This window comes from Mirounga angustirostris, unplaced genomic scaffold (assembly GCF_029215605.1).
Source record: "Mirounga angustirostris isolate CCGP_5_RB_7025 unplaced genomic scaffold, mMirAng1.0.hap1 SCAF_2, whole genome shotgun sequence".
Taxonomy (NCBI): domain Eukaryota; kingdom Metazoa; phylum Chordata; class Mammalia; order Carnivora; family Phocidae; genus Mirounga; species Mirounga angustirostris.
In genome coordinates, this window is record NW_026991710.1 from 177018305 (window position 1) to 177162483 (window position 144179).

A 144179-nucleotide genomic window follows, 5' to 3' on the forward strand; every position below is an offset into this window, starting at 1 on the left:
TTTAGATGTTAGGTTGAGACTTTTCTTGCTTTTTGAGATAGGCTTGTAGTGTTATAAACTTCCCTCTAAGAACCACTTTTGCTGTATCCCAAAGGTTTTGAGCTGTTGTGTTTTCATTTTTGTTTCCATGTACTTTTTGATTTCTTCTTTGATTTCTTTTCTTTTCTTTTCTTTTAAGATTTTACTTATTTATTTGAGAGAGAACGCCAGAGAGAGCAAAAGCAGGGGGGAGGGGTCAAGGGAGAGGGAAATGCAGACTCCCTGTTGAGCAGGGAGCCTGACGCAGGACGTGATCCCTGGGACCCTGGGAGGCATGGGATGCGATCCCGGGAATTCTGGGATCATGACCTGAGCTGAAGGCAGATGCTTAACCAACTGAGCCACCCAGGTGCCCCCTTCTTTGATTTCTTGGCTGATTCTTTCTTTGTTTAGTGGCATGTTATTTAACCTCCATGAATTTGTGGTCTTTCCAGACTTTTTCTTGTGGTTAATTTCTAGTTTCTTGGTGTTATGGTCAGGAAAGATGCATAGTATGACTTTGATCCTTTTGAATTTGAGGCTTGTTTTGTGACCTATCGTGTGATGTATTCTAGAGAATGTTCATGTACACTTGAAAAGTGTGTGTATTCTGAACAGAGCTCATATTTAAATGCTTCATGATATTCTATTGTCCAGAACTAAATAGCATATTTAACTATCCCTTTTTCTGGTGAGCATTTAAGTGTTTTCTGTTTCTTGGTATTGCAAGTAATGCTGCTATAAACATCCTATAATCCTTGTCCTTGCAGATGCTCTACTATTTCTCCAAGAAATATACCTCAAAACAATTTCTGGATCTCAGAATATGAACATTTTTAATTTAAAATTCAAAGGTTTCCTCTTCCTTCCAACACACAAATTTACACTGTCACCAGCAGAGTTCAAGAGTGCCATTTTCCCCCATACCTTATCCAATATTGGATGCTAATCTTTTAAATTGTTTTCCAGCCTAATAGGTTATAAAAATGAGGTCTCATTATTATCTTAATTTGTATTTTCCTGAAAATTATTGAGGTTGAACAGTTTATCATTTGTATTTCTTGTCCTATATCCTGTGAATTGGCCATTCATACCCTTTGAATATTTCTTTTGGATTATTTTTTTCTTACTGATTTATAGGAGGTATTTATGTGTTCTGCATAGGGGCTTTTATCTTACAAGTTACCAATATTTTATTCAAATCTTGTCTTTTAGCTTTAGGATGTCTTGATTATAGAGAAGTGTGTAATAAGTATATAGTCAAAATTATCTAGGTTTTGTGTCTTACTTACCTTCAAGGTTAAAATATACTTTTATATATTTTCCTGCAATCTCATGTTTCTTTTTTATGTTTAGCACTTTATTCTTCATGAATTAACTATGGGTACAGTAACAATCTTACTTTACTATGTTTTCCTAAATGAATTCACTGGCAGCAACACTATTTATTGAATAGCCTAACCTTTTCTCATTGAGGTGAAATGACTATATAATGAATGGTATGTGGTGGTCTGGTGCATTGATCTACTTGTCTATTCTAGGCCAATACCACGTTTTCCTTATTATTCATTATAGTTTTATGCTATTTTAATATTGGCTTAATATGCTCCCTCTTCTTTTTTTTTTTTTTTTTTTAAAGATTTTTATTTATTTATTCATGAGAGACAGAGAGAGAGGCAGAGGGAGATTCAGGCTCCCAAGGAGTAGAGAGCCCGATGTGGGACTCGATCCCAGGACCCTGAGATCATGACCTGAGCCAAAGGCAGACGCTTAACCATCTGAGCCACCCAGGCGCCCATCCCTCTTCTTTTTTAAAGGACTGATAAATGAACCTAATTTGTATTTTTATACTTTTTTTCCGTGGGGTGTTGAAAACCATTTCAATCAGTTTGAACAATCGCTTTTCTCTAGGATTGCTGTAGATGCAAGGGGATGGATGGGCACAGGGCACCATCTCAGGGACCTCTGTGATAACTGTGGTATATTCCCTGCAATGCACTCTGCTTCCTCCCTAGAAAGCCCAGAGTTTTACTTTTTTTCTTTTTCAAATTTTGCTGAGCCATTTCTTCCATTAGGGCTATCGTCTAATGGAGAAGGTCACAGCACAACAGAAATAACTAAAAATACAGTGGCTATATATTGAACTGTTAATTTACATGTTATCACAAAAGAAGGAAGTCCATGTTCTTTATTGGGAGTTCATATGGGCTTTTCCAAGACTGTGGATCCTTCACATTTAGTAAATCTTATATCTTATCTGCTTTATATTTTTCTTCCAAATGTTACACAGTCCAGTTTACTCAGTGAATGCCTATATTTTCTATTAGCCTGACATTGACCAGATTCCTTGTAAACTATAATCCTGGTCTTACTGTGTCAGACTTTGGCCTTTTTCCTGAATTGGCTTTCATTATAAAGAGTTCTTTACTTAAAATACCTTTTGATGAGTCATCAAGATTAAATAGCACCACTCTGAAAATTCCTCTTGCCACCCAAACACATGCTCCTTTAACTAAATCATCCTATCTGAATTTGGTAAACAAGTTGTTCTCTTAGGCTACTAGAGATGAAATCTTCATGACTTGCCACTTAGGTTTGCCCTAAAATCAAAGGCATTAACACCAGACATTCTACAAAGAAGATAAATTAATTACGAGTTTCTTGTTCTCGTCATCTTAAACCCCTAGCATTGATTTTATCAATACATAAACTAATATCCCCTAATAAGTTTGAAGCAGAGATAAATGTATGCATTTCTTTGCATTTATGGGGTAATCAAACATATGCGCTTATTGATGCAGGGAAGTTTATGAAATTTCAGATAGTATCTGAGTTATTTCTGTCTAGGAAGTTGGCAGAACCAACCAAGGCTAACAGTGGGCTTTTGTGCCCAAGTGTACCTGTCTTCCTTAGTAATTACTGTAGTTCCTAGAGAATTCTAGGTTTTTGCTCATGGCTGCTCTGTCTAGAGTTCATTCCTCTTCACCCAGTTAAACAAATTTCATCTTTAAGACAGCCTAGAGTCCCTAATTCCAGGAACCTTGTGCTACGCCATCGCCACCCAACCCAACACTCTTACCAATGAAGTGACCATCTTTAGAATTTACATAATGCCCCAGGTGTTTCTCCATTCATTGTTTCCACTATAATGAGCTCTCCCCGAGGGCAGGGATTTGCTGTTACTTTTGTTGCTAAGCACTTGGTGGGACATTCTAGATGTCCTTTGTGTGAATGAATACAGAAATCACAACTGTCCTGAAAGAACATTTAAAGGTGATTCTATAGCCAAAGCTCTCCTAGCCCTCAGTGATTTCTCAGATTGTGGGATCAAGGACTGGCTTGAATTTAAGATGGGACAGAAGTCAGAGTGGACCACAGCAATGACAGTGTCAAGCACAGTCATTAAGAGGCATAAAGAACAATAACATGGTGGGGCACCTGGGTGGCTCAGTCAGTTCAGTGTCTGACTTCAGCTCAGGTCATGATTCCAGGGTAAGGCTCCCTGCTCAGCGGGCAGTCTGCTGCTGCTTCTCCCTCTGCCCCTCCCCCTGCTCATGTTCTCTTTCTTGCTCGCTCTTTCTCTCTCAAAGAAATAAAATCTTAAAAAAAACACAATAACATGGTCACAGATCATTGGAAAATACTCTGGTTAATTTTCTGAGCCTAAAAGCAGGGTCTTGTCAACGGAATCAATGTAGTACCAATCAAAGGAGAGAACCTGCCAGTTCAGCTAGCTCACAGAGATGCAGATGTCTTTAGGACTAGAGTACTGTTAAAAAGTTCAATTTGAGAGGTGCCTAGGTATCTCAGTTAAGCTCTGCCTTTGGCTAAGGTCATGACCCCAGGATCCTGTGATCAAGCCCCACATTGGGCTCCCTGATCGATGGGGAGCCTGCTTCTCCCTCTCCCTCTGCCTGCCACTCCCCTTGCTTGTGCGCTCTCTCTCTCTCTCTCAAATCTTTAAAAAGTTCAACTTGACAACTCACTGCAGTATTTCATTCAACAGCAAGAAAGTATCAACCAAATGGGGTACAAACTAGTAAGATTGGGTTGAAGATGAAAATGTGCCACATCTTGTCTTTAATGGTATCTTTTTTTAAATTAACATATAATGTATTTGTTTCAGGGGTACAGGTCTGTGATTCATCAGTCTTATATAATACCCAGTGTTCATTATAACACATACCCTCCCCAATGTCCATCACCCTGTTATCCCACCCCCTCCCCCCCTCCCCTCCAGCAACCCTCAGTTTGTTTCCTAAGATTAAAAGTCTCTTATGGTTTGTTTCCCTCTCTGGTTTCATCTTGTTTCGTTTTTTTCCTCTCTTCCTCTATGATCCTCTGCCTTGTTTCTTAAATTCCACATATCAGTGAGATCATATGATAATTGTCTTTCTCTGATTAACTTATTTCGCTTAGCATAATACCCTCTAGTTCCACCCATGTCATTGTAAATGGCAAGATTTCTTTTTTTATTATGTTCAATTAACCAACATATAGTACATCATTAGTTTTTGATGTAATGTTCAACGAATCATCAGTTGCATATAACGCCCAGTGCTCATCACCCCATGTGCCCTCCTTAATACCCATCACCCAGTTACCCCATCCCCCACCCCCCTCCCTTCTGCAACCTTCAGTTTGTTTCCCGGAGTCCAGAGTCTCTCATGGTTTGTCTCCCTTTCTGATTTTTTCCCATTCAGTTTTCCCTCCCTGCCCCTGTGGTCTTCCACACTATTCCTTATGTTCCACATATGAATGAAACCATATGATAATTGTCTATCTCTGCTTGACTTATTTCACTTAGCATAATCCCTTCCAGTTCCATCCATGTCGATGCAAATGGTGGATATTTATCCTTTCTGATGGCTGAGCAATATTCCATTGTATATATATATACCACATCTTCTTTATCCATTCATCTGTTGAAGGACATCTCAGCATCTTCCACAGTTTGGCTATTGTGGACATTGCTGCTATGAACATTGGGGTGCATGTGACCCTCCTTTTCACCATATCTGTATCTTTGGGTAAACACCTAGTTGTGCAATTGCTGGGGCATAGGGTAGCTCTATTTTTAACATCTTGAGGAACATCCATACCATTTTTCAGAGTGGCTGTACCAGCTTGCATACCCACCAAGAGTGTAAGAGGGTTCTCCTTTCTCCACATCCTCTCCAACATTTGCTGTTTCCTGTCTTGTTAATTTTTGCCATTCTACCTGGTATAAAGTGGTATCTCATTGTGGTTTTGATTTGTAATTCTCCTTTTTGCTGGGGTCTTTGTCTGGTTTTGGGATCAGGGTAATGCTGGCCTTATAGAACAAATTTGGAAGTTTTCCTTCCATTTCTATTTTTTGGAACAGTTTAGAATAGGTATGATTTCTTTTTTAAATGTTTGGTAGAATCTCCTGGGAAGCCATCTGGACCTGGACTCTTGTTTTTGGAGAAGTTTTTGATTACTGTTTCAATTTCCTTGCTGGTTACTGGTCTGTTCAGATTGTCTATCTCTTCCTGTTTCAGTCTTGGTAGTTTATAAGTATCCCGGAATGCATCCATTTCTTCCAGATTGCCTAGTTTGTTGGCATATAGCTGCTGGTAATAAGTTCTAATAATTGTCTCTATTCCCTTGGTACTGGTCATGTTTTCTCCCCTTTCATTCATGATTTTATTAATTTAGATCCTTTCTCTTTTCTTTTGGATAAGTCTGGCCAGAGGTTTATCAATCTTATTCTTTCAAAGAACCAGCTTCTAGTTTCGTTGATCTGTTCTACTGTTCTAGTTTCTATTTCATTGATTTCTGCTCTAATCTTTATTACTTCTCTTCTCCTGTTTGGTTTAGGCTTTATTTGCTCTTCTTTTTCCAAGTCCTTTAGGTGTAAGTTTAGCTTGTACATTTGGGATTTTTCTAATTTTTTGAGAGAGGCTTAGATGACTATGTACTTCCCTCTAAGGACCGCAATGTCCCATAGGTTTTGAACCAATGTGTTTTCATTTTCGCTGGTTTGCATGAATTGTTTAAGTTCCTCTTTAATTTCCTGGTTGACCCATTCATTCTTTAGCAGGATGCTTTTTAACTTCCAAGTGTTTTTGTTCCTTCCAAATTTTTCCTTGTGGTTGAGTTGCAGTTTCTAAGCATTGTGGTCTGAAAATATGCAGGAATGATCTCAATCTTTTGGTATCAGTTGAGACCTGATTTGTGACCCAGTATGTGATCTATTTTGGAGAAAGTTCCATTTGCACTCAAGAAGAATGAGTATTCTGTTGTTTTAGGATGGAATGTTCTATATATATCTACAAAGTCCATCTAGTCCAATGTGTCCTTCAAAGCTCTTGTTTCTTTGTTGATCTTCTGCTTAGATGATCTGTATATTGCTGTGAGTGGAGTGTTAAAGTCTCCTACTATTAATGTATTATTATCAATATGATTCTTTATTTTGGTTATTAGTTGGTTTATGTAGTTGACTGTTCCCATGTTAGGGGCATAGATATTTACACTTGTTAGATTTTCTTGTTGGATAGACCCTTTAAGTATGATATATATAGTGTCCCTCTACATCTCTTACTACAGTCTTTGGTTTAAAATCTAATTTGTCTGATATGAGAATTGCTACCCAGCTTTCTTTTGAGGTCCGTTGGCATGGTAAATTGTTCTCTATCCCCTCACTTTCAATCTGGAGGTGTCTTTAGGTTCAAAACGAATCTCTTGTAGACAGCATATGGATGGGTCCTGCTTTTTTATCCAATCTGAAACCCTGTGTTTTTTGATGGGAGCATTCAGCCCGTTCACATTGAGAGTAACTATTGAAAGATACAAATTTAGCGCCATTGTATTGCATGTAAAGTCCCTGTGTCTATAGATTGTCTCTGTTAATTTCTGGTCTATATTACTCTTAGGGTCTTTCTTCTTTTGTAGAATCCCCCTTAATATTTCTTGGAGGGCTGGCTTGATGGTCACATATTCTTTCAGTTTCTGCTGGTCCTGGAAGCTCTTTATCTCTCCATCCATTCTGAATGACAGCCTTGCTGGATAAAGTATTCTTGGCTTTATGTTCTTCTCATTTAGTACCCTGAATACGTCTTGCCGGCCCTTTCTGGCTTGCCTGGTCTCTGTGGATAGGTCTTATGTTATTCTGATGTTCTTCCCTCCATACATAGGAAATCTCTTCCCTCTAGCTGCTCTCAGTATAGCTTTCTTGGCTTTAAGATTTGCAAGCTTCACTATTATATGTTGGGCTGTTGGTCTATTTTTATTGATTTTGGGAGGGGTCCTCTCTGCTTCTTGGACATGAATGCTTATTTCCTTCCCCAGATTAGGGAAGTTCTCAGCTATGATTTGCTCAAATATAGCTTCTAGTCCTCTCTCTCTCTCCCCACCCCCTCAGGGATCCCACTAATTCTGACATTGTACTGTTTCACGGCATCACTGATCTCTCTAAATCTATTTCAATGGGCTACTAGCTGCCTATTCCTATCTTCCTCAGCTTCCTTCCTTTCTATCAGCTTATCTCCTAGATCACTGATTCATTCACTCTGGCTGTTAGAGTATCCAGTTTAGACTGCATCTTATTCATAGCATTTTTAAGTTCAGCCTGATTAGATCTCATTTCTGCCAATAGAGATTCTGTATTGTCACTAATGCTTTTTTCAAGCCTAGTTATTGATTTCATGATTGCTATCCTGAAGTCTATCTCTGACATCTTGCTTATATCCATATCCATTAGTTCTCTGGCAGAGGATAGTGTCTCTGAGTCTTTGTTGGGAGTTCCTCCTCTTAGTCATTCTGTCAAGGGATGGCTGAGTGAATGAACAGAGTCTAAAATATCAACCACGACCCAAGCAAAATGTACCTTAGAAAAAATCCAAAGTGGCCAAAAGCTAGCACAGATACACAACCAAAGCCAAGATGATCCAAAACAATAAAAAAAGAAAAAAGGGGAGGGGCAGGGAGAGAGATGATAATCTCTCAGGATGAACAAAGCAGGGTGATCTGCCTGTCCCTGAATGATTTTTAGTCTGTGTGTTAGAAGACACTACCCCTCAAAATTGCAAAGAAATCAGAAATATATATATCAAGATAAAATTGAATAGAGTGAAAAATGGGCTAGTATGGGGCATAAATCTTTAAAACATAGATGTAAAAAAAATAAAACTTACAAAGTGACTTAAAAACATAGGTTAGGAAATAAGAATCTATTTGAAATGGGAACAGGGTGAAAAAAAGAAAAAAAATAAAATAATAAATGTAAAATTTTAGCCTGAAGTATAAGTGAGTTGTGAAGGAACACCTGGAGCTCCCTGTATTTTCCCCTGGCGCTGGAGTTTTTACAGTCCTGTGGGAAATAAGCTTATCATTCACCTGTTCTTCCAGTCTGTCTTCTAGGGGAGGGGCCTGCTGCTCAGCTTCTCAGGGGTGTTTGCCTGGATGGAGTTGCCCCACCCCTTGTCAGGGGGATGGGCTTAATGTGAGCTGGTTGGCCATGTGGCTTTTGTTCCCTGGTGTCTTTCCACTTCTCTTTAGAGGGTCAGAGCATATATGACCCAGCAGGAATCTCCAGCCCTAGAGCCACAAGATTGCGGTCCCCCCAACCCTTCAACAAATCCTATAGGTCAAACTGTCTCCACCTCTGTGCCTACCAAACTCTACAGACTCATGCAATTCATGCCCGCTGCACCTCTCCTGGGGGAATCATGGGGACCTGTGAGCGTCTCTGTGCTTTGTGACTTTGCAATTACTAGCAGCTGTGGGCTCGTGCGTGTACCCTCTTCTGCAGCTCCCAGGCCACGCTGGGTGCTGTCCCAGTGTCCCTTCAGGGGTCATACTGCCCTGTTGCCCAGTCATGGGCGTGGGTTCTTTGTGAGCCAAACTGCCAAACCCTGTGGCTCCTGACAGCTGCACCTCTCCCAGGGGAGTTATTAGGACCCACAAGCATTTGTGCACTTTGTGACTTTGCAATCACTAGCAGCCAGGGCTCACACATGCACCCTCTTCCACAGCTCCCTGGTCATGCTGCATGCTGCCCCAGTGTCCTTTTGTGGGCCACACCACCCTGAGAGCTGTTGCCCTGTTGTGGGTACAAGCCATTTTATAACTCCCCTAGGATGTTAAACAGCCCACACCTTCTAGTCCTTCTCAGGGTGGTCAGGCAGAGGGCAGTCTCCACCAGCTCGGCTTGTGGTTTATGGTGACCAAAGCTGAGAGTCTCTTCTGGGCTTGCTGACCATAACCAGTCTCCCTGCCCCATTGCTTGGGCACTCCATCAGTTCAGCCTCCCCTATTCTTTCTGAGACTCCTGGAATCCTGAGACCACAATAACCCACCTAGAAATCTGCCCTGTTCATCCCCTGTGCCCTTTTCAGAAGGGGGTGCCTCTCACTAGAGCAGATTTCCAAGGGTCCCGATTTTTTGCTCCAGTGTTATATCACTTTCCGGTAGCCGGCTCATGGAGGCTCCTTCCCCCCCCCCCCCCGTTTATCTTCCAATATTTCCCCCAAAGATTCAAGGTTCCGCACCTCCTACCTTGCAAAAAGTAGTCGTTTTTTCTGCTTGTGGAGATCCAGATAAATCTTCTTACATCTCAGGTTGAATTCATGTGTGTTCAGAATGGTTTGATAGATATCCAGCTAAATTTGAGGGACTAGATGAAACGTGGCTCCCTACTCTGTTGCCATTTTGCCCCCAGCCAAGATTTTTTTTTTGATGGCTGTGTAATATTCTATTGTGTGTGTAGTGTGTGTGTGTGTGTGTGTGTGTATACATATATACGTATCTTCTTTATCCATCTGTCAGTAGACATCTGGGCTCTTTCCATAGTTCAGGTATTGTAGACATTGTTGCTATAAACATTGGGGTGCAGGTGCCCCTTCGGATCACTACATTTGTCTCTTTGGGGTAAATACCCAGTAGTGAAATTGTTGGGGCATAGGGTAGCTCTATTTTCAACTTTTTGAGGAACCTCCATACTGTTTTCCAGAGTGGCTGCACCAGCTTGCATTCCCACCAACAGTGTAGGAGGGTTCCCCTTTCTCCACATCCTTGCCAACATTTGGCATTCCCTGACTTGTTAATTTTAGCCATTCTGACTGGTGTGAGGTGGTATCTCATTGAGGTTTTGATTTAGATTTCCCTGATGCTGAACAATGTTGAGCACTTTTTCATGTGTCTGTTGGCCATTTGGATGTTGTCTTTGCAGAAATGTCTGTTCACGTCTTCTGCCCATTTCTTGATTGGATTATTTGTTCTTTGGGTGTTGAGTTTGATAAGTTCTTTATAGATCTTGGATACCAGCCCTTTTATCTGTAATGTCATTTGCTAATATCTTCTCCCATTCTGTTGGTTGTCTTTGGTTTTGTTGACCGTTTCCTTTGGTGTGCAAAAGCTTTTTATTTTGATGAAGTCCCAAAAGTTCGTTTTTGTTTTTGTTTGTTTTTGTTTCCTTTGCCTTTGGAGACGTGTCTAGCAAGAAGCTGCTGTGGCCAAGGTCACAGAGGTTGCTGCCTGTGTTCTCCTTTAGGATTTTGATGGACTCCTGTCTCACATTGAGGTCTTTCAGCCATTTTGAGTCTATTTTTGTGTGTGGTGTAAGGAAATGGTCCAGTTTCATTCTTCTGCATGCGGCTGTCCAATTTCCCCAACACCATTTGTTGAAGAGACTGTCTTTGTTCCATTGGACATTCTTTCCTGCTTTGTCGAAGATTAGTTGACCATAGAGTTGAGGGTCCATTTCTGGGCTCTCTATTCTGTTCCATTGATCTATGTGTCTGTTTTTGTGCCAGTACCATGCTGTCTTGGTGATCACAGCTTTGTAATAGAGCTGGAAGTCCGGAATTGTGATGCCGCCAGCTTTGCTTTTCTTTTTCAACATTCCTTTGGCTATTTGGGGTCTTTTCTGGTATACCAACAATGAGAAGAAAGAGAAATTAAGGAGTCGATCCCATTTACAATTGCACCCAAAACCATAAGATACCTAGGAATAACTCTAACCGAAGAGGCAAAGGATCTGTACTCAGAAAATGATAGAATACTTGTGAAAGAAATTGAGGAAGACACAAAGAAATGGAAAAACATTCCATGCTCATGGATTGGAAGAACAAATATTGTGAAAATGTCTATACTACCCAGAGCAATCTACACATTCAATGCAATCCCTATCAAAATACCATCAACTGTTTTCACAGAACTGGAACAAATAATCCTGAATGGTATCCTTTTAATAGACAGCTTGAGATTTGGTATTTATTCATCTATCAGTATCAATTGTTACAAGCTCTAAAAGCTTGACATTTCAACCTGCAGTTGATCTTCCTGAACGCTAGGTGGCACTTGTGTGTCTCTACAGGGAAACCATCTAGACAGAAATTTTTAAGTAAGAAACATTTGACAAATCACCAGATTAACCCAAGGAGAAATGGAATATATGTGTTTCCTTGACACATTTTTGTGAGCAGATCAGAAAATTTTATCTTGATAAATTCTATTTTCTCCTCAATTAGGAAAAGATAACATTCTGATATCTGTCTAAATATTCCCGTATCTAAATTTAAACTCATATATAAGATTATGGACATGGACTTAATAATCAAAATGTGCATTGTGTATACATGTTCATGTCATTCCAAACCTCTGAGTGCCCACATGCGGTAAAAAGTCAAGACATATCTTAGACTTCGCCTCCTTCTCAGTGTAACTGAGAGACATCTGTTTCCTTACAAATTTTGGGTTACATTGCAAATCTAGCTGCCATTAATTGAACACAAGATGGCACAAAACCCAGCCCCAACCAGTTCCTGGGTTTTCCCAATAGTTGAAATTGATGCCACCACACTTAGAGCCTTTTTTTTTTACCTTTTTTGACCTGTTCTTGTGTCCTCATTAAGACCTATACACAAATGCATTACTGATAAGGGGAAAAAAAATAGCTCACATGTCTATTAACAGTAGAAGAAATAAATTGTGGTAGGTTCATAAAATGAAATGCTATACAGCAAGGAAAATGAACAACTATAATATCGATTGAAATAAGCTGGACACAGAATATAGGATTCCATTTTTATAAATTCAAAGACAGGCAATGAATCAGTGGTTTTAGAAGTTAAGGTAGTCGTTAAATTTGGGGAGGAGGTGAGATTATTAATTCAGAGTGGGTACAAGAGGAACTTCTAGGTAGTAGTTATGTTCTTGTTCTTCAACTAGATTTCTTCATTTTGTGATAGTTCATTAAGCTATATATTTATAGTCTGTTCACTTTTCTATATGTCTGTAATACTTTGAATTAAAAAGTTACAATACAGGGCGCCTGGGTGGCTCAGTCATTAAGCGTCTGCCTTCGGCTCAGGTCATGGTCCCGGGGTCCTGGGATCGAGCCCCGCATCGGGCTCCCTGCTCAGCGGGAAGCCTGCTTCTCCCTCTCCCACTCCCCCTGCTTGTGTTCCCTCTCTCGCTGTGTCTCTCTCTGTCAAATATATATATATATATATATTTTAAAGATCTTATTTATTTATCTTTTTAAAAAGTTAAAATATAAATCTTTTTCTTAACATCTCTGAACAGGCCAGAAATTTAAAATCAACAGGCATGAGATTTTAGGATCTATCTAAATGCTATATACATAGCAAAAGCTATGTAGATCAGTTGACTGATTTCATCTACTAATTAAAACTATTTTGATATGCTGGCTGTGGATATTTTTGTTATAAATTTCTGAGCGCAGAAATAACATGGGGTCGGTCTAATGTGAATAGCTTTTTGTGGTCTGTCACGTAGGGAAAAAAAAATCAGGGTGAGCTGAATAGATGAATATCTGAGAAAGGATGCTTTCTAGGAGGAAGTTCTAGTTTTTTCTAATGCCTTGGTAATTTGACACCACCCACCACTTCAACCAGGTCTAAGCCCACTTCTCCCCTCCCCCACTCTCTTTTTGGCCACACCGTAAGCCATACAAAACCCCTTGTATTTCTGCTGACCCCTTTATGTGGACCACTACCCCCCCATTGTTCCACGTGTCCAATGCTGGGCATTTATCGCTTACCTGCTATGCTCATTCCATCTACTTCACAGCTGCCACTTATTCCCCAGATAGCACGGCCAATCCTGGCACATTAATCGGGCACTTAACACATCTATGGACCTGTTTCCTAGGAAACTATAAGCTTCTAAAAGGCAGATTCAAGTATCCCAAATACCTGTCCCAATGTTGAGCACAAGGTAGATGCTAATGCGTATTTTTAGAACCCAAGATCTGTGAGCAAGAGTATGTCCCTTAAAGGGATCTAGATGTTCCCTATTTGGCATTCCTAACCTTCATACATTGTCAACAGTATGAAACACAGGTGACTTTAGAATCTGCAAGACTAAGAATGAAAATAACTTAGACTGCATTGTCCCAATAAATACACAGATACCTATGACTTCATAAAATTTTTATTTCCCTGTAGATCCCATTGATGTTTTAATATTGAAAAACTTTTTAAAAAACATTTTAATTCCAGTATAATTAACATACAGTGTTATATTAGTTTTAGGTATACACTATAGTGATTCAACAATTCTCATCTCACTACTCATCATGATAATGTACTCTTAATCCCCTTCAGCTGTTTCATCCACCCATCTCCCCTCTGGTAACCATTAGGTTGTTCTCTATAGTTAAGAATCTATGTTTGGGGGGGCCCTTGGGTGGCACAGTCAGTTGAGCATTGAACTCTTAGTTTGGGCTCAGGTCATGATCTCGTGGGTAATGGGGTGGAGCCCCATGTCTGACTCCATGCTCAGACTCCATTCTCTCCCTCTGCCCCTCCTCCCACTCACACATGCACACACTCTCCCTCTCTAAAATAAATAAATCTTTAAAAAAATATTTTCTATTTGTATCTTCTTTGTTCATTTGTTTTCCACAGATGAGCAAATGATGGTATTTGTCGTTTTACTGACTTATTTCATTTAGCATTATACCCTCTAGATCCATCCATGTCGTTGCAAATGGCAAGATTTCATTCCTTTTTATGGCTGAGTAATATTCCATTGTGTGTGTGTGCGTGTGTGTGCGTGCACGCGCACACACATGCACACACACACCACTTTGTTCATCTATCAGTGAACCCTTGGGTTGCTTCCGTAATTTGGGTATTGTAAATAATCCTGCAGTAAGCATAGAGGTGCATATAGCTTTTCAAATTAGTGTTTTTAGGGCACCTGGGTGGCTCAGTTGGTTAAGCAGCTGCCTTAGACTCAGGTCATGATCTCAGGGTCCTAGGATTGAGTCCTGCATCAGGTTCCTTGCTCAATGGGGAGCCTTCTTCTCCCTCTGCCTCTGCCCGTCCCCCTGCTGTACTCTCTCTCTCAAATAAATAAAATCATAAGAAGAATTAGTGTTTTTATGTCCTTTGGGTAAATACCCAGTAGTGGAATTACTGGAAAATATAGTAGTCCTATTTTTAATTTTTTGAGGAATCTCCATACTGTTTTCCACAGTGGCTGCACCAGTTTGCATTCCCACCCACAGTGCACAGTGTTCCTTTTTCGCCACATCCTCGCCAACACTTGTTTCTTGTGTTTATTTTAGTCATTCTGATGGGTGTGAGTTGATATCTCATTGTGGTTTGGATTTGCGTTTCTCTTGCGTTTTTTTTTACTTCTATTTTTTTATTGTTATGTTAATCCCCATATATTACATCATTAGCTTTAGATGAAGTGTTCCATGATTCATTGTTTGCGTATAACACCCAGTGCTCCATGCAGAATGTGCCCTCCTCAATACCCACCACCAGGCTAACCCATCCTCCCACCCCCCTCCCCTCTAGAACCCTCAGTTTGTTTTTCAGAGTCCATCGTCTCTCATGGTTCATCTACCCCTCCGATTTCCCCCCTTCATTCTTCCCATCCTGCTATCTTCTTCTTCTTTTTTTTCCCTTAACATATATTGCATTATTTGTTTCAGAGGTACAGATCTGAGATTCAACAGTCTTGCACAATTCACAGCGCTTACCAGAGCACATACCCTCCCCAGTGTCTATCACCCAGTCACCCCATCCCTCCCACCCCACCCCCCACTCCAGCAACCCTCAGTTTGTTTCCTGAGATTAAGAATTCCATTTTTAGCATCTTCCCATGTGGCTGTTGGCCATCTGTGGAGAAATATCTGTTCATGTTTTCTGCCATTTTTAAATTAGATTATTTGGGGGTTTTGGTGTTGAGTTGTATAAGTTCTTTATATATTTTGGATACTAACCCTTTATCAGATATGTCATTTGCATATATCTTCTCCCATTCAGGAAGTCGTCTTTTAGTTTTGTTGATTTCCTTTGCTGTGCAAAAGGTTTTGTTTTGATGTAGTTCCACTAGTTTATTTTTGCTTTTCTTTCCTTTAGGGCATATATCTAGAAACATGTTGCTATGGCCAATGTCAGAGAAACCACTGCCTGTGCTCTATTCTAGGATTTTTATGGCTCCAGGTCTCACATTTAGGTCTTTAATCCATTTGGAGTTTCTTTTTGTGTATGGTGTTAGACAGTGGTCCAGTTTCATGCTTTTACAAATAGCTGTCCAGTTTTTGCAATACCTTTTGTTAAAGACACTGTCTTTTTCCCATTGGATATTCTTTCTTGCTTTATCAAAGATTAATTGGCCATATAAGCATGGATTTATTTCTAGTCTCTCAGTTCTGTTCTTTTGATCTTTGTGTCTATTTTTGTGCCAGTACCAACTGTTTTGATTACTACAGCTTTGTAATATAACTTGGAATCTGGGATTGTGATACATACCTTTTTGTTCTTCTTCAAGATTGTTTTGGCTATTTGGGGTCCTTTGTGGTTCCATACAAATAGAAAATTAGGATTAAATTTTTTAGCTTTGTGAAAAATGTTGGTATTTTGATAGAGATTGCATTAAATTTATAGATTGCTTTAAGCAGTATGGACGTTTTAATAGTATTTGTTCTTCCAATCCATGAGCATGGAATATCTTCCCATTTATTGGCGTCACCTTCAGTTTCTTTCATCCACATTTTATAGTTTTCACAGTACAGGTGAAACCTAACCTTGGTTAGGTTTATTCCTGTTTATTCATAGATATTTTATTCTTTTTGGTGCAATTATAATAGGACTGTTTTCTTAATATCTCTTTGTGCTGCTTCATCAGTGTATAGAAATGCAAGAGATTTTCACACGTTGATTTTGTATCCTACAACCTTAGTGAATTCATTTATCAGTTTTAGTAGTTTTTTTGGTGGAGTCTTAAGAGTTTTCTGTATATAGTACCATGTCTTCTGCAAATAGTGAAAGTTTTACTTCCTCCTTACCAATTTGGATGTATTTTATTTCTTTTTGTTGTCTGATTGCTCCAGCTAGGACTTCCAGTACTATGTTGAATAAAAGTGATGAGAGTGGACATCCTTATCCTATTCCTGACTTAGGGGAGGGGAAGAGTTTTTAGTTTCCCCCGAGTATAATGTTAGCTATCGTTTTTTCATATATGGCCTTTATTATGTTATGGTTTGTTGCCTCTAGACCTACTTTTTTGAGGTTTGGTTTTTTTTTTTTTTTTATCATGAATCATGAATGGACATTGTACCTTGTCAAATGCTTTCTCTGCATCTATTAAAGTGATCTTTTTAAAAATAAATCCTATCAATAAGAGAAAGGATTGTGTTGATTGATTTGCAAATATTGAATCACCCTTGTATCCCAGGAATAAATCCCACTTGATTGTGGTGAATGATTTTGTTTGTTTGTTTGTTTTAATGTGCTGTTTGATTTGGTTTGCTAATACTTTTTTTTTTTTTTTTTTTTTTTTAGGATTTTGGCATCTATGTTCATCAGAGAAATTGGTCTGTAGTTCTCTTTCTTCATAGTGTCTTATCTGGCTTTGGTATCAGGGTAATGCTGGCCTTATAGAATGCATTGGGAAGCTTTCCTTCCTCTTCTATTTTTTGAAATAATTTCAGAAGCATAGGTATTAATGCTCTTTAAATGTTTGCTAAAATTCAACTGTGAAGCCATCTAGCCCTGGACTTCTGTTTGTGGGAGTTTTCTGATTACTGGTATCATTTCATCGCTGGTAATTGGTCTGTTAAAATTTTCTATTTTTTTCCCCCTGATGTTTTGGGAGCTTATGTTTCTCAGAATTTATCCATTTCTTCTAGGTTGTCCAATTTGTTGACATGTAATTTTTCATTGTATTCTCTTATTATCCTTTTTCTTTCTGTGATGTTGGTTGTTATTTCTCTTTCATTTCTCATTTTCTTTGAGTTGTCTCTCTCTCCCCACCCCCTCCCCCTTTGTCTCTGTCTCAATGAATCTGGCTAAAGTTTTATCAATTTTGTTATATTTTCAAAGAATCAGCTCCTGGTTTCATTCATCTGTTCTATTAGGGTTTTTTAGTTTCCATATCATTTATTTCTGCTCTAATGATTATTATTTCCTTCCTTCTACTGGTTTTGGGTTTTGTCTGTTGTTCTTTTTCTAGCTCCTTTAGGTGTAAGGTTGGGTTTATTGGAGATTTTTCTTGCTTCTTGAGCTAGGCCTGTATTGTTCTTAACTTCCCCCTTAGAACAGATTTTGCTGCATCCCAAAGAATTTGGACCATAGTGTTTTCATTTTCATTTGTCTGCATGTGTTTTTTTTAATTCTTCTTTGATTTCTTGGTTGACCCAGTCACAGTTTAGTAGCATGTTATTTAACCTCCCTGTATTTGTTTTCTTTCCAGATTTTTTTTCTTGTGGCTGATTTCTACTTTCATAGCATGGTCGGAAAAGATGCTTGGTATAACAGCAAACTTTCTGAATTAGTTGAGGGCTGTGAGGCCTAACATGTGGTCTATTCTGGAGAATGTTCCATGCACACTTGAAAAGAATGTGTATTCTGCTGTTTTAGGATGGAATGTTCTGAATATATCTGTTAGATCCATCTGGTGGAATGTTTCATTCTAAACCACCCCTTCCTTGTTGATTTTCTATTTAGATAATCTATCCATTGATGTAAGTGGTGTGTTAAAGTCCCCTACTGTTATTGTATTATTATGAATGTTTTTCCTTTATGTTTATTATTAGCTGCTTTGTGTAGGCTGCTCCCATGTTGGGTACATAAATATTTACAATTGTTTTATCTCCTGTGGGATTGTTCCCTTTATGATTATGTAGTGTTATTCTTTGTCTCTTGTTACAGTCTTTAAAGTCTCTTGTCTGATATAATTATTGCTACCCACTTTCTTTTCACTTCCATTTACATAATAACTGCTTTTCCATCCCTTTACTTTCAATCTGCAGGTGTCTTTAGTGCTGAATGAGTCCCTTGTAGGCAGCATATAGATGGGTCTTCCTTTTTTTTATCTATTCTGTCTCCCTATGTCTTTTGATTGGAGCAGTCAGTACATTTATATTCAAAGGTAATTTTGATAGGTATGTACTCATTGTCATTTTATTACTTGTTTTACAGTTGTTTTTTGTAGTTCTTCTCTGATCCTTTTTTCTCTTGCTCTCTTCTACCATGGTTTGGGGGCTTTCTTTAGTGATATACTTGGATTTCTTTCTCTTTATTTTTTACAAATCACTGGATTTTCATTTGTGGTTACCATTAGATTTCTATATAACATCTTGTGCATATAGCCATCTATATTAAGTTGATGGTCGCTTATGTTTAAACCTATTCTAAAAGCGCTAAATTTTTACTCCTCTTCCCCTCCACCACATCTTAGGTATGTAGTGTCATAGTTTACATTCTTTTATTTTTTGAATCACTTGATTGATTTTTACAGGTACACTTAATTTTACTGTTTTTGTGCTTCTTCCTTTTCTTATTGCAGCTGATGGTCTTTCATTCCACTTACATTACATGGAGGGCTGGTCTAGTGGTCATGAATTCCTTTAACTTTTGTTTGGGGAACTCTTTATCTCTCTTTCTATACTGAATGATAGCCTTGCTGGATAGAATATTCTTGGTTGCAAGTTTTTGTCTTTTCACCACCTTGTGGTGGCTGCTTGCACATTGCCACCCTTGTGGTGCTAGTTGGGATGCACACCTGGGGAAGGTGTGTTGGAGGGAGGGAGTCCACAGGAGAACTCGGGCATGAAGCACACTGATAGCAAGGTAGGTGGAGAGTGTTGGACTTGTGCTTGTTCCCACAGATATCCCTGTATCTAGGCTGGGGGGCAGGCAAGGGAAGTGGCACCTGGTAGCTCTTTTGTCCTAAGAGAAGTCTTCCAAAGATCCCTGGTCCTCCGGCATACACTCTGAGATTAGTAAATAAATCTTTCCATATACTCCAGGCATCTTTCAAATGGCTGCTTCTATGCTGTATCTCAGAGGGTCTGTTGGTTGTGCTGTCTCCTTAAAGGCAGAACTCATGAAGTTAGGCCCCTGTAGTTTTCAAAGCCAAATGTTATCAGGGATTTGTCTTCTCAGTGTGAGTCCCCTGCACCTGGGGTGGTTGCTGTTAGGTCTGCTCCTCTCCCTTCTGTGTGCCTGCAGCATTCCTCCCTCACATGGACCTTCCTGCAGTTGGGCTCCTGACCTCATCTCGATGTGGCCTCTTCTCCACATTTGCTTTGGAGAATCTGTTCTGCCAGTCTTTGGGTCATTATTTACACTGACTGGGTGTTATCTAGGTGTATTCATGTGGCGAGGTAAGCCTGGGATCCTCCTCCTCTGCCATTGTCGCCCAGTCTTAATTTTGGAAAATCTTACCAAGTTGGTGGCAACATGAAACCATTTATTCATGTATTTCCAGATCTCTAGTCATTCTGTACATGTTTATTGAGTAACTAGTATATGTCCAAGGTGCTAGAAGCATTCAGGTATTTTGAGTTGGGGTGGGAGGGTGGGTTTTCCTGGCGTGTCTCACATTTACCAGCTGGCCTGAGTGGAGTTGTAAATAGATGTTCTGGGATCCAAAAGCATGATTACTTTGAGTCTGACCTGCTGATTTGTCTCTTAAGTCCCTTCCTTTCCTCATGTTTGGCAATTTTATCTCTACCTACAAATTCTCCACCTCTACTTACTAGAATCAGTTATAATCTGAGAAAGGAAATTTTCACCCAGTTGCAACCATGCTTCCACGCAGCCTTTGCATCATAGTCCTTACCAGTCTGACGTGCAGGCTGCATTAATGCCCCGAGGCCTGCTGCGGCAACGCCACCGCCTGGGTTACTCCAGCTTCGTACGTAGCAAGTCTTGAAATCAGGAAGAGTGAGTTCTTCAACTTTTTTCTAATTGTTTTAGCATTTCCATTAATTTTAGGATTGGTTTGTTCAATTCTTCAAAACAAGGGCATCTATATGCATAAGGAATATTGGTCTATAGTTTTTTTGTGTGGTATCTTTGTGGCAACCAGCATTAAATCTGATTTTTAAGAAACCTATAAAATAGAGAAAAATTATAACACACTACTCTGGAACGAATTTCTTATCATTAAAGTAGCATTGGTGAAGATTAAAGAACATTTCAAGTCAAGACATTAAAAATCAGTGTTAACCATGGGGCCTAGGTGGCTCAGTTGGTTAAGCATCTGACTCTTGATTTTGGCTCCGGTCATGATCTCAGGGTCCTGAGATCAAGCCCCATGCTGGCATGGAGCCTGCTTGAGATTCCCCCCTCTTTGGCCCCCCCCACTTCTCCCCCCACCAAAAAATAGCATTAACCTGAATTATGATAGAAAGTAGAAGAAAATCATCTTAGCAATGAAGACTTAATTACATTATGTTCAAATAAGAACAGATTTTTTGGGGGGGAGTCCATCTCTTTGAATATTCAGGATTAATTTCTGGCAGTGGAAGCTCTGGACCCAAACCCAGAATATTTTGAATTTTAATTGATATTCCTAACTTAAACTCGAAAAAGGTTGTGTTAATTTACAAGCAAAAAATGTTATTTCTTTGGATACTTAACAATCCACATCTTTGCTAACACAACGGGTAAATGTGTTTTAATTTTCATTTTCTAATTCAGTGAAGTTTAATTTAGTTTCCAGCTTTGTAATTTTGGTTTCTAGCTTTATCCATTTTCAATTCATTACCTTTTTAATTTCTAATTTTAGCCATATGCTTGTTACTAGAACAGCCTGTTGTTCTTCTATCATTGTAACATCCCATGGAATCTCACTGGAGATTGGAAACAGAGTTTTTAGGTCTCAGACCTTCTCTTTTAACCGTCAAAAAGGTAGCGTCCTACCTGCCTCTTGAGTTCTCAAGTTACCAGATTCCCTGTCTGAGTGAACAGAACTTTTTTTCAGCAGTGTGATATGCATAGAGAACTCAAAGTTCCTATTTTGATCTAATTTTCTTTTAATATCTGAGTTCTAGCTCTTCTATTTATAATCCATTTCTGACCTTTGGACAAATCTGTCTAGTCCTATCTTTGTAAGTCCTGGTTTCAACTTATGCTATCAGGGAATTGTCTCACTTAGGCTCTTGGTAGATATGCTACCCTAGGCAGGTGCTGGTCCTTGACAGGGAACACACAGTTATAGCAAGAAATGTTTCACAAATGGTATCTGATATGGTCTAGTTAAGATTAATCTTAACTATAGCTTAATTAAGATTAATAAAATCTCGTTCCTTAGAAATAATTATCCACTGACCTAAAGTCAACAAAAGTTTTTTCCTGATATTAAAATATATAATTGTTTGGAGGGCAGGGGGAGCAACTAACTTGAAATAAATCAGAAAACATCTTCACATTAATCCTTCTTCTCATATACTTCATATTTGTACTTAATGCCTTTCTCCTCCTGGACATCAGAAAGAACACCTGTGTATTCTGGCAGAAGTTTATGTTTCTCCAAATCAATTTCTTGAAAAAAATACGTTACTTTCAAATTCCTGCATAATCCTTGTCACAAATAGTCTAAGATGGCCTGGTTTGTTCATGGCTTCCTTATGAATAGAACTGCCTCCCGCTATCCAAACCATGTCCACTTTGTTTGCTAATTCTGATTGCTCAATAAATTTTAATGCATCATCCAGACTTTTGGCAAGAAAATGAGCTCCTTGTGGAGGTTCCTTGAGGTCTCTGCTGAGAACTAAATTAATTCTGTCCTTCAAAGGTTGATTCTTCTTTGGAATAGAGAACCATATCTTCCTACCCATAATCACCAAATTCTGTTTACCTTCTACTGAGGAGGTTGTGGTCATTCTTTGGAAAAACATGAATTCACTCCTGAGCGGGGGCCAGGGCAAGTCCCCGTTCTTGCCGATGCCCGTGTTCTGGGACACAGCGGTGATGCAGTTTAGCCTACGAACCATGATAGGAATCATGACAGCAGCTGTAAACACCTCCCAACTAGCTCACCAAACCGGGATTACCCCTCCGAGCTTGGCGTGAAATTCAAGAACGATTTAAGTGAATATATTGACAGACTTTGAGGAGGATAATGAAAACAGCCTAGGGAACTGAAAACAAAGAGGTAAGAAGGATATAAGAGGAAGTAAGAGAGATAGAAGATAGGGAAAGAACAGCCAACAGAAGAAAATCAGCAAATTATTTTTTTTAATTATATTCAGGAGAACTTTTTAGAAATAAAAGGTCTGTATCTACACATGAAGAGTCCATCGTATACCTAAGAAAACTGAACTGTAATGTTCAAGTTTGAGTCCTAGCCTTACAAACTATTAGACTCAAATGAATTTTTGTTTTTAATTTTTACCTGGAGGCTCCAGGTAAAAATCTAGATCACTTGCCAGACTGATTTTTGTTCTCTTGTTATGCATGTATATACACACATCCTGCCGTGGAGTTGGGTTAATAGCAACTATTGCAACTATTTCACTTGCCACTTACTACCCTGTTTGGGGGTTGAGCATCTGAGTGCAAGAGGTAAATCACAGGTCTGTTCTAATTCCACGGATGTGGAAATATTCTTGGAACTAAAGGTATGTTTTTCTTTCACTCCCTGGGTTGCATAAGGAGTTCTTAAAACCTTTCACCTTGCCATTTTGTTTCTTTTTGTCCTTACTTAGACATGTTCTAGCATGTTCTACAGTTCAACAATGATTTACACTGTGTGCTGCTACATCATTATTTCTTTACCTTCATACTCAATTTGTTGTTGATAGTAAAATTCACTTCAGTAGCCCCCCCACACACACACCTTTTTTCCTCCCTTCCTCCCTCTCCCTCATCCTTCCTTCTTTGCCTTTTGGAAGTATCTGATCTGCTTTTGCTTCCTTGGAGTATCTTGACTAATTTTAGTGGCACTGGTTTATAATGAATCAAGTGGATTAAAGTTTGGTAATTATTCATTGAGTACTCAGCAATAAAGGCATTTCCAAGAATGCAGAAACTATTTTAAATATAGGGCACATAAGCATATGAGATTTTCCTGATGTAAATGTTATATACCATTGTTCTATTTGTTTCGTTTTAATTTGGATCTCTGCTAGTTGAAACTACATTAAGGGATAAGAATATCCTCCATGAAATCTGAGTAAACAATACAAAACATGGAAAAAGTACAATACATGATGGATCTTATAATCAGGACAGGCAGCAAGTAATGTAGGGCTAAGCAGAAAGCCCATTCATGCTGCTTGAAAGGTTAAGCGTTTGACAGGAGAGTGATTTTTTTTTTTTAGTTCAGCCTTGCAGGATAAGGAGAGTTTCACTATATAATGTAAAGGAATATGGCTTCTAAGGCAAGAAACCAATGCATAGGGGTATTAGTGGAGGGTTCTTGGAGACTGTGTCAGGAAAGATGTGACAAAAAAGAAATAAGAGGCTGGGAAGCACTGTAGGCTGAAGGCAGAGCTAAAGAGGTTAGACGTTATCTTTCCTCTGAAAGGGACCATCAGAGGTTTTCAAGCCAGGGAATGGGATGATTGGATCAGAATTTTAGAAACTTTTTTTCTTGAAGTGGTGAAGGCGGTAAATGATGAGAGACTATCAGAAAAAATCATGAGAAGAAGTAGTCTACCCAAGTAGTCTTCAAACATTTTTTCTCATGAAGTCCCTAAAAAATTTGAAAAACAATGTTCCTCTTCACATATTTTAAGTTGAGGAATATGGTTTTATCATAAATTTAAATAATGACAAAAAGTGCAATTTTCAGCTTATAGTAACAATATTTTACAATAAAACAGTATAAGACTATTTTTAAATGTATTCAATGGAATAAATATGATAGCAATTTGATTTTTGCCAATAACCATTTTTAAAAAATATACAATCTCTTCTTTAATCTTTTTGTCCTTTAATTCCACTATCATTCCAAGAAGGCTATATAACTTATTTTATACTTGGAAGTCTTTTATTAATCACTATATATATTTTGCAACAAAACACACACATGTATATATATGTGTGTGTGTATATATATGTATATATGCCAGACCTAAATCCCTTGAGGCCAGAAATTAAAAATTGACCTACTTGAAATAGTTTTAATAGCAGTAGGTATATAAGGAGAACACAAGTATATCAATGAATTATCCTGCCACCTTTCCAAATTACATAGTGCTGTTTCTGAATATAACCAAAATTCACACAAGATTTTTCATGTGTCAAAAGTTATAAATTCAACTTTATGTTCTAACTCTGAGGAAGGTAATAGTGTTTGATAATGCTACTTTACTTCCTGAAAATAAATTCCTAAGACATCCAGTGTTGTTTCTGAATTGCATAAGTGGAAAGTAAACCCAAATTCCAGATTCACATTTCTCTATTCTTCTGAATTTCACTCCTTCAATATTGCTGCAAACTAAAGAACTGTAGCTAACCCGTGAAAGCAATGACAATTCCCACTTTTCTTTTGTCTTCTAAAACAAGAGTTGAATCTTCCCTGTCTCTCTTGCTTTTGTTGTTCTTTAAGGATAAATCAAAAATTTATTCAGTGAATATAAAATTGAATGGCCAAAGACTGATGCTAGACAATATCAAGTCAGAAATTTTTTATAAATAAAGTTTTTAAAAATCCCAGGTTGTATAGCCTAGAACATTCTCCATTTAGGCACTTCTGTACTCCTGCCTTCTCTGAGTATACCTGTTTAATGATTCTGTAGAAGTCCATCTTCAGGGGGTCACTGTGATATACATAGTTACAATAATAATGGTTATTTCTCATTTGAGTAGTATTGTTCTATTGCATATTTTATATACATTGTCTCTAATCGCTATTTTGAAAAGGAGGAAACTGAGGTTTATATATATGAAAATACCTACCCAAGCCCAAACAGGTAGTTAGTAAGGGGGCCTGGATTTAAACTTGGTTCCCTCACTAACCTCATTGTTGCTTAAAGTGGTATCCTTTGAAATACAGAGAATGTACTATAGTCTATGAAGCTGATGATAGGCTTTAAAAGTATCAGCCTTAAAAAGTCATTTAACTTTATTTTCTATATTGTTCCCATTACATAAGGAAAAAGTCTTATTATAAGAATTCTGACTACCATTTTTTTAAATTTATTTTTAAAATTCCAATATAATTAATGCAGTGTCATATTAGTTTCAGGTGTAAAATATAATGATTCAATATTTCTATAGCTCAGTGCTTATCATGTAAGTGTACTCTTAATACCCTTCACTTATTTCATCCATCTCCTCCCCCCCCACCCCGCCCAACTATTTCCCTTCTAGTAACCACTAGTTTGTTCTCTATACGTAAAAGTCTGTTTTTTGTGTCTTTTTTTTCTTTGCTCATTTGTTTTTTTTCTTAAATTCCACATATGAAGGAAATCATATGGCATTTGTCTTTCTCTGACTTATTTCACTTAGCATTATACTCTCTAGCTCCACCCATGTTGTTGCAAACGGCACAATTTCATTCTTTTTCATGGTTGAACAATATTCCACTGTAAATATATGCCAATCTTCTTCATCCATTTATCAATCAACAGACAATAGGGTTGCTTCCATATTTTGGCTGTTGTAAATAATGCTACAACAAACTTAGGGGTGCACACTATCTTTTCAAATTAGTATTTTTGTATCCTTTGGGTAAATACCCAGTAGTGGAATTACTGGATCATATGGTAATCCTATTTTTACTTTTTGGGGAATCCCCATACTGTTTTCCATAGTGGCTACACCAGTTTGCATTCCCATCAACAGTGCATGAGGGTTCCTTTTTCTCTACATCCTCCCCAACACTGTTGTTTCTTGTTATTTTATTCTAGCCATTCTGATAGATATGAGGTCATATCTCATTGTTTTGATTTGCATTTCCCTGATGATGAGTGATGTTGAGCATTTTTTCATGTGTCTGTTGGCCATCTGGATGTCTTCTTTGGAGAAATGGCTAGTCATATCTTCTGTCGATTTTTAATTGGATTGTTTGGGTTTTTTTGGGGGGGGTCTTGAATTGTGTATGTTCTTTATATATTTTGGATACTAACCCCATATCGGATATATCATTTGCAAATACCTTCTCCCATTCAGGAAATTGTCTTTTAATTTTGTTGATTGTCTCCTTTGCTGTGCAAAAGCTTTTATTTTGATGTAGTTCCACTAGTTTGTTTTTGCTTTTCTTTCCCTTGCCTTAGGAGACCTACCTAGAAAAATGTTGTTATGACCAATGTCAGAGACATTACAACCTGTTCTCTCTTCTGGGATTGTTATGGCTTCAGGTCTCACATTTAGGTCTTTAATCCATTTTGAGTTTATTTTTGTGTATGGTATAAGACAGTGGTCCAGTTTCATTCTTTTGCATGTAGCTGTCCAATTTTCCCAACATTTGTTGAAGAGATGGTCTTTTCCCCATTGGATATTCTTGACTCCCCCCTTGTTGTAGATTAATTGACCATAAAGTGTGTGTTTATTTCTAGGCTCTCAGTTTCTTTCTATTGATCTATATTTCTATTTTTGTGCCAGCCCCATACTGTTTTGATTACTATAGCTTTGTAGTATAACTTGAAATCTGGGATTGTGATACCTCCAGTTTTGTTTTTCTGTTTCAAGACTACTTTGGCTATTGGGGGTCTTTTGTGGTTCATACAAATTTTAGGATTATTATTCTGTGAAAAATGCTTTTGGTATTTTGGTAGGGATTTGCATTAAATCTGTGATTGCTTTGGGTAGTATAGACATTTTAACAATATTTGTTTGTTTGTTTTTTTAAAGATTTTATTTATTTATTTGACAGAGAGAGACACAGTGAGAGAGGGAACACAAGCAGGGAAGTAGAAGAGGGAGAAGCAGGTTTCCTGCAGAGCAGGGAGCCTGATGCGGGGCTCGATCCCAGGACCCTGAGATCATGACCTGAGCCGAAGGCAGACGCTTAACGACTGAGCCACCCAGGCGCCCCAACAATATTTGTTCTTAAGATCAGTCCATGGGCATGAAATATCTCCATTTGTTATGTCATCTTTAGTTTCTTTCATCCATGTTTTATAGTTTTCACAGTACAGGTCTTTTACATCTTCAGTAAAATTTATTCTTAGATATTTTATTCTTTTTAATCTAATTAGGATTGTTTTCTTAATTACTCTTTCTGCTGATTCATTATTTGTTCATAGAAATACAATGGATTTCTATATATTGATTTTGTATCCTGCAACCTTACTGAATTCATTTATCAGTTTTAGTAGGTTTTTTGTTGGAGTCTTTAAGTTATTCTGTACAGTATCATGTCCTCTGCAAATAGTGAAAATTGTACTTCTTCTTTACCAATTTGGATGCCTTTTATTCCTTTTTCTTATCTGATTGCTGTGGCTAGGACTGCTAATATTATGTTGAATAAAAGTGGTGAGTGTGGACATCTTTGTCCTGTTCCTGATCTTAGGGGCAAGGCTCTCAGTTTTCACCACTGAGTACGATGTTAACTATAGATTTTTTATATATGGACTTTATTATTCTGAGGTATCATGAATGGACTTTATACTCTGTCAGATGCTTTTTCTGTGTCCATTGAAATGAACATATGCTTTTTATCCTTTCTCTTGTTGATGTGGTGTATCATGTTGATTGATCTGGGAATATTGAACCACCTTGCATCCCAGGGGTAAATCCCACTTGGTCATGGTGTAGTGAATGATTTTTTTTTAATGTATTGTTGGATTTGGTTTACTAATTCTTTTTGATGATTTTGGCATCCACATTCATCAAAGAGATTGGCTTATAGTTTTGGTTGTTTTTTGTTCTGGGTGTTTTTGTTTTGTTTTTTTGTAATGTCTTCATCTGCTTTTGGTATGAGGGCAAATCTGGCCTCATAGAATGAATTTGGAAGCTTTCTGTCTTCTTCTATTTTTTTGAATAGTTTGAGAAGAATAGGGATTGACTCTTCATTAACTGTCTGGCAGTATTTGCCTGTGAAGCAGTATGGTCCTGGACTTTTCTTTGTTGGAAGTTTTTTGATTACTGATTCAATTTCATTGCCAGTAATTGGTCTGTTCAAATTTTCTATTTCTTCCTGCTTCAGTTTAGGGGGGGTTATATGTTTCTAGGAATTTATCCATTTCTTCAAGATTGTCCATTTTGTTATATAATTTTTCATAATAGTCCCTTATTTCTCTTTCTGTGGTGTTGGTTGTTATGTCTTTCATTTCTGTTTTATTTGAGTCCTCTCTCTCTCTCTCTTTGATGAGTCTGTCTAAAGGTTTATCAATTTTGTTTCTTTTAAAGAACGAGTTCCTGGTTTCATTAATTTCTATTTTTTTAGTTTTTATTTCACTTATTTCTGATCTAATCTTTATTTCCTTCTACTGGTTTTGGGTTTTGTCATTCTTCTTCTAGCTCCTTTAGGTGTTTAGTTTGAGATTTTTTTTGCTTCTTGAGGTAGGCCCATATTGGTATCAACTTCCCTCTTAGAATAGCTTTTGCTGCATCCCAAAGATTTTGGACCATTGTGTTTTCATTTTCATTTGTCTCCATGTATTTTTTTAATTCTTTTTTGATTTCTTGGTTGACCCGGTCATTGTTTAGTAGCATGTTATTTAACCTACATGTATTTGAGTTCATTCAATTTTTTTCTTGTGTTTTATTTCTAGTTTCATAGCATTGTGGTTGGAAAAGATGTGTGGTAGGTCTTCAGTGTTTTTGAATTTGTTGATGCTTGTTTTGCAGCCTAATATGTGATCTATTCTGAAGAATGTTCTCTGTGCACTTGAAAAGAATGTGTATTCTGCTATTTTAGGATGGAATGTTCTGAATATGTCAGATTCATCTGGTCCAATGTGTCATTCAAAATCACTGTTTCCTTGTTGATTTTCTGTTTAGAGGATCTATTCATTGATGTAAGTGGGGTGTTAAAGCATTTTACTATTATTATATTACTATCAACTACTTTCTTTATTGTTAATAGGTGTTTTACATGTTTGGGTGTTCCCACATTGAGTGCATATTTACAATAGTTATATCTTCTTCTTGGATTGTTCCCTTCATGATTATATAGTGTTCTTCTTTGTCTCTTATTACATTACTTGTTTTAAGGTCTATTTTGTCCCATAGAAGTCTTGCTACCTCAGCTTTCTTTTCACTTCCATTTGCATAATAATTGCTTTCCCATCCCTTCACTTTCAATATGCATGTGTCTTTAGGTCTGAAATGAGTTTTTTTGTAGGCAGCATATAGATGAGTTTTGATTTTACATACATTCTATCACCCTGTGTCTTTTGACGGAATGTTTAGTTCATCATTTACATTCAAGGTAATTTTTTTTTTTTTTAGTAGAGAGAGAACAGGAGCAGGCGGGGGTTGGGGGTGGGTAGAAGGAGAGGGAGAGAGAATCTTAAGCAGGTTCCACACCCACCACAGAGCCCTACATGGGGCTTGTTCTCACAACCCTGAGATCATGACCTGAGCAGAAATCAAGAGTCAGACACTTAACCGATTGAGCCACGCCCCCCCCCGCAACATAATTATTGATAGGTATGTTCTTATTGCCATTTTGTTACTTCCTTTATGATTATTTTTGTTCTCTGTTCCTTTCTTCTTTCATGGTTTGTTGGTTTTCTTTAGTGAGATATTTGCATTCCATTTCTTTATTTTTTGTAATTCTGTTACCAGTTTTTTGATTTAATGGTTACCATTAGGTTTATATATAACATCTTGTGCATATAGCAGTCTATATTAAGTTAGTGGTTGTTTAAGTTTGAACACATTCTAAAAGCACTAAGCTTTTACTCCTCTCCTCCCTCACCCCCCATTTTAGATACATAGTGTCCTACTTTACATCTTTTATTGAAACCCTTGACTGATTTTTATAGATATACTTTTTGCTTTTGTGTTTCCTACTTTTCTTATTCCTGCTTATTGATTTTTCCTTTCCACTCGAAGAGTGCCCTTTAATACTTTTTAGTAAGGCTGGCTTAGTGGTGAAGCATTCCTTAAGTATTTTTTTTTTTGTCTGGGAAACTCTATTTCCTTTTCCAACCTTTCCTTTTCCAACCACATCCTATTCAGAATGATAGCCTTGCTGGATGTCCTATTCTTGGCTGTAGGTTTTTCTCTTTCAGCACCTTGAACATGCTACTCCCTTCTGGTTTGCACAGTTTCTACTGAAAAAGCCTCTGATAACTGTTACAAAGAAGGGAAACCCCTTAAAGTTTTCTTTTCTCTTGCCACTTTAAAAATTCTCTTTATCAATACTTTTTGCCATTTTAATTACTATGTGCCTTTGTGTGGACCTCCTTGGATTGATTTTGTTGGAGGGTGTCTCTGTCTCCCAGATCTGGAAATCTGTTTCTCCAGATTAGGGGAATTTTCAGCTATTTCTTCAAATTTTCAGCTCCCTTTTTTCTCTCTTCTCCTTCTGGAATCCCTATAATGTGCATATTATTACACTTGGTGGGGGTCACTGAGTTCCGTTCGTCTCTTCTCATTTTCTTTCTTGTGAAATTTTTTTCTTTGTCCTATTCAGCTTGATTCCTTTCATTACTCTCTCCTCCAGGTCGCTGATCTATTCTTCTGCTTCCCCTAGTCTATTACTATTCCCTCTAGTGTATTTTACTTTCAGTTATTGGGTTCTTCATCCCCGACTGGTTCTTTTTTATGTTTTCTCTCTCTTTGTTGAGCATCTCACTGAGATCCTCCACTCTTTTCTCAAGTCCAGGCAGTATCTTTATGACCACTATTTTAAATTATCAGACATTTTACTTAGCTCCATTTCGTTTAGGTCTCATGGTTTTGTCCTGTTCTTTGCTTTGGGACCTAATCTTCCGTCTCCCCATTTTGTCTAACTCTCTGTGTCTGTTTCTGTGTGTTAGTAAGTCAGCTACCTCTCCTGCTCTTTAAAGTAGTGGCCTTAGGAAGAAGAGGTCTTGTGCCCTGCAGGACGGTGTCCCATGTGCTAGAACCTGGGGCTCCCCAGATGCCTGTGTGTTGCACATGCCCTACTACTGTGCCCGAGCTGCGTTTGACTGCAGTCCAATGGCTTTCTTTGCCTATTGTGGGCAAGATTTGGTGCCTGGGCTATTAATGTGCCAGTTTGGGGTGGCCTTGGGCTTGTGCTGAGTCAGACCAGATGTTTGCCAAGGCTGTGGCAGCACTAGACTGTGGGGTGCTGCTGTTGGTGCGTGGGGCCTGCGGTCACACCAGATGTCTGCTCCCAACGTACTGCTGGGATGAACGTCAAATTGATGTGTGGTTATTTCCCCACCTCCAAGGGCCTGAGTCACTTCCGAGTGGTTTCGGCCCTGTAGGGCTGCTTTTACACTGCCAGGCTTGCGGCACCATTTTGGGGGGTCTGCTGCTGACGTGGGTTAAAGTAGGTGGGTCTGTAGGAGAACAGAGGGACTGGTTGCACTGTGAGCGAGCTAGGCAGAGAGTGTTGGAGCTGCACTGGTTCCTGCAGGTGTCTGGGTATCTAGGCTGGGGGGCGGGAGAAGGAAATGGCACCTGACAGTTCTTTTGTTCTCGGAGAAGTCTCTTAAAGATCCCTGCCCCTCCAGTGCATGTTCTGAGAGTAGTAAATAAATTTCCTTCCTGTATACCCCAGTCTTCTTTCAAACTGCTGCTTCTACGCTGTACCTCAGGTGCGTGTTTGTTGTGCTGTCCCTTTAAGGGTGGGGACTCAGTTTCCTATTGTAGTCCTGCCCTCTCCAGAGTGGAGTCTGCTCATTTTTAAAGTTCCAGGTGTTATGCCACTGATTATATGAACTTGGGATGTTAGGCCCCTCTGGTTTTCAAAGACAAATGTTAGGGGGGTTCCTCTTCCCAGTGGGGGCCCCCCATGCCTGGGGTGCTTGGTGTGAAGTCTGTACTTCTCCCTTTTCTGAGCTTGCAGTGGTCCCCCCTCCCTCCTGTGGGACAGCCTTGTAGGTCAGCTTGGTTCCCGACCTCATCTCCCACTTACTGTTTTTGATGTGTCATCTTTCTATTTAGCTTTAGAGAGTTTGTTCTGCCAGTCTTTGGGTCATTTTCTGGGTTATTTACACTGGTCGGGTGTTATCTAGGTGTATCTGTGGGACGAGGGGCATTGAGCATTCTCCTTCTCCACCATCTTTCCTGGAAGTCCTTTGGTTAGCACGGTTTAACATTTTTACCAATAAAATAGGTTTTCACCTTTACTTCGCTTCACATTTCCTAATACTGAACAGTGAAAGGATAACGCCAAATACCCTGAGAGTTTTTTTAAAGGTATATACCTCTACAATCATTCTTGACTACTTTACTGTTTCCAGTTTCCAGCCTTCAAGCTTTTGTGTACTTGAAACATAACAGACTTATCAGTGTAACCATGATGTTCTTAAAGGTTCGTGTGGTCAGAGTTTCAAATAGTAAATCCCAAGAGTATTGTAGATTGAACACATTAGTTCTAGATGGCTGCCCTCCCTACAAGAAAGACGTACAGTATTTCTAAAGAAAAATATATTACCTGTTGATTTATTGATTTCATTTTTACATAGTATTTTCTACTTTTTAATATACCATGGTAATTGTGGTATAATTATACTTTTGAATTGTACTTTTTCACACAGTCTATTTGTTACCAATAATAGGCATTGGTTGTTTCTAAGTTTTTGCTGCTCTAGAGACATTAAAAGAATATCATCATTCATGTGGATTCTATTTTCTTGAATCAATGTACTTCCTCTAAAATAAGATTGGGTCAAAGAATATGACCATTTTAATGATCCTCGATACATACACTGCAAGGTAACTTTCTAAAAAGATTGTCAGCAATTTATACTACTCCCAAAATTATCTGACTCAGCCTGATTTGGCCATCTCACAATCTGGGTGAGGTACTTAAAAGCAAGTTCTAATTCCATCGCTGTAAAATGCACTCCCTGTCACGTGTAAAGCCTGCTGTGTCTGAAAGTCAAGTGAATCATTTCCAGACCCTTCCTTACACATCGACCTTCTGAGATGTTTTATAACTTTATATGGTAGTAAGGTCGAGCCAGACGCCTAGGTTCAAAGTCAGTTTCACTGCACATTAGCTGTGTAAATCCTTTGACAATTACTTAACTACTTAGTCTTTCAGTTTTCTCATCTGTACAAGGAGAATGCCTACTTTACAGGATTTTTCTGTGGATTAAATAGGGTCTTACTACATTTTGGAAGTAAGCCTATATTCTTTTCAATATCCTAAATCATGACCCCAAAAAAATCCTGACGCATACATTTAATTTCGGTGAATAGCCGAAAGCTATTTGGAGGCAGGTCCGCAAGAGAACTCATTTATTAAACTGAGTTATAAACGTTTTAGGTATAAAAATTCTTAACATTTTTAAAGTGTTAGCATTTAAGCATTGGTTTATGAAGAAAATTCATATTGAATTCATATTAGGCCAGTCCTCTCCATTGCAGATCCATGCCAGACAACTGAGTTATTACTATTCTGTTTGTCCTCAGTCTACCTGTATTAAGTTTGCCTTGTTATTTCCCTTTAAATGGATCAATCTGGTCCCTGAGAAAGCAAAATGATTTTTGTCTTGAGGTCTGAGAAAATTACCTTTGACGTTTGGTATCCCTGTTCATTCTTTTGGGATTGCTGGTTCAGTCACAGGTCGCCTGCGTCCTGTCGACTGTGGGAGAACACGGGAACACACGGCCACATGAGGTGGTTCAGGAGTCTGCAGTCTCAGTGTGAGAGCCCTTCATCCTACTGGGGGTCTGTAGCTAATGTTTCAAGGGTCTTCTCTGGCTCAATGTCCCCATTCTGCGATTTGGCTGGAGAACTGCTGTTGCTACCTACTGCTCAGCCAAATGATCTACCTTTGTCAGGTATCAGCTCCCCAAGAAATCCTCTTGAGTCTTCTAAGACCCTCCCCTAGTTTGGGGTATAGTCTTCCACTTCTGCAATGCTGTGCTGTCCTCAGTCATCTAGATCATGTTCTGTTCCCCTATCTCAGAAATTCCTCAAAAGCATTTGTCGATTGATGGATTTTTGGTTTCATAATGTCATTAGATTTCATTTTCTTTACTGTCATTTTGTTGGATTTGGGGAAGAGAAGGCAAAAGTATCGCTCAGTCTAACCATCTTTATGCATTCTCTCAATGGGCATTTATTTCAGTTCAGTGGTCAGCCTATTAAATCTGTCTAAACTGCTAGACACCAGTCATGATACTCATGAGAGGGTTTATGCATGATTCAGCTACCTCCTGTAAGTGCCATTAGCAAAGTACAAGGAAAGTGCTATGGAGTTCAGAGTTCTATTTGCATGAAGGCATCCGGGTTCCTTGAAGAACAGGAAGATACGGACATGTAGAGACAGGCGTATTAAGAGCAGCAACTAGCTACTTTGACTTGAAATGTTGAAAAGTGACAGAACTTAGTCATTTAAAGTGATAATGGTAAGAATCTGTCAGATTTTTGTTTTCCTTTCTGGATAAATGGTTCGTAAGGTACAGTAGGAAAATAATTGTCCAAGGATCCAAGAAAATCTATAGACATAATAACGGAACATTCATCACAAAATTAGGGTCAAATGATAAAACTCATCAATTCCCGTTAGTATGTACCTGTATATAGAGATAATTTCATGCCCATTTGTGTGTGTATGCGTGCACATATCGCAGATGTAGATTCAGCCCACGTAAATCCTACTTCCTTCTCCTACATATTTTGAGAACTATAGGTAAACTTTTCATGTATATTACTACCCGGACACTACTCAACAGGCATTTATTATAAGAAAGTTTATTATAAGAAAGTTTAAAACTTCAGAACTATTGATAAGGTACTTTTGGGGAATGGCCCACTCTTTAGACAAATTCTCAGCGTAATTGTGGGGGCAAAGGATGGTTCACTAGGCAGTCGTTTCTGAATATATTTTTTTATAAGAATATTCACTGTTCAATGACTTATTTATATTTGGAAAATCCTACCTGGGAAATTGGGACCTGATGATGTTTAATCAAGGAGTCTCAAATGGGGGGGGGGGGGTAACATGAAGAACTTTGTTTTATCCTAAAGGGACATGGCTTTTCTAAATGTTGAAAAATAGTACTTTAAAGGCCTAAAGCCACCTTAAGACACTGCACTGTTTGGTCAAAAATGACCAAAAAAAGTATTTTGAAAGCTGTAAGCTTAGATCTCATGTCACGAAACAGTATGACACTGACCTAAAATTTAAGAAAAAAATTATTATGAATTTAGCTTTTATTCAAAATTAAATAAGCAAAAGCAAAAGTTTAAGAAACTTTTACAAAGTACTTACATAACAGAAAGTTAATAGGGACAGTCACAAGTTTGCAACAAATAATTACAAAAGTATCTAGGGCAGCATGAATATAAACCATGTCACAGCATGGTGATCTAATTGTGATATGAATAAGGCATAACTAACATTTGCACCAAGACCAGAATTAAAAAATAAAACATACTTTAAAAGCTTAGTTCTACATTAAGCTTCTTCTCTTCCCCCAGATCCTTAATGGGTTTATTCTATGTAATTCTTTTAAACAAACACATCATGTCAAACTATAAATTATATAGATGGGCAGTTAATGTGAAAAGCCCCCTAAAATGTACAAACTAACTGGTACTGAATTGAGTTCTCCATTTACCTTTATGTACAATTAAATGTAAACCATATTTTCACAGTTTTAAGTGTTTTATGAATAGATGCACAGTACCATGGCAGGTTTGCAATTGTTCCTGAAAACTGGCTCTAGGTTCTGCATCCAAAGCCTGTTGGCCTTTAGGATGCAAGTATTTACATAAATAAGAAACTGTGTCATAGTCCATGGTCAAGACAGTTCAGCAAGAGCAGTATTTCCAACCAAGAGAGATACTCAATACCATAGTTTACATACTTGTGCAAATAGAAGCATTAGGACAGATATATCTGAGGCGAATTCAACTTGCAAAAACTTGTGTTGCTACTGTTGTAAACTTGGGCCATAACCAACCCTCAGCAAGGTCTGCTCTCTATGGCTTTTTTTTTTTCTTTTAAAATTTTAAAGCCAGAGAAAATGCACACACACGCGCGCGCACACACACACCCCACATACACACAGTTCTCATTTTGTTTTAGAATATGGTACATAGTGCAACTTCATCACAATGTAGAGGTTTGACACACATTCAGTGCGTGTTTTTCTGTGCAAGTTCTTAGTGGTCTAAGTCCTAGTTGAAGGTATTCATTTGTAGAACCACATGATTCAGGAGGTTGAAGAGAAAAAAAAAAAAAAAAAGGTTTCATTATATTTCTCAAACCAGCACTGGATGTGCAAAAGGCAGCAGACAATCTGGTTGTCAACACAGCCAGATTAGGGTAACTTTAAAGGAAGATCCAAGCAGTTAGTTACTTAGATTGGTCTCTAGAAAAATAGGTCAGTATGTGCTGTATCTTTGTCAACCGTTCTTTCAAAGACTTCATTGACAAAACGGACAGCTGGTATCGGGGATCTACAGGAAGAACTGCAAGAAGCCACCAACACCATGCGGGTCCATTAGGGGTTGCCTAAAAATAACCAACAGTTGATAGTATTAATAAAATACATATCTATGTAACAAACAGTAACAAATCAACAAACTACTCTTCATTGAGCGCTTTACTATGTGTCCGATCCTATCTCAAATTCTTTTAATAGGCATGTAAGGAAGGCTATTAAGCCCCTATAAAATGGGGAAATGGAACACCAGAAATGTAAATTGTCTGAGACCTGACTCTATGGCCAGCCCTCTTTCCTCTGACCCGCGCTGCCTTACGGCAGGGTTCTCACTTCAGGGCTGCTGACATGTGGGAACGTTCTTCAGCAGGATGTCTGACCTCTATCCACTAAGATCCCACTGGTAGCACCTCGCGGCGGTGACAGTGAAAGTTGTCTCCAATTACATGAGGAGTGACGTAGCAAGGGAAAAAGTAGCTGAGCTGTCAAAGAATAAGACACTGCCCCAATGGGCCACAGGGACAAAACTGCCCTAACTGGGAACTACTTTCTTAAAATACATATTTAAAGCATTAAGCTAATCAATATTTAAAAATGCCTTCAAAGCACTGTGGAATCCTAGGCAAGATACAAGAAAAGGTCTCAGCCTCTAGTTTTGTTTGAAAAATCAACATTTCCAGCAAAGAAGTCCTTCTGATGTTGCAAGGGCTGTCTAGTGGCTATTGAAAGAACTTGGAATTTATACAAAAGAATTTCACACTTGATTGCTTTTTACTGGAACCCGAGGTTTCAGAATGACAAAAGGAGCTCCTGAGACCAAGGTGGATCCCTCTAGCATCAAACTAGAGTTGCTGTATTTGTGGACTATCTGTTCTCAGCATCACTACCCCCTCCCTCTTGCATTTCAGAGCGGTCAGAAAGGTTTCCCAGAATCCATTCCCTCACAGGGTTCTGGGTTAGACTTGGCTAAGGAGAGGCATACTTCGGTGAGATGTGGAAGTTGGAAGAGAAGAAACCATTGTTCTCGGCCGGTATTGGAAGATCTGCAGAAACCTTCTAGAGAATTCTTAAGAACCACCTGCTACAGACTGATACTGGTGGGTACCCCCCTAGTCGTCCTAAGAATTACAGCAACTTCTCTGAAAGGTCTTGAGAAGATGGTGCTTCATTGTATCAGGCTGAGATCTATGGTGGCAGGTTCCCCGTCTCCCATCAGTGATGTCCCTGATCTTCACTCCTCCAGCTCTGCCAACAGCTGTGTCAACTCTACATCCTACAGTAACCAACCCCCAACCCCAGCCTGGATTATACAGCGTGGGGGCTTTTGTTTTCCTAAGTCCTGACTCCCAACAATACTACCAGAGAGCAGTGCTAGAGGACTGAATAATAATTCAGTGAAAGTAAGGCTGAGTTTTTACATTTAAAACATACTTGTTCGATTTTATGATTATCAAAGGCTATTTCGATCACGTCTAATCAGATTCAGGTAGCCAAGATAAAACATATGTGTGGCAACTGCTAGGATGCGGGACACAGAAGGAGTACTCAATTCGGAGATGGTCTGATGTTAGAACTTCAAGTTCTGTTGAAGGATTCAATTGGGATTCAGACAGACTTAGGCCAGCCTTTGAAAACCAGAATGAGGCACAGTGTCCATCTTCATCTATTTATTTACAGCCATTCCATTATGAAATCTACTACCATCTGACCATCAACATTTTATCCCAATTAAAACACTTAGCTCTAAAAGTTAGTGTTTTGATGGATCGATCTATCCGATTTTCCAGAATGGGGATACTTCTTTTTGTGCGTCTTACAGTGCCTACTGCACAGAAAGTGCCTTCTATACATTAAACTTAAACCCTAAGTACTTCAGCAAGACCATCAAAACAATAGTTTCCTGAGGAGTGAAGTATTAAATGGGAAGAGACACAAATGAATTGAAGTAGCAAGGAAAAAAGTTGGAGATGAAAGAAGACTTCTAGAAAGTACAGAAAATAAGACCTCTCCCACCTGTCAAAGAGCAGCTGACTGGCTCCAAGGCCAACTAGGTCTCTTAATCACAATTTACTAGGTGGGTGCCATTTTACTAGAATGTTCCACCTTTCATTCCTTATCCCTCCTTCAAGCAAATCCCCCATGAAGGACTTTCTCCTTCTGTGCGCTCACAGCTACCTCAGCTGACAACTCTGTCCTTGCCCATTCCTACACAAATTGTAGTGGATACCACTGGTCTGGAGAATATGGTCATGATTTTAAAGACAGCAGGGACTAAGGAAATGCTGTGCAAAAGGGAAAAAAAACCTTAAAAATCCACTAATTTGAGTTTATTTAAAAAAAAAAAAGTGAGACTTTTGGAAACAATATCAAAGCCATCATACCTGAAGGTTTTCCTCCCTCCCGGGCATTGAGCCAAAGTGCTGAAGAATTTGGCTTCGAAATCTGTCTCTTAAATTCTGAAACCAGCTGCAGGCTTGTGAGTATACCAAATCATGAAGCTGTCTGAGATTCTTGATCTCCTCTTCATTCTCAACCTAGAAACACAACAGTCAGTAAGACTTGTGTCTAGTGTTCTGTCCATTATCCCTAAAAACAGTAAAAATTTAAAAATAGGCAATACCTATTTCAGTGCTGGATCAGAGTATTACACAATACACATTATGCGTTTCTGCCTCACCTAGTGCCCGTGGCCAGACGAAGGCAGCACCTGCTGAGCGCCAGGCCGCCTTGTCGAGGAAGCAAGGCAATACTGCAGAACCCTCCCAACAGCCCCCAGCTGGCAGTGGTACTCCTGAGAGTGAGGTCTACAAGAATTTGGAATTCCTTTTTGTCTTTATGGATTAATGGCTTTTGAAAATGGCAGAACAAGAAGGAATACAGTTGCTGCAATAAAAGGGAAGACTGGGGGGGCGGAGTTTAAGACAGAGATAACATGGCAGAAAGAAGCATAATGACACCTTGTACCGGGGAACTGGATTAAAACAAGAAACTAAAACCAGTATATCAAAAGAGAGAATAGATTATGCCACAATGAAGTGCTTGCTGTGAAGGCTAAGCCTGGGGCTGCCTCCATCATCCCTCCCTGCACCCTGCAGACTATTGCAAACACAAAATTAAATGCATCAGCCTTGAAGCCTAAGATCCAGAAGGAGTAGCCTCACAGAACACAGGAGAGAAAATAGAGCATTAACTCCTCCATCTTGCATTGATTTCTTTAGCACACATTTCTATCCCACTTGCTCTGTGCCAGGGAGCGCTGAATTTCACATACATTAACTCATCTGAACAAATACCAGGCCTGACTCAGGCTTTCATACTTTTATAATGACTCACTATAAAAACAACAAAGGGACTCTGAAAACATACTTTTTATTTGTGAAAGATTTGAAATGAAAAATACAACTAAAAAGCACCTGCTTTTTGCACAATGTGAATGTACTTAATGCCACTGAACTATAGACTTAAAAATGATTAAACTGGTAAATTATGTTAATAAAAAGGTAGAGGAACCATACAGTTGAATTCTGGTCTTGGAATGACTATGTAAGATTCAGTCCCCTGCTAACACACACTAGTCTTGACAGGAGCTAGAAATAACCTTGTGACTTGTTAAAAACTATTAAAAAAGAAAACTGCTACTTTGCACCCTTCCAAAATTCAAGCAAACAAACCAGGGGCTGCAGAAAACAAGAAATGACAAAAAGGCTAAATGCCTGAGATGTAAATGGAGCTGGCTAAAAGCAAGCAGAACTTTAAGACTTCAATAGAAGTCACAGAAAACAGAAATACTACACTAAGGAAAAAAAAGAGAATTGAGAAGCTTTTCCAGAAGAGACAAGAAATCATTATATAGATGAGGCATTAAGATGAAAAATTACACATTCTGCATGGAGCACTGGGTGTTGTGCACAAACAATGAATCATGGAACACTTCATCTAAAACTAATGATGTAATGTATGGGGATTAACATAAGAATAAAAAAATAAATAAATAAAAAACAAAAAAAATGAAAAATTATTAGACATTCCTAAGACTACAGAGAACTGTTTTCAAACATCAAATCCATAATGCTTTCAATATGCTATTCTGTTGTCCCATATTTATATATAGTCATAGGGTTAGCCATATACTCAAGGGATTTTGTCATCAAATCCAAATGTGAAGATGTAAACTTACAAAAAGCTAAAATGGGGCATTACTTTTACAAAGAATATCGCCTTTAGTGCATGATCCCATTAACCAAGCATTCTGGAGGCACAGAAAATATCAATCAGCTCAGAATTTCAACTCACACAATACTTTGTGCCATAGGCCAAAAGAAAAGTGTCCCCATAGCATCTTAATAGTAAGATAGGACAGGCGATATCAGACTGAGTTTACCAGAGAGGCAAAAGAGCATAATGATAAAGCACAGCACTTGGGAGCTAGAGCGCTCAAGTCAATTTTTATTACTCTACCTATAGGATCTTAGGCAAATTAACACTTTACCTTCCTCATCTGCTAGCTGAGTTTTGAAAATTCAATGAGCTTATGTTTGTAGAAGTGCCTAATGCGAGCATTCAATAAACGTTTAAAATGAAGGGCCCAGATAAGTCTATGAACAGTGAGAGCTTAAGATCAATGGTTTTAGAATGTCCTTCCAAATGAAACTGCCTTTAATTTGGTACCTAAACTAATTGCAGATGGTGAATTAGATACTGGAAACATCAGAGGGCCACATTAACCCTGTCCAAGAAGGTTATCACAACAAACCTCCCCAGGTAAGCTATCACCAACAAGTATAGTGATGGTACTTTCTCAGTGATGTCCTAGACTTTGAACACATCACCCAACTGTGTCTCTTTTATCATTAAGGTTATGTCACACACATCCAGAACAGTGTTTAAAGATTTTGTGTTTACATTTATGTCCCATTTCAATCTGCTGATTACATCACTTCTGGCTACTGAATTCAATTAAAAAGGGCAGGGATTCTTAGATGGGTTGAAAGTTCAATCAACTGCTGTTAAGTGCCCACCATGTCCACGTCCACCTGGGACCATGCTGGGGGTAGAGCCTGGAGAAATGAAGATCTACGTGCCGGACACCCAAGTTTGCCTGGAACTCTCAGTGAGTAAGAGCAAGATAAGCAAAAGGTAACTCGGAGCTGATCTGTTTAAGTATCAATGAGGATCTCTGATAGGAAGAACTGTTTTATGTGCCTGGAAAAATACCAGCCTATATGCCTGTACAATGCCTAGGGCAGAGTATACCGAGGTGTGCTAAAAAAGCATTTTTTCATACCTTCACATCTTCCAGATATTCAATGTCTGCAGTGCAATATCCATCTTTCATTCCTCTTTTTAAAACCCTAAACCGCTTTCCTCCAACTGTATCAACCACAGACCTTCCATCAGGTAAGAAATGTACATTCCTAATTTGTAACATACAACCATAATCTGCAAAACTAAAAGAGAAATTCTGATTAATATCAAAGTTCAAACAACAAGTGTGCAAGTTCTCAATATTCAAATATAAACAAAAATATTTATGTACAAAAAAAGCATACCTATTTTGTGTATCGCTGACACACATCCCAAACTGTTTAGTTCCAGTTTGTATACTTCTTCGTATCATCAGTCTATATCTTGGCTCAAATACGTGAAGAGGGCAAGGCACAGTGGGGTAGGCCATAGTGCAAACAAATATTGGAACATTCTTGGTCAAGCTGAAGAAGAAAAAAGTTTCATTATCACACATCAGAACATGAAAATGAGTGAAGCTTGCAACGTTATAAATTAATATAAAAAATGAGCTCTAAATGAGGTGATTTTTATTTTTGCCAAGAACAAAAATTAGCATCTCCTTCATTAAGCTCACACAGATGCAATATTAATACTAAAAATCTGTGATCCTTTTATAAAAGTAAATCTGAATTTAAGATACCAGGTTATTATATAGAACAAAATTATCTTTACAAATAAAAAATTAGTATTTTGTATTAAAAATCTGTTTAAAATATATGTAACCTAACAATCTTTTATCCATAAAATACTCTTAGAGAAGGAAAAATGAGCTCCCACAATAGACAAAAAGCAAATCCTTAAGATTCTTAGTGCATTTGAAAATATTTTAATGCACTATCAAAAACAGATAATTCAGTAACTAATGATCACTGCCAGATTGGCAGGAAATAAGAAGGATAAAGGCAACGCCCAGTTCTGGCAAGGTTGTGGGGAAAACTGGCAGTGTGGAGAGTGGTTTGAGAATCTGGCTGCATGCGTCGAAAACTTTAAAAACTTCTAGAAATAATTCTATAAGCACTTTAAGACTGTTTATTGTAACATTGTATACAGTAACCAAAACTCAGAAGAGGGGACTAGTAAAATAGACATAACCACAAAATGAAACACTGTGTTTTCATTAAAAGATCTGTACGTGTTGACTTGGAACAAAATAAGGAGATTATAGACTAATATGAATAAAATGATCCCATTTTTGTTTAAAATGTATTTATAGATTGTGACCTCCCTCCTCCCCTCCCCCTACAGGCTCATTTACAGTATTTTCTAGGTTTTTTTCAAAAAGACATAATGATGTATAAGTAATATTCCGTAATACAAGTGCTAGTTCCTCTTTTAAAAATGTGTATTCTACCATCACTGAGCACTCTATTTGGTTTTCTTTCAGCTCTTATGTTGACAAACAGTATACCTATTAATTAGGAAAACTTTTAAGTACCAGGGGATGAGCTACCTCTTTAAAAAAACAGCCTGTTAGTAAGCAGCAAGACTCCCTCCAATTTCCCTGCATCACACTCAGCACCCCCTCCCGTGACTACTTCATCTCTCATTGGAAGATTCCACTCTTCTGCAGAGTCTGGTTTTGTCACTATATTTAAGATTTCAAAAGTCTATCTGAGGCTTTCTTACATCCAGCTTTTTGCACTGTTGATCAAAAAGGTTCATAATCCTCATATCAGAATATTTTCTATCCTAAAATCATACAATAAAACCCATGGAAGACAAATCAGTATCCATTTCGGTAAAGAGAAGATTGGAAATCGTTCGTCTATGGAAGGCCACTGGCCCAGTGAAGAGAGTCGGCGGACACATACTAAGTTTGCAAGCACAATTTTTTCTTAGAAAGTAAGAAAAAATGTATTTTGAGACATAATGGAAACAAAAGGGTATGAAGGAAAAACAGCATGTGAAAATTGCAATTCTGTTCTTCAGAGTGAAAGAAAAAGAGTTAAGTACCTAGGAGAGAAATTTAAAGAGACTCATGTGACCGGAGCAAGAGGGAAAGACACGAAGGGAAAAGAACAGAAGAGGACAAGGAAGAAAGAATACAGAACACAAGCAGGTCCAATCTACCCAGCCCCGACTAGGCTTTGTGCGCTCCCTCTTCATAGGGGTACCAGCTGTACTACTCTATCCCCAAGTTCCCTCCTGACACTAACTTAATCTGCTACCCGTCAGTAATCTTCACTAACTGAGAAGTTAGCCCCTAAATCACTCTCTCCAATTTCAGTCTCAGGCCTCAAGGTCCCACCCCCTTCCCGGCCTCTAAGAATCAGGCCATTTCTCCTCAACCCTCTTCTTGCCCTGCCTTCAGGGGAACAAAGGTACCTGAGGGCTCCATTCCCAGTTCCAATGCCTGAAGTCACGGTAGGAAATCCCCCCCTCTGCCTAAAAACCTGCTTGGGGCAAAGAGTTGAGTCGACAACCTCCAGTGGAAGATCTGGAAGTTACCAAAGAAACTTTTAAAGACTTCTGTCTGTGGAGGAGACGGGGTTAGCTGACCAGGATTTGTTTAAAAAAGACGCCTTTGGCTAGACTGGGTTGAACTCCAGACAGGATCCAGCTTGCCGGGAGGAAGTCTCTCCTTACTGGGTCAAAGGGCGGGGATTACATTAACTTTATGAGAAGAAACTTACTGTGAGAGCTCAGCAGTTTCTTCATCATATATTTTTTTTCTCTCAGACAGCTCATCAGGCAGATACTTCACTATCAATTCTTCCAACAGCTGTGTGACACAGTACCTCCTATCTGCTAGATACTAAAAGACAATATTATTTTACATTCCAGTGCTTTTCCTATAGTATAAAACAGGCAAAACAGTTGAACTGAATAAAGCCTTAATTACATATTTACACAGTCGATTCTGAATGAACGGGTGAGGGGGAAGGAAGAGGACACTGGATGGCGCTAAACAGGTCCACCTGCCCAGGCTGTGTCCAAGACCATTCAGGCTACACGGCTGCAGCAGAAACTGCGCCCTGTGCACAAGACCCTGGTCTGGCTGTGGTCACAGATCCTTTCTTAGCAGTCAGGCCTGCCCTACCTGCTCCTCACACAGCTCCTGGCTACTTCAAACTGGCATTTTTACCTGAGAAACAAAAATCAGCTAAGGAATAGAGAAAATAAGGCCCTTGCCTTAAGAAAAGCAAAACTATTCCCTCTTTGGTTCCCGATTTCAGTGGCAGAGTTTCCAGATCATTTTTCTTTCAGATTTTCCTTCCACTGTCACCTGCTATCACTCAGCCCCCCACTCTATATAAAATGGTACATTTGTACGACTCAACACTCGGAAAAACTGTTAACAGCCATCCCTCTCCCTCCGAGAAGCCTGCCTATCCTGCAAGGTCTGGCTCCAACTTTACCTTTTCCACAAAGTCTGCCTTAACTATTTTTCTGTCTCCCACAAAGCCCACTTTTACCGCCTTTACCACATAAAAGGCAGTTATCACACCCTGCACTGTGTTATATTACATGGACAGGGAGACGTTCTATTTCTGCAGATAAGTTAAAAACTGCCTACGGCTGGGGGCCAGGTCAAAGTGTGTGTACAGAATTTTGGAACAATAAAATGACCAATATAAATTTCATAAAACTAGCGAGGAACAACTCTTGGGAGACAATCACAAGATAAAGAGAAGCCATACTTTTAATCTGCAGATGCAGCAAAAATAAGGGTTTGTCATTATCCTATGAAGAACAGAGGAGGAGGAGGAGGGAATGTGAGGGGTTGGGAAACGGGAAACAGGAGTGGTTGTCAAACTTTAGCATCAATCAGGGCTTGTTAAAATGCAGATTGCTGAGCCCTAGCCCAGAGCTTCTGATTTAGTGGCTCTGGAGTAGGGTCTGAGAATTTGTATTTCTAACAAGTTCCCAGGTGAAGGGGAACACATTTTGAAAACCATGGGGCTACATATTCTATATAACAATATATAGTATAATACTCATGTACTAAATTTGGGGAAATACCACCTCTCTTACATTACCGAGAGGAATCTAAATCTGTACAACATTTCTGGGGGACCTAGGCAACACAGCAATTGGTTTTGAGTCTTATGAATATATGACTTTTGATCAGTAATTCAACCTTCCAGAAGTTTTATCTTAAGGAAACAAAGATGCAAAGCATAGTATTAAAAAAAAAAAAAAAAACACCACTTAACATACTCAACATTAGGGAAATGCTAAACCAATGAACTATTCTGCTATAAAAATCCTATCTTTAAAATACATTCAAATGAAAAAAATGAGCAAAAGAAAATGACAAGTGGGAAAAGGGTAAAACTATATAGCATATCGATTTGTTCTTTAAAATATATATTAGATTTTACCTATTATACAGGGTATCTTTAGGACACAGGATAAAGTTATTTTCAAACAGGATGTTAATTGTATTTTTAAATAATATGCTTATTTTGTGTTCCTTCAAACTCCAGACATTTTTTTTAAGGCGAGCTATCTCTACATTTAAAGCCACGTATCTAATTAACTTGAGAAAAAACGTAATAAATACACTACAGAGTATCTAAAAACCTGAAAACAGAGGAAAAACAGCATAATTAGAGTACTTCACCTGAAAGTATATCAGCTGAAATGTAACTAACAAACTCTTTGTGAAAATTCTGTATATGGTTTTATGTCTTACATACCGGCTCGTTATGTAAGACCCGTATCAAATGTAATAATATACATGCTATTATGGTATCTATACAGAGCTGCATTTTCTACATAGGAAATAACTATCTACATTCAATTGCAAAATGTCTTATCAATTTTTCATTCATATTTGGAAGGCACTTTTTTCTTTAAGCAATCCTGTCACCCACAGAGACCGGATCACTCTCCCTGATCAGTGCTATCCTTGCAGTTGGAGCTTACCTCACCTTATGGGGGCTCTAGTCATCCAAGCAGGACTGGGAGAATGCTTTCTTCCCATTGGTTACAGAAGATATGCACCTGACATCTAGCTATTTCCCTAACACAGGTGACTAGCATTGACCATTGACTATACAAGGAGTGTGGGAAGCTGTGCCTCCCTCTCTTCTGTTCAGTATACCACTTTCTAGAGCTGGGCTGCCCAAAGAGTAGCCACCAGTCACATGTGACCACTTACATGAGAATTAATTAAAATACAGTTCCTCAGTCACACTAGCCACATTTCAAGTACTTCATTACCACATGTGGCTCGTGGCTACCATGTTGGACAGCACAGATATAGAGCATTTCCATCAATGCAAAAAATTCTACTGGACAGAGTTGGCCCATACCTTAAGGGGGTAGGCCTAAGGCTGAAATCTAGCCTATTATTAAGGGTGGGAGACAGGGCAGTTGGGTTTCCCCAAAACTGTCATCATTAAAATGGAACCAATTCTAGACCAGGTACTTGGCCATCCCCCACCTTGTTAAAAAAATAAATAAATAAATAAGTACATGGGCCTTGGCCTCCAGGACCGCCCTACTTTCCCCTATGCTCTCTAAATTCACATTTCTCCAGCACTAGCATTTGGGTAATGAAACGTTATCCTTCTTGGTCACGTAGCATACATAATGTAACTTATTCTGAACATGATAATCACTGTTTCTGTGGCCAAATAGAAATCAATGTTGCCAAGCTTAAGAACAATAAACAGATAAATATACAAATGTTTACCTCTTTTAAGCTTTCTTTGCAAAGAGGACAATATGGTGTATGATCTAAACAACGCTCAAGGCAATTCTTACAGAATGAGTGTCCACAAGGGGTTGTTACTGGCTCAAAAAACAACCTGAAATCAACCAAAATACCTATTAGTTTTCATGTTAAACTATCCATTGGAAAAAGTGAACAAATAATGGAACCATTATTTGGAAGGAGGGTCTAGTGGGCAGGAGAGGAAGAAGGGGCAGTGATAAATATAATTATACCCTCCTGAACCTTTTAAAAGTTTTCATCAACAGGGGTGCCCTGCCAAGGGCCTAAAGCTATACTGACTAATGGAACAGCCACTCACCACATGGGGCTACTGAGCACTGGAAATGTGGCTGGTCCAAACTGAGAAGTACAATAAATGTAAAATACCAGATTTCAGAGACTATGTGCAAAAGAAATAACGTAAAATATTCATAATTATTAGTTGTAAAGATTCTTATTTTATCATCACTTTAAAATGGCTTCTTAATATGCTTATAAAAGCCTTATTATGGAAAATTCATTAAAAAGAATAACCCAATAAACCTTACAGTTGAATCTTAAATATTAGGCTTAACACCATATGTAATAAACAATATAGAAAAAACTGATTTTACTTCTATTCTAATTCTTTCCTGAAACATGATACTTCTGAATTTCCTAGAAGTATTGTTAGATATATAGGTACTTGAGAAGTCATCTGGCCTCCTGCCCTCACCTCACAGATGAAGAAGCCAAGGCTCAGAGGTAGGGGACCTGCTTGGAACTCAGCTAATTCCTACCAGCCTGATGTGGCCCGCACCAGGTCTCCTGACTCTCCATGCACTGTTCCCTTGACTCCACAACAACTTAAGTGGAGAATGTTCTTTCAAAGCTATTAGTCTTCTAGAATTACAAGCATTCTGCATAATGGAAATCTTTATCCAATTCTACTTAAAAAGGATTTTATAGTTAAGATACAAAAACAAGACAGAATCATATACACACAACATGTTGTTAGAATTTTGACCCAAATCTGAAACCATGGATATATCTATATTTCAATAATATGTGTAACTTCTATAGTACTTCCCAATTTCCTAGACACTTTTTTATATTTAAGTCACGTGATTCTTACACCATCTGCAACATAGGCTATGCAAATACTGACCCCACTTTCTAAGTAGGAAAAATCCAAGTAGTGTTCAGAGATTAAGTTATTTGTCCAAGGTGTGCAAGGTATTTCTATCTTTTGATTTAGTCCAGTATTCTGTCACTGTACAACACCTATTAGAGTAGATTACCTTTATCTACTCTGTATTTTAATTAATATAAAATATTCATCATTTATAAAACTTTATGTACTTACCTCATGCAGAGAGAACACTCAAAATCTGAGACATCAATTAATTCTTCTGGGATGTGACCAGAAGTTAATGAAAATGTACAGACTTCATTGCGAGTTTCTATTAAAACAAAAAGACAGGACTATCTTTAGGAAAAAGTTTAAAGACCATTCTAAACAAGTAAATGTGTTCTCTATGACTGTAGTGACATTTTTACCTCCTTGTTTTTTAAGCTTATTTCTTCCGTCTTCATCTACAATCACATCCTGGTCTAAAAGAGACAACTTTCTTTTCAGCAGAGCACCTTTTTCTTGAACAGAGAGTAAAGGTTCTGAGGACACTCTTTTTAAACAGTCCTCTCTGACAGGCATTTCTGTTGAATGTATAGCCTGTGCTGACCAAGCACGGTTTAGGCTTCCTCTGATAAGCTCCGACGTGACCTCTGGTACTTCTTCGTTCTACAAAAATATAATAAACAAGGGTAACTGTATTTCTTCACAATTCTTTATTGCTCTCACCAAGAATCAACTGAAATTCCAATGTCTCATAAGGTTCATTTTACTGTTCAATTGAGAACACCAACTTTTAATTCTAAAACCCTGATAAATAAATGACTTTTGCCAGTAATTATGTAGCCCTAGAGGTCAACTTGATATGTTACAATGAGGTTTATGCAGTTATGCTAATATACTTGTTCCAACCCTGAGGCAACTAAAATAAATACCGTGTTCTACATTTTCCACAAGACAAAGTTTTCTGATATGCAGGGTGAACTAAAATTGTGATTAATGAACAAATATTTTACATAAAAGTTTAGTGTAAAATAAAAGGCTACAGACAAAATCTAATTAAGACAATGCTTAATAGGTATAAGACTGTTGAATCACAGACCTGTACCTCTGAAACAAATAATACATTATATGTTAAAAAAAAAAAAAAAAAAAAGAAGATAGCAGGAGGGGAAGAATGAAGGGGGGGAAATCAGAGGGAGAGACGAACCATGAGAGACTATGGACTCTGAAAAACAAACCGAGGGTTCTAGAGGGGAGGGGGGTGGGGGGATGGGTTAGCCTGGTGATGGGTGTTAAAGAGGGCACGTTCTGCATGGATCACTGGGTGTTATATGCAAACAATGAATCATGGAACACTACATCAAAAACTAATGATGTAATGTATGGTGATTAACATAACATAATAAAAAAAAAAATCACTAGCAAAAAAAAAAGTGCCTAAATAGATTCTAGTACTCCAAACGAAGAAAGTGAAAATCTTAATGTGTAAAGAAACAGATGCACTAAACCCATGAAAATCTTTTCTCACCCCTTACCTGCTCTGGACTAAGCTCACTGGCAGAGTGAGACTCTTCCGTTACTGAAGGAAAACCAAAATGTTTGTTTTTACTACATGGCAAAGAGCTCCAGGAAGAGTCCTTCAGGCCTTCTTTTAAGTTCTCAGGTGATAATAAATCACATAAAATCTGTAAGAGAAATATTATAAAAGTAATGGAAAATATAAATATTTGGTGATTGATAATTTAATATAAAGTTATCTAATATTTATGAAATTTTAGAAAATTCATAGCATTGTTTTTAATGAGCAGAGGAAGAAGACATTAAGTAATAAGCAGAACTGCCAAATCATCATCAAAGTCTTGTAATACCAAGGTGTGCCTTAAATGGGGGTCAGATCACCTCAAAGAACTAATTCAAAAGGCAGGCATCGGAGCAGCTAGATGACTAGCCCAAGAAGGTACCCAAGATAAAAAACTGACCTTTTAATGAAGGACTGTAAAAAGAAGAGCTCTTAAGAAAAGTAGAAAATATTTACCTCTGAACTTTAGTGAGTCCTATCCTGTCAAAATGGTTCACAGTTCCCCCCCCGCCACAAAGTATACTCTAAGGCTGGACTTAGAGTGTTTAAGTGAACTAAAGAACTTGTCTAACTACAAAACTCTTAAAATTCCACCTGTTTATACTGAATTTAGCTTCTCACTGAACAAGGAACCTGCATGGGCAGCTACCACTGCCCAGCTCTGGGATGGGAGCACCGTATGGCAGCTGTCCCATATAGCAGGGATTAACTTGGAAGGCAGCTACTGTATTACAATTTCTGGGTGCTTCTATCAGGAATACACCTACACATCTAAACTCTCAAAAAAAAAAAACCAATAACAACAACAACAACCAAAAAAAAACAGTAGGTTAAGTTAGGGGAAGAACCTGGCTAGAAGGAAATGAGACGGACTCAAATGGTTTTGATTGTCAAATAAGCTGTATTAAATGAACAGCAGAGCATTTCTTAAAGTCTAAATTCAGAAGTTTGGTTTTTCAGTTGTACTATCTCTCAAACTCACAAAAACGAGATTACTCGTGAATCATTACAATGTAAATAAAAAGATATATTCAATGTAAATAAAAGTGCGTATCTGGTAGGAGCTCAAGCAACACCCCCTTTAATGAACATTTTAAAATTTGTGTGTTTTTACATTTCTCCTGGTTTAAAAAAAAGAAGTACTGAACACTCAAGTACTCTAGAACCCAGCAGATCCAGTAGGTATTTACCAAAGAGATAGGAAAACATGTCCACAAAATGACTTGTACAAGAATGTTAGTTCACAGCAGCAACTGGTAATGACCCACATGAAAATCACTACTAACTAATACCATAAATTGTGGTATGTTTCTACAATGGAATGCTCAGTGAACAATAAAATAAAGACTTTCTGGATGTATCTCAAAACTATTATGTTCTGCAAAAAAAAAAAAGCCAGATACAAGAGTACATGTTGTGGGATTTCACTTGCATGAAGTTCTAGAATAGGCAAAACTACTCTATGGTAATAAAAATCTAAACAGTAGTTGCCTCTGGGAGGGATATAGGGGATTTGCTGAAAAGGGGATGACTGACCTTTCTAGCATGATGGAAATATTCTACATCTTGACTGGGGTGCTGTTACATGGATGTATAATTTCCAAAACACTGGACTGTAAAATCCACGCATTATATGTAAAATATACCACAATTTACAAACAGCATATTGGGAGAAAAATACTTTAAAGCATCAGCTGTTTTACATTCACCTAACCTTATTAAAGGTCAATTTTTAAATATTTACAGAAATATAAGGATATTTAGTAGCACAGAAAATGCAAAATTATAAGCCCTTAAAAAGTCTGCCATGTCTCCAGGGAGATACCACTAAGAAATATAAAACAGAATACACACAATAGTGAACAATTTTTTGTTAAATCAATGGGCTAGAATGTATATGCAAACAAATCTCATGGAGGATATACTGATGTTAGCTGTATTGATGAGGCACTGGGGATCTGAGAAAATTTTCAAAGTTCTCATATTTCAAAGTGCACAAGAATCTCCCTGGGTGCTTGTAAAACTAGGCCAAATTCCAGAGATTCTAATTCCAACAGTCTGTGGTGAAATCTAGGAATCTTTACACTTACCAAGCACCCAAGGTGAGTCTGACAAAAAGCCACAATATAAAAAACACTATAAAGGTGATAAATAAGTCATGTTTTTTGGATATTGAGGACAGCATCATGACGGCACTGCAATTATATCAGGGTAGATTTTCCAAAAAATTTTTTCAAAGACTCTAGTCTTTCCAGATGTTCTGCGAATATGTTTGACAAAAGCTGAATGCTACTCTCATGTTAGCATAGCAAAACCTCTGAGAACTTCTGAAGAAACCTGTTTAACTTGGTTTAATCCAATGTTCCCCAAAGTCATTTAGACAGAGAACTCCTCCCTTTTTTCTTTAACACCTACTAACACACTACAAAACAAACTCTGGAAAGTGATATATGGATTATTGAGAAAATTAAGGCAGAACAACTTGGGGCAATACTATGACCAACCATGAAAATAAGCAAAACTTAGACTGGAACTTAAAAGCAAAATGCAGGCCAATAAAAATTCCTGAGTTGGGGTCCCAAAGTGAGAACAAAAAGGGCCAGAAAACTTCCCTAACCTAGGGAAGAAAACAGAATTTCCAGGTCCAGGATGCACAGAGTTCCAAAGAAGATGAATCCAAAGAGATCCACACCAACACACATTATAATGGAAAGAGAAAAATTTCAAGACAGAATCCTAAAAGCAGCAAAAGAAAAAACTTACTATATGAAATGGAAACCCCATAGGCCATCAGATTTATCACCAGAAACTTTGCAGGCCAGAAGAAAGTGGCATGACCTATTCAAAGGGCTGAAGGGAAAAAATTTCCATCCAAGAATTCTCTACCCAGCAAGACTGTCATTCAGAACTGAAAAAAAGATTAAGAGTGTTCTAGACAAGCAAAGTCTAATGGAATACATCAGCACTACACTGGCCCTACAAGACATATTAAAGGGACTTCTCTGAACTGAGAAGTGGAACTAATTAATAAGAAAATATATCAAAGTAAACATCTCAGTGGAAAACATACAGTAAAGGTAAGTAGATCAAACACTTATAAAGCAAGTATGAAAGTTAAAAGACAAAAATTGTAAAATTAACTAAAACTACAATAATTGGTTAAGAGATGCATAAAATAAAGAGATGTCCAAGGTGACATTTAAAATATAAAAGGTGAGGGGGGTAGAAAAAAATGTAAAGTTTTGGAATGTGTTCAAATTTAAGTTGTTATCAACTCAAACAGACCATTACATACAAAGGAAGTTATATGTGAACCTTATGGTGACCACAAAGCAAAAACTGACAGTAAATATGCAAAATGAGAAAATAATCTAAGCATAACACTAAAGAAAGCCATAAAACCACAAGCTAATAGAGAAAGAGAAGAAAGGAAGAGAGAGGAATGATGAAAATAGACAAAAAATAATTAACAAAATGGCAATATATGCATACCTATCAAGATTTACTCTAAATGCAAATAGACCACACTCTCCAATCAAAAGACACAGGGTGGCTGAACAGATAAGAAAATAAGATCCATCTATATGCTGCCTACTAGAGACTCACTTCACAAGTAAGGACACACACACTCTGAAAGTTAATGGATGGAAAAAGATGTTCCAAGCAAATGGAAATGAAAAGAAAGCTGGTATTGCTATATGCATAACAGACAAAATAGACTTTAAAACAAGGACTTCAGTAATAGAGAAGGGCATTACATAATGAAAAACAAGATCCAACAAGAAAACATAATATTTATAAATATATATACACCCAACATAGGAGCACCAAGATATATAAAGCAAATAAAATGTACCTAAAGGGAAAAACTGACAGTAGTACAATAATAATGAAGGACTTTACCACTCCATTTACATCAATGGATAGATCATCCTGACAGAAAATTAACAAGGAACCATTGGACTTAAACGACACAGTAGACCAGATAAACTTAACAGATATATACAGAACACTGCATCCAAATTGCAACCAAACATTTCAGGTGCACATGGAACATTTTCCAGAATAGATCACGTTAGGCCACAAAACAAGCCTCACGTTAAAGAATACTGAAATCATATCAAGCATCTTCTCCAACCACAATGGTATGAAACTAATGATTACTTACAAGGAGAAGAAAAAAAAACCCCAAAAGTAGAGATTAAACAACATGCTACTGAACAACAAATGGGCCATCAAATAAATCAAATAAGAAATTAAAAAAAAAAATAGCTAGAGACAAATGAGAACAGAAGTACAATGTACTAAAATCTTTGGGATGCAGGAAAAGATGTTCTAAGGGGTCTACCTCAAGAAATAAAAAAAATCTCAAACAATCTAACTTTACACCTAAAGAAACTAGAAAAAAGAAAAAACAAAGCCCAACGTCCTAGAAGAAAGGAAATAATAAAGATCACAGCAGAAATAAATGAAATACAGACAAAAAGAGGGAAGATCAAAGAACTAAGAGCTGGGTCATTGAACACATTAATAAAACTGACAAATGTCAAGACTAAAAAGAAAAACAAGGGCTCTTGCATTAGAGAGAAATAGAAAATTTGGACAGACCAATTCCTAGCAATGAATTGAATCAGTAATTAAAAACCTCCCAACAAACGAAAGTCCAGGAGCAGATGGCTCCATAGAGGAATTCTAACCAAACATTTAACTAAGCGTTAATATCTATTCTCAACTATTCCAAAAAACCGAAAGGAAGGACAGATTCCAAATTCATTCTATGAAGTCAGCATTATCCTGACACCAAAACCAGATGAAGACAATACAAAAAAAGAAAATTATAGGCCAGTATCTCTGATGAACACAGATGCAAAAATCCTCAACAAAATACTAGCAAACAGGATCCAACAGCATGTTAAAAAAAATCATTCATCATGACCAAATGGGATTGATTTCTTGGATGCAAGGGTGGTTCAATACTTACAAATCAATCAATGTGATATATCACATCAATAGGAGAAAGGATAAAAACCATATGATCATTTCAATAGAGGCAGAAAAAGCATTTGACAAGGTAGAACATCTATTCATGATAAAACCTCTTAAAGTAGGTTTAGAGGGAACATACCTCAACATAATAAAGGCCATATATGAAAAACCCATAGGCAACATCATACTCAGTCGTGAAAAACTGAGAGCTTTCCACCTAAGATCAGGAACAAGACAAGAATGTCTACTCTCACTACTTTTATGCAACTTAGTCCTGGAAGTCCTAGCCAAAAGCATCCAAATTGGTAAGGAGGAATTAAAATTCATTATTTGCAGGACTTAATACTCTGTAGAGAAAACCATAGACTCCACCAAAAAACTACTAGAACTGATAAATGAATTCAATAAAGTTGCAAGATACAAAACCAATGTGTAGCAATCTGTTGTACTTCTATACACTAATAATGAAGCAGCAGAAGGAAATTAGGAAAACAATCCCATTTACAACTGCACCAAAAACAATAAGGTACCAGGAATAAACCTAACCAAAGAGGTGAAAGACCTGTATTGTGAAAACTATAAAACTATGAAACTAAAGATGACACAAAGAAATGGAAAGACATTCCATGCTCTTTGGCAGAACAAACGTTAAAATGTCTGTACTATCCAAAACAATCTACAGACTTAATGCAATCCCTATCAAGATACTAACACCATTTTTCACAGAACTGGAAACAATCCTAAAATCTGCGTGGAACCACAAAAGACCCCAAACAGCCAAAGCAATTTTGAAAAAGAAAAGCAAAGCTAGAGGCATTACAATCCCAGACTTCCAAATATATTACAATGTTGTAGTAATCAAAACAGTATAGTACTGGTACAAAAACAGACACATAGATTAATGGAGCGTAATAGAAAACCCAGAAAGAAACTCATGATTATATGGTTAATCACTCTTCAACAAAGCAGGAAAGAATATCCAATAGGAAAGTCTCTTCAACAAATGGTACTGGGAAAACTAGTCAGCTATGTGCAAAAGAATGAAACTGGACCACTTCCCTCCCACCCTTTCTTACACCATACATAAAATTAAATTCCAAAATGGATTAAAAACCTAAATGTGAGACCTAAAACTGTAAAAATCCTAAAAGACAGCACTGGCAATGATGTCTTTGACACTGGTCATAGCAACATTTTTCTAGGTAGGTCTCCTGAGGCAAGGGAAACAAAAGCAAAAATAAACTATTAGGACTACATCAAAATAAGAACCTTCTGCACAGTGAAAGAAACCACCAACAAAACAAAAGACATCCTGCTGAGTGGGAGAAGATATTTGCAAATAATACACCAACAAGAGGTTAATATCCAAAATATATAAAGAACTTATACAACTCACCACCCCCCAAAAATAATCCAAATAAAATGGGCACAGCACATATATAGACCTTTCTCCAAAGAAGACATAGAGATGGCCAACAGATTCATGAAAAGGTGCTCAACATCACTAATCATCAGGGAAATGCAAATCAAAACCACAATGAGATATCACCTCACACCTGTCAAATGGCTAAAATCAAAAACATAAGAAATAAAAGGTGTTGACCAGGATGTGAAGAAAAAGAAACACTTATGCACTATGGGAGGAATGCAAACTGGTGCAGCCACTGTGAAAAACGTTGTGGAGTTCCCTCAAAAAACTAAAAAGAGAAATACCATATGATCCAGTAATTCCACTACTGGGTATTTACCCAAAGAAAACAAAAAAACACTAATTCGAAAAGATATATGCACGTTATGTTTATTGCAGCAATATTCACAATAGCCAAACTATGGAAGCAACAGACGAATGGATAAAGAAGAGGTGTATATACACAATGGAATATTACTCGGCCATAAAAAAAGAATGAAATCTTGCCATTTGTAACAACATGGACGGATCTAGAGGATCTAATGCTAAATGAAATAAGTCAGTCACAGAAAGATAAATACCATACGATTTCACTCATATGTGGAATTTAAAGAACAAAACAAATGAACAAAGAAAAAAAGAAACAAAAACAGACTCTTAAATATAGAGAATGAATTACTGCCAGAGGGGAAGTGGGTGGGAGGATGGGTGAAATAGATGAAGGGATTAAGAATACATGTAAAATGGTAAGCACTGAGTAATGTATAGAACTGTTGAATCACTACTATAGTGTACATGTGAAACTAATACAACACTATATGTCAATTATACTAAAAAAAAAACAAAAAAACCCTGTCAAATAAAAAAAAAAGAGAGCTCTGATAAAATCAGAAATGAAATGTTATGACTGACACCACCAAAATATAAAGGATTATAAGACACTACTACAATTATATGCCAACAAACTGGACAACCTACAAGAAATAAATTCATAGGAACATACAGTCCTCTAAGACTGAATCATGAAGAAACAGAAAACCTGAATAGATCAATTACTAGTGAGAAGACTGAATCAGTAATCAAAAACCTCCCAACAAATGGAAGTCCAGGACCAGATGGCTTACTAGTGAATTCTATTAAACATTCAAAGATTTAATACCTCTCCTTCTCAACTCTTCCAAAAAATTGAAGAAGGAACACTCCCAAAATCATTTTGAGGCCAGCAAGCCGACAAGAAACCACAGAAAAAGAAAATTACAGGCCATTATCAGTGACTAACATTAATGCAAAAATCCTCAACAAATTATTAGAAAACCAAATTTAAAAATATAGCAAAAGTTCATACATGATGATCAAATGGGATTTATTCCAGGGATGCTCACAGAGTGGAGGAACTACTATTGTTAAAATGTCCATACTCCCCAAAGCAATCTACTGATTCAATGTAATCCCTATCAAAACCCCAATGGTATTTTTCCATAGAACTAGACCAAATAATTCTAAAATTGTAGAAAATCACAAAAAATCCCAAATACCCAAAGCAATCTTGAGAAAGGAGAACAATGCTGATTTCAAACTACAGAACAAAGCTATAGTAATCAAAACAGTATGATAATGGCATAAAAATGCACACATGCATCAATGAACCAGAATTAAACTTACACATACATAGACAATGAATTTACAACAAAGGAGCCAAGAACATACAATGGAGAAATAAGTCTCTTCAATAAATGGTGCTGGGAAAGCTGGATAGCCACATGCAAAAAAATGAAACTAGACCAGTATCTTTCACCATACACAGAAATGAACTCAAATGGATTAAAGACTTGAATATAAGACCTGAAACCATAAAATTCCTAGAAGAAAACATAGGTGGTAAGCTCCTAAATATGGGTTTTAGCAGTATTTTTGTGAATCTGACTCCAAAGGCAAGGAAAAGAGCAATAATAAACAAATGGGATTGCATCAAACTAAAAAGCTTCTGCACAGCAAAAGAAATCATCACCAAAAAAAAAAAAGGCAACCTATTGAACGGGAGATTTTTGCAAATCGTGTACCTGGTAAGGGATTAATATCCAAGATATATAAAGAACTCCTACAACTCAACAACAACAAAAAAAACCTAGTTAAAAAATGGGTAGAGGATCTGAATAGACATTTTTTCCAAAGAAGACATACTGATGGCCAACAGTAACATAACAGGATGCTCAACATCACTAATCAGGGAAATACAAATCTAAAACACAATGAGGTATCATCTCACAATGGTTAGAATGGCTATTATCAAAAAGACAAGAAATGACAAGGCTTGGAGAGGATGTGGAGAAAAGTGGACCCTGTACTGTTCTTGGTAAAGCCACTATGGAAAACGGTATGGAGATTCCTCAACAAATTAAGAATAGAGCTATATTGTGCAGCTATTCCACTTCTGGGTATTTATCTTCAGAATGCAAATACACTGATTTCTTGAAAAGACGTGTGCATTTCTATGTTCAGTGCAGCATTATTTACAATAGCTGAGAAATGGAAACAACCTAAATGTCCATCTATGGTTGAATGAATAAAGATATGGTATACATACACAATGGACCACCACTTAGCCCAGGAAAAAAAAAGTTATCTTGCTATTTGTGACAACATGAATGGACCAGGAAGGTATTATGCTAAGTGAAATAAATCAGATGGAAAAAGATAAACATGGTATGATTTCATTCATACGTGGAATCTAAAACAAAAACAAAAAAGAAATGAACAAACAAAACAAAAACTCACAGAACAGATTGGTGGTTAGCAAAGAGGAAGGGGGTTGGGTGAAACGGGGGAAGAGAGCACCTGTACGGTGACGGATGGCAAATAGCCTTTTAGTGGGGATCTCTTATAATGTTATAAGTGGAAACTTATATAATGTTATATACCAGTTTTGCTTTAATTAAAAAAAAAATTTCTGAGCAGGAATATCATGGTAACAATTAAGGATGATTAGTTTGGCTCCAAACAAACTAGTAGGAAACACCTAAATTTAAGCAAAAATAACACATTTAAATATCTGCAAATGAAATCTTTTGCTTTCAGTAAAAACTCTATACGCTAAGTATATGACCCCAAAAACCCACTTGTCAAATTGCTACTAAATTTGACTCACTGGACTCCTTATGCTCTTACCCCAAGTTTCTAATTAGCATTTTTAAAAAGACCTGTGTCTTAGACCTGCCTTCAACTATTATAATTGGTAAACCGATTACCTTTTCTACTTCTAGCTTTGCAGGCGCAAAATCCTCATCAAGGGCTAAGCACTGAAGAAACAGCTGTAAGGCATCACCTAAAAAACCAGCATCCTGGAGTACTTTTCCTTTCCTGAAGTAGACCTTCAATGAAAGCACAAATACACAACTTTTACTGATAGAATTATTTTTGAAAAATCAGTATCAAGAAAAAAAATGGTTTGCTTAGAAATGTGCATTTTGAAACTCTGAATGACTCTGAGAAGCCTAAGGCATTTCAAAGGTATATTTACACACTTCCCTGGAGAAGCACTTATGGAAAAATGACTCAAAACCTTATCTCTAATTATATCACTTCAGTATTAAATCCAGAGTCTTTCTTTTTAACAGTTTTAAAATTGTCCATACAGATCATTTTCCGTCTTATTCTTAATATGCATTTGCCTTGTACTAACCAGTCAAGTCAGCATGGGATTTTGTATCATTTTTCATATTAATTTATAATTTTTAGAGCATCCTTACTATATTGTCCTCAAAGGCATGGTTTCAAATGGGGAAAAAGTCATGCAAAATAGTAACTTTGAGCTTAAAGAACATATATGGGACATGAACTGATTTGCCTTGGCAACTTGATAAAAAATTAGTAAACTGATTACATATATTTGCCTCAAGTCTTTTTTAAAAGCGCATGGGCAAGGCAACCTCCCTTGTCCCCATTTACTGTATTAAATCACTGCCTCATCTAGTCCCCATTTTCCAGCTTCTGAAGGACCTCCTCTCTTTCCATCAGTATACCTCCTCCATCAATTTTCAGTTTGGATCCAGTGGGACTAGTTGTATCTCTTTGAGGAAATTTTGCATACTCAAGTCTCTTATTTTTTTTTTTCTCTCTGTGCCTTAAATTCAGATTGTTCTTTAGTTAGGAAACAAAGGCTTTTTATGATTTAAAAATTGTTAGATAGCCATCCACTCAAAATACTAACCCTAGATTTCTAGAACTCTATATATTTTAAAGAGTCAAGAAATCTATTTTGTTAAAACTTATAACCATAACTGAAATGCATGTCCCCTACAGGTGAAATTTTTAAATGTAGGTAAATGTAAAACAGTAACTTTACCTCAGGCCAATTTGGCAGTTGAAAGAGAACCGCATTTAAATCTTCTATGGCTGCTTTAAACTCCTGGAGACCAGCATATGATTCCGCTCGGTAAATTTTTAGAGTCACATCACTGGGCTCTGAAACAAATATTTTATAAAGGTTTATTTTTAAAATATTATTGTCCAACCCACAAAATACATACTAGATTAGGAGCTGACTTTGTGATTCCAGCTAATAACCACCAAAGTAGAGTATAGGGGCAACCCACTTACATGTTGAATTTTATCTAGAAGTTTTATCGTAAGACTATATGTGGATAATTTTAGCACAGGAAATGATGGTTTTTAAGTACTGGACATATTCGTAATATGAATAATCACCTCTAAGAAAACAAGTGTTTTCTTAAAATAGGGAGGGCATTCTATACAGATTTGAAAAGCAGGTCTTAGATGTTTAGAAGATTTGCTTCTTTATGGTAAATCTTGATTTTTTGCATACCTTAATTTCTAAATCCTCACTTACGAACAACCATACATGCAACTAGTGCACAATGAATTTCCACACTAACAAAGACTGACCAAGGCTCAAACTTAGGAGGGTATACAAAGGTCCTGGTTCTGGAGGAAATGGGTTGACAATTTAAGAGGTCAAAATTTTAATTCCTGCCATTAGCACAAATGGTATTGGATCATCCCCAAACAGATTTAATTTCGAATGTTTCTGAGAAAAAGTTTTGTTGATAATTTGACTACCATCCTCTACATCTGCACTTGAGAAACCAAATTAGTATCCAATGGCATTCAGAATTTGTTAGCTGGTATCACCTGTAATACTACCATCAATTGTTACAGGTACATAGATTCTAAATCTGAAGCCTAAGCCAAAAACTAATTTTCAGCACATCTACAGACAAATTAATCTGACTCTTCTTTTAAAGCTATTAATCTTTGAAGCCTTCAAAAATATATGCTTATGAAATAAAGCATTCATTGTGAAAAGGGTATAAAGACCCATAATGCCTCATTTAAAAAAAAAAACTATAATAAAACTCCTCAGGAGCTCCCCGGTTTACTACTTTTTAAATGATGGCTTTCCTACAGATAACTCTGAACAATGAGACTGGCCTTTTTCAGCTGATGCTTAAGAATTGGAACCATATTTTTCCTTCGAACTTATACCAATGAAAATGTTCAAAAGAAGAATGAAATATTTCAAGAAAATATTTCATGCTTCCTAAATAAAAAAGACATCTAGAATATTTTGTCTTTTGTTTCTTAAAGTAATATAATTGGAAACCATTATCTCTGAATAAAAACACATGGAAACTGGGCGCCTGGGTGGCTCAGTTGGTTGGGCGACTGCCTTCGGCTCAGGTCATGATCCTGGAGTCCCGGGATCGAGTCCCGCATTGGGCTCCCTGCTCGGCAGGGAGTCTGCTTCTCCCTCTGACCCTCCCCCCTCTCATGTGCTCTCTCTCATTCTCTCTCTCTCAAATAAATAAATAAAATCTTTAAAAAAAACAAAAAAACAAAAACAAAAAAACACATGGAAACTGAAAGTTCAATATGATTCATCAATCAAGAATGAAGAGTCCTGACACAAAACTTGACCTGTAGGTGTTCAAAAGATTTTATTTTATCTCTGTCTTTGAGGAGCTTACAATCCAATTAGAAAATTTTATTTTATTGTGAAATTGGATCGTGTAATCTTGATTTGACGAAAACAACTGGAGTTCAGAAAATTGAGAGCAGTGCGTGCCAAAATAGGCCAAGAATGAGTAGTCAATGCAAAAGCATCAAAAAACACTGACCAATTAAGGACTGCTCATCCAGAGCTGGGGTGCTTCCAACAGCATCCTTGAGCCCCCCTGCTTTGCATCTCAGAGAGAGGGAGTTCACTGTTGCAGCAAGCAGCCCTTTCCATTCTTGGTTCCCTTAGGGGCTTTTTTTCATTTCAAATTTTTTCTTTTACAGCAGGTTCCCATTGCATCACACTTGATGCCTTGCACGTTCAAAACTTTTGACTATCAAACCCTTTTATCAATGCTTTCACTACTCATTAGAGGTTCTTTGGGTTAACACTGAAGCCAGTATACGAGAACACCAATGTCACTGACAACACCCAGACAACGTATCACACTTCTCCACTCTGACCAAAGTGAAAACACAGTTTCCCCTCTCCTCTCAACACAAAAACACTCAGGCTCTTGAGATTCCCTAAAGGCGGGCCTAAGAAGTTAGTATATATTAGAAGAGAAAAGGTACACATAAAATTACAAGAGGGCTAGATTTTAAAAGTCTTGCTCCCCAATTCTTCATAGGTAACATTTTTATTAAGAACTTCAAATGTTAATGGAAATGACTTTATAAGGGGGAAAAGAAAACCTCTTCAAGCGAGTTGAAAATTCCTAAAGCTTCTTAAGAGATTAGGGTCACCCCACCCACTTATTTTAAACCCTTAATTCTAAAAAAGAGCCAAATGAACTATTTAAGACCGTTGAATCGTCAAAGCATACAGTGTCTGCCCTCCATGTAAACTTCTGCAAAAGGCAATTGTAAACCACCCCCCTACCCCCAAAAAAACAAAACCCAAAAAACAACTATCAGCCCAAGTGTGTGAGTAACTCAAGTTTGAATAGTCAACAAATGTTTCCAGTATGTTCTCTACGTGGCCTTGAGGACCCTGGAGTGAACAAGTCACGTCACTGAGCATGCTATCAGGCCATTACTGTGGGTACCCTAGTGCCTGGCACATTACAGACCCAATGTGTTGAAAAAGTGAAGAAATACAAAGATGTGGTTTGGGCTAATTGTACTAAAAGCATGATTTAACTCCCAGATCTTTATCTTCAGTTCTGAGCTTTTCAACCTGCCTTCAGATTCACCAGATTTATAACTGCCTGCTATAATTTCCTCAAACTCAGTACATTTCCATTACAAAAAAAAAAATCTTGGGGTGCCTGGGTGGCTCAGTAGGTTAACTGTCTGCCTTTGGCTCAGGTCATGATCCCAGGATCCTGGGATGGAGCCCCCCGCTTCTCCCTCTCCCTCTGCCCCTCCCCCTGCTTGTACTCTCCCTGACAAATGAATAAAATCTTAAAAAAAAAAAAGTCTTTTTATTGTATTCTCTACTAGTAACACCCCTGACTTCCCAAATTCAATCTCCAACTTCGTCAATTTTACTTCCTATATTTCTCAAATCTGTCCCTGCTCTTTTCCAATCTTAACTGCTAACAGCCTTAGTTAAAGGGTCCAGATCCAAATTTCTAAGATTTTTTCAATAGCTTGCTAACTGCTCTCCCTGCCTCCTGTCTTACCCTACCTATATCCTCACCATCCAGAAGATCAGATAGGTATTTTAGCACAACATACAAATTCCCATACACCTGGCTCCTGACCCTCTCTCCAGCCTCACTTCCTATCATTATCAACCTCCCACTTTAGGCTCCAGTAATACCTAACCTCACCCCGCCCCTCGTCTACCATTCTATTTCATGCCTCCTTCCTTTGCTCACAGAACTCCCTCTTTGTCAGAGCTCTACTTCAATACCCTACCTCCCCTTGGTCTGGGGAACTATTTCTCATCCAACAGGACTCAGCTCACCAATCTCTTCTCAAGATGCTTTCTTCTGAGACTACCCTCACTTGGCACATCATTAAGGATCAAGAGCAGGAACTCTGAGGTCACACTGCCTGGGTTCAACTTCTGGCCCCTCCACTTACTTACTGTGCCTGGGGCCAAAAGGCCAAACACCTCTGTACCTGTTTCCTCAGCTACAAAATTGAGGGTGTTTCCTAAAATTTATTTCTATTTAAGAAACACCACTTATTATGATTTGCAACCTTCAGAACAATCCTACGTGGGTCTAGCACTGTCCACAGCTTCCCAGATAAGGAGGCTGAGCACAGAGAGTTTAAGTAGCTTGCCCAATATCCAAAACCTAGGAAGTGATGGATTCAAGATTCTCCCTCGGGTGGTCTGGCTCCACAGTCCTTGCTGTTCACCTCTGCAAATAACAGTATTTACCTCACAGGATTACTCAAGAGTAATATATGCAAACAGCTCAGAACAGGGCTTGGTACATTGTAAATGTTGGCTATTATGATTGTGTTCATTCACTGGATGTGCAGTGCCTTCAGTCTAAAATCTGTTTTTGAGCTCCTTCCATTATTTCCTGTCTTTGTGTCTTCAAATCCTGGCTTTGCTACATGTTTGGTGAGCAAGGAGAAATTCATTAAAATCTGTCCCCTATGCTCAATTCATGCTCCCATTTTCTCTTCTCTTAGACCCAGTAATATTGCCAGTTGTCAGACAAATAAAAACTGAGATAAAATTCTGCTTCACATTTTGAGGAAACCAGGTCTTAAGCTGCCAAGGCATTTCATGGGCTGAGGAGAGTTCTCCAGAATCCCAATTACTCATCTTTGTTCCAATCCTAAGGTGGTTTCCTTAGTTCATCTTCAAGAAACTTTCAGATTATAAAAGTTATGTTTATGTCTAAAACTTGAAAAACCTACAATATTAAGAAACATCTTTTTCCCACCATAAAGAAATAACCAGTGTTGGCATATAACCTATACATTTTTCCTACGGGTGTAGGTTACATTTTTCATTTTATAGTTTTATGAACTCTACCCTATAGATAGTTTATAAACTTCTTTTTGGTCAATGTAATTAAATCCACATGGTTTTTAATGGTTGCAAAATATCCTTCCATATTCACAATCTACTTAAAAATACACCACTCAGCAGTTTTTACTTCCAATGTTTGCTAATATAAAAAGTACTACAGGGACCCCTGGGTGGCTCAGTTGGTTGATCGTCAGACTCTTAATTTCCGCTCAGGTCATGATTTCAGGGTCCTGGGATGAAGCCCAGGCTTGGGCTGCACACTCAGCGGGGACTGTGCTTGAAATTCTCTCCCTCTGCCCCTCCCCATTTGTGTGCTCTCTCTCTAAAATAAATAAATCTTGGGTGCCTGGGTGGCTCAGTTGGTTAAGCGACTGCCTTCGGCTCAGGTCATGATCCTGGAGTCCCGGGATCGAGTCCCGCATCGGGCTCCCTGCTCGGCGGGGAGCCTGCTTCTCCCTCTGACCCTCCCCCCTCTCATGTGCTCTCTCATTCTCTCTCTCAAATAAATAAATAAAATCTTTAAAAATAAATAAATAAATAAATAAATAAAATAAATAAATCTTTAAAAAAAAAAAAAGGGTACTACAATGAACATCTCCCTGTATGCCTTTACATATCTGTTTATTTCCTTAGTCACTGTCTATAAAGTTGAATGGCTGTGTAGAAAATTATACAAAGTTTCAATACATTTTGCTAGATCTTTTATAAAAACTTATTGTACACAGCAAAAGAAACAGTCAACAAAACCAAAAGACAACTGACAGAATGGGAGAAGATATTTGCAAATGACATATCAGATAAAGGGCTAGTATCCAAAATCTATGAAGAACTTCTTAAACTCAACACCCAAAGAACAAATGATCCAATCAAGAAATGGGCAGAAGACATGAACAGACATTTTTCTAAAGAAGACCTCCAAATGGCCAACAGACACATGAAAAAGTGCTCAACACTGCTCAGCATCAGGGAAATCCAAATCAAAACCTCAGTGAGATACCACCTCACACCAGTCAGAATGGCTAAAATTAACAAGTCAGGAAACGACAAATGTTGGCTGGGATGTGGAGAAAGGGGAACCCTCCTACACTGTTGGTGGGAACGCAAGCTGGTGCAGCCACTCTGGAATACAGTATGGAGGTTCCTCAAAAAGTTGAAAATAGAGCTACCATACGATCCAGCAATTTCACTACTGGGTATTTACCCCAAAGATACAAATGTAGGGGTCCGAAGGTATATGTGCACCCCGATGTTTATAGCAGCAATGTCCACAATAGCCAAACTGTGGAAAGAACCAAGATGTCCATCGACAGATGAATGGATAAAGATGATGTGGTGTATATACACAATGGAATATTATGCAGCCATCAAAAGGAATGAAATCTTGCCGTTTGCAACGACGTGGATGGGACTGGAGGGTATTATGCTGAGTGAAATAAGTCAAACAGAGAAAGACATGTATCATATGACCTCACTGATATGAGGAATTCTTAATCTCAGGAAACAAACTGAGGCTTGCTGGAGTGGTAGGGGGTGGGAGGGATGGGGTGGCTGGGTGATAGACATTGGGGAGGGTATGTGCTAAGGTGAGCACTGTGAATTGTGTAAGACTGTTGAATCACAGACCTGTACCTCTGAAACAAATCATACATTATATGTTAAAAAAAAAAAAGAAGAAGAAGAAGAAGATAGCAGGAAGGGAAAAATGAAGGGGGGGGAATCGAAGGGGGAGATGAACCATGAGAGACTATGGGCTCTGAGAAACAAACTGAGGGTTCTAGAGGGGAGGGAGGTGGGGTGATGGGTTAGCCTGGTGATGGGTATTAAGGAGGGCACATACTGCATGGAGCACTGGGTGTTATATGCAAACAATGAATCATGGAACACTACATCAAAAAAAAAAAAAAACTAATGATGTATGGTGATTAACATAATAAAATTAAAAAAAAACAAAAAAAACCTTATGGTACACTCCCACAAGCTGTGTATTTTTGTCCTAGAAAAATTTAAAAAGTCATTGTTTTAATGTACATTTCTTCAGGAAGTCTAACCTTTAAAACTATCTATTGGCTAGATTGTTTATGCATAAGAATAAACATTCCACATTCATAATCTTTTACTCGTTCTTCTGAGTGTCTTTTTCTTAGATTTATATGTTGACCTATTTCAACAATCTCAGTAGCTAACCAAAATGCCAAATTTCTTTGCTTCTATTACTTTTTCAAGCTCAGTATGGTAGGGCTTGGTTATCATAGTTAAACCAAAAGCCGCCCGGGTGGCTCAGTGGGTTAAGCGGCTGACTCCCTTGATTTTGGATCATGATCTCAGGGTCCTGAAATCAAGCCCCCACCCAGGCTCTGTGCTCAGCGAGGAGTCTGCTTGGGATTCTCTCTCACCCTCTCCCTTTGTTTCTGCCCCTTCCTCCCACCTCATGCTCTCTCTCTAAAATAAATCATTAAATTAAAAGCTGCCAATTGACAAGTTATTAGTGATGGATTAATAAAGTCCAGGAATAGTAGTTTGGCATACTTAAGATCATAACCATTGGATTTAGAACATCTGGGTTTATATCCCAGTTTGGACAGTTTACCTTACTCTCTAAATCTCAGTATCCTCACCTATACAATGCTGGTAACACCTACATCTTAAGACTATTGTGAAGACTACACAGACAATGCGTGTTGACAGTTAACACAATGCCTGGCACACAAATACTCAATAAATAATAGGTATCGTTAATATTACAAAATATTTCAAAATAAGCTGAATAGCAATGAGATTAGCTCTCGATACAAGGTTATTAGAAATAGTACTTTTTCGGGAACCCGGGTGGCTCAGTCGTTAAGCGTCTGCCTTCGACTCAGGTCATGATCCCAGGGTCCTGGGATCAAGTCCCACATCGGACTCCTTGCTCGCTGGGGAGCCTGCCGCTCCCCCTCCTTGTGCTCTAACAAATAAATAAATAAAATCTTTAAAAAAAAAAAAAAAGAAATAGTACTTTTTCTTTTACCCAAATAAACCTTTGCCAGGTGAGAAACATCTTTAGGGATTGGTAGTGCAGATTGGATAAAAGGAGGGGAAAGGAAAAAAAAAAAAAAGACTGATAGCATCCTACAAGGGGTGGGGTGGGAATGTGAACAGAAGCTTTTGTCTTACATTTTAGAGTCTGTCATTCACCTTCTACAGTTAAACATCGTAACAATTTTGAAAAATATCTTTACAATGCAAGGCACAGAATACTATATAAATTCATTTAAATTTTCACTTGAATGTATCTAAGCCTCTTAGAAATATTCCACTAAATAGAAAAACCAATTCTGAATACACCAAAGGTTAATATATAAATAACTAAAAATCTAGGATAACAGAGTTTTGGTAAATTTTGCGTTGTTTGATGCATAAAGAACAGATTAAAAAAACATGGAAATTATTTAAAACAGAGCACTTAATATTTACATAACCCGTTTTCCCATCTTCTATATCAATAAGAATATGCCATTGTAACTAATCTTTGTAGTGACCCTGATGCATTGCAAAAATCCTTAAAATGACTTCTGAATTAAAGAAAAGGTGAATTAGACATTTACTGCATACAGGCTCCATTTGTTAGAGGTCAATTAAGCAATAAGCCCCTTTTCTCTTCAATAAATGCCAATTTGCTGCAATTTTAAAAGAAATAAAAAAAAATACAAACTCTATAAGGACAGGGTCTTTATTTTGTCCACTTCTGTATTTCCAGCACCTAAAACATGCCATGTATGTAGTAAGAACTCAGTAAATACCTGCTGAATAAGAATATGTGAGATTTATGATTTATATGCTAATTTTTAAAATCAATTTGAGTCTCAGAAGCAATATCCACATACCTGGTGCTTCTGCTTTCAGTTCTAACTTGGTTATTTACTTGCCTTAAGGAAGGCACTTAAAATTCTTGGAGCTCTCTTCTTCAATCTGTGAGTTAGGAATGCTAAAGTTGCCCTACCTCACATGATCTTTTGTAAGGATCAGTTAAGATAATGGAAAGGAAAATATTTTGTGAACTATTAAACACCATATTAAGTGTCAATGTTAACTGTTTCAAGTGTTTTACAGATTAAGTTAGGCCGTATGAAATTTACTGATTAAACAAATTTAAATCTCTTCACATTAACCTAGTTAAGATATTAAACACCTTTACATTTTCTTCAAGTGTATTCAGATTTACCTATAATTTGACTCATCTTTTTATAACTAAAGCCTTTCAGGATCTGTATTTTATTGATGGATGCTAAAATGTTACTACTAATTCACATATATAGGCTAGAATCAGGATTTAACCCTCACTCTGGTAACATTATTAATGTGGGAGAGAGAAAAGGACAGGACTTGACATCATAAAATTTAAATTTTAGCTAAATCATCTTCTAGTTGTAGCACAACTTTTACATTTAAAAAATATTTTTTTAAAGATTTTATCTGAGAGAAAGAGCAAGAGACTGAGAGAGAGCACGAGCAGGGGGAGGAAGAAGGGCAAAGGGAGAAGCAGATTCCCAATTCCCCAATTCGGGGCTGGATCACAGGACCCTGAGCTCAAGGCCTGAGCAGAAGGCAGATGCTCAACCGACTGAGCCACCCAGGCACCCCTAAAATTTTTTTAATATTTGTTAGGCATTTATTCTGTCAGGCACCATTCAAAGCATTTTACATCTCAATTCTCCTAACAGCCCTAGGTAGTTGTTACTACTGTTATCTATCTATGAGTTACCATCTATCCACGAGATACTATTCTCGCTTTTCAAATAAGGAAACCAAAACAAAAAGGTTAGACAACAGGCCCAAGGTCAGAGAGTAAGTGGAGGGCTGTGCTGGGACTCAAGCCCAGGCCAAGAGCTGCCAAGGTTCACAGCTTTTACCACTAGGCCACACAGCCCCTCCACTGCCAACTGCCTCAATTTCCTTCCCAGGTAAGGGTACTCCACAGGATTCTTTGTGAGGATCAAAGGATATATAAACATTTTTTTAAATGCTTGATAATAGGCAAGAACTATATGATTAATACTAAAGACAAAAATTTACAAGTATTTTAAATAAACTGTTCTCCCCCTTATGACCTTTATTTTATTTTTTTTAAACCAGTTCAAACTGTAAAGTACAATGTTCTTTTGTCTTCTTTTGGGAGGGAGGGGTGTATATGGGGAGGAGGCAAGTCAGTGTAAAAATTCATTAAAAATAAAAGGAAAATAGCATAGCAAAGTGGGATCATTTCAACAGGCTCTTAAGTATAAAGATCTAACACAGAAAAGACTTTTACATAATAGCCCTGAACTAAAGGGACAGCAAGTTATGAAACATCTGAGTTAATACCAAAAGATCAATAGATTAAATGTTATCTAAATATATTTCAATTCGACAGAAACTTATGTAATCTCAGTGGGAAACTTCTGATTTTGGAAAAGGTTTTCAAGGTTTCCTTTCTTGTCAACAGGGATAAATTTGGATGGGTGTGGGCTAACTGCAGACTAGATTATCTTTTTCTAGTTAATAGTATTTAGTTTTTCATGATAAGAATTCTACAAAGAAATTGTAGTGAAGGTCTTTTTTCATTATCAACAATGAAAAGTATCATAAGTAACTCCAACTGTACAATCTTAAACACATTTCAAATGCCTATCTAGTTAACTAGCTGACTCTGAAAAAGTTAAAGCCTAGCTACAGATTTATAACTCTACTAAACGTTTTTATTTACCCCTATAAATTGTTAGAACACTTCATATCTGTACTTTACCAACTATAATTTGTTAACTCTAAGATTTTTTTTTCCCTCCTATGTTGCACTAAAAATTTATGGGATGAAAAAAGTTATCCTTGTTACTAACATTCAGACACATTTTTGAGAATGGAATTAATGATTTTTGAAAGACCTCAGAAGAGGGAAAAATAGGCTAATGAGGTGAAAGATGACTTGAGTTCTAGTCCCACAAAAGTAAGATATAAGTAGCTGAATAGGCAAAATTCCCATGTGCTGACTATGCAGATTGTCTTTAAAAAAGGCAAGTAGATACAGGTTTTTTTGTTAAAAATAATATCCTCAATCCAAGGCCCCAAATCTTCCTTAATTAAAAGATTACTGGTTATAGAACATTAAGCCAGACCTTAAATTAGTAAATGTGCTCACTGTTCTGTAGATTAAGACCTGAATTCTTATTAAGTGCCTAATTTAATTCTTACGGAGTGCAGCATTTAATACTGCATAGTGCTATCAATAAGTTTCAGCCTTTATTTAATACTAGCGACAAAGAAAACTTCCCTGGAAATTTGTCAAGCATTTTCAATGGATGAGCTACAAAGCCAGGACCAACCCCAGTGCAACATTTAGGAGAAATGGAGGATGTAATGTTGCCTCTACAACCAGCTACCTGTGTGACTGTAGGCAAGTCATGTCACTGCCCTAGCTTCTGCTTCATTTTTTAAATGAGGACCATGGCCTAGATGGTCTGCACTTCCTCAAACTTTATTTACCCAGAAAGGCGGAGCTGTCTGTATCAGAATTTCGTATTCCAACTAGTTCTCTTTTGTTCAGGGTCTACCATTCTACTCCCTTTTATAACTGCCTACACTTCCCATAAAGATACTTAAAGATATGAAAATATGCCAAGTTTATGTTTTGAACTCTAAAGGTATTAAATAATACACTATCACTAGTTCAAAATGACTAAGCACTTAGGATAAAAGACCCACAAAAAGAGTTTCAGTTACAGTTAATCAATTTACCTAATACCGATTTATATTTTAGATGTCTTTCTCTGGCATTATTCCCGCCGGCATTACTTATGCCAATAAAGACTCCAATCTTGAAATATGCTTTATTTAACACAGGATTTAACAATGACACTATTGGCATTTTGGGCCTGATAACTGTGTGGGAGGCTGTCCGGCGCACTCTCCGATGTTCAGCAGCATCCCTAGCCTCTACCCATGAGATGTACCAGCACTACTCCCACAAGGGGTGGCAACCAAAAAGGTCCCCAGGGATTACCAGATACTGCTCTAGATAATGTCCTCTGGGGGGTAAAATCCCCCCGGGGTGGGGGAACCACCGATTTAAAGAACTCTTCATTTTCCCTAGGTAAGTCTGGCTGTGTCCCCTAAAACCACCTTAAGAGTGCTAACCTAGGCTAGGAAGCCGAAGCTGCTTCCGAAGAAACAGACAAAAGATCTAAAGGCTTTTCCCCACAGCCTGATCAAGAGTGGAAAGGCAAACAAACGTGTCAAAGAACTCATCTGAGACTACCTCTTCATCTTGACCGTGAACGAGGGGTATTCGAAAAGTAAGCACACGTGTGTTTACGAAATAAGTACGGTCTGGGAACAGACAGGTAAACCATCAAGAGGAACCAGTGCTGCAGACATTTTCAGGTAAGCCTGGACACCCCCGGGTAGCTCCGACACCCGCCCCAAGCCCAGTGGCCGGCGGGGCCTCCCGGAGCTGGGTGCGGGCGCGGAGCTCCCGCCACGCCCACCGGACGTCACCCGTTACACAACCCCCCCCCCCCCAGCTTATGCAATTCTGCCCTCCCGCGGCTTCCAATTGCCCCAGTGACTTTTGTGGGGTACGACGGTAAACGTTGCACGCCTAGCCTCGGCTGGAGAGATCCTCTCCCCGCCCCGGCTGTCTTTTGCCCGCGGCGGACTCGGCCCGGCCCGGCCTGGCCGGCCAATTACAGGAAAGAGCGCGGCAGGAAGCGAGCGACCGCTCCGGCTTGCCCAACTTCCACCCCATCCCGCGCTCCGGCGGCCTGGCCCCGACCACCCGCTCCGCTCGGGACGCTCCCTCCTGCCCGCAGGGCCGCGGCTGAGGGAACCCCGAGCTTGGGCGCCCCTCCCCGCGCCGCGTCACAGTCGGCTCCGAAGGCGATCCCCATTGTGACCGAAGCACCCCGGGGCGCCGCCCCCTCCCACACCCTCCAGGACCCCGAAACCCTACAAGCGGGAGCGAGGCGGCCTCGGGGAGGCAGAAAAGGCCCCCTGGGGTGCAGACGAGCTCCGGGTAGCCGGCCCGTCGGGAAAAGGAGGGTGGGGTCGCCCGGGCCCACGCCGCATCCCCGCGCGGTCACCTGCTCGCAGCGCCTCGCAGGCGGCGGCCAGGGCCTCCCGGTAGCGCCCCTGGTGCAGCAGTTCCCCGAGCCGGCCGGCCGCGCGGGCTCGCTCCCGCTGGCCCGGGAACCACTTCTCGGCCAGGTGGTTGAGGACGACGCTGGTTCTGAAGCCCGAGGCGGCGATGGCGGCGGCCAGAGGCGGCGGCCGCGGAGTGGTGCCCTCAGCATCAGTGGCGGCGGCGGGCGGCAGCCGGTCCCGGCAGAGGCGGCAGCGGGCACGGAGCTCTCTCCGCAGGCAGCGACGGCAGTAGCTGTGGCCACAGGGCACGGTCACCGGCTCGCTCAGGAAGCCCCGGCAGCCCAGGCAGCTGAGCAGCCCGCCCTCACCGGGGTCCGCGCCCGCTGCCAGGGTCGCGCTCCAGCCCAGCCCGTGGCGGAGCCGGTAGTTGAGCACCAGGCAGTCCACCAGGGTGCCGAGGCACTCGGGCCTGACCGGGGCCCCGCGGCGCAGCGCCGCCGCGTACGCCTCCAGCGCTCCCTTCAGGTGGCCGCCCAGCGCCAGCAGCTCGCCGCGGTGGAGCAGCAGCTCCCAGCGCTCCGACTCCGCCGCCGCGCGCTCCAGCCGGTCGCCGCTGCCGCCGCCCACTTCCCAAAACCGGCCCCGGCTCCGCGGCGTGGGGGCCATCTCCCGGCTCCCTCCTGAGGAGCTCCTCGCCACGTCCGGAGAAGACATGGCCCGCGGAGGGCTGCTCCTCCGCCGCCGCCCGCCGCCACGGTCGCGGAGCCTCCGGGGCGCGCGGCTCCGCACGCGGCCCGCGAGCTGGGGGGCGTGGCGCGCGGACACAGCGGGGCGGCGCGCGCCCGGGAAGCCCCGGGGGCGGGGCCTGGCGGGCGCGGGGCGGGGCGGAGCTTCGCTGAAGCGCCCGGGACTCCCCCGCACGGCCTGCGCCCCGGGTCCCGGAGGAGCCTACCGCCTGGCCCCGCCCCTTCCGAAACCCCTTCTGGGGAGGAACCCGAGGTCAGATGATCCCCCAGCGGGGATCTAATTGGCTTCTCCCGAAATAGGGGCCTGGCGTGTAATTGAACAAAGCCTCTAGGAGCCCAGGCCTCCAGCCTCTTCGCCTTTCCTCTGGACGCCTACCCTCACCTGGCAAGGCGTCTCTCCTAATGCCTGCTTGGTGGGTGCTTTTGTGCCGGCGGCTAGCCTCCCGGGACTAAAGCCCAGATCGCCTGCACTCCCCCGACATACCCGGCGTCCTGAGTGGGCACCCGCCCTCCCTCCCTGGCGGGTGGGAGCTTCCCCGTGTAGATGTCAGGTGCACGTCTGCCTTTTCTTTACACCCAAGTTACAGACGGACATGTAGAGGCAGAGGACCTAAGAATGCGCGAAGTCAGTCGGGTGACTTAGTGACTCCTCAAGTCTAGGCTAGGTCAACTTTAGAAACAAAATAACCCCACCCACATTCCTGAGCAGACTCCCTCCAGAGGGCAAAACAGTTTTCCAGGGTGGCAAGTTACTGCTGCCTTTCCAGTTTAAAACTCACCCCCACATTCAGGAAGAAAGCCCACAGGTTCCCAAGGTGTCAGACGGTCCTCTTCACATCTCATTCAATGCTCCACAGCTGGCTAAGGCCTATATTTGACGTTTTTAAAGAGAAATCACCAAGATGAATAGTTTTCATAGTCAGTCACAGTAACCCTACAACCCAAGCAGGGTCTGCAGTATTGCCAACAGAAGAAAAAAAAATGATCTGGGTTTTATATAATGGACTATATTTCCTTTAAACTTGATGTCAGAGGTTAAAGCTCTCAGCTGGAAATATAGATTTGATTATAGGCTTCTAGATTGTTAATGCTGAAGTGACTTAGAACTTTTAGTCCTTTTTCAGATGGTTAGAAACAGTGACCCAGAGAGGGAAGGTTACCTGCCCCAAATCACACAGCTAATAATATACAGAGGCTCTGCTCCCTTCTTTCATTTCACTGTTAGGTTACTATGTTAGATCTTAGAAATATATTGCAGGAGATTTTCAAAATGAAGTTGGTAAATGGAATGTTAACCTGAGCATGCTATGCCTGAAATTGGCTAACGTTTAATTAACATCCTTCTTTATATGGAACAGGCAGTTAGGCTCAAAACTGCTTTGAGTTACATATGTTTTTACTACACAATGAACAAATTTTGTAACTTCAGAAAAGATGTAGATATATTGCCCCAAAAGGAACAAGGAAAAAGCTTGCTGAGGAAAAACTGAGTTCCCACTCCGACAGGGTGCCCGGGCAAACTGGTTCATTTACCATTCCCATTACACCTGAAACAAACTGTAGCCAAGAAACAAGGAGCAACTCCTAATCATTTGAGGTGGGGAATGTTAGGATTAATTCATAAGCATAACCCTGAATTTAATCCTCACCCCCCCATATTACTACCTTCCCTCAATATTAATAAGAATGACTTTAGTCAGATGCCCACATACTCATTCGAGACTTGAAACAGTAAGTGGTAAAACAAATATCCATATGTAGATGGACATTGACTTTTTGTGATACATTCCTGTCCTTAACAGCCACTGACAAACATGTACAGTGGTAACTACTTAATACACGTGTTCATGATTATACATGAAGTATAAATTGATAAATCTGCTTATAGTTCTTTCAGATATAGTTCGAATCAGGTTTTATTATGGAATCCCCCCCCCCCCAAAGTAAAATGTATGGTTCAGAAAATAGTGTGAATCTGTCATTTGGAGTTTCTTTCCCTAATAAATGTGACATGACCACATCTGATTCTGGTGTGAAATAAAATGGTACAATTACAATAATGTAAGAGGGGAAAAAAAAAATGGGACCGTGGGAGGAATCTTGCCGTGATCTCCTTGGCATTTGTGAATGGTTATAATTCATGTTTGCTGGTTTATACATTTACATAACTGGTTCTCATTTATGTAACTTATTTATGTAAGAGACTGTACCGCCTCTCTGGCCTTTGTGCGCTGCACAATTTCCCTCTGAAACAGGAAGTCCGGGGCAAAACGATCCTGGGCTGTAGACAGGTCACTCTTCCATCATTCTGTGCCACCAAAAGAGGATATGTATGCACTTTGATGTGACTGCCTTTAAATTAAGAGGAGAGAAAAATTAGTATTCATTCATTCATTCATTTTCCAAAATTCGGACTTGGGTCTCTGGCTCGCCAGGCAGGCTGCAGAGGAGGAGAGGGAACCCATGAAATAGCCCCCTGGCCGGAAGGAGTGCCCTGGGGTGAAGCTCTCCCCTCTTTTCCTGCGAGCGTAAAGTAGTAAAATCATGAGATTTGTATTTCATTTCAGTTTTTTAGTGTTGTCTTCTAAAATAGATCAGTTATGTAAGAGAGTAAGAAGAAAAGCATATCTGTTTCCTAATTTGGAAAATGCTTATCACCATCATTCCCTTCCTCCCCCCGCTCCCCCCCCCGCCACACCAGAAGGAGACTTTTCCTGATATAGTTAGGTAAACTCCTATTTAAGAAAAACGTAACATAGTGCTTTTCCTGGACACGAGTCAGCTGAAGATGTGTATTTGAGCCTTTTTTTTTTTTTTTGCCGTGGGTGAATTTACCATTTGTTTCTTCACATTCTTACCATTAAAAAAGAAAGACCAAATTTAAGCTTTAAAGAGCCAAGCAAAATTATGTCCTCTTCCTGATTTATTGCAGTTGGTAACATTCTAGTCACTGCATGGAAAACAGTAAACTCTAAAGTCCAATATAATCAGTACACACCCAATAGCATATCTGAACATAATGCACAGATGGAAGGGTCTTCAGAGACCACCTCTCATAGCCCTCATTTTATGTGTGTGAGAACACTAAGATCTGAGAAACTCCTAGTTTAACGGAAGTCATACCAGAGGGGCAATCTGGGGACCTGGGGCTGCCCATTTTTGTGCTCTCTATCTGGAAGGAAGTCATCTGGCCGCCTTGAGCCTCATTTGCCATCTGTAAAATGAGGGAACTGGAACCATCTCTCAGGTGCCTCTGCTTCTGGAGCTGAGCCCTAGGGGTTTGTTTGAACACAACTGAGAGGAGGCAGAGAGTCTTCCAAGCTCAGGAACACAGCAACGTGACACCTGTTACATTTTCGCAGAGGCAAGGCTGAGAATAGAAGAAGGGGGTATCAGGAAGCACACTTTGCGGATGCACACCCAGGCCCGTCCAGGGGAGGGGAGACCGATCTCTGGGATGTGAACATTTCCAGTCACAGACCAGGGATCTCCCACCACACACACTTCCTCACCCCTACTGTAATTCTGTGAGAGGCTGGAGAAAAGTCTGGGGGGGGGGGGGGTTATATAACTTGGGCATTTGTAGGGAAGTTTATATAAGATGCTAAAAATACAGTATATGATTGCTATAATGGTGTTCTAAGTGAAAAGCCCTAATGAGGACAACCTGAGTAGGTTAAATAGAGGTGATGCTAAATAGATATCTAAACCCAATTGTCTGCAGCGACTACTGTCTAAGCAAGTACAGTTTACTACTCATTATTAAAATATTCTGTTGTCTTCATGGCGAACACTGTCAGTGTGTTCAGGGGGCACTACACTTACCATGGGCGCCATTCTTAATTCTTCTTTCCAATACTCTAAAAAATCTAGAAATACTAGGTATGTAACCCATATTCTATTTTATTGGTAGTCAAATTGATAAAATGAATATATTTCCCAGTATTAAGCTGTGAGAAAGAAATAGACACAGGAATAAATCCCATATATTATTTAACAAGCTTTAAGAATTAACCACATATGGATTCCTCTGGTACTCTCTGTCTTCCTTCCTTGTCTGCACCCTACCCCCATGCATTTAGCACTTATCATCATTTCATATATTATATATATAATTTGTCTCCACCCTCAAGAATGCAAGCTCCCGAAGAGCTGGGATTTCTGCCCATCCTGGTCACCGACGTGTCTCCAGCACCTAGGGCACTGAAAAGACACTAGACAATCTTTGTTGAATAAGTCACTGACAAATTAATATCACCTAATATTCTTCATTCTTGTTACTGATGAAAATACATTTACCACTAACACAATAGGACAGTTTATTTTTCTTCATCTCTCCTCTCTTTCTCTTATACTTCTCACCTAGTCTGCCAAAAGATCTTTCTGGTTCTGCCTTCAGAATATATGGAGAATCTGACCCATTCTCACTGCTCCCTCCGCCCCTGACCTTTCACCTCCTTCCTCCCCTCCTCCACAATCCCACAGTCACCCTGGCCCAAGCCACCAACATTTCTCCTCCTAAAATAACACAATCAGTTTTGGTATTCTTTTTTTATTTTTATTTTTATTTTTTTTAAAGATTTTATTTATTTATTTGAGACAGAGAGAATGAGATAGAGAGAGCATGAGAGGGAGGAGGGTCAGAGGGAGAAGCAGACTCCCCGCCGAGCAGGGAGCCTGATGCGGGACTCGATCCCAGGACTCCAGGATCATGACCTGAGCCGAAGGCAGTCGCTTAACCGACTGAGCCACCCAGGCGCCCCAGTTTTGGTATTCTTTAGATAAGAATTTTGCAAGTGGAAACATATAAATAAAATTATACTCAGCAACACTATATACGTTTATGCACATCAGAAAAACAAAGAAATATATAGTTGAAAAAGTTTGAACTGTGCAGGTCCACTTATATGTGGATTTCTTCTGATAAATATAGGACAGTACTGTAAATGTATTTTTTCTTAATAATATTTGCTCTAGCTTACTTTATTGTGAGAATACAGTATAAATACATATAACATACTATATATATGTTAATCAAATGTTTGTGTTATTGGTAAGGTTTCGGTCAACAGTAGGCTATCAGCAGCCAAGTTTTGGGGGAGTCGAAAGTTATACATGGGTTTTCGACTGCGGGGGTCAGTTCCTCTATCCTCTGCATTGTTCAAGGGTCAACTGTAAAACCACCTAACATAGCAAATGAAGCTTTAATAATTTGAAAATTATAAAGCACTAATAATTTGGATAGAATCTAGCATGATTATTACTATTACCATTTAGAAACGCCTGTGAAACTGGAAGAGTAGAAAGCCTTCGAAGATTTGAGAAGACTTGGTGGGATGCCTACATGGGTCAAAAAATCTTAGAGCCATCCCCAGCTTCTCTCTTTCTCTCATATTTCTCTCGCATACACAAGGCTAGCAAATCCTTTTGGTTCTACCTTCAGAATGTACCCAGAATGTGACCCCATCTCTCTCTGCCCCCACCCTGGTCCAAGTCACCAGCGGCATCTCACACCTGGATTACCGCCACAGCCCTCTAACTGGTTCCAAACCCCTTTGTTCTCTTATCAGCACAACAAGCAGGGCAATCACCTTAAAACATAAACAGTATGCTCCTCGAAACACAGAATTCACTCCTCATTTGAGCTCCGAAGCAAATCTAAAGTCCTAATGAGTGACTCAGAAGTCAGGCCTTGATCTAGCCTACCCACCAGCCTTTCTGATCTCATCTCCTGCTGGTCTCTCCATTCTCACTCCTCCCTGGACTCACTGGCCTCCTCAGGGCCTTGGCCCTTTCTGTTCTCCTGGCCTGGGATGCTCTTCTAATAGATACGCTCAAGGCTGCTTTTTCTCTTTTCCTTGAAACATTTGTGCAAAAGGCACCCTCTCCGTGATGACTTTTCTGGTCTCCCAATCTCTCTGCCCTGTGTTTATATCTTTAGAGTTTATCCCTAATATACTGTATGTTTATTTTACTTACAAATTCCACAAGGGAAACTTTAGGGACAGGGGGACAAGCACAAAGGGCTGAATGATCGAGATATTATTTATGTATATAATAAACAGCTTTATTTACTGTTGGATTTTCAGTGCTTAGAACACATAATAGGTCCTCGATAAAACAACAACAACAACAACAACAAATTGTTGAATGGCAGGGGTTTTGGTGATACACACAGGAATATGTGTGCTTTGCTGCCCACCTTCTTCTTGTGATGGCTACAGTCATTGTGCCACTGCTAGAGGGGAGAGTGAAGTTTATGGAATTAAGGATGTGGCATGGAACCTGTAACACGGTTTCCTCTGCCAGATCTAACAAAATAATAATTATATTTAAGAAAGATAAGTAGAAATAAAGGTGCAGTGTCAGCTTACTTGAAAAGGAATCACGAATCCTAGCACCGAGTAAATGTACTTTTGGAAAATTCATGTATGTCCTGGCAAGCTCAGAAATTCATTGTGCCCATCAACTACAGAGGAACCCCCACCTCTGCCCCCCTCTGTGCAGTTTTATTTCATTTGTACACTCCCAAGGTTATACAACTTGGTCAGGCTATCACCTGGCTCAGAGGATAAAGGCATCCGATGCACCTTTGCCTGGCTCATTTTCAGCTGCTGTGTGACTTTTTTAGAATCGGAGTTACTGAATTGTAAAAATTTAAGACTGCAACTCACGGAAGAATGAGTGATGTGTATAAAGTGAACATGTGTATAGTTTCCTCTGAAAGACTAGAGTAAGTTATTTGGATGGGATAGGCATTTGAGTTGGTGAAGGAGATCCAGCATGTTAAGTAGGCTGTGAGTAGATTAGGCCAGATGACCTGTGTCCCAAGATGGTCCACAAGTTCTCAAAAAAGGAGAGATGTTGACTACAGGTAATGGAAGAGTTCACAACCAGGAGATGAAAATGTACAGATGCGAGAGTCAGGGCAAGGAGATAATGGTGGAATGAGCTACCAGGTTAGAGGTTGAAAGTTAAGAGAAAACCAGAGGAAGAGGAAGATATAGAATGTATCAGGTGGATATGTGCTACAGGCCATCTTTATTCAGTGTCCAGTGCGTGCTATAAGCCAGGCTGGCTTAGGGCCTTGGACAGGAGAGAAGGATCTTTTTCTATCCCTTTTCCAATTCTGAAATAGCTAGATGAAGGGACATTCTTTCAGATTTAGCAAAATAAATTAAGTAAACAACACAGACTCTGTCATCCAGGATGGAAAACTAATTATCATAAAAATAAACCGTTTTGAACAAGTTTAAAAATGATGGATACATCAAAATACTACTAAGGTAAGTCAGGCCCAACCGCAGTTTTAGGTTAGTCAAGAAAGACAGTGATGCTTTCCCGTGATCCATCCTTTGGTGTTTCTGTCAATAACAGAACACTGAGCTGGATGGTCCAGGGATCTCACCCTATAAGATAGTTCCTACATTCTTATGTCATGTCTTAATTCATCCCATTAGCTCCCTTATGAAACCAAATCACAAACACATAATAACTTCGAATAAAATGCCTTGCCATCAAAAATGTCTCGATCGGAGCTGTAAGTAAAATGTGAAGCATAGGAATATGTTCTGGTATGTGTATCGGTTTATGATGACCCCTTCTCCCCCTTAACAAACAGGCTGGTTCATATGAACTCCCAGAATCCTGGCCACTAATTTAATCTGATTCTGACCCCGATCTTTGTAAGAATTCAGGACTTGACATCTCTGACTCTGAGTCATTTGTTAAGTGATGACACTTCTCATCCAGTGTGGAGGGAACCAAACATTCCTGCAAACCCATTTATTACCAGGGTGACTTCGCTATGGGTGCCTTTGACTTTAGAGGATTTATTTATCCCAGTATCACTGTATCATTCTCCCCTATTACATCAACTCAGGCCTGAAAGAATTAAGGCCTATCCCATAGCCAGTGCTTCTCCAGATTTAGATCAAACCTTTCTGAGCAGAAGGGGCATTTTGAGTAATAGAACAGCTCCATTTTTGTTTCTCCTAAATTTGATGTAGCCAAGTTATTTGACTCCAAATATAGCTAGATAGCTCAAATACAGCTCGCATTAGCTGCGAATACTAAGCTTTCATCTACATTTGACCCTTAAACAACACAGGTTTGGACTGTGAAGGTCCACATACAGGAAGATTCTTTTTCCATAGCAACAGTACAGTCTTATAAATATATTTTCTCTTCCTTATAATTTTCTTTTTTTTTTTTTAAGATTTTATTTATTTATTTGAGAGAGAGAGAATGAGAGACAGAGAGCATGAGAGGGAAGAGGGTCAGAGGGAGAAGCAGACCCCCAGCTGAGCAGGGAGCCCGATGTGGGACTTGATCCCAGGACTCCAGGATCATGACCTGAGCAGAAGGCAGTTGCTTAACCAACTGAGCCACCCAGGCGCCCTTCCTTATAATTTTCTTAACATTTTCTTTTCTCTACTTGCTTTATTGTAAGAATACAGTATATAATACAAATAACATATAACACATGTGTTAATAGAATGTTTATGTTATTAGTAGGCTCTCAATAGTTAAGTTTTGGGGCAGTCAAAAGTTATACTCAGATTTTTGACCAGGCAGGGGTCAGCGCTCCTACCCACCCCTACCCCTCTCATGGTGTTCAAGGGTCAACTGTGTATCTGTTAAAACAGCTTGCTTCAAAGAATATTTTGGATTTTTTTATATGATAAATCAAACTTGTTCTGTGTTTATCTGGAAACAAAAAGAGCTACTTATATGTGTAAGAAAAGTGTGCAAATGCAGAGATGGTGTCAGTTGAAGGACACTGTGTTGCACGCAGTTATGCCAAAAAGCATCTCACCCAGAGGGTAAGCCTCCTGGATTCTGGGTACCTATGGGAAAAGTTTCTCCAACTCTGTGTATAATGAGGAGGTTGTAACATACAATTTCTAAAGTTCCTTCCAGCTCAGAGGGACTGTAATTTTTGAACAAATACATCCCCTGCCTTTTGATAATTTTCCAGTGGAAAACGATGCAGGCCCACGTGTAAAATCTTTAATTTTGTCATTAGAAGCCCCCCATCCCCCTCCCGCCGAGGTTTTGCAGTCCCCGTGGAGGCGGTGTCTACGCATGCGCGCTGTGCTTCCGCCCGGGCCTGGGCGGGGTCTCTGAGTTTGAGGGGTGGAGTCCCTAGCCCGAGGGGCCTGCCGTTGCAGAACGAGGACAAAGGGTGGTGTGACGTTGTCGGTAGGTCACAATGGGCAAGAGAGGGTTAAAGGTGGCCCCGGGGTTGGTCGCATGGAAGGCTCAGGAGGCTGGCGGGCGTTTGCGATTGGCTCAGGTTGAGGGATGAAAAGCAGTAGCGGTGGGGACCGAGGGGGCGGCTGGGGGAGGCCCCTCCCTAGCGCGACCCGCGGCTCCTGCCCTCTGAGAGTATGTCAGGCTTGTCCCCGGCAGGCTGCAAAAGGCTGAGTGGTGGGTACTCAGCGCCCCCGCACCTTCCTGGTTGCTCCCCTCGGAGTGCTCCGGAGCGCAGACCAGGCTCAGCCACCTGTCACCGAGGCCCGGGGAGCGCTGGTGAGCCTGCCTGTGAGGTGTGGTGAGGGAGGTGTGGAGGAGCCCCAGAGAGCTGTCTCGGTAAAAGATAGCCATGCCGCGAATCTGTGTTCCCATATTACACCGCGGAAACTAGTGTGCAGTGAGCATTTGTATTACCTCCGCGGGGACACTGCAGCGACATCTGTACAAGGGAGAGTGTGCTATATTCAAGTACCCACCGATCTTTGAGAGAGACTTTATCCAGATCAGCAAAAGAGAAAAGTGATTGATGTACACCATGTGCTGGTGGTGACCTTGAGCCTCACATCCACCAGCCCAGCAACACCTGATAGAACTGTGATGCTGGCCCAGCCAGCCGCATGCTAGGAGAAGCATGTCAGGTGTGGACGACACCCAGGGAAGAGGCCTCGGGCCTACTAAGACCTTGGAGCCAACCAGGCAGCTTCCCTTGAAGTTTGTAAAGATAGCCATCCAAGTCATGAGAAACAACAGCCCCACCTGAAGCTTGCCACTGGCCACATTTTTAACCTTCAGCTGTGTCCCCTTCAGGTACAAGAGATCTTTTTTTTTTTTTTTTCACTAGGAAAACCTTTTTTACCCCCAAGACCACCATGGAGGCTTACAGCTGTACCTAGGTCATCCCAGCGAAGGCCACAGGGGACGTGCCTGTGTTTGAGGCAGAGCTCAGTGGTTATGGAGCCCCATGGACAAGGGGATCACCATCAGGTCAACATCAGGAGCCTCCCCATCGTCCGTGAGGTGTTTGGGCCACCTCCTCTCATTATGAACTGTGCTCATGGAAGTACACCCTTTCCTAATCACAGTGCCTACAGTGCCTGACAGAGGGGCAGCAGTGGTCATGATAGACACCACAGCAGGGCCTGTGGACAGGGAGGCAACGGAGTACAGACTTGGCACATTAATACAGTACCAGCAGGGAATAGCCTTCATGGATCCAGCGGGAAGTAGAGCCCCCATGTCCATGACAGGTGCTTATGCTGTGGCCTCAGAGGTCTTCACATAGTGGGAGGAAGTGCTTGCTTCTAGAGCGTACTTGCAGCATGTCAGCAAGAGCTGCTGGTCCCTCCCCTGTGGGTAGCACGTGTGTGCTGACTGCAGGGCAGAGACGACCAGCAAGCCTGTTGCAGAAGCAGCTAAAGGCCTCACAGCAGACCTCTTGCCTCAGTCTTGCAGAGGGAAGGCTACACAGTGGACTGTGTAGGCTACACAGATGGAAGCCCGAGAGCCCCCCAACCTCCGCAGGGACACTGCAGAGAAGCCCAGAGGGAGTGAAAGCAAAAGGCCAGAATTCCACCAGAAGTCCATTCCAACACCATAGGACTGGGAAAGACAGACAACCCTAATATCATCCTCCTTCTGCTCCTTAACTCCCTAACATAGGGGTGAAGAAAAGGAAAAAGCCCCAGCTGCCCAGGAGGCTGAGGACACAACTCCTCCCCCATGAAAACAACAGTCTCAGCCCTACCACAAAGGAGTCTAGGTTATCCCAAAATTGAGAGGAGCTGAACTACCACTAGTTCAGGGTCTTCAAGCAGAAAGTGTTCTTCACAAACTTCAAAGCCTGTCTAACTGCACAGAGTAGAGAGGCGAACATCAAATCCAAGATGGTGGAGGAGTCGGCATGGGGGCCACCATGCAGTCATCTCAGTGTGACTGGTGCTAGGGATCACTGAGACCATATCTGAGACCAAGGACAGAGTGATTTTGAAGCCTATCAGAAAAGGAGTTAAGAGCATGGAGATCTAGGTATTTCCAGTTTAGCTTGCCTTAGATTTAAGTAAATAACTTTAAAAAATGAATAAAATACATTCTAGGAATTAAGGAAAACAAAACACCATAAAGCACAATTCAAAGGCACATCTCTTTTCATCATGAAATTCACGTACGTGTGTTGGTGAGAAAAGTCTGGTAGGTGATGGAAGAATCCGAAAACACCTGTATTCACACTGAGAGCAAAACTGTGACTCAGTGGGCCTATGCTTATCAGAAGAGGAGTCTCTTACCTTCTTGTTACTGCTGTAACAAAAATTCATACACTGGGTGCATTATAAATAAACATTTGTTTCTCACAGTTCTGGGGGCTTGGAAAGCCAAGATTATGGTGCCAGCAGATTCACTGACTGATGAAAGCCCACTTCCTCACTTATGGCTGTGTTCTGACTAGAATCTCCCATGGCAGAAGGGACAAGCGTTTGCTCTGGGGCCTCTTATAAGGGCACTAATTACACTCATGAGGACACCACCTTTAGGGCCTAATCACCTCCCAAAGACCCCACCTCCTAATACCATCACTTTGTGGGGCAGGATTTCAACATATGAATATTCAAGGAACACAAACAGAAAAAAAACCTATAGGGCCTTCCTTTTCTCTAAAATGCACCTATTAGGGACACCTGGGTGGCTCAGTCGGTTAAGCGTCTGCCTTCGGCTCAGGTCATGATCCCAGGGTTCTGGGATCGAGTCCCTCATAGGGCTCCATGCTCAGCAGGGAGCCTGCTTCTCCCTCTGCTGTGCTCTCTCTCTCTCTCTCTCTCTCTCTCTCTCTCTGACAAATGAATAAATAAAAAATCTTAAAAAAAAATAAAATAAATAAAATGCACCTATTTAATTATGTAGCCCAGTGATTCTCAAACTGCAGTGGACTGAAGCATCAGCAAGGGTACTCTCCAAAATGCTGATTCTTGGCCTTAGACAAACTGGGATAGGATCATCTTAAGTGGTTCTGATGGAGGTGACCCAGGATCTTCACTTTGAAAAACCCTGGTACATAGTCCAATTTAAGAATTGACCTTGAGAGTCAGCAAGTAGGCCCTGTAGGTTTTTCATGTAGGTGTGTTCATCTTTTTGAACTCTGTGCTGGTTCATTTTAATCATACCTACTGTAGACATTCAACTTATTAACAAATGTTAGAATAAGAGCTTACTGTATGCCAGGCACTGTTTTAGGTGTCTATCGGTTAAACCTTTGGATTTTTAAAAGATCTGTTTTTTATAATGCTATACACAGTCTACCTAATTTTTTTTTAAGATTTTATTTATTTATTTGAGAGAGAGAGAATGAGAGAGAGAGCACATGAGAGTGGGGAGGGTCAGAGGGAGAAGCAGACTCCCTGCTGAGCAGGGAGCCCAATGCGGGACTCCATCCCGGGACTCCAGGATCATGATCTGAGCCGAAGGCAGTCGCTTAACCAACTGAGCCACCCAGGTGCCCCAAAGTGGCTGTATTGTATGGATGAGTGCTGCATAATCTAAGGGACAGAGGATGGGATGGAGAAGACAGACAATAGCCCTCTTTGTTCTTATCCTTCTGATAATTACCTTTGCAAAGTAGAGGGCATGCACTGAGCTTCCAAGGCTTTATAATGTTGCCAAAAATATAAATACAAATGTGCCATGAAATATGTAGGAAAAGACACCTGTTTTTCAGCAGTGGGTTGGGGTGGGGAGGTCATGAAGCAGTGGCTATAGAGTACAAAAGAAAATGAGACATCCTTCTGCTTTCGAGAATTGGGAAACATAAACTTCTCTGTCTCCCCTCTTAATGACTGGGGACTAGATCGAAGGAGAAATGACATACACATTTAAGGAAAGGAAATAAAATGTCTTATTGCCCAAGATACCAAGTGATTGCTTCTTTCTTACAATATTACCTTGTCACAGTCTTGTGTCATATGTAGGAAAAAATAGGGTCCTTTAGCAAATGATAGTCACCGTTGGGAAATCCATTTGCTCTGGTTTCTACAACAACAGAATGAGAGGTTCACAGTGTTGACATGCCTGGTATAAGGCCTAAAAGTAAGGCCCTGTATTATGGACCACCTCGACATCTGGGGAAACTGCAGGGGGCCTTGAATATCCTAGTGGACCTCATGGATGAGGTCCCTCGCCAGATAACCCTCCTTATCAAGGAAACCAGAGGTTGTTCCTACTTATCCTGGAGGAATGGGTTTCAGTCCCCTGGTAGCTAGCAGAATTCTTTAAACAAGCCACCGAGGGCGCCAGATGCCACCTCCCTATCTTGACACTACAAAGGCAGTTTGCCCCAGCCCTTAGCTGTTCATTCTGTTCTTGTGTGGCCCTGCGTGACATCAGTGTCCTCCTCTGGCCTGGAGGTCTATGTGACTCATGAGCTTCTGTGGGTCTCCTCTTCCAGCGTAGGTGTCATCGATTTGGCCATCCCTATAACCTTAGGGCAGGAATCCCTCCCTCACCAACAGGAAGATTGGAGGTGATTAAAACAAGTTTTATCCACTGAATAGGATCTTTGTTAAAATAAAATAAATTTCTGTATGTTTAAATAAAACAGGCCTGTGCGTAATTTTAGAAGGCTTTTTTTTTTTTTTTTTTTTTTTTTTTTTTTTACCAATAACAAGATGGTCAGAAAAAGTGATCTCCTCGGATACTTTGTTTCCCTTCTAGCCTGTGCTTGTGATAGACTGGTGGTAACGATCGAAATGCTTGGCCAGTTACACCGGGCCTGCAAGGGCCACCACTTATCATGGCCACACTGAGCCCAGAAATGAGTCAATGTGGGGTAAAGCAGGGAGTCATCATTTCTCAGGAAGCAAACTAAAGCCCGTGCAAGAAACAGGGCCTGCCTCCAATTTACGTGTCGGTTAGGAATATGATTAACACCTGTTGCTTCGTTAACCACAAATAAGAGCTAGGCTCCCAAGGGCCGCCAGCACAGCGGGCATCAGGGCTCCAGAAGGTGGTGTGAGGGGGAAAGAAGGGAGGAGCGGGTGTGTGTCATCAAGTCCAGGTTCTGCCCCAACTGCACGTGCCCAGCAGGGGCACGGGGACCCTTCGCGATTTCTGCCCAGGGATGGTTTCCACCCAGGAGTTCTGGTGGCCAGGCAGTGAAGGCCCCCTCAGGCTGCATAAAGATGTTGCATAAACTGAGGTGAGGCCAGCAAGTAACAGAAGCGGCCTTTGACTTACCATAGGCAGCACTGGGGTTGAGGGGCTGCCTCCGCTCATGTTTGTGAGAGTTCCCTCACAGCGCTCCCCTGAAGTGGACCATAAACTCTGGTTTGCACATCATCAAATGCCCCTGGGTGTTCTACACCCAAAGTAGCTACCATTTATTAGCTCCTATGTGCCACCCACGGCTACATTATCTCCTTTAATCCGCTTACCCATTTTTTGAGATAGGAACTACTATCCACATTTTACCAAGGAGGAAACTGCATTGAGTCATTTATTCAGAGTTGCACAGCTAATAAGAGGCGGAGTCTAGATTCAAACCCAGAGCCAAGGTTCTTCACGGCAACCAGGATGTGTCTGGGCACTTCTGGGGAGAAGGAACTAGAAGCAGGGGGGCTATCTAGGACAATCAACTCCACGTACAATGCTAATAAAGAGATAGGTCATGGCTTTACTACAAATACAGTTTTGTGTCAGAGCAAGAAATCAACCAGGTGTCCCATAAGCATCTATGTCAGGGTCGACAATCCAGTTAAGATGAAATAGACACAAATCCACATAACCACACTGTGTATTTTGATGTCATTTGCTCCACAGCTTGCACCTTACTGTACAGATTTGTCGAAGTCGTGTTTTGTGTGTTACATAAAGCACGATTCAAAAAAGCCACGCTCTGGCATTGATCGGCAGCCAGCACTGCATACTGGTTGCATGTTTATTTCTCCTTCCCTTACGTAAGCATGTTTACATAACATCAATACCCAGAGCAGGAGCCAGATGATGTTATGCTAAGTGATGGGAACAGAAGAGTTCTGCGGAGCTCAGCACTTCAGGACAGAGCTGCCTTCTGACGGTATCTAGTAATGAGAAACTCTCCACCTGGAGAACACACCTCCTGGAGATGTGGACTCAGTTAATTTCCTTTGACTGCTTCTCTTGGGTGGGTGGTAGCCTGTCTTTAATTTCCATTGATTAGTTAGGGTTTGACTTAAGCAATTATAAAATCCATTGAGGCTTCCAAAAAAAAAACCAAAAAACCTGACCTGGCTGAATGGGTAGTGACCTTCATGAGGGTCTCTTGTTAAAAATTCATTGTTATGACGTGTTTTCGACATAATGGTTTATAATGGCATTTATGGAGCTTAATGTTAGGTCTGAAGGATTCACTTGGAACTTATGTAATTTGAGCAACAGCTATGCTAATTGTGTTCCCTCAGAAGAGTGTTTACAGGGACATGAAATCACTGTTTTGGAGACACCATCCTCCAACCAGAAGAGGTTAGGCCCCCTCACCACTTCAGCACTTACTTTAATTATTAGTATTTATGTACACCTTATAAATATGTAATTATTTGTACACGTCTACTCTGTGGTCTCTAATTAGCTTTGACTCCTCTTTGTTACCTCAAAAAAGAATTTCTTTCAGATGCATGTATGTCTCCCTCCTTTCCCAGTTCCAAAACTCCTAGCTGAATTCTCTGAGCGCTGTGAACACACACCAGGATTTCATCTGGCAGCAAGAGTTTCAAGTCAATTAACGATCTCGCAGCTCTGCAAGCCTCTCATAGGAATCAAACCTAAATGACTCTTCCCAGAGACAAGTCATCTCTTGGGTTGTTTTTTGTCTTAGAGTAAAAACACTTCCAATTATTTGTTTATGTAATCAAATGGCCACGCACTCCTCTGAGAGCCCACGTTAGAAGGAGAGTCAGCCTCTAAAGAAGCATCCGTTTGTAAACGATCTCCCTGTATCTAGAGACCAAAGAGAGTTTAGATGTACATGCTATTTCTACATTATTTATCTACTAATTTACCTAATTTCCTAGTCACATGTTTTTTTCTCAGCCTTTTCACTCAGCGCTACGAGCAACCCTTGATTCTTGCAGCTCATGCCTACAAGTATTTCTAGAGCTCTTCTGTGTGCTTCGGTTACCTGATAGGTGTTTTTTTATGAAAATCGGCATATTAAAGCCTGAACTTCTCTAGTAGTTAAATTCGGAGGTTGTTGTTTTTTTTTTTTTTTACATTGCGAAGGCTCCTTCACTTAACAAAAGGGACCAGGGACCTCTCATCTCTTCTTTCCGTAAATATTATTGAGCACATCTGTGAGATTAAGAAAAAGAGTTCTCTGGATGACAATACAACAGTGTGAAAGTACTGACTGCCACTGGCCATGGCCCTCAGTTCCCTTCATTGCCCACATGGTACTTCTCCTCTAGCAGGACAGTCTAGCACACTGACCAAGCGAGTGTGGCACGGTGCTCTGAAAGATATGTTGCTAGACCTGACTATCTAGCAGTGAGAACCTCATTTCCATACAGGGGCTCAGAGAAGGCCTAACATCAGGAGGTATGTTAACATGAGATATGTTTAGCTTTCAGACCTGTGCATGGTTGAGGGATCAGCATGGGCAAAGGATCTAAAGTGGGAAAGAATTCAATGTATTTGAGCAACTAAAGAAAGGCCAGTGTGGCCGAAGAAATTTAGGGGTGGGGAAAAATGTGGAACGAGAAGAAGTTGGAGAGGAGTCAGAATCCAGATCACTCAGGTAAAAAGGATTTGGATTTTATTCCAACTGAAAGGAAAGTCACGGAAAGGTTTTGAACTGGGGATTGACCCTGATTGTGGTATAGATGATGGGTTGAAGGGGGAAAGTAGAAACAGAATAAATGGGGAACTATTTGAGTACTTTCTCCTAATGTATCTAAAAATATAATTTGCCTTTAAAACACAAAGGAGATTATATTTTTCAGGGGTACATTTCAGGTAAAATAAGATGCAAAGTATATCCACTGGTAATTGTTTGTTTCATTATATGCATCTATTTTTTTCTTTGATTTTTTTTTCTACTCTGCTACTCCTTAATTTGCTTTCCCTTGTATTTTTTCCTAATTTTTAGGGGGTGTTTTTTGACCAAAGAGATCATTTATGATAAAGCTATGACCTATAATCTAACATTCATCATATATAATGTGTTACTATTGCTGTTATTTAAATATCAGATGATAAAAGCACTCTAAACAATATTTCACTGATTCAAAACATGTTCCTAAATTATTGATTATTGTCTTCCCATCAAAGGTCAATATTGTCCTTCCTTTCATCTTATTTGAAACATCTAATTCTTCCCTGGCTGATGAGCATGACCTCTGGAGATCAAGTAGGAGGTTCCTGAAGAAAGGGCACATCTCTGGAATAGGCCACATACTCCAAGAGGTATCTGTTTCAACAGCAAAACAATTTTTTTTAATACTTGAATTGTCAAAACCAAGGACTGGCAGAAAACACACATGGAATGAGGACAGAATTCCCATGACCAATAGTGAAAATAAAGTTGTGTTGAGAAGATGTACCAAGGCATGCTTTGCCTCTCTGCATCTTCAATCTTTCTTTCAAAGAGCAAAAACCATGTACAGTATAAGAAAATACCTCATCATGGTGCATAACTCGAAATGCTCGGGCTGTACACACTAGAAAACAGGATTTTGTGTCCCTCTTCTCGGGTTTAGGGTTTGAGAGGTAGCCTACGCACCGTCATCCTCCCTACAAAATTCCCACCCTCTTCTCTATGTCTCTCTATGTCTATCCAGATCCAGCCACTTTCCGAAAATAACTGTGATGGGAAGGGGTAGAAGAAAGACAGTGTATATTGGTTTAAGTACACTCACTGCTGAAACAAATAAACCCTAACATTTCAGTGAATGCAGTAGAAGTATTTTCCTCCCTCACACAGTAGTCCAAATTGAGTTGCAGGATGGTGATGAGGAGGTGGGGCAAGGTCTGCTCCACACAGTGACTCAAGGATCCAAGTTGCCACAAGTTCTGCCCTCTTAAACATGTGGCTTCTTGGAGAGGGAGGTGGGGGGAAATGGGAAGTTGTTCAAAGGGTATAAAGGTAACAGTTATACAAGACCTATATATTTTAAAGATCTGCTATCAATGCAGTGCCCCTAGTGAACAATGTGGTATTGTGCTCCTTGAAATGTATGTAGATCTCTTGTGAAGGGTTCTTATCACACACACACACACACACACACACACAAAAGCAAAGGGAGACAAAGAAAACTTTGGAGGTGATAGATACGTTTTGTTTTGGGTTTTGATGGATAGGTTATCACAGGTATATGCATATGTCCATGCTTATCAAATTGTATACACCAAATATGTACAGTTTTTCATATATTAATTATACCTCAATAAAAAACATGTGGCTTCTAATGTTTCCCTGAGCACCAACAGCCAGCGAGCAGATGTGGGAAGAGAGTGGGCCACATACGGGAGCTTTTGCTTGGTCAGACCTAGAAGTGTTATACATCACTTCCACTCATTCCTCTGGCTAGAATCCTAACTGCAAAGGAACTGAGATAGCTAGTCTGGCCCTGTGTCCAGGAAGAAGAGGAAACAGGGTTGGTGATCAACACCCCAGTCACATCGAGGATGCTGTGCTTCTCATGTGGAAAGAGCTAAAAGAGTAGGAGTGGAAAGTGAATTGCTGGAAATTGCGTTTTATTTACTCGTTTGATCACAGTTACAGAGAATCAGAAATTGGGGATGGAAAAAAATAATTGATTGTTTTGCAGTAGATGAATATCTATTAGAAATTTGAAATAGAGATCAACTTATCTCAACTAAAGATCTGAGGAGGGAATTTATTCATTACCTACATTCAGAGGGCAGAACAAAAGTGATTTATCTTTGGCATATTTATGTTGGCAAACACTGAATGAGTCCATGCTGATTACGAGTAAAGACAAAAACTAAATGGAGCTTATAAAATTTTTCTTGGAAAAAATTAAAGGAAACATCACAGGAAGACAGATTAAAAACATACCTCTGAACATGATTTGTTATCGAAGCCAGAAGTAAAACACCCTCAACCGAATGAGAGACAGCAAAGCTTCTAGGAAATGAAAGTTGTGTGAGGAGTGAATGGTCCAAGATGAGAGAAAAATGTAAAAGAGAGGAAATGGGGGGAGGGTCGTTAATGACATAGGAAAGGATGGAAAAGGTATGTAATCGGAACATTCAAGTCATCTTTGGAAGTGCATAGGGTACAAGTGGAGTGGAAGAAAATGAATTGGGGATATGGAAACAAACTGGAATTTTCACAGAATGAAAAGAAAGTGAATAGAAGTGAAAGGATGTCAAGAAAGAGAACTGAGCTCGCCATGTTGGTGAGTTGGCTTTTGGAAAAAAAGAGAAAAGTACTTTATGAGGGTGATTTAAGCACTGTATATGGAGATTAAGAGTTCTTGAATTCCAGAAAAATGTGAAGTAAAAGATACAAAGAGACACATCCTGGCACATATTTTGATTTATAAGGATAAAAAATTTAAATCCTACCCAGGTCAAAAGACAAGCCACCCACAAAAAAGGGAAAAACAGGTGAGAATTCACCTGCCTCTGCACCTCTGGAGAGCTGGCAATGGGGAGAAATTGCTATCTAATGCCATGACAAAAATCATTTGAGATCCCGCTCTTCCTAGGCAGCCAAATTGTATTTTAGGCAAAATAAAGATATATTCAGAAATGCAATCACTTAGAAAATGTATCATTTGTGTACTTTTTTTGAAAAAATATTACTCAACAACATACTCAAACCGACTAGTAGTGAAGCAAAATTGAGAGCTCAGGAACAGTGCAGGAGTGCTTGGGGTGAGCACCCAAAGCAGTTGTATGTCACATTAAATCTTAATGATTTCCTAAATACAGCAGCAAATGAAATCATATCAGAATACTTCTTGGAAGACAAAATATATAATGTGAAAATAGTCTCGTTTGTTTTTTATTTTTATTTTTTTAAAGATTTTATTTATTTATTTGACAGAGACAGACACAGCGAGAGAGGGAACACAAGCAGGGGGAGTGGGAGAGGGAGAACCAGGCTTCCCGCGGAGCAGGGAGCCCGATGCGGGGCTCGATCCCAGGACTCTGGGATCATGACCTGAGCTGAAGGCAGATGCTTAACGACTGAGCCATCCAGGCACCCCACTCTCGTTTATTTTATATACATCCTGCCCCTTCTCCATCCCTGTGGCAGCCTCGGAGGCACCTCTCTGGGGGTTCTGCTGAATACACTGGAAATCCCAGGCTCTTAGACTGGTCATCCTGGCCCTGAATTACATACCGCCTTGGCCTTGTCCAAGATGCCACAAGATCTCCTGGGATGTTTTTCCTCCCAACAATTCTGACACCAAATATGTGGGTGTATCCCACACCAACAACTAGCTCTCCAAGTCTCTGGACACCAACTGGGTGTTCCACAATTCAACTCAGTTCTGACACTAACTGCCCAGAGTTAGGGTTAGACTCTACAGGCTCAAGGTTTAGTCCCACAAGACTGCCCTCATTCAAATGCCAGACTTAAGTCCCGAGGTGCCACCTGTCCTTCCAATCAATTGGCTATACATCAGGGATTCCCATGACCTCTAACCTGTTTCGAGAATTTGCTAGAACTACTCACAGAACTCAGGGGGAACACTTTACCTGCATTTACCAGTTTATTATGAAGGATACAACTCTGGAACAGCCCGATGGAAGAGATTCATAGGGTAAGATATGGCAGTGGGGGCAGGGGATGGTGAGCTTCCATGCCCGCTCTGAGGGTGCCATTCTCACAGAACTTGATGCATTCATCAACCTGGAAGCTCTCCAAATCATGCCATTTAGAGGTTTTAATGGAGGTTTCACTACGTAGGATTAAATCATCGAACTCAATCTCCAGCCCCTCTCTTCTTTCTGGATATCCTGGGGATGAGGATGAAAATTCCAACCCTCTAATCACATGGTTGGCTCCTCCAGCAACCAGCCCCCATTCCAAAGCCATCTAGGGATCTACAAAGAGTCACTTTATCAACATAAACCCAAGTATGGTTGAAAGGGGCTCATTATGAATAACAAAACACTCCTATCACTCAGAATATTCCAAGGGTTTTAGAAGTTTTGTGTCAGGAACCATTGATAAAGACCACATATATAGTTCTTATTGTATCACACTTCTCAGAGTTTCATTTGTGTTATTTTATTATTGCTTTTTGTTTGTTTGATCCTCGCATGCTTGTGGTCTGAGTCCTTTCATGAATGAGGCAGGAGAAAACATCCTAAAGCATTAATATAAAGAGTGCCCACAGAGCAGGCATACTGTCAAAATGAATATAGCCAGCAAGCCAGTAGGGAAACTAAAGGCAGGGGCTCTGTGTGCAGTTGATTTCCTGTGTTTTCCACAGTTTGTCAATTACTTGGAAGAAAGGATACAATTGGCACATAGAGAACATAGCCCAGCAAGGTAACAGTGGAACTTAGCATGTATTCCCACAGTCCTCCGCTGCTTTTAAAAGTCAAATAGGGGATGCCTGGGTGGCTCAGTCAGTTAAGTATCTGCCTTCGGCTCAGGTCATGCATGATCCCAGGGTCCTGGGATCGAGCCCAGCATCGGGCTCCCTGCTCAGCAGGGAGTCTGCTTCTCCCTCTCCCTCTGCCTGCCGTTCCCCCTGCTTGTGCTCTCTCTCGCTCTGTCAAATAAATAAACAAATAAAATCTTTTTAAAAAAATAAATAAAAGTCAAATAGGACCAATATTTTTCTTCTATGGACCCCATATTTCTTTTTTAAGTAAGCTCTATGCAGGGCTTGAACTCATGACCCACAGATCAAGAGTCGTGTACTCTACTGTCTGAGCCAGCCAGGTGCCCCTGGACCCCATATTCGAGACGGAATATACCAAGTAATAATTTTCCCAATTTTAGTCAGTGTAGATATTGATCATGCATTCTCATTGGAGGCAAAAATTACTTTTTATGGACGGTATGAAAATAGCTTACTCTTAATCATAAAGCACAGATATATAGATACATGGATGTATACAGCACATAAAACATATGCAATATATCTATGGTATTACAATTTCATGGGGGTGACTAGGAAAAATATATCTAAAAAGACCCCTTGGGAGAAGATGATTTTATTTTATTTATTTATTTATTTTTAAAGATTTTATTTATTTATTTGAGAGAGAGAGAATGAGAGAGAGCACATGAGAGGGGGGAGGGTCAGAGGCAGAAGCAGGCTCCCTGCCGAGCAGGGAGCCCGATGCGGGACTCGATCCCAGGACTCCAGGATCATGACCTGAGCCGAAGGCAGTCGCTTAACCAACTGAGCCACCCAGGCGCCCGGGAGATGATGATTTTAAAAATAAGGTAATGATGTTCTCATATAAATGACTTCTTTTTTTAAGTGTATTTATTTAAGTAATCTCTAACCCTACATGGGGCTCAAAGTCACAACCCCAAGATCAAGAGTTGCATGCTCCCCTGGCTGAGCCAGCCAGATGTCGCAATGACTTCTGATCAGAACTTTTGATCTGTATGACCCTTACAAGTATTATCACATTCAGTTAGAATTTCTATCAAAAGTAAATAAATGCCATATCTTAGCTTGTGGATAAATGTAATTGTTCATTCAACAGTGAGCACTTTGCAAAGTGATGATCTAGAATACAAAATGCTCAGAATATGAAAGGATAAAAACTGAGTCCTGCCTCTCTAAGAGCCTATATTCTAGTTGGGAGAGAGAAACAGTAAACAAACTCATAAAAATATGTATAATATATCAACTGATGATAAAGTATTAGAAGAAAAAGAAAGCAAGATTTAACAGATATGCACTGTTTCATATGAGGTGACCAGTTAGAGAAGGTTCCCCTTGGTGAGGTGACATTTGAATAGAATCCTGAAGGCCTTGGGGCAGAAACTGTTGGGATAACTAGGGGAAGAATGTCCAGGTAGAGAGAACAGAAGTACAAAGAGACTGCGATAAGAGTGGCTCAGTGTGTTGGAAGTACAATAGAGAAGCTCAAGGAGTAGCAACAGAGTGAGCAAAAGGAAGGAGTGGGATATGGGATCAGAGTGGCAGGTAAAAGGGAGAGGTCAAGGCACGTGACAAAATGACATAACTGAGTAAGATGGCAAGCCTTTGCAAAGTTTGAACAGAGGAGTTTCTGATGTGATTTCCATCTTCAGAGGTTACATTGGCTGCTTTGTAGATAACAGACCTTAGTTCAATGAGCGCGGAAGAAAGGAGACCAATTGGAAGGCTACTGCAAGAAATGGTGGGGACTGGACAAGGATATTCAGATTTGGGATATATTTTACAACATGCTTTTTTGGAAAATCCAAGACAGCTTAAGACCCCCATAATGAAAGATTTCATATTGGGAAATACAACATCATCCTACAGTTCTAGGTCTTATTTAGGGGAAATCTTTGTATGTATTCAAAAAAAAAAAAAGGGAATTTTTCCTGGTGTGGTAATTCTTCAGGTTGGCAAAAAACAAATCAGCAAATCTCATATTTCTTTTTATAGGAAAATTTTGTGGTTGGACTAAATTTCTATTTGGGCAGGAGTGGCTCTTATTAAAAGACAAGCTTTGTATGTTTTGTTACACAGATGTCCTTTATTTCTGAAGCTGTCAACAACATCTCCATGATTGCAAGTGGTCTAGGTTTATGTAACCTGCTATATTAGGGAGCATTTGAAGTGCATTTGTATTTCCAGAGCTCAGAAAGTACATAATGAGCATTAATGAGTCTTCCCATGCAATTTTTAGCTCACTCCTGGCATTGATCAACTGTTATGCTTAGTGTGGTGAAACTTTCTTCCAGATAAAAAATCTGACTTTGGCCCTGAAGTCTGTTTTTCCGATGGCTATTAATCAATTTTGCAAGCTGCCTCAAATTCTTTTTGGAGATAGGCTGTCATAAATAAGTAAAAATAATTGTTGGTTAGTCCGGAAGCGGGGAAGTGCAAGCTCGTCTACGTGCCAGACAGCATGGATGGACATATTTATGTATATGGGAAAGCCTGATGCTTGCCTGTGGTTGCGCGGGTCATACTGCTTGCACATCACCCTCTTGTGAGTATCACGAAGGGTTGTAAACAACATGTAATCTAAGGGGCTACTATCAAAACAAATTCATTTCATGAGATGTGAACTGTTACTTCACTCTGGCAATGACTGGGGATCGCTGGCTAGGGTTTTTATAGCATGTTTCCATAATGAGCCTGTATTCCTTATGAAGAGTGGGATTTACAGGAAAACAAAAATTCACAAGACTTTTTAAACAGAGACCTAAATTGGCTTCCTCATTTCTGGAATGCAAATAGATTATATGGCTGAGCAATAGGTATGTAAACATATGTTGAGAAAATATTTGTATTTTATATCAAAGGTATTGTTTACTCTGTGTGTGTTCAACCTATATTTCTAAGGATTTACCAAAGGAAAAATCATGTGTCTTATCTTATGCCTCAGATAAAGTGGGGAAAAAAAGAGCTGCGGGCCTGAGATTGGGAAAAGATCATAAAATATTAAAGACCTGAGGACAAGAAGGAGAGGGCTAAGATCAAACTGTAGCCGGCAAGCCACCAAAGACAGCCGAGTCTCACCCGTCCTGATTGAGAGTGTAGGGACCAGAAGTTTGGGGACCTAATTATTCATGGAAGGAACTCACTGGAATGCATGCTGCTGGGGAGAGAAGCCCATGAGAGAAGCCACCAAGACAGTTGTCCCTGGGGTGTCAAGGACTGACATGTTTATAGTCTTTGGGTAAGCACAGGAAGGAAGGGAAGGGATGAAGGAAGAGGGGAGAGTCCAAGCTTCTGGCATAGTCCTGCCATGGCCACTAAACACAGAAGGCTATGAAAGCCACAAATCCCTAACCCTTGAAGTGCTATGTGAGTGTCTACACCACACCAACTCTACAAGTAACAAATCTTGTGATGGGTTTAAAATAGAACAGCCCTGGAATCTATGGCATATAAGTATTTGATCCATGAATGACATATTTTGATTTGAAAGCAATCACCAGAACATTTCACATATAGTATATTATATATTTATATTAGTTATGTATCTGTATCTATGTTAGTTATATATCATGTCACATATAGTATAAATACATAGAGTGATACATGGCGGTTATATATATATATATCTTTCAATATATATCAGTTATAATTTAAGAATTTCATAAGAATATATTAATTAGTAATTAAACCACCTCACAGTTTACTTAGACTGGTCTCATCTGTTAAAAAAATACTTTCAGGAGCACCTGCATGACTCATTCTGTTAAGTGTCTGACTCTTGATCTCAGGTCATGATCTCAGGATCATGAGCTCAAGCTTCTCTTGGGGTTCCTCGCTGCACATAGAGCCTGCTTAAGATTCTCTCTCTCCCTCTCCCTCTGCCCCTCCCCTCCTTCTCTTTCCCTCTCTAAAAAACAAAACAAAACAAACAGGGGCACCTATGTGGCTCAGTCTGTTAAGCATCTGCCTTTGGGTCAGGTCATGATCCTAGGGTCCTGGGATCGAGTCCCGCATCGGGCTCCCTGCTCAGTGCAGAGCCTGCTTCTCCCTCTCCCACTCCGCCTGCTTATGTTCCCTCTATCGCTGTGTCTTTCTCTGTCAAATAAATAAATATTTTAAAAAACAAAAGAACTTTCAAAAACTAAATAGAGAATAACCCTTCTTTTAGAACAGCATGGAGGACATAGAAAACAAAATAATAAAAATGCCTTAAAGGTGAAGGGGGGGAAATCAAGCACTAATATTCGTATTTTACAGACCCCTGAGAGCTCAAGACTTTTTTGAAGATCTCTAACACCAGTATCTCAAGAAGTCAGCTTTGCTATGCATCTGGAGCCTGCTTACAATGTTTGAAAACTTTAATGTAAGTTCTAAGTTCGCAGCTTTACAGATCAAGTACAGTAAAAGCAGTCTGAAAGTCAGCAAGACCTGACGTGAGCTTGGGAATCTTCTTTTTAAGCCTTGCTCTCAAGTAAATCTGTAACTGTTTGTAGTTGTTTATGTCCTTATATGGAAAAAGAATGTATTTTGCTGGAGAAAAACAAAAATAATGAACTGGATTTATGGCTAATTTTTCTCACTTATCTTCTTCCACAAGACCTTAATCCAAGGATATTCAGGGAAATAATGCTCCAATCCCAGTTACCAGAAGTGCAAACACTATATAGGAAACAGATATTTCATTTTTAGATTGCATATTGTAACATTCTAAATCACCTTCTTTCCACCAAGAACGGGACACTAAACTTCTTTCAGAGTGAGGAGGCCACTGAAGCTGTTAGGGATGATGGTAATATTGTATCATGCTGATTTCCAGATTTGGTAGCTGTCCCTCAGTTCCCTGGGTGGGTGCCTTGTTTTGGGGTAATGCACACTAGAGTGTTTGTAGTCAATGAGCATCATGACTACAATTTACTCAAATGGCTCAGGGAGGAAAAAGAGAAGAGACAATGAGAAATCAAATGTAAAATGTTAATGACTAAGGTGATAAGAGGAGGAAGCTTTTTGAATTGTACTTACAACTTTTCTGTAAGTTTGAAATTATTTCAAATAAAAAATAAAGCATATACACAAAGACATAGTTTGAAGGGTGTCCAACTGGCCCAATTTTAGATTATTTGAGGTTCAAAAAAATTGTGACTATGATTGTAACTCAGTGAATAAACAAGAATCCATGAGTCCACAATGATAGAAAGAATGAAACTAAGAAAGAAAGGAAGAGAGAGAGAGGAAAAAAAAAAAAAAGAAAGAAAGAAGGAAGGAAGGGAAGAAGGAAGGAAGAAAAAGAAGTGCTTACGACCACCAGAGCCTACTATCATGCCTCTTACTCTGGTCTTAACTCTGACGTTTTTTAGTAAAAAGAGAAATAATCCTTTACCATGTCTTTTTGAGAGGAATTATAATTATGATCAGTTGCAGAGTGATAGAAAGGTTGTTTTTTTTTTTTTTCAGAAGAATGGCATCTCATATATATTAAAGAAATGATAGACTAAAAATCACCATTTAACAACTGTTACAGGGTCGCTCAGTTTTTGTCCCTGATGCACCAAGCAATTGGTGACCTGAGAGCAGAATGGGGAGAGAGAGTTTATTGAGTAGATAAGTATAGTACACTTGCAAAAGAGAAAGTGGGCCAATGTTGGAGCCAGGGTGGCAATGGCCCCGAGAAGCACCACCTGTATCCTTTTAAGCCTGCTTTTTGCATATGTAAATTTGGCTTTGATTGACATTTTTGATTGACAGCTGGTGGTTGTATACCCTTTGGTTTCTGCGCAGGCGCCTACCCATGATCCATTCTGTTATAATTGTATTTATTAATATATTGCATATTTATGAGATGCTAATGGGCTTTGTTGTGACTTAGGGTTACCTAAGGGCAAGTTGCACCTTTTGTGCGCATGTTCAGCTCTTTGGAAGTCCCCTTGCGGCTTTTGCGCGGCTCTGTGGTTAAGCCTTTCCTGTTCTGTTTACTCTGGGGGTGGCTCCCAGGCAGTGGCTGGCATCTGCTTTATCCCTCCTCGCTCACGCCTGACTGCCTAACATTCCCCGCTCAAGTGATTGGACCCCAAATCTTTGGGAATTGGGGCAATGACCACTCTGGCTTCTTCGAGCTGTGAAGATCTGGGGAGTCTATCCCGCGCTGACTGTCGAGCAGGCGGTGGTGGCTGGCGGTGTCCATCCAAGGGACTTCCGAAAGGGAGAGAGTTACAGGCCTCTAAAAGTCGACATACTTGGGGCGCCTGGGTGGCTCAGTTGGTTAAGCGACTGCCTTCGGCTCAGGTCATGATCCCAGGGTCCTGGGATCGAGTCCCACATCGGGCTCCTGGCTCAGCGGGAAGCCTGCTTCTCCCTCTCCCACTCCCCCTGCTTGTGTTCCTGCTCTCGCTGTCTCTGTCTCTGTCAAATAAATAAATAAATAAATCTTTAAAAGTCGACATACTTGGTTGAGGACCAGTTGGAGATTGACGGCCTATAATCTGGAGGAGACGAAGAGATTAGTCGGGGTCCAAAGAGTAATATCAGGAGAGCCCCTAGATGAGGGGAATAAAGGGTGTAACCCATTGCTATATGAAGGACAAGGGATTCCACCAGGGGGTTTGGGTGTATTTGTTTTCAAGGTCGGTGGCACAAGTTATAAGTTCCCATATATCTTGTTGGACTTTTAGGGATGTATTGATATAAAAGCAACGTTCCTCTTGCAAGAATAGACAGGTTCCTCCTTGTGCCACTGACAGCAGATCCAGGGCACGTGTGTTTTGGAGAACAATGGCAGCAAGAGAGCCCTCTTTCCAAACCTTGATTAGAACCTGGTCACCAGGTTCATGTAGCGGAGGCGCCTCTTATTTGGTGGTGGGAACTGTTAGGCTGTATTCCTTTAAAGCCTGCTGGTTTTGGATAGGTGAGTTTGTATCCCAGGAGTCTCTGGATCTATGACGAAATCTGTAGTTGGGAAAGGTCACCCATCAAAGGCCTCCTTGGAAGCTATACAGAGAAGTGTGATTGGCAAGGCTTCTTTCCAATTTAGTGATGTTTCCTGTGTGAGCTTTTTAATAATACCCTTTAGACGTTGGTTGGCCCTTTCCACCTTCCTGGAGAACTGTGGCCTCTAAGCATAATGGAGGTGGTATGTGATACTCGGTGCTTTGGAGGCAGATTGAACTATGGTGGCTCTAAAGGAGGGCCCATTGTCACTCTGAAGTGACTTTGGGAGACCAAATCGAGGGATGATTTCATGTAGAGGTTTGTTGATTACTTCAATTGCCCTTTCAGTCCTTGTGGGGTATGCCTCTACGCACCCTATAAAGGTGTTAAGAACCATGAGGAGGTATTTGTATCCTCTGCAGGGTGGCGTCTGGGTGAAATCCATCTGCCAATCTTCTTCTGGGCAGGATCCTCTTTATTGGTTGGGTTAATTGTAGCTGACATGTACCTTGGGGGTTGTTATATATGTGCGGGTGGGGCAAGAGGTTATTTGTTGAACCATCTGGGAGAGTCCTTTACCTTGGAATGTTCTGGAAATAGGAGTTTGTGAGGCATCTTGCCCTAAATGAATGGAGTCATGAAGGGCTTTAACTAGTTTCCGTTGAAGATTTTGAGGAATGGCCAAGATTCCATCTAACAAATACCATCTGCTGTCATCTAGGGAAAAATTCTTCTTGTTTGCACAAGCTTTGTCTTTTTCTGTCTATTTGGGCTATGGCGGTGGTAGAGGGCTGGGTATGAAGGCCCCCTGTAGGGGAGCCTGCTGGATTGGCAGCCTGATCTGCAGCCTTGCTGCCCTGTATTATTTCTGAGTCCCCTTTTTGAGGACCCCTGCAACGGACCACTGCCACTTCCTTGGGTTGGTGTACAGCCTCAAGCATGTGGGTTATGTGAGTTGCATATTTGATGGGTGTATTTTTGGAGGTGAGGTATCCTCTTTTTGCCCAAAAGGCTGTGTAGGCAAGTAAGACTAAGAAGGCATATTTAGAGTCGGTGTAGATGGTAACCCTCTTGTCCCTAGCCAGCTCTACTGTTCAGCTAGTTGAGTTGATGATTGTTTGGGAGGTCTTGGGCCTCTGTGGTAGAATGAAGGGACACTATCACACAGCCAGCTTTTCTTTGGCCCTCTTCCATGAAGCTACTACTATCTTTCATCAGGGTTTTGTAAAGGTTGGTCGGTGAGGTCAGGCCTATGCTTTGTGGATGGAAAGGATCTCTGTGCATGAATGGAGGGGTTCTGTGCCATGCTCTGAGACTGGTAATAGGGTAGTGGAGTTGAGAGCACTGCAAGTGCAGACTGATATTTGAGAGTTTTCTAGTATAGAATTTGGTTTGTTAAAATCTGCTGTCAGAGAGCCAAGTTGAAGCCTGATTAGTCATGAGGTCTGGAATTTGATGAGTATTGAGGATTTGTATGGGTGCTCCCAATGTTAGTTTGAGAGCTTCTTCTGTTAGTAAGGCTAGGGCACTCAGGGCTCGGAAGTTGGGTGGACATCCTCTGGCTGTGGGGTCAAGCCATCTAGAAAGATAAGCCATGGGCTGGGGAGTGGTCCCAAGTTTTCTATTAAAACTCCCAGAGCAATGCCCTCTTTATCATGGGCATAAAGTTAGAAAGTCTTGCTGGGTTGGGTAGACCTGTTGCAGGTCCCCTGCTTAAGAGGCTCTTTAATTGTTCATAGCTAATTGTTGTGAAGGTCCCCAATTAAGAGGAGTGGAGTCTGATTTGCCTTTTAGGGCCTCATAGAGCAGTTGGGTAATAAGTCCATAGTTGGGAATCCAGATTCTGAAGTATCCCATAAGGCCCAAAAAGTCCTCAGTTGCTTACAGGTGGAGGCATGGATAAGTTAATTATGGCTTGGATTTGTTCTGGGGAAAGACTGCATCTCACAGGGGTTACGATAACTCCCAGGTAGGACTTCTGCTGCTGTACCAATTGAGCTTTGGACTTGGATACTTTATATCCTTTTTTGCCCAAAAGTTTAGGGTTTGGACAGTGTATTGGATGGCCAACTCTTGAGTGGGGGAGCAAATGAGCAAATCATCCACATATTGGAGGATAGCTCCCCCCTCAAGTTGTAAGTCTTGTAAATCCTTAGAGAGGGCTTGGCCAAACAGATGGGGCTATCCCTGAGTCCCCTTGAAAGTACTGTCCAAGTAAGTTGTTGGGTGGGCCTACAGGGGGATTCCCATTGAATGCAAAGAGAAATTGCAATAGCATGCAAAAGAAAGCATCTTTGAGGTCGAGGACCATAAACCAGAGGCTGGGGGATGGTGCCTAGTGTAACATATGGATTTCACATGGTTGGGTATCAGGGTATGACAGCCTAATTGAGGGCTCACAAGTTCTGGACTAGACGATAGCTGTTGTCCTTTTTCTTAACTGCTAGGATGGGAGTGTTGCAGGGTAAAGTTGTGGGAAGAAGTCCATGTTTTAAAAACTTGGTAATTATGGGTCATAGCTCCAGTCTTGCTCTCAGGTCTGAGGGGGTGTTGTTTTTTATTTTTTTATTTTTATTTATATTTATTTATTTATTTATTTAAGATTTTATTTATTTATTTGAGACAGAGAGAATGAGAGAGAGAGAGCACATGAGAGGGAGGAGGGTCAGAGGGAGAAGCAGGCTCCCTGCCGAGCAGGGAGCCCAATGCGGGACTCGATCCCGGGACTCCAGGATCAGGACCTGAGCTGAAAGCAGTCGCTTAACCAACTGAGCCACCCAGGTGCCCGGGGTGTTGTTTTTTATGAGGGTAGGAATGGAGGTCCTTAGGTTCAATTATAGTGGGTGTGGTTGATATTGCCCTTCCAGGGATTCTCTGATCCCAGATGTCAGGATTGACTAGGAAACCCCACTCTTTTAGCATTTGTATTGGAATAGGTGAAGGAGATGTTAAGAGAGCCCTCAGCAGGTTCCATAGATAGTTTTCAGTTTGAGGCCCAAAGGTGACTATGGACTTCCATTTTTGTAGGAGGTCCCTGTCCAATAATGGCCCAGGACTTTTAGGCATAATTAGAAAACTATGGGTAAAAAAAAAAGAAAACTATGGGTAAATACTTGTCTCTCTCAAAAGCAGAACAGGGGATCAGTGAAATATCTGATGGCCAGTCGGCCAGACACTCCCATGATGGTGCAGGTTTTAGAGGAGGGGGGTCCAGAGAAGGAAGTCAAGATGGAATAGGGGGCCCCAGAATCAAGTAGGAAAATGCTTACCCAGTGATCTGGGTCATGGCACCACAACTACCAATGAAATAATCAGTTATGCAAGGATCATTAATGCATACTGGAAAAAAATGTGTGTGTGTGTGTGTGTGTGTGTATATAAATACACAGATAGAAAGATAAAGACAGTACAACGTTAATGGTACTGATATTAAATCTATGACACGAGTGCACAGATACTCTATTATTCCTTCAACTTCTTTGTATGTTTGAAAACATGCAAACATACAAAAGCTTCTCCAATACCAGTGTCACTTGATATTTGACTAGAGTTCTAGAAACTCAGTCCAAGAGGAGATACATCATCCCATCAAGCTGTTAAAAGACACATTTATTACTTTGCTCACCTTCTCAACCACAAAATATAAATAAGGGAGGGGATTTTCTATTGGGGGCTGAATTTAACTAAAGAGTAATTTCTGGGGCACCTGGCTGGCTCAGTCAGTGGAGCATGAGAACCTTGGTCTCGTGGCTGTGAGTTCGAGCCTCATGTTGGGCATAGAGATTACTTAAATAAAATCTTAAAAAAAAAAAAGTAATTTCTGAGAACTGCAAGATAACTTGCAAAAGAGTTCAGGAAATAAGGAAAAGTAGCATGGAGGGTTCTGCCCTCACGTTCCCCAGGTGATGGGTACTAGTTGGCCCAAAGTAGAGGACTGGGCTGATTGATACTCTGAAACCACCAATGAAACACCCAGCTGCACTTACACCCAGCTGCACTTACAACTTAAGGTCTTAGAGTTGCCATTATTCATATATTAAGGGATAATCAAATTCCTCCTTCTTCTCAATTTTTAATACACACCTGTCTCAAGAAAAGTCTGTGGAAAGAGTTCACATTAAATTGGGTCTTATATTCATGGATAGTCACTCGGGCCTCCTCGGCCATGAACTATCTCCACAGTGGCATGAATCGTAGAGAACGCTCATTGGTTCTCACAGAACGTTAGTGCTGTCCCCAAAACAACAAGTCCTCTGTGAGCTCATCTTCAGAGAAAACGTCCACCGCTGCTAAAGCCATACAATAACAAGCCCTTATGGTAAATACAATTATTTGTGCACAAACAAGACAAAGTGATTTTTAATGTTTCTGTTCTTATACCAAAATCTATTTAAAATTATCTTAATCATACCTAAATATCTCAACCATACCATATCTAAACAAGACACAAGGTGACTGATCTTTGTGTACAGAAACAGATCTGACCTACAATCCCACTGCGCCCTGGGGACTGGAGGTCCACTTCAGTGATGGTATTTAGCACACTGAGACGTATTGCTATTATATGTTAGAATTGGTCCATCCGTCACGGGCCTGCCAGAGACTCTCAGCGGGTACAGCCAGTTTTGCAATCTCGGGTAGCAAGACTATCAAACCGTGTAGGAAGAGAACAATAGCTGGAAAGCAGGAAATTGTACCTTCCAGGGAGAGTTTGTTGGGGAGGCAGAATAAGCCACTCTGTGAAAAACTTTCCAGGACTGGTGCTTTATACACCTCAATTCCTAAAACAATGAGTTTGGAGGAGCTCTAGGTTTAACAGCCTGTAACTCTTTAATTGTGCCTTAAGGGAGTGGTGGTGTCCAAAGTGGGGGTGTGCGAGAAGATTCTAGAACTTTTTTTTTTTTTTAAAGATTTTATTTATTGACAGAGAGGGAGAGATAGAGCACGAGCTAGGGGAGGGGCAGAGGGAGAGGGACAAGCAGACTCCCTCTGAGCAGGGATCATGACCTGAGCCAAAGGCAGACACTCAACCGACTGAGCCACCCAGGCACCCCTCACTGTAGAACTTCTATATCTGTTTGTTTTTCATCTAAAAAAAGATGGGAAATAAGCGTTATTAATATTTAATATACAGGTTCACACTGGTGCTGTCTCTCCAGCTACAAGTCAACTGTTCACCACGGTCTACTGCACACCAAGCAGAACCCAGGGGAGGAGTGGGGGCTCCACCCCACCTCATGCTGACACGAGCCTCCTTTGGCTTTCCGTCTATTTGGATATAATGCTGTTTCACTTGACCCAGTGAAGTTGGGTCATGCATTAGCAATTGATGGGTTTGGGCATTGTGAAAGAGAGTTAATACTAAAAAAAATGTAGAACTACTTCATATACCCAGACCGTATGGAGCCATGAATCCTTGATTAGGTGTCACTTGCAAGCCATTCAGATCTAAAGAAATGAAAGGTGGTAGAACTCATTCTCAGTGGGGCTGAGTAACATTTATTTCTCCCATCTGCAAGCAGAGCTGTAATCATCTTGGTGATGATAATTTTGACTTGTACATGGTTCACTATATTTGGGCAAGTTTCTATCCCAGAGGCGTATCACCATGAAAAAGAATTATAAGGACCAAGTGAGAGTCATTTCCACCAAAGCAGCTGATTCATGAAATGATGGGAGTCCTGAAATTGTGCTTCCCACTGAGAGAGGTTTCAGGGAAGCCAGAGCCTTGGGAAAAGCATGAGGCTGGGCCACCTGCCTCGGTAACCCTCCATCCCATTGCAGGGGTGCTGAGCAGCTTTTTGTCTCTGATTTGGGGAGAGACCCTGAAATCAGTGCAGTTTACTGAAAACCTCCCTCTTACCTAGGAATACTTGGGGGAAAGGCACATTTTTCATTCTTACTAGAGTTTCTCAAAAGTTGATATACTGTAAGGCAGAATGTAATGATCAAACAGTTATAAATTACGTGATCTTTGCTCTCTGTGTGGCACTGTGGTTAGTTTACAAGCATTATCTGTTTCTCATTGTACAAGGTTTCTAAAGAAGTCTTACAACACTGACCACACCTCATTTTAAAATAACCATGACTTAATGTCTACATGCTCATAAACCCAATGTGTGTGGAGACTTTCTTTTCCCTGATAACTATCAAGCAGCAGTTTTCTCTATGCAGATATTTTAGGCTTGTTTTAATTATTCTAGCTTTTAATAGATCACCAGATCTGCTTTCAGTTCCTTCTACCTCAAGCCTTTCAAAATACAGTGTATGAAAGTCCCACTCCCCAGCACCACTGTCCCCCTGTGGAAGCTCAGCCCAGGGACGGTGTGAGGCCTGTTGTAATTCTCAGTGTCTGAGCCTGCTGGGATTGCAGAAAGGTAGCTCAAAACAATGGCAAAGGCCATCCAAGGCTATATCCTGGCTCTGCAGGGACGCTAGAGAATCAGGGAACATATATTAATCACCTCATTGCCAAATTTCTTGTCTAGAAAAAGGAGAGGTAAGTATAATGGCCATTCAGGAGAATTTAATGTGGGCCCGGTGGTTAGCTAACTGCTGATGTATTTGTTACCTCTCCCATTCGCAGGCTCTAGTCACATAACCTCAGTTCAAATCCTATCAAAGCAACTTCCAAGCCGGGTGACTTGGGCCACAGTCTCCTTATCAACAAAGGAAGGAAAGTAATAATACTTACAGGGAAGTAGGTATTATTGCTATGAGGATTAGATGACTTGTTTTTTCTAGATAATGTCAGTTACATAGTCAACTGTCTAGAAAAAACACTCAGGTGTTTATCCCGTACCCTGGCACTCTCTACCTCTCTACTCTGGTCACCAAATGTGGGAAAGGGGTTCCCTACACCAAGTAATTCTGTCACACCAGCTGGTGTCCTAAAATTCAGCTTTGACACTGCCTACCTGGAATTAAAGGTAGATCCCACAGGTTAAGGACTCAGTCCTGCAAGACTGTCCTCCCTCCCTGTCCACCTCAGACACCAATGTCAAGTCCCGGTCCTCCCCAGTGCTTCTGACCAACCAGCTATAAAGCAGAGGTTCCCATGACCCCCTTCTTGGGTTTGATTAAATTTGCCAGAGTGGATCACAGAACTCAGAAAAACAGCTTGCTTCACTAGATTACTAGTTTATTATAAAAAGACATAACTCAGCCAGATGGAAGAGACACATAGGGCAAAGTATGTGGGAAGGGGCTGAAGCTTCCATGAGCTCTCCGGCGCGTCACCCTCCTAGTGCCTCCATGCATTTGCCAACCTCAGGGCTGTTCAAACCCTGCCCTCTTGGGTTTTTATGGAGGCTTCAGGTTGTAGGATGGTTGTTGAAATCATTGGCCATTAGTATCAATTTAACCCCCAGTCCCTCTGTCCTCTCTGGAGGGCATCTTTAGGGACTTTCCAAAAGCCAGCTCATTAACATAAACTCAGTTGGGTTGAAAGGGGGTTGATATGAATAACAAAAGACACCTTTACCACTCTTTTAGCTCAGGAAATTCCAAGGGTTTGGGGAAATCTGTGCCAGGGACTGGGATGGAAGACCAAATATATATTTCTTATTATAAATCACACTTCACATAAGCACTCAACATATGTTGGTTATTTTAACCTAAATCCTCACAGCAATGCTGACAGGTAGATACTGTTGTTCTCATTTTACAATTGAGGAAATAAGCTTAGAGTAACTAAGCAATTTTCTTGGGTCATACAGCAAGTAAGGGATGATGCTTATATTTTTACCTAAGCTGGTGGATCTGACTCTAACATTCAACTTCTTTTCTCTACATCATACAGCTCCAAGTGAAAAAAAAAAAATGTTATAAATGAGAACCAAGCACAACCTTATATACAGAGAAGGCTATCTGAGTCATGTCTGACTTTTCATTTCTATTTTGGTCAAAATATCTGGAAATCGGATTTGGTCTAAGTCTTTTCAGAATATAATGATTATGACGATGAATTGTGAGCTCTCAGTTTTGAGGAACTGTTTTATGAGATGTGGGAAAATTAATTTATTTCTTCAGTGATAAGTAATAGCTATGTGTGGAATGTGGTCTGGAGTTTCAAGTTTAATTGTAAAACTGCTATTCTTGTTATTGCTCATATATGAACCAATTTAAATATCTCCCCAATTTCTAAATTGCTTATTGCCCATACCACAGCTTTGATTTTTTGGCTTACTTCTACATATGCTTCTGTGACCAGAAGAAGCTAGAGAAAGACTAGAAAAACTAGCTTTTCTTTTGTCTTTTTTTTTTTTTTAAGAATTAGAGATGTTTTATTTCTATAGACAGGAAGCTATTGAAATTGAGAGAGCTTAGCAAGCAACAACAATGTAGCACACTTTTCTCTTTCCCCCTGAGCTGTCGATAACTGGAATAGTTCAGGCACCACATCTAATCTCTTACATAAATCTTATGCAAGAGATGTGAGCCAGTTCTTTCCTGAAACAATGCCAGAGCTAATTCAGATATTGAAGGGCTTTTGCTTCCTAATATTCCTGGTAAGCATGGCATACACTCACTTTACTTAGTTCACTTAGGTTATTTTTAGATCACTTGGATAAACACACACACACGCACGCGCACACACACACAAACACATTTATAGACATCCTTGCCAACACAGTGAAAGCTCATATTGTGTTTGTTCAAGTATGCTTAGCCTGGGCGGGGATGGGGAAAGGAAGAGAAAGGTTTGGGATGATTAGCATTCCTTCCTTCATCTTTTGTAGAAACATATACAGTAACTGAAGACATTTTAAAATGAGCTATCATTATTCATCAGGCATTTTGTAGGACAGAACTCCAGGACAGGAGGCTAGCAGCCCTGTTAAACTGGCTCAGGAATTTGATTTTTCTTACTCTAAGAGAGAAGAGCAAGGGGAGCGGGCAGCTTAAAGTCCGCGACTGTACTCAAGAACAAAGAGGATAGATTAGGTCTCAGAGATCCTGTTTGGACCACAGGGCAAAGAGTGGCAAAGTGGGAATCTGAAGAGAAAAACAAAAGATACAATTCAAGGAAAACTCCTAATCTCTTTATTTAGAGCTCAGACTTCTGGGATAGCCCCTCTCAGTCTTGGTCTTACTGGTTTACCCAACTAATGCTGAATTCTAAGTCATCTTTCTGTTTCCAGGTGACGGTAGATAGTAACTGCTTTCTGTAGCTATTTCTCTTAGAATATTAACGAACCCAGCATTGTCTCAGGGCAACTATTGTTCTAGTCACAGGGACTATAGCACTGAACAAACTTCTCTTGGTTCTGCCCTCTTGGGATTGACTTGGAGGATAAGGTCCAGTGAATGGTTCTCAATCCTGGCTGCACTTAGAATCAACCAAAAGTTTTTATAAAATACCATGCCTCGGTCCCATTCTCTGGGGCAGAAACTTAATTACTTGGCTTGAAGTGGAGTCAGGGTATGGCCAAGGTTGAGAGCTACTGGTCTGGCAGGGAAAGTGCTGTGGGCAGGAAGCTGCTCTGTGCAGGGGGTTTTATCATCATCTTCTTCAGCCTTTCATTTAAACTCTTTTCCCAAAGTGTGGAGTCATCTCTCTAACGATATGCGAGGTAGGTTTAGGTTCAGAGATGAGTGTTTTTTATCCAAATAGTTATGTATTTTTATGTGTACTTAAAAAATATATAACTGGCATGCCAAACTTGTGAATTCACAGATATTTTTGCTCTGTGCAACAGTATGAGAGTTTCCTTTAAAACAAATGAATTAAAACTAAAAATTGAGTCAGCTTAAGTAAAATATTAACTAACGATGAGGATATTGCAGAAATTATGAAGTTGGTATGACAATGACCCCCAATTAGAAACACTAATTTAAAAAGTAGAGAAAAACACTAATTTATACAGTAGAGAAAAATCAAAGGTCAAAACATGTCATGGGTTGTCTGAATTATTCTTGGTGGTGACTCCCATGCATACATCATCTTCAGGATGAGAAAGAAATGAAGTTGACTTTGTTCAGTTTCCTAAATGACTCCTTGACTAATTACCACCTCACTGGATGACCCAGTTCCTAAAAGCCAAGTCATTGAATGATCATCTAACCATTGACCGAATGGATACTGAGAGAAAAATGTCTTAAACCAGGTCTTTTGGTGTTTTTCCCTGGGAAGCAGAAGCAAATGTACAGGAAAGACCTGGGATAGGAACTAAGTTCTCAAAATTAGAGAGTAGGTTGCACTGAAGTCAAGCTCCAGAGCATTACGCATTAGAGGAATATTCTAGTATCCCAAATTTGAGACACATTTGAGATTCACATTCAGCTGAGCTGGGCCTAGAAATTCATGGAGAGATGATTGAGGTGACGCTGAGGAGAGGGTACAATTAAAACTAAAAAAGAAAGTCAGTAATGTAACTGTTGATGGAAGTGAATTGATTTTCGCTGAATGGCTTTTAGGGAGTAAGCTGCTTGACCAACTGGCTTCCACAAAACAGATTTGCTTTAGAGTAATAGTTACTTTCTTTATGGCAAACTGGAGTACATTTTTCTGTGAGTCTTTCTACCTTCTCTGTAAAGGCCACTTTTAGGCAACCAACTTGAACAACAGAAGCCTGAGTAAGGTGACCCCCTATGCCCCGCTGATTACAAACAGGCCCATTAGGAGACCCACCTCAAAATATCCATAAGCCTTAACTGACCAATGGTTTACTTACACCCAGACACAGTTACTAAAAAAAGGAGAATTCTATATGTTCCCATACCTCCTCACCTTCCACCTTAACTACAGCCCCCCACCACAGACTCCTGGCAGACAGTCTCCCTCTTGCTGTCCTGCCTGCCACTCCCTTGCGGTGTACTCAATAAACTTCTATCACCTTTGTTCTTCCTCAGGTGAATTCTTTCACTGCCATCACCATTGATCTCTATCAGATCGGGTCACCCTACGTTTGGTGGCCCCCCCCTCTGATCGGGAGACCCCATATTCTCTAGACTGCTAACTTCTGGAAGTGCTGTGTTACAACTTTGTGTTCCCTGTAACACCTGACTCCTGTTGGCTGGCTGAGCAGGAACAAGATCTAAGATATGTCTGGGTAGAGTACCCTTTTCCTCACATTGCAACTTAGGGCACACAGTCTCAAATCCAAGCATCAGTTGAGTCCAGCCAATCCAAATATCTATGAATAGGAGTGCTGAATACGAGATGCATCCATCTATGTGTTGAATAGAAGATGAATTTTAATAAGAATTTTACAAACCCAGGGGTGCCTGGGTGGCTCAGTTGTTGGGCGTCTGCCTTCGGCTCAGGTCATGATCCAGGGGTCCTGGGCTCGAGCCCTGCATCGGGCTCCCTACTCCACGGGAAGCCTTCTTCTCCCTTTCCCACTCCCCCTGCTTGTGTTTCCTCTCTCACTGTGTGTTTCTCTCTGTCCAATAAATAAATAAAATCTTTAAAAAAAAATTTTAAAAACCCAAATAATTAATCAAAAAAGACTAATTTCAACCATACATCAAGAACTATATACATTTAATTATAAAGCTTAATGATTTTTTTTTTTAAGAGAGGGGATAGAGAGAGAGAGAGAGAGAACCTGAGAATCTTTAAATCATTTTTTTTTAAGATTTTATTTATTTATTTGAGAGAGAGAGAATGAGAGACAGAGAGCATGAGAGGGAGGAGGGTCAGAGGGAGAAGCAGACTCCCTGCCGAGCAGGGAGCCCAGTGCGGGACTCGATCCCGGGACTCCAGGATCATGACCTGAGCCAAAGGCAGTCGCTTAACCAACTGAGCCACCCAGGCGCCCGAGAACCTGAGAATCTTAAGCAGTCTCCACGCCCAGCAGGCTCGATCCCACAACCATGAGATCATGATCTGAGCCGAAATTAAGAGTCAGATGCTCAACCGACTGAGCCACCCAGCCGCCCCTACGGTGAGAATTTTAATATTGATTTATATCTTTTCTTCCCAGCAGGTGTTGGCTTGTTGACTTCCTTCCTTGATGTGACTAGTAGAATTGTTTCTGTTCTAATTTGGTCAGAATTCTCATCTTATATTGAGCCTCCAGGTTCTGTTGAACTTTATATATAATATATATATATATAATATATATAAGCATATATATACATATATATGTATCTTTTATATGTCTTTTGTCTGATTCTAGTCCTTGGGTGTTTTGTACTGAGGTTGTCGCTCTCATGTATTAAAGGCAGAAAACAGTCCCTTGTAGTATAAATGTTCAAAGTGCTGAATTTAGATGCGGTCTTCACCAGCTATATTTAAAGGGGTTGCTTTCCTCCCAGGATCCCTGCTAAGTGCTGGCCACATAATGGGAATGTCTCCCCTCTTTATTATTGACCTTGCACTTGTCCCTCTGACTCAAACTTCTGTATTCTGCCTTATGATGACAACAGAAACATTTGAAACTTGGCAACTTCAAGAAGGTAGAGTAATTTTCTGATCTGATCTGAGCAGGTATGACCCCTCTACCATTCTAACATTTTCAGTCAAACACCATTAAGTGCTCTCTCTGGCAGCAGAACTTCAAGGTTTTACTGTTTAACCATTTCATACTCATTATTATACAGGCCTCATTAGGGTAATGTGACACAGAGTTAAGTGCGGAATAAAAAAAAAAACAACCAACTTTTCAAACAATGTACTACTTGAATATAACTGCCATGTTTGTCTCTCAAAATTTGATCCCTCTAAGAGATAGTTCATGTTTAATCTAGCCAATTAGTACAGCCAGAATAGAACCAGCTGTGGACAGAAGGGAACTGGGCAGCCACCCAAATACACCATGGTTTTTAAAGGGTGTAGGGACATCCCCAATCCTAAATTTCCCTCCTGAAGTTCTATAATGAGAGGCATTTCAATCAGTACTTTTCAGCTGAAAACTAAAATATTCCTGTGAAGGATTATATATTACAGTCCCCAAAGTTAAAATCTGAACTGGGTTTGGTGAACAGATACCTTGTAACAAAAGTCTTCTGGCAGATGGCGTAAGAAAGGAAAAATGGGGCGCCTGGGTGGCTCAGTTGGTTAAGCGACTGCCTTCGGCTCAGGTCATGATCCTGGAGTCCCAGGATCGAGTCCCACATCGGGCTCCCTGCTCGGCAGGGAGTCTGCTTCTCCCTCTGACCCTCCCCCCCTCTCATGTGCTCTCTCTCTCACATTCTCTCTCTCTCAAATAAATAAATAAAATCTTAAAAAAAAAAAAAAAAGAAAGGAAAAATGCATCTTGGCACTTCATGCAATGGGATAAGGGATCAGGGACTGAGAAGCCAGTTGATGTGGTGGGAAAAGAAAACCAAACACAGGAATTATCTAGCTCCTAGCACTGTGAAAGGGTGCCTAATCCTAGACAGTTGCTTTTTGACAGAAGCCACAGAGTCTACAGACAATCTCCAGGTCTAGACTAGCACTGACAATAGACCTTTTGAAAACCATGGAAATATGTTCCATCTGCTCTATCCAATATGGTAGCCACTGGCCACATGTGGCTACTGAGCATTTAAGCTGTGCCTGGTGTAACCGAGGAACTGAATTTTTTATTTAAAATTTTAAATATAAATAATCACATGTGGCTAGTGGCTACTGTATTGGATAGCAAAGGTCTACCATGTTCCCTTTGAGAGTTCTGCCTATATATTACCAAGACAAAACAAAACTCGAATCTTTTAGTTCCCTCCTTCCTTATTGCTTTTATTGAAATAATATTTCCAAGTGAGATATGCCAAATTATTGTAACTATTTCTACTTCTACATTATTATCTACTAACTACTGAGTACATTTATTATTATTTAATTCTAACAACAGATCTGCAATATAAATATTAATTTTTTTTAACAGATGAAGAAACAGCCTCAGAGAGGTCATGAAGATAGCAAAGAACAGCATTGGCATTTAAACCTAGATTAGTCTGATTTTCAAGTCTATATTCTTTCCCCTACATCACACTAAAGGCACAAAACATATAAAACTATTTTAAAATTGTGTCTATGCCTGCTTTTCTAGGTCAAACTATGCTTTTATTGCATTTTATTAGCACGAATAATGAAATTTTCTCTTACTCCATCATTTTCCATGCTATTTCTTTCTATTTGGTACAAAGAGAGTGACTGATGTCTACAGCAGAAGTGATTTTCTTAGGAATCAGAAATGGAGTCACAAGAGGCATGAACAAATTCATGACTAAAAGGGCCATAAATTGCTCTTAGCACTTTGGGGTATGGTTACTTCCAGCTCGTTAGGTAGGACAGTTGCATATTCCCAGGGCATGTTACTTGAGGTAATGTTCATATCTGAACACTGGGATGGATTGACCCCGGCACGACTCGGTTCATATCCCTATATTCTTATGACAGGCGTTAGCAAATTATGGAATACAAATTCTACATACAGCTCAGTGGTAAGCCAATCATTTACTAGTTCGAGGAAGGTCTCTTGTTTTAGCTATCAGTGTCATTATGCAAAAATACTACCTATTTGAAAATGGAAGACTTATGGAAATCAAACATAAAAGTCTTCAAACAAATTCATGACAAGCAATATTAGTTTTAGAGATGGCAGAAAAAGCATAATATAATTGACAACACAGTTGTAAAGAGAATCCCAATTAATGAATTTTTGAGTGTTCTTTTCAGTTGTCAGATTAGGCTTCTCGAATCAGAGTTTAGATGGCAGTAAAATGAGCCAAAGTCGAAGAAGAAAAAACTAAGTATCCAGTTAGAGCCACCGTGTTGAGAGAAAGCCAGGTTTTTGAACAAGCAAACCAGGTCAAGGGTCAGCTATTTTAGGAACACATGGTACCCAGAAATGTGAGCTTAAAAGGAGTTCTAAAAATTAAGTTAGTCCTCGGGAGAAAACCAGGCGATACACAAAGTGAAAGCCCCTGGTAACTAGCTTGGCAGGCAGCAAAGAGGACAGCCTCCTCGTCTCTCTACATTCCACCCCTCCACCGAAAGGCATAATGGGAATGAACCAGACATTTTCACCTTGGTCAATGTAGGAACACGTTTTGAAACGCAGGTGTTTTCTGATGGCAACAGCAGAGGATCCTCTTTCCACTTGCTCGTGTCCTTCTTCTTCCCTGCGAGAAGCAAATGTTACAGTGTCTTAGGTACTATCCAGCCATACCCAGGAACACCACCGCGTGTTCCTGCTGTCTTTGTGCCAGGGACAAGGAGATCTGAGAGTACGATGAACTGTCACGATGATCTTTGCCAATGAAGTGCATGCTTTGGAAAACTCACGGGACTCGATGTTCTTCTGCCGGCGTCCATTCAGCCCCCTTTGTCATGTCTTTATTGCGTTTCCCCACCCCCATGTGTAAAAGTCATAACAAGTGCACATAAGGGTTTAGCTTCTTTTCTTGGCTTCTGAGAAGAGAGAAGGATGGGGAAGGAATGGTTGAGTGAAGTGTTTCCCGGGGGGCCCCTGTCAAAAGGGCAGCAGCGACACCTGCTTTTTGTCCTCTCTCTCCTCAATTTCCCACAGGCTTGAATGTGCGTGATTCTCGCTGATACCTCTCGGATCTCTCAGGACGTAGTTTCTGTTTGAAACTATTCATTGGGTTGGAGTCACGTAACACTGGAGCCACTTGGCAAACATCCAATCAATCTCATAATTATTATCTTAGGAGAAGCATTAAAATGATCTTAAGAGAAGCCTTAAAACAAGCAAAGCCTATTAAGGATATGCCTGTAGAAGTTTATAGATATTTTCTGTGATGAAGAATGAAGTTTGTATTCTGTCTTGTAGCATAATAGGCCCAGGAGGAGGTGAAGATGATATTGAATAGTGAGAAACAATATTGCAAAGACTTTTTCCAGAGTCATGCTGTTTTAAGGATTATGTTCTAACACGAAGATAGATCTAACAATTGGAATAGTGTCTTCTCAGAGCTAATTTAAAAAGTGTTAGATCCTGGAAATCTCTTATTTGTTCTTTTGTGATTATTTTGAACGTCTGTTTTCTGTGATCTATGATGAGATTTTAAAAGAGCAGGGATTGACTGGATCATGGGCAGTGGGAGTGACCTGTCCTTTCTTACATAAGCATTTGTTGGGGAGCATCTCTGCATGATCTTTAAAAGTTATCAGAGGTGAGAAGGGCAACTGAAGCTTTCAGAATAAAGAAAAACTACAAAAGCAGCTCATTTTTATAAATGGTATTATCTTATATAACCCCCTGGAAGACACCCAGTTCTCACTCCTAAGAGCTCTTATGAGTCAATTTGTCATTTGATATTTTGTAGAGTTTGCAGTAAATCGGAAGAAGTGAATGCTCCTACTAAACTTCAGTGATAAACTAAATCCACTCAATTTTGTACTTGAATTCCTTGAGGGAAGCTGTTTTGTCTTTTTCCTCTCCTTGCCCGGTAACCCACTCCCAATATCTATGAAGAGTTGCTTACATGTCCTAAGCACCCAGTAAGTATTTGTTGAATTAAATTGAATTTTGGAAAAATTTCCTTCTTTTGGATATGGAACTAAAAAGAAAAAAAAAAAACATGAAGCCAGAAAGTTTTGCCAGTCTCCCCCAGGCATCAACCCTCAAGCCTCTGCCTTTCCTGAGGCTGATAACAAGGCTCTTCCCCTCCTCTACCCCTCTTCCTCTTTCTCCCTCTACCTCCTTCTCCCTCCCTCTACTCCCTTCTGTAGAGATTCTAACCAAGAAATCTATACACACAAAGAACAAAAACCAACAGGAAAACAAGATGCCAGTTCGTTAATAGCTCGGTAAAGACTCAGTAATCCCAATGCAAGGCAGATTTGTAGAATGAGGTTTAAGCAAGGAAATCTAAGGAAACTTCTCCTTCTTTCCCTGTCCCTGAGTCTATGAGTATCAGGAAATCCACTTAACTTCCAAAAACACATCTGGGAAGATATAAGAAGGTCTTACTGCAAGACAGTGGGGCTCATCAAGGTCCTCAGCTAGAAGCAAAGAGCCCTCCATTGGACATTGAATTCAGCAGCAGAGCAACTCAGGTGGGTTTGTCCTTTACCACAAAGGCATTCTGGCCACAGGTAAAAAGTGGCCCAGTGGGAGTCTCATGTGCTCCCCAGACAGGAAACCACTGGTGCTACAGTTTGGACAGGAGCTGGTGGAGGAGGGGGGGTGGGGTGGGCACAAGATGGAAGTGTTTACTTCCCTTGTGGACAGACATAGGAAGTAGCAAGAGGGAATAAAGGTTCCCAGACAGGGAAGCCCAGACACAGAATCAGAAAATGAATTGAGGAGTCTCTTCAATCCCTATTCTCCAGAGGAAATCAGGCCAGAGAGCTGGGATTTTGCCCCAGGCCCAATTCAATACATGAGTTGTCACCACTGGACTCTGCTGGAGTCCCACCTGGAGTCAGCCTCGTCGCTTTACCTCCCACTACTTGCCAAGCTGCCACTAAATTAGACTTCCTTTAAGTTCCTTAAGCAGCCTCTATCCTTTTCTGTCTCTACCTCTTAGCTCACTTCGTTCCCTCCTACCACTCTGTCATAAACTCCTGTATCCTTCGGGACCTGGCTCAGATGGCATTTCCATGTGACCACCTGGAATTGCCCCAACCAGAAGGAGTCAAGCCCTCACTGCTGTGCCCAAAGCCTGTCTTATAGTGCAAAGAGCAAAGATCTAGCAGTCTGAGTCTAAAAACCTGGCTCCCCAGCCTTTGAGCTTTGATCTTCAGCAAATCACCTACCATCTTCTCTGACTTGGTTTCCTCAAATATCACATAGGCATCCATGTCATGGTAATCTGTGTTAAGTAAATGATATAATGCTTGGCATACAGGAATTCCGTCACCAAGAACACTGCCTCCTATTATTGCTTATAGACATGCTTTAGCATCGATTCCAAAATATGGTGAGTTGTATTTATTTGTGGACCCGACTTTTCGCCTCCCCCTGGATAATTCACTCGCTGCAGCAGCGACAAGGGCTGCCCATTTTCGTATCCCTTCCATCCCCACCCCAGTGCCTTGTACATGCACACAAGCAATATACAACTGATCAATGCAATGAACTTACGTGTGCCAAAATAGACTTGATTCTCTATAGCAGTTCATATCATACTAAATCATCTATGGCTATTCCCAAAAAGGGCACCATATAAATTAGCACACAAGGAGAGAACACTACATGTATTAATTTACTCAAAATATCAGATGACCTAACTTTTAGGTATGTGTGTGTATATATACATCTCAAATGCATTTCTAAAAATGGTGTCTTATTTGAATAAAGTATTATAACCTACGAATCATTCATTTATCCTAACTTGCTTGGCCATTGCCAGAAGTTCAGACCTTGCCAAAACTTTTCCCTCCACCTGACGAAGAATTATTTTCTTTAGATTTTAATCTGATTTTTCTATCAGAGAACACTCTTCTTATCAAGATAGGTTAATAGACTTAAAAAATGAATAGAGTTTGTTGAAATGTCTTACATAATTGAGGGTAGTGGTGATTCTTTACAGGCCATATCCTGTACCTTTCTGCTTTTCCAGGGCAGGTTTCTGCCACATCTGGGTTTGGAATGGTGTCTGAACACCTCTGTGGAGCAGACAGATCCCTTTTGTGTGTTTTAGTTTCCACCGCATGCCTCTTAAGCTCAGTTTGGAAAAAAATAAAATTAAAAAGAAAAATTGTGAATACAGGAAGTTTGCATTACATTAACTCTACACTATCTTGAAAGGCAAAGATTTGCCCAAAAGCGGGAGGTAAAAGACAGGGCCCCTTTGTTACAGGATGCACTTCTAAAAGAGGGATTCCGACCCCTACAGGCTGGAGGGGCACACAGTTAGCCCTGGGCGAGCCTGCCAAAAGCCCAAAGAGGATTCCCGGAAACTTCCCCTGCAGGCTGAAGTGCTAACAGTCTCTGGAGTAGAAAGACCCTGCTGTTAATAGGAACGATAGAGCTCAGACAGTCAGAAATCAGCCTGCTCAAATTTCTCAGACTGTTCTCCACTTCACATCTCTCTTCCAAGCAATCCAAGGATAGATTTTCTTGTTCAAACCTTCCTCCAGTAAAATACCTTCCTGCTTCCTTCCATCCTGAAAAAATAAAAGCTTTGAGGTTCTTTAAGCCAACTGGAGTCAGTGCCCCTCCCTCCGCCCCCCCCCACCAAGTTCTCTGGAATCCAAGGGTGGGGGCAGGGCGGGCCTGTGGTTGGCAGTGGCCCCCCTCCTGGGGCTGTTTCCTCTCACTCGCATCCCCTCACCTCACACCCAGTCAGGTCTTGTGGGGCCTCACTGGGAGATGAAATGTAGCCTTTGTGGGACTCGATCCCAGGACCCCAGGAGACCATGACCCCAGCCGAAGGCAGACGCTTAACCGACTGAGCCACCCTGAATCTTTTCTATTTTACTTTATTTTCCATTTACTTCATCCTTTGATTTTCTAAAAAACAACACAGACTGTATAAGCCTATTCTGATGGTTTTAGGGAAATTAGTGCCTCAGTGCACAAGATCGTAATGCTAGATGATAAAGCTCTGAGTTTGTCCATTTAAAAATTAAAGAGAAAGAAATTATACCTTAAAAAGGCTGAAAAAAAAAGTGAATGAGACACACACAGAGTGAGAGGGAGAGACAAGGAGAGAGACAGAGACTGAGAGATAGGAGGCAGAAAATGCTAGCTGTCTTAGTACTGATTTTCCTCTTCTCCCACAATAATAAAACCCTTGACATTTACCTGAGCTACCTGACCACCTGGAATACAGACTTCCTTTCTAAGGAAGTAAGCAGCTAAGGGAGGCCACGTAACAAAACTCTGGCCGATGGGGTGCAAGAAGGAGCTCTAGGTGCACCTCACAGAGCCTGTCCCTAAAGTTCAGGGCATCCCCATTCTTTCAGCTCTTTCTCAATCCTGCTGTCTGTACCAGGGACTTGGTGCCAAAGGCAACATTCTAGGAATGACAGAGTAACAGGATAGAAGGAGCCTCACAGGACGCAGCCACAACACCATCCCTGTAGTGTCTGTGTCTGGACTCATTCCTGAGAGAGAAACCCATTCCCCTCTTGTTTATGCCACCACTAATTTGAGTTTTGACTTTATTTCATATAGCCAACCATATTTGAAGCAGAGGTGGATTTTCCACAAAGCTAATGAAGCATAAGGTTCAGAAACCCTCACTTGCCTGGGACGAGTCCAAGGAATAGGAAAGAAATGGTGTTGTGTTCTGTGGTCATTTTGTGTTCTTTTCCTTAAAGGACCCTGCCCTCCTTCCCCCAAGTTGCATAAGGCCCCACGGCCCTGAACCCACACTTAGTAAGTCAATAAATCTCTTCACCCGTGCTGCTTCTGGAAATTCAGCTGTATATACATCACAGTAAATAGTTCAATTTTCTCTTGCTTTAGGGAACTTTGGTGTGCTCATTGGGATCTAGGAATGCAACAGCCCATTATTTCTCAAAGTATATTCCTAGCTATTAAAGGTGATAAGAAAAAAAAGAGCATCATAGTAAAATAATTTGGGGAAATACAATATTAGCTAAAACATGTTTGTCTATGTTTTCAACTACAATCTCTCTGAGAGGATTTAATATGCAAATACACATAGAAATTAGTGCCTCAGTGCACAAGATCGTAATGCTAGATGATAAAGCTCTGAGTTTGTCCATTTAAAAATTAAAGAGAAAGAAATTATACCTTAAAAAGGCTGAAAAAAAAAGAGAAAGAGGATACTGTCTTTTTGAAATGTATCCAGTGACTAAGCCACCTTTTTGAGGATGAAGAGTAGTTCATGGGCTGGTTTTCGGTGGAGCATAATTTGGAAATTCTCAGGAGGTCTCAGTGGGAAATATTTGTAGACCATCTCTTAGGGCAAACTATGTGTTTTATTTTTTAGCATTCGTGGAACAAGGTGATTTTTCTTCCTCATTTTATTTTATTTTTTTTTTAAGTTGCTCCCTGTCTGGATACTGCTCAGTAAGCTTTAATTCCAATAACATTGTCATTTTTAGATTGACCCTGACCTCTCTCTTGAGTCTCCAACACCAGCTAGGAGTATTTTGTATGAAGTGTTAGATCAGCTGTGGATTAAAAAGGGTGTGTCTTCAAGGGACCCGGAGTCACACTGAGGTTTGATCTCCCAGGAAGAGGGTTTTATTTTTTTTTAAATTTTTTAAAAATATTTTATTTATTCATTTTACACAGAGAGAGAGAGAGAACAAGCAGGGGGAGCAGCAGAAGGAGAGGGAGGAGCAGCCTCCCCGCAGAGCAGGGAGCCCGATGCGGGCCTCTATCCCAGAACCCTGAGATCATGACCTGAGCTGAAGGCAGACGCCAAGAGGAGGGTTTTAGATACCGGGGTTTGGAAAGTTATAGCCACCATGGAAAAGTGGTTCTGCATAAGACCAATCCTGTCAATGCTTGTGCAAATAAACTAACTCATTGATGGGAGCCAGATTTTCATGACAGAGAAATAATGAGTCCCCATGCTGCTGGTCTTTAATTAAAATTTAAGTGTTCACACTTGTGTTTGTTTTTTAGGATCTTTGTCACAAAGGACCACAAACTGGGTGGCTTAAAACAACAGAAATTTCCTCGCTTCCCGTTCTGGAGGCTGGAAGTCTGAAATCAAGGTGGCCGCAGAGCCATGCTGCCCTGGGGGACTCTGGATAGAATCTCTCATTGCCCCTTCCTGGCTTCTCCTGGTGGCTGTTGATCCTGGTGTTTACCCCTCCAATCTCTGCCTCTGTCTTCACGTGGCGTTTCCCTTTTTATGGGATTAGGGCTTCAACATGTCTTTTGGGAGCATATAATTCAAGCCATCACCACACTAAAGAACCCTTAATTATCTGTTGGGTGGCCTGATGTCATGGTGGACAGAGCTCTGAGTTTGCTTTGTAGCCGCTCCATGATAGTAGATGTGTTGCTATTACCTTTAACGAGAAACATAGTTAACGTGGGTGATTGAAATTTGGCATATCATCTCATTCCTTACTTTAGATAGCACCTCTGCTCCATTCAGCTCCCTACCTGCAAGAATAAGAATTTTTTATTGGTTCCCTTGCACTGTCAACTAAGTGATTTTAGATGGTGAGGAGAATCCTTGTCAGTGGAACCAATTCGCAAACTGAATATGAAGCACTGAGCCATGGAAAAATGTCCATCTTGCTTTAATAACAATTCTCTGTGTTTTAACTCCAGGTAAGAGACTGAAAAATGCCAGTGGAAGACTTTTTAAAGACTAGATATTAATAGTATATCCAGAATTACCCTGCATCCTTTGGATATAAACCACTACTCTTAAAGTCTTGGACGCAACAATACTGAAAGCAGGGCTGTGGTTCATACATTGGTGTCCCAAGTCTCTAGAGGCACTGGGGTTAGTAATAGGAATTTGCATGCAAGTTTCAATTTTGCAAAAATCCCTAAAGTCCTATTTTTATTGAGTTAGTACAGTGTAACTAAAATGTTCTTCTTTTTCCTTCAGATTGAATTTATTATAGAATTTTGATTGTACTGGTTCATGCAGGTAGATGTTCTCTTTGGCAATCATATCTTTTTAAATAAATGAAAATCAATTATTTATAATGTATACTTTTTTGATATACAGAATCTTATAAAATATGGGAATAGAAGGAGATTGAGATTTTAATAAGCAATTCTTGGTAGTTAAAATGTTAAGAAAAGAGTACATGAAAGGGTGAATATTGATCTTACAACTCTCTTTTCGTAAACACTGACAAAGCAAGGCAGTCTCCAAATGCTTTGTTCTCTTTCTACTTAAACCCAATACTTGACTTACATGCCTTTAAATGATAACCTTCTAGAAGTTCCTGAATATTCCACTGTTTAAAATGTAGTTGGCTGATCGATTTCTTTAACATTTCAGAAGTCCTGTATCATTTTAATGATTTTGTATAGCGCACCTTTGTTCTCAGCACTGTGAGTAAACAGAGCCAAAATACTACAGAGAATAATTTATATATTCAAGAAAACCTTGGACAGGGCAGAATGCTTTCATGATAGAGTATTTAAAGTAAGACAAAGCTGGGAGGGCAGAATCACCATTTCTGAAAGATCTCACTCAGAACGTTCCCCCATAAGGAGACGGCGACATTCTACTGCATTTGTGGAAGCAATCTGCCCTCGTTCAGGATGTGATAATCCCACAGCATTTTCCCACACTCTGGAATCCCTGAGAACATCAATTAAAACTGCATCCCTGACCTTTCTTGGGTGGTTTCTACCGCCTTCTCTAAATTTTTATTTAATCTGATCTTATCATATATTTTTTCGGAGAGTAGACAATGTTTTTATAACCAGGCATTTTTTACTCTCTGGGCAAAATGTTCCCACATAGGGGCCAGGGTGTTTCCCTCTCATCGAGAGACTCAACAACAAGCAGCTCCACATCTTTACTTTTTCTAAGACTTGTCTAAAAATCAGTTCCTTTTCTTAAAAGTAGGGGATATCACATACTATTCTCTCTTGGAGGCCATGTGCAATGAGAAAAGTCACACCACGAGTGACTTTTTTAGATGTAAACTTTCTTATATACATGCATACTAGCCCAAAGGGTACAGCTCAGTGAGATCAGATGTGCTGAATCCACGTGCGGGGCCACACCTAGGAAAAAAATCAAATTTTGCCAGCACTCCAGAAGCCTGTCTAAGGCCACTGGCCAGTCACTCCCTACCCTACGCCACCCCAGAAAACCATTTTTCTGACCTCTATTACCATAGGTTATTTTGGCCTCTTTTCCAAATTTATGCAAATGGAATCAGATAGCGTATACTCTTTTGTACCTCGCTCAACATTCTGTTTGTTGAGGCTGGTGAAGCAGTTGTAATTTGTTCAATTTCACTGCTGACTTATACTTTGTCGTATGACAATGCAACAATTTATTTTCTGGTCTATCTTGGACGGACCTTTGGATTGTCTCTGATACGTGACTATGAAGAATACTGCTGCGATAAAACTTGTTGTGGGGTGCTTCAGAGAACACATGTACATATTTTTGTGAATATATACGAAGAAGTGTAACTTCTGGGTCATAAACACTGGTGTGCTGGAATAGGCTTGTACCAAGTATAAGAACCCACCATTAACTCCTGAAGAAATATGCAATCCAGTTGTTAAACATAGCCATTATTAAAAGTTAGGTTATATAAACTTAAAATTAAGTAAAGTAAATAATTTAAAAAACAATAGTAATAGATACTCAAAACCCTTCCTTTCCTGATTTTTACTGCAGTTTGCTATTACCCTGAGGTTATTTGCATTTATTATATCTTTATGGTAGAAATAGAATATAATAAGGTGCATCTCTTCCAAACTCTGCATTCAAGAGCATCCTGTTGGTCACAGTACATTGGCTTTGGTAGCAATAAATACACTATGGAAATTGGCAATCACTAAAAAAATCAGAATTTAACTCAGTGTTTTGTTGATTATCAGACTTAACAAAGAAGGGAAAACTACGAATAATGCAGAGTAAGCATAAATGTTTATCCTATCTCTAGCCATTACATTGTCAACAGCATAAACATTGAGAAAATATTTTGGAATATTTGAAAACTATTATCCAATTTAGCAGAGAATTACTCACGTAACTGACAAGTAAGTGAAGTTCCAAAATATGTCCTTTTGGTTTCACTCTTATCTTACTTGTTAACATAAACAAAAATATCAATCAACATTTATGTTGGAAATACACCTGTAGAGGGTGAAACATTTGTCAGCCAAGCACTGGTTAGAAGGTATGATTGTGTCCAGTTTTAGTAGAAAGGCCCAAAGAGTTTTCCAAATTCATAGTCCCATCAGCATATAGGAGAGTTTCAGTTGCTCCTCATGTGCAAGTACTTTTTTTGCTTTTAATTTTAGTCCTTCTGGGTCATCCGTAGCAGTAGCATATTGTTTTTATTTGCATTTCCTATACAACAACTGATGTTGAGCATCTTGCCAAGTGTTTATTAGCTATTTAGGTATCTCTTTGGGGAGGTGTCTATTTTCATATCTTTCCATTTTCTTATTGGGTTATCTGTGCTTATTGCTTTGTTGGAGTTCCTTATATATTCTTTTACAGATAAGCATCTTATGTCTGATGTCTTATATCTTCTATATATCTTTGTCAGATACACATCTGTCCATTTGTAGCTTGACTTTTCCTTCTCTTAATTCTGTCTTTTAGATCTTAATTTTAATGTAGTCCCATTTGTCAATCTTTCCCTTTATGGTTTTGGTGTACCATTTAAAAAAATATTTGTCTACCCCAAGATCATGAAGATAGTCTCCTATGTTACCTTCTGAAAGCTTTATTGCTTTCTCATATTTAGATCTCTGGGGCCCCTGGAATTGATTTTTGTTTATCTATGAAAAAAGAGGTGAAATTAATTTTTTTCTGCATGGTATCCAAATACCATCTGATTTTTCTATATGGATATCCAGACATCCAAATGGTATATAGATATCCATATGCCATTTATTCAAAAGACCACCTTAGCATATTGCAGTGTAGAGTAACTGGTCATAAATCAAACAGCTGTGTATGTCTGTGTCTCTTTATGGACTCTCTGTTCTGTTCCATTGGTTTATTTGCCTATCCATGTACCAAGGCCATGATGATTAAAATAAGACTTGATATAAGGTTGAATAAGTCCTCTAACTTTATTCATCCTCAAGACTGTCTTGGTTATTCTTGGCTCTTTGTATTTTCATAAAAATTTATAATCAGCTATTCTCAACTTGAGAGAAGGATCAAGGGGCGGGGGTGTTGTATAACGATCTGTTGGTGTATATTCAGTGTGAAACAAGTCCCTTCTGATTTTGAGGATACATTAGGTTTGTGAACTGTATCATTAGAATGACTTGGGATACAAATACAGAAAACTTCAAACCATCTGGTATAAATGTTAAAGATCTTTGTTGTCCCACTTAACAAAAAATCCGTTCGAGGGGATATGGCACCGTTCATGGTATGATCAGTATTTCTGGGTCCATTTCTGTATGATTCTGCCCTCCATGTGTTTTGGCTAAGAGATAACTACAGTTTCAGGTAATATGTCCATAAACAATATCCAGTGGAATAAGCACTGTTTCTTTTTTGTGTCTTACTCAGGACAAAAGGTCTCCCCACCAGACTTTTCCTCTTTCCTCATTGGCCAGAATTATATGCCATGTCTTTGTATAAATCAATCACTAGTTAACGGAAGAGGGCCACCATGATACACTTAGATTGCTCCTAAGACTAGGCTCCTTTCCTACTTGGCTCATGATTTTGCATAAGTGTGTCTACCTGAACAGAAACAAAATGGTAAAAATAGCTGTAGGGTAAGCATATAACTATTTCTGCTACATACAGACTATCCCTTTGGTCACTCAACATCTAAACACATTCTTCTATCTACATTTCCAAAGATGATCATTCCTGTGTGAATTACAATTATTGTGTTCTTAAAAGAGAACAGCCCAATGTCTGTCAGTTGATATGTCCAACTCCAACTCTAACACTGCCCAAGGGATGAGGAATAGTACACACTTGGGTGGCAACTGGGGAGCTATTTGGCATAGCAGGTATTTGTTTGGGTTCTCTCAGATGGTCTGGGGGAACTTGTTTGATACCTTCTCCTGATCCATGGGGTGGGAGGGGATCCCCTTGCCTTCTCCTTCCTGGGGCAGACTGAGCCTTCAGCCAGAGCTCTCTTGCCTCCCTTTTATGCCAAAGCACTTGCCCAACCTGTTAGTAACTTCCATTTGCATTTCTTTTATTCTCCTCCCTTTGTCTTACCCCTTTTGTATATTGCTCAGTAGCTGAGCTCCAACCTGCACAGGCTGACCACAGGTTGACCCACATAGGACCTGCAGCCACCATCTTCCACCACCTTGGTGAGGGAGGGGGGCAGACAAAAGAGGCATTCTCCTAGTGACCAAGATGAGCCCTACTCCTCTACCTCACCCCCTCTTTCCCTCCCAATTTCCTCTCACCAGGACAGGCTCCTGGTGGGCAACCTGGCCCAGCAGTCCTGTCTGGGATAGTGTGGGGTCAGAGGGCATGTTGAGAAAGGAGTAAAGCCCTAGAGAACACTGGGGAGATCTGAGAGCTGAGATGAGAGACAGTGACCCTCATGCACTTCACAGCTTCACAGACTACCTTGTCATGGTCAGTGTAATGGGGAAGTTGTGAGGAGTGTGACATGGAGGGAACATGTGTCTAATAAATTTGAGCTCTGACAGGGCCATCATGTGGCTCGTGACAGCCATGTCAAACAAAAGATCATATAAACAATATTTAAAAATCAATAAATAATCCAGAAATTATTATAATGATTTAAAGAATTCTATCACAACTCAATCACTTGGCAAGTGACTTTAAAAAAACACTTGAATTTTTAGTGTTTTTTTTTCTGAGAGTAAATAAAGTGATGTTTTTAGATTTTGAAATTTACGTATCAAATTCTATGACTTTACTGGTTATGAAATATTTTTAATATTATCCTTAGCTAAAAGACTATATTACCAATGAACATATTTTGCTTTTGGCATGCAAGAGTGTTTCAAACTTCCTCCCCAAACTGTGGAGACACTCAAATTAAACACTCTTGATATCCAGGCTCTTAAAGCAGATAGATACCTCTTTATCATGATAACCATAAAAAATGAGTAATTTCTTATGTTCCTTTTCCTTTCCTCCTTCCCTCTTCAGTCTGGGGGAAAGGGGATTACCACGGATTATGGGTTTTATCGATACAGAAATATGCAATGTGTTCCTTTCAGAGAGATTTCTGGGCCCTGGCTGTGCTGGACCCCAGGATTATTCATCTGTAAAAGGTCCCACAGAGCAGATTCAGGTCGCAGTGGCTATTTTTGGGATTATGAGAAGGCTCCGCTTGCAAGCCTCAGGACAAGGCTTATGTGTTCTGGATATTCCCTTCTTCACTTCCCAAAAGGACCAGAGTTCTACAAATTCTCTGATCCTCTACCTCTGGAACGTCTTTCTAGCCACCTCTTTGCAAATTTGAGCAGCAAATCTCATTGCGGTTTGTGAGACATTTTGAAGTATCCTTGTCTCTCTTCATTTGACGTTAGTGTTGACATAAATTCCCTTATGTCAGTATACCTGGGCACCATTGCACCCTGAGACACATTTCCCTGACTCTCTCCAAGGCGTGAACATTCAGTGATTATGAAAGTTTTGTTATTACTCAACTTACGCTTATACATAAGATCTTTTATGAGCCTAGTTAATAAAAGGTATCAATGCAGAACAGGAAGAAGCAAAGCATTTTATCACATGATAGATCTATCCAATTTTGGAGTCAATACTTCCCTATTTTACCAGCTGCCACAGAAAACCTGTAAACCAGAACTTGGAAAAGGCCTCCAAGAGAAAGAACACTCACAGGGCCTTGAGAGGATTGAGCAGATCTGCTCTGTTGACCCCATGACTTTGACCAACATGTACAGGCCGTGTCATGCTTTGATCTCATACTAATGACTCTGCTCTGGACTTGCTGAGACAGAGGGAAAGAAGAGATAGGGAGAGGTGGAAAAGAGAAGACCAGGACCTGTCTGAAAGTCACATGCTCACTGACCCCCTATTTCCTATGTATCTTCCTCTGAATCATAGAAAGATAAGGGTCAGGTCCTGAAGAATTTGGTAAATGGGAAGGGAAAGTTCCGGCTAGCACACAATCTTTGTACATGTCAAGTCAGATGAGGTCAATTTCATTACACTTTATTGAATTGCTTCAAAGCAGAACGCTCTATGTCTAAGTGTCTTATTTTAGGTAATATATTTTTAACTGATTGGATGACCTCTGGGAAAGTCATATAACCAGTCTGAGGGTCAAGACTAAGAACTATTCAGGACAGTTGGTTAATATCCGGTGATGCGGTGTATGTGACGCCTGGCACCCAGTGACCATAGGCGCCAGCTGATGTTGACTCTGTCTTCCTGATTATGATAAGGATGGTGCGCACATGACAACAAAAACTGGTCATGGGTCTTTGGCAGACTTGGGTCTCATAGCCACAAATGGTATTAAATACTGGAAAAAAATCTGAGCCTCTTCAAGTAGTTGATGACACGATGCAACATAATGGAAAACAATTGCCAAGGGAAATCACAAATCATGCAAAAAATGCCCTGACATAAGTGATTTTAGGGGAAATGCTCAAAGAATACACAAATGTACTGATAACATTTGCTAGGCCAGAATAAGATATGCTGCATGTATTTCCTGATGCAAGGATCATGGGGGTTGGATCACAGGAATGTGAGTCAATGGCACTCTTAAAAAGTTGCCATTACGGGGCGCCTGGGTGGCTCAGTCGTTAAGCATCTGCCTTTGGCTCAGGTCATGATCCCAGTGTCCTGGGATCAAGCCCCGCATTGGGCTCCCTGCTCCGCGGGAAGCCTGCTTCTCCCTCTCCCCTCCCCCTGCTTATGTTCCCTCTCTCGCTCTGTCTCTCTCTGTCAAATAAATAAATAAAATCTTTAAAAAAAAAAAAGTTGCCATTACACTGCCCTAGTACTTACTGCTACTTCCAGTAGACTCCAAACTATGCTAAGTGTGAGCTCCATAAATTGTTTGTCCCAGGACCTGATAGTTTCTGGATTAATCATACTCTAAGTTTTGAGCTGAGAGAACAAACAGAATATAAAGAGCTAAAAGCAACTGTAAGTCATTCTGGATCAGCAAATTTGATATGAATGTTATCAGACCCACTTGATTAAAATTGTTTTTTATTCCAATGAAATTCATATCACATATTCTGAGCATTTCAATAATTTTTAATATATTCATAATGTTGTACAGCCATCACCACTATCTGATTCAGGAATATTTCCCTCACCCTCAAAGAAACCTCTATTTTAAAGTAAACATATTTCTCAGGGTACCTGAGTGGGCTCAGGCAGTTAAGTGTCTGCCTTCGGCTCAGGTCATGATCCCAGGGTCCTGGGATCAAGCCCTGCGTCAGGCTCCGTGCTCAGTGGGGAGTCTGCTTGTCCCTCTCCCTCTGCCCCTCCTCCCCTTCATGCTCTCTCTGTCTCTCAAATAAATAAATAAAATCTTTAAAAAATAAATAAATAAAGTAAACATACTTCTGGAGAGCCAACATATAAAGTCCAGCTCTAACATTTATATAGTTTCGGATTTTTTTTCTTTTTTTTTTAAGATTTTATTTATTTATTTGAGAGAGAGAATGAGATAGAGAGCATGAGAGGGGGGAGGGTCAGAGGGAGAAGCAGACTCCCTGCTGAGCAGGGAGCCTGATGCGGGACTCGATCCTGGGACTCCAGGATCACGACCTGAGCCGAAGGCAGTTGCCCAACCAACTGAGCCACCCAGGCGCCTTCAGATTCTTTTTTTAATTCAAAAGACAATAAAAACTTCAATGTATTAAGGAAAAGGGATCACTTGAAATGCGGAGAGAGAAATATTGAAGCAAGTATCAATAATTCATTATTTCAGGTGGTTGCGGTGGCCTGCCTACAAGATAGCCTCCAGTGATCTCCGCTTCCTAAGAGTCACATCCTGTGTGATCTCCTCCTGCATCATTTCAGGATGGGTCTGTGCAACCAGCGGAACACCGAAGAAAGGATGCTACATCACTTCCAAAGCCAGGTTATAAGAGACTTTGTGGTTTTGCCTTACTCTCTCTGATTACTCCCTCTGGGGGAAGCCAGCTGTTATCTCAGAAAGATGCTCAAGCAGACTATAGAGTGGCTCACTTATCAAGGAATTGAGGCCTCTGGCCAACAGACATATGAGGCAGCCATCTTGGAAGCAGATCATCCAGCCCCAGTCAAGCCTTCAGATGAGTGAACCCTTGGCCAACTCCTTGATTAGAGCCTCCTGAGAGACCCTGAGCCAGAACTACCCAGCTAAGCTGCTTCTGGATTCCCGAGCCTAGAAATGAGGTGTGATAATAAAGATTTGTGGTTTTACACTACTGAGTTTTGAGGTAATTTATTAACAGAGTAATACAGAACTACTATAGTAGTGTTAGGGTAATAGTTCAGCAAAGTTTCCACTAGGAGAAGAGGAAGTACCTTTGCCACATAGAGCAAAACACCAGAAACTCATAGATAGGCAGTCACTGCTCAAACCCTCTAACTGGCACTAGGATTAAGGAGGTCAGACTGCCACTTCCTTTACATACTCTTTTCCCTGCCACTGGGATGCTCTGTTGCAGGCTCTTTTCCCAATTAAGATGATCCTTGTTCAAAGAAAACCTATCTCCTACAGAAATCAATAGAGAGGCCCACATAGCATGATTTTTCTCTGGGCCCCATTTACGCCTAGAGATGGAGGACCCTGATCCCCTGAATCTCCATAGAGATGGAGCCAAAAGAAGGTTGAGATGAGGACTTTCCAATTTTTCTGTTTGTTTTCACTGAATTTTTTTTTTGAAAGAGGTAAGACAAAACAATTTAAAGTAAATGAAAGTAAGATGGCAAATAAGCAATTTAAAATAAGCAGGGGGTCAAGAAAGAGTTTGAAAATGTTAAATCAGTTACTGACATCTTTACCATTCCTTAAGTTTCTCCCTCCCTGCTTAAAAGTTTACTCAGACTCTCTATTCTTTTGAGTTGCTTAAACTACTTTACAGTGTTTTCTCTTGGCACCGAAATGTGTTTATATAATTCAAGCCTCCAGTCTGTTCCGATCTTGTTGAAACTTGTTATGCTTTGCTAACCCATAGTAAAGTAAATGCGTTTTTAGAGTTTAGGCCACAGACTTAAACCACGTTTGACTAGACGTTTCCCTGACAGAATCAATTTCTGTCACTTTGTCAACAAGTTACTGGAGGTGGGGTTAATTTTCTTTTTGCAGGAATGTGACCAAAAATGTGTTTAATGATCTTGAGTCCTGGTTTTCTTGGATTTGCAGTAGCTCTTAGCTGGCAACTCTGAGAATAAGCCAGATGCTGTCCCGTAACTAACATCAGCAGTCGGGAACCAAAGGAACTCATCTTCTGTTTCATCAAATAAAAACATAACATGGATGCATTTTGTTAATTGGGCATGAAGGGCAGACATTGGATCCATGGGCCCACTGGTTTTTAAAACAGGCCAAAAAAAGTAATCAAGAGCTCTCAGAATCCGGTGTTTAGACAAAGTGATAATATCATCAAACCTGACCCCTTCTGCACCCTCCTCTTCTCTTCTATTGGTCTTTTGAAATGTCCTTTATTGGTGAGCTTACTTATTATTTTAAAAAAAATTTTGTTGCTTACATTTTGAACTATTTCAATGATAAAGAAAAGTCCCAGAAACAATATAACAGATATCTGTGTAGGCAATATCAAGATTAAATACATGTTAAAATTTAGATTTCATTTTTTGGAGAGAGAACATATTTTAGACAAAATCAAGCCTCTAGCCCTGTGGTGGACATGCCCTAGGTTTATACCCAATGACACACACTCTTGTATAGTCCCCTCCCCTTGAGTCATAGAACCTCTGACTTGTTTCTAATTAATAGAATCTGGCAAAGATGATGAGATGTCACTCTTTTGATTAAGTTACATTATATGGTAAAGGGTAACGGATTTTGTACATATAATTAGAGTCCTTAATCAGCTGACTTTTAGTTTGCTGAAAGGGAGATTATCCTGTTTGGGCCCAGTCTAATCAGGGAGCCCTTGAAAGAGCATCTGGAAGTCAGAGACTTGCAACAACAGAGAACCTCTCTCCTCATTACTGCCTTTGAAAAAACAGGCCACCATGATTCTATAGCTGCAAGAGAATGAACCCAACCAACACCCTGATGGAGCTTGGATTCTTTTCTAGTCCAGCTCCCAAATGTGAGCCCTCTCTGGTTGACTCCTCGATTTCAACCTTGGACACTGATCAGACAACCCAACAAAACCTCGCATGGACTTCTAACACACAAAAACTGAGAGATGATAAATGGGTGTTTGTTTAAGCTATTAAATTTGTGGTGTTGTTATTCAGAGACAGAAAGCTAGTATAAGGGCTAATCTCATCCTTTACTTCCTTCCCCAGAGGAGATAATATTCAGCTTTGCTAGGATGAAGGGAAATACAAATTGAAACATTGAGATGCCATTTCTCACTCTTCAAAGTGACCAAAATGAAAACACCTGACAACTCCAAATATTGGGAGTCATAGGAGGTTTTATATAGTGGAAATAGAAATGGAAATGAAAATTGGTACAGCCATTTCAGAGAGAGGTTTTGCAATGCCTGTCGGACCTAGCAATCCACTTTTAATGTGAATACTTAAATATTTTGGTTTTGTACTTTCAAAAATACTTTGTATACCAAAAAAAAAATACTTTTACTGCATATACTTCACATAGGTTTGGTATATATTATCCATAAACAGTATTTGGTATCCTTGTTTGTTTTAAATTTTTCCTAAATGTTGCAACTTGATTTTTTAAATTCAGTATTAGGTTGTCAAGATTGATCTATTTTTGATATATTTATTTTTTTAAGATTTATTTATTTATTTATTTGAGAGAGAAAGGGTGTGAGGGAGGGGTGGAGGAGTAGAGAGAATCCCAAGCAGTGAGGAGCCCAACTCGAGGCTCAGTTTCACAACCCTGAGATCACGACCCCGCCGAAATCAAGAGTTGGGCACTCAGCTGACTGAGTCGCCCAGGTGCATCTGGATTATTCTTTTTAACACAGTAAAAAAATATTCCATTATATTACAATACCACAGCCTCTCCATTCCCCAAACTGTACTGAGGTGAACTGTATTCATTTGGAGGACAGGTTCTCTAGGGAATATATGTAGAAGAGAAGTTGCTAGGTGCCTTAGGCATAATAAAACTTCTCTCTGAGATGGCTGTGCCATTTTCATGCTCACTTCCGGTATCCAAAACTTCCTGTTACCTTAACATGTGAGGTGGTCAGGGATTTTAATTTTTGTCAATTCAATGGGCATGAAATGGCATCTCGTGGTGGTAGTTTGTAGTTCCCTTTATTTCTAGTAAGGCTGAAATAGCCAAAACATCAGCTCATGTGATTTTGGTCATTCTGGTTTCTTCTGGGCTGAACGTCTTTGCCCTGTTCATGTCTTTTGTCCATTTTCTTGCCGGGTCGTTTTTATTTTCCTTGTTGACTTGTAGGACATATTTATATATTCTGGCTCTCAGTCTTTCACCAGTTATATGCACTATAGATGGCTTGTTCTAGTCAGTTCCCTTTCAAAAATATATTTGTAGTGAACCTTGGTTTTCCCCACTGCTAAGTGCAAGTTATACCATGTAAGTCATGGATAAATGAGAGAATGCACGTGAAAGTTCCCGTTCCAGTGCCAGGTATAGTTTAGGTGTTCAGTGGTGAGCTTTCTCCACCTCCCTTTTAAAGAATTTCTGCATCTGGTGATAGGGCAGTGGCTAAGAGAAGGGGTTCCGGGGTTGGACAGAGGTCTCATCGGGTCCCAGTGTTACTACTTGCTGGTGCTGGGATATTGGATCCTGCTGCTTTACTCTCTCTAAACCCGTTTGCTCATTTGTGAAATAGATAAGATGCTTGCTTTATAGAGCGACTGCAAGACGCAGGCTCTAGCTTGCACAGTGCTTAGAGCACAGTGAGCCCTCAAAGCAATGGTAGCTGCTCTTATCATCATCATCACCATTAGGGAAGATGAGAGCTGCATGGAAATAACAAACACGGACCAGAATATGACAAAGCCTCCTATAAAAGATATACTAGCTAACTGCTGTTGGAATGCAGCAGCGAAGGAGAAATTACATCTAGCTAGGGGTTGATGGAGATGCAAGGAAGGCTTCACAGAAGAAATGTCATTTAAATACAGCTTGTAAGAAGGGAGGGCGGGATAGAAACAAGTAGTCATGACTTGAGAAAGAAATTTTTGCCAGTAAAACAAAAGAAAATGTGGGCATGAAGTGGCCCACATTTCTAGTAACTTATTTCTAGTAAACAAAACAAACAAAACTCCTAGTATTCTAGCTATACAGAAGTGTGGGATAATGGGAGAAGGTGTTGTGAACAACTTGGAAAGGAATGGTAAGACCAGATCATGGAAGCTCACAAATGGCTTAAAACTTTGAAGTCAGATAGGATAAAAGAGCATTTAGTCTTTGAAGATATCAAAATACTTTCGCACTAACTAGTATCCCATGCACTGAAAAGGACCCTCTCTGTGTAGCTATGAAGTGCTTTTGGCTGTGGAATAATCACATTTGTCAAACAAGGGTCAGTGACGGACTTGCTCAGGGGTGGGAGTGGGGAAGACGGGGGCTGTGAATGTGATCAATGTAAAGGAACCCAACAGGTATGTCAGGACAAGCGAGCACCATGGGACCCAGCCTGAAGTTGCTTAATTACTCTCATCCCATTCTAGGGATCAAAAATCTCCCTTAGATGGGGTTAGTTCCTAAATATGGCTCAGAAAAGTCAAAGTACATAGCCTTCTCCTAGGCATTCCTTGCGGGTTTAGATAATAGTTTTAGCCACATTGAAAAATATTTGGATGGAACACATTTCCTTCAGAGAGTTTTGTTTTGGATAGACTGTGCACCGCTTATTGTCTACCTAAATCCTGGAATTTTGGTTGTACCAACATATACTGGATTTATAATTATTTTTATTTCCTTCTAGAATTTGTTTTTCCAATTTGCTATCGCATGATCACTAACCTTAAAAGGTGCTTTGGTCTTACTTACATGAGGAATCTAAAAGAGTCAAACTCAAAGAAGCAGACAGTAGAGTGGTTGTTGCCAGGCACTGGGTGGGGGGTGGGTGGATGGGTGGAGATGGTAAGAGAGAGAAGTATTAGTCAAAAGCTACAAAGTTTCAATTATATAAGATGAATAAATCTTAGAGATCTACTCTACAGCATAGAGTCTATACTCAACAGTACTGTATTGTGTATTTAAAATTTTGTAAAGAAGGTAGATGCTATGTGAAATGTTTCTATCACAAAAGGTAATAATAATACATAAAGAAGGTGGGAGGAAGCTTGAAGAGATGATAAATACATTTATGGCACAGATTGTGATGATGATTTTACAGTGTATACTTAATTCCCAACATATCAAGTTGTATACATTAAGTATACACAGCTTTTTGCATGTCAGTCATACCTTAATAAGGTGGTTGAAAAATGCTTTTGTCTCATATTATTGTTTTCTTCACAACTGAACATTCCAACATTTATTTACTCATAAGAGAATTTTCAAAGGAAACTAGATACAGCTGCAAAACTTTAGGCTTCCAAATTATGAGTCTGAGGTTAGAACTGTTCCTACTTTTTAAGCAAGTTCTAGGCTTCAGCATGGTGAGTAATTCTGTTAACAAAACCAGAAATGAATCACGCCACAAGAAATTTCCATCCCTAAACCTGCAGACACTCACTGTAAAAAAAAAAATCCAAAGCCATTTCTAAAGGAAAAATGGAGGGCATTTACCACAAACGTACCATGTTGCTCTCCTTCTGGGTCCAAAAGGATTCTGCTGAAGTTGACTTCCTTGTGGTCCCAGATGGAGCTGAAATAATCTTTGTGGGACCAGCAATTTGTCCTCATTTTCTACCTCCTTTTGTAGCATCTGGCAAGAAGTATGCAAATAGCAGGTGTATTCACCATTGTCCCTTTTTCGTTTTTGTGTTTTGGAGAACCATTTCTTAAGTATTTCAAACTTTCTTCTCATCCTAATGTAATTGGTAGAAAGCATGACAACTTTTTTGAAACAACGTTATTGTAATGAAAGTTTATGTTGGACTTTATAAACATAATGACTCATTAATCAGAACACTTATCCTTGTTTAACACAGAAAATTAAAGAAATATGAGACCTAGGAATTGATAGCTAGCTTCTAAATCTTCACCTCAAATGGCATTCGAGGGGCACATCGGTGCCCCTAGCCTTAACCACTTAAAGTCATTTAAGTGGCCGACTCTTGATTTCAGCTCAGGTCATGATCTCAGCACTCAGTGTGGAATCTGCTTGAGATTCTCTCTCCCTCTCCCTCTGCACCTCCCCCTGCTCTCTCTCTCTGAATAAATAAATAAAATCTTTAAAAAGTAAACAAAATTTAAAAAAAAAATTATCTCTATTTTACAAAAAAGGAAATGTGTCTCAGAAGTTGCTTGGCTTTTAGGAGTACAGATGTGCTGGTGGTTCTAATAAAAGACCAGTCTTCGTGACTCTTCATCCTCTGTATTTGTTGTCTGTCAAATCATGACTCATAATCGGCACTTGACATGCTTATTTTTTTCATCAAGAGAGTTTTATCTTTGTTAACAAATCAAGGCAATTTTTCATATTCCTACCAATTTGCTGTAATTTTCCCCAAGTAGCTGCTCCAGATGTACGTTAGCGACCAGAACACAGGGTATTAAATGTTTTTAGGATATAATGCCATCTCTAATAATACTTTCTTCTAGATAATATGGCCAACCTTTTTCTTCCTAATACCATCTAATTAACCAAGAAGGGAACTGCCAGCAGGAAAATTCTTATTTTGCCTTCAGAATTAGGGCTTTTTTATATAGACTTCTGCACCTGCAAAGCTTGGGCAGAAACACAGCTCACACTAGTGAGAAATTTGGCCTTGTTGGTAAATAAAACATATACGCTTCTAATCAGTTTCATTTAAAATTAAACACAAATTATGTTCCCAGTACCTGGAAGGGCACTGTTTTAGCGAGGTAGCTTCATAAGCTGAATCGCTGCTTTTTTATGATACCGTTCCAGGTGGCACAAAGTAAACATTTAGACCTGGACACTTTCCTCTCATGTTTTGCTTTGTGTTTTGTGCTTTCTTCCTTTGGTTCAAGTCCTAAGAATTCAGTTGAGCACAGGATTCTGTTTAAAAAGTCAGTCTCTACTCAGATATGGTATATAGGCCTTTTCCTGATGTCCTCCTCTGAAAATTCTGGAAACAGAGAGCTGATGTTGGCCCACCATGGGCAGAGTTGCAGAAGTCTTCTTAGGTTAGCTTATGAAAACTTCCCTAATACTTTCTCTCATTTCCACGAAATTCAAGAGTCTTAATATCCTGCCCTTAAAGAAAGAGAAGAGAAGCATACTGATTAACTATGATCAACAAAAGACCTGGAACCCACTGCTCTCTTATAGTCTCCCATTTTTGGCCATGGACAACACTCTTTCACTGTTGGCAGGGGAGCTTGTGACAGATGGGACGTTAATAACGACTCTTGGAAGACGACTTGGCTGTGTCCGGACCCTCTTTTGAGTTTCTTGGCTGCTTATTTTGGTGGAAGACCTTAGCACTGAGTTGGACCCAAAAGCATCGTGTGAACAAGCAGGGTATGCGTTGTAGCGGCCTGAGTCTGTGACCGAGGATAAGACCTTTTACAGACTTTTGCCTTTCTCCACTCTGTGGGGAAATGAAACAAAACAAATCTCTAATGTAGTTTAAACTTAGTCCAACCTAAAAAATAAAACAATCCTTTCTGGAAAAAAACCCTCTCGTTTGGATAAAAATGTTCTGTCTCTCAGATTACTCCCTCTCTGCCTTCTCTGTAAGACAGTGTAGTTCGTGTAGAAGGTGCTATGTGGTGGCCACACAACCTCTTGGGTTTGGGGGGAAAGGGGTCCTCTGGTCTTGGGTTGAATTTGGAGTATCATCTGGCAACACCTGTTAGCCTCTAGAATGACGTTGCTTGATCACCTCCTTCAAAAACTCCTGTTTCGGGCTGATGAGCTCATGGGTCTTTCCTTTGGGCAATGCCTCTGGGCAGAGCCAGTCTATTTTCACAGACTGTCTTAGCTTCTCATCTCTCACTGCCTGCTGGCTCCTGGGTCTCTGTTTTGTCTTCCATGTGGTCACCTACCAGACTGTCCACCCTTAGCCTCTTCTGCAGGTCACTTTGCCTTATCCTGGCAAGCCCCGTGGCAGAGGTCCACTGGCCTTAAGAGTGTCCTTGGTCTTATGGGAAGGAGAGTAGCCCAGGAAGCTACACTTCAAGGCACTTCTCTATCTGACCACACTGCACTCCCAAGTTTATTTGGATAGACTGTTCCCTGTTTGGTACATGGCTGCTTATGAGGTGTCCTCTTTCCTGAGACCCAGACAAGTAGCCGGATAAGAGCCCATATATTCAACTTATATAACACATTTCAGAGGGAAGAATCAGGGCACATGCATCTGACTATCTGACTCTTCTCTTTCCCTGTGTCCTCTACAAAAAAGGCAGGTCTCTCTTTTCCTCCTCTGCCCTGTTTGCCCCTTACATAAAACTCTAAGCTAAAGAAAAAGATACACGAATTTAGGCAATCTTTTCTTGTGGTAAAGCCTCGCCTGAAAGGCCTTTGTTTTGCTTCATTTACACTACATTTCTAATGTTTTTCTTTTTAAAGCTCTAAATGTTTCATTTAAACTAAATCACAGTTTAAATGACAGCAACTGAACATTATCTGTCATTTTGTTGTCGTTGTTAGTTTTGCTTTATGTTCCTTTTATAGAAATCTTAATCTCCCTCCCTCAGGCAGATGGGTTCCTGGAGTGTCCCGGGACCAAGGCCATGTACTAGGAAACTAAGAAGTAAAAAAAAGCACACACATAATTATCAAGTTATTTCCCCCATTACATTTCTGCTATCCCAAATCTTCACCGAAAGTTAGCAAAATCGGCATGACTTTTGATAACTTTGATGCCTAGTCATTCATTCTCTAGATGAAAAAAACTAAGCTTTACCTAAATACTAGATTTCAGACTGTACCTGACTGGCTGCAAAGCCCACCCTCTCTTCCTGGGAACTCCGTTGCTTCTGTGGAAGAGCTGGAAGTTTAGATACAGATCAAAGAGCCAAGAAAGGAGTTCAGAGAGCGGCCAAGCAAATGGCGTCATCCACATGGACTCAAAGTTGGGGATAGAGCAGAGACCTATGTGGCTCCCATCACCATCGTGCCAGCTGGGCTGGGGTCCTGACAGTTGAAGTAAATACTTGGCCACTTGTAGAAGAAAAGACCCAGTACATCTGATTGCTTGTTTACTAACAGAAACAGAATCAACTGATGATTTCATTAACATGGAACAGCTTTTGAGGCACATTCTCTGAATTCTTGATGTCATCTGGGAAAGTCGGGAGTTGTTCCATAATCTCGTGGATAAAGAGCAGATCCTGCTATTCTGGCTTCCAGATCCCACGCTGTCTACCAAGTATCCACTATTTGGGCAAATTTCTTATGATTTAAGTTCAGAGAATTTAAAGCTTAATGGGCTATTATCTTGAGAGCTACATAATTCATTTCAAGCCTGCTTCATTTAAGCTTATAAACACATTGCCATGGTGTAGAGATTCCTCTGTGTAAATTTTATTTTGCCTCTACTTTCAATGATTATTAGAAATGGGTAAGTTGGCTGGAAGAAGAAGGAGCTCCCACCTTTGGGCAGCGTGAGAAGGGCATCCCTGTGTGGGTGTGTCCTGGGGGGGTGGGAAGGGGGAGGGAGGGTGTATTAGAACCTGAGTAGGGTGGGAAGGAAATCCTTAGGGAAGGGTGGCCTGGCACGGGGTGTTGGAGCCCAGTCTAAGTCAGGAGGGGATCTGTGCAGCAGGGTGGCAGCCTGGGGGGAATCAGAGCCCTAAGAGCACCAGGATGAGGTCCATGGAAGAAGCAGAGGTGGCAGCCAAACTTTGAGATGTTAGAGCTGAGGCTGGGTGAGGAAAGCTTCCAGATGGGAAGTGAGTGGTGGCAGCAGAAATGGTTCATATATTGGGGAGTTGATCAAATAGGTAGATATATTAAGGGTAATGGGAGATAGATAGCTCACTGCCAGAGATGGGGAGAAAACAAAATGGACCCAGGAGTGTTGGATTGGAGTCGGTAGTAGCAGTGTGAACATACGGTTTTTCAGTAAATAGAGAGGAAGATAAAGACATATAAGTAGATTTAAGAATACACACAGGCATGTATGCATTGTCTGACTCTGTCCACTGGGTGAAGTGATGCCCTAATAACAGTGAATGGATCTCCTAGCCTTCAGATCTGTTTTGTCTCT

The 144179-nt window shown here is 40.2% G+C and overlaps 1 protein-coding gene and 1 pseudogene across 2 annotated transcripts; both read right to left on the reverse strand.

Annotated features, from left to right (window-relative positions):
• Positions 1-20266: 20266 nt before the first annotated feature.
• LONRF1 (LON peptidase N-terminal domain and ring finger 1) lies at positions 20267-74620 on the reverse strand. 2 transcript variants are annotated; one of them, XM_064585602.1, is made up of 12 exons: positions 73801-74616; positions 61097-61215; positions 60000-60122; positions 50317-50466; positions 49207-49447; positions 49013-49109; positions 47647-47761; positions 44636-44757; positions 42266-42424; positions 42001-42163; positions 39098-39250; positions 20267-20364 (listed from the first exon to the last, which is right to left on the reverse strand). In XM_064585602.1, exons 1-12 carry the CDS (start codon positions 74513-74515, stop codon positions 20356-20358), a joined length of 2166 nt encoding a protein of 721 aa, XP_064441672.1. In that variant the 5' UTR covers positions 74516-74616; the 3' UTR covers positions 20267-20355. The 2 variants fall into 2 exon arrangements, with proteins under 2 accessions (XP_064441672.1, XP_045735712.1); XM_045879756.3 differs by lacking the exon at positions 20267-20364 and adding an exon at positions 35464-36787 and having other exon boundaries at positions 73801-74620.
• Positions 20736-22328, reverse strand: LOC123847389 (dihydrofolate reductase-like; annotated as a pseudogene).
• Positions 74621-144179: the final 69559 nt, after the last annotated feature.

What these genes read in the sequence shown, in the direction of transcription:
- LONRF1 (XM_045879756.3), bottom strand. Translation starts at nt 74,515, where the DNA reads ATGTCTTCTCCGGACGTGGCGAGGAGCTCCTCAGGAGGGAGCCGGGAG. An exon ending in TAAGCTTAAAAAACAAGGAG is followed by an intron (nt 49,110 to 49,206) that starts GTAAAAATGTCA and finishes TTGTTTTAATAG; the next exon opens with AAACTCGCAATGAAGTCTGT. An exon ending in AATATCTGGAAGATGTGAAG is followed by an intron (nt 39,251 to 42,000) that starts GTATGAAAAAAT and finishes TTGTGTTTCTAG; the next exon opens with GTTGAGAATGAAGAGGAGAT.